This window comes from Rosa chinensis, chromosome 7, assembly GCF_002994745.2.
Source record: "Rosa chinensis cultivar Old Blush chromosome 7, RchiOBHm-V2, whole genome shotgun sequence".
NCBI lineage: Eukaryota > Viridiplantae > Streptophyta > Magnoliopsida > Rosales > Rosaceae > Rosa > Rosa chinensis.
Window position 1 is genome coordinate 12,469,270 of NC_037094.1, and position 141,999 is coordinate 12,611,268.

At 38.2% G+C, this 141,999-nt stretch overlaps 11 protein-coding genes, 3 long non-coding RNA genes and 1 pseudogene across 23 annotated transcripts; 4 read left to right on the forward strand and 11 right to left on the reverse strand.

The window, feature by feature from the left end:
* The first annotated feature begins 273 nt into the window (after positions 1-273).
* On the forward strand, positions 274-4,502 carry LOC121050387 (calcineurin B-like protein 1). Of its 2 annotated transcripts, XR_005802812.1 has the most exons (6): positions 274-459; positions 1,299-2,777; positions 2,878-2,926; positions 3,426-3,506; positions 3,589-3,694; positions 3,985-4,502. XR_005802812.1 is itself a non-coding variant. In XM_040510108.1 (5 exons), exons 1-4 carry the CDS (start codon positions 2,626-2,628, stop codon positions 3,667-3,669), a joined length of 363 nt encoding a protein of 120 aa, XP_040366042.1. In that variant the 5' UTR covers positions 819-2,625; the 3' UTR covers positions 3,670-3,694; positions 3,985-4,502. The 2 variants fall into 2 exon arrangements, 1 of the variants encoding a protein (XP_040366042.1); XM_040510108.1 differs by lacking the exon at positions 274-459 and having other exon boundaries at positions 819-2,777.
* An 11,096-nt stretch (positions 4,503-15,598) lies between these two features.
* LOC112179037 lies at positions 15,599-20,442 on the reverse strand. Of its 5 annotated transcripts, none has more exons than XM_040510299.1 (14): positions 20,122-20,442; positions 19,720-19,769; positions 19,506-19,604; positions 18,904-18,987; positions 18,574-18,630; positions 18,425-18,487; positions 18,181-18,258; positions 17,482-17,571; positions 17,180-17,236; positions 16,980-17,093; positions 16,732-16,839; positions 16,586-16,651; positions 15,979-16,059; positions 15,599-15,857 (listed from the first exon to the last, which is right to left on the reverse strand). In XM_040510299.1, the coding sequence occupies exons 2-14, from the start codon at positions 19,744-19,746 to the stop codon at positions 15,840-15,842; spliced, it is 942 nt and encodes a 313-aa protein (XP_040366233.1). In that variant the 5' UTR covers positions 19,747-19,769; positions 20,122-20,442; the 3' UTR covers positions 15,599-15,839. The 5 variants fall into 5 exon arrangements, with proteins under 5 accessions (XP_040366233.1, XP_040366235.1, XP_040366232.1 ...); XM_040510301.1 differs by having other exon boundaries at positions 16,762-16,839; positions 19,720-19,774; XM_040510298.1 differs by having other exon boundaries at positions 19,720-19,774.
* A 9,568-nt stretch (positions 20,443-30,010) lies between these two features.
* Positions 30,011-32,382, reverse strand: LOC112180425 (GDSL esterase/lipase At5g08460). Its single transcript, XM_024318976.2, has 5 exons — positions 31,957-32,382; positions 31,555-31,682; positions 31,045-31,284; positions 30,678-30,933; positions 30,011-30,584 (listed from the first exon to the last, which is right to left on the reverse strand). Exons 1-5 carry the CDS (start codon positions 32,309-32,311, stop codon positions 30,355-30,357), a joined length of 1,209 nt encoding a protein of 402 aa, XP_024174744.1. The 5' UTR covers positions 32,312-32,382; the 3' UTR covers positions 30,011-30,354.
* Positions 32,383-36,351: 3,969 nt separating this feature from the next.
* On the forward strand, positions 36,352-39,676 carry LOC112175792 (phosphatidylinositol 4-kinase gamma 2). The gene is made up of 2 exons (XM_024313540.2): positions 36,352-38,441; positions 39,132-39,676. The coding sequence occupies exons 1-2, from the start codon at positions 37,074-37,076 to the stop codon at positions 39,507-39,509; spliced, it is 1,746 nt and encodes a 581-aa protein (XP_024169308.1). The 5' UTR covers positions 36,352-37,073; the 3' UTR covers positions 39,510-39,676.
* Positions 39,677-41,397: 1,721 nt separating this feature from the next.
* On the forward strand, positions 41,398-42,385 carry LOC112179011. Its single transcript, XM_024317307.2, has one exon. The coding sequence runs from the start codon at positions 41,525-41,527 to the stop codon at positions 42,155-42,157; it is 633 nt and encodes a 210-aa protein (XP_024173075.1). The 5' UTR covers positions 41,398-41,524; the 3' UTR covers positions 42,158-42,385.
* A 6,099-nt stretch (positions 42,386-48,484) lies between these two features.
* On the reverse strand, positions 48,485-49,579 carry LOC112177417. The gene has a single exon (XM_024315707.1). The coding sequence runs from the start codon at positions 49,577-49,579 to the stop codon at positions 48,485-48,487; it is 1,095 nt and encodes a 364-aa protein (XP_024171475.1).
* An 8,176-nt stretch (positions 49,580-57,755) lies between these two features.
* LOC112176754 (GDSL esterase/lipase At4g10955) lies at positions 57,756-62,326 on the reverse strand. 2 transcript variants are annotated; one of them, XM_024314811.2, is made up of 4 exons: positions 62,170-62,326; positions 61,979-62,087; positions 59,028-61,122; positions 57,756-58,867 (listed from the first exon to the last, which is right to left on the reverse strand). In XM_024314811.2, the coding sequence occupies exons 1-3, from the start codon at positions 62,237-62,239 to the stop codon at positions 60,120-60,122; spliced, it is 1,182 nt and encodes a 393-aa protein (XP_024170579.1). In that variant the 5' UTR covers positions 62,240-62,326; the 3' UTR covers positions 57,756-58,867; positions 59,028-60,119. The 2 variants fall into 2 exon arrangements, with proteins under 2 accessions (XP_024170579.1, XP_024170580.1); XM_024314812.2 differs by having other exon boundaries at positions 61,979-62,006; positions 62,170-62,303.
* A 260-nt stretch (positions 62,327-62,586) lies between these two features.
* Positions 62,587-65,552, reverse strand: LOC112176755 (GDSL esterase/lipase At4g10955). Of its 3 annotated transcripts, none has more exons than XM_024314813.2 (3): positions 65,333-65,552; positions 64,642-64,757; positions 62,587-63,799 (listed from the first exon to the last, which is right to left on the reverse strand). In XM_024314813.2, exons 2-3 carry the CDS (start codon positions 64,701-64,703, stop codon positions 62,809-62,811), a joined length of 1,053 nt encoding a protein of 350 aa, XP_024170581.1. In that variant the 5' UTR covers positions 64,704-64,757; positions 65,333-65,552; the 3' UTR covers positions 62,587-62,808. The 3 variants fall into 3 exon arrangements, with proteins under 3 accessions (XP_024170581.1, XP_024170582.1, XP_024170583.1); XM_024314814.2 differs by lacking the exon at positions 65,333-65,552 and adding an exon at positions 65,226-65,317; XM_024314815.2 differs by lacking the exon at positions 65,333-65,552 and adding an exon at positions 64,953-65,218.
* A 266-nt stretch (positions 65,553-65,818) lies between these two features.
* Positions 65,819-71,347, reverse strand: LOC112176753 (dynamin-related protein 5A). The gene is made up of 16 exons (XM_024314810.2): positions 71,008-71,347; positions 70,520-70,583; positions 70,228-70,335; positions 69,900-70,001; positions 69,506-69,556; positions 69,215-69,276; positions 68,990-69,080; positions 68,737-68,801; positions 68,083-68,277; positions 67,831-67,950; positions 67,579-67,649; positions 67,229-67,454; positions 67,072-67,122; positions 66,569-66,797; positions 66,296-66,435; positions 65,819-66,215 (listed from the first exon to the last, which is right to left on the reverse strand). Exons 1-16 carry the CDS (start codon positions 71,134-71,136, stop codon positions 66,087-66,089), a joined length of 1,833 nt encoding a protein of 610 aa, XP_024170578.1. The 5' UTR covers positions 71,137-71,347; the 3' UTR covers positions 65,819-66,086.
* A 3,105-nt stretch (positions 71,348-74,452) lies between these two features.
* Positions 74,453-75,678, forward strand: LOC112176757 (probable fructokinase-1). The gene has a single exon (XM_024314816.2). It carries the CDS (start codon positions 74,517-74,519, stop codon positions 75,486-75,488), a length of 972 nt encoding a protein of 323 aa, XP_024170584.1. The 5' UTR covers positions 74,453-74,516; the 3' UTR covers positions 75,489-75,678.
* A 2,709-nt stretch (positions 75,679-78,387) lies between these two features.
* LOC112176758 lies at positions 78,388-79,213 on the reverse strand. The gene is made up of 2 exons (XR_002927083.2): positions 79,093-79,213; positions 78,388-78,888 (listed from the first exon to the last, which is right to left on the reverse strand). It is a non-coding gene; the product is annotated as an uncharacterized LOC112176758 (long non-coding RNA).
* Positions 79,214-100,750: 21,537 nt separating this feature from the next.
* Positions 100,751-103,870, reverse strand: LOC112177418. 2 transcript variants are annotated; one of them, XR_005803306.1, is made up of 7 exons: positions 103,545-103,870; positions 102,767-102,825; positions 102,089-102,222; positions 101,822-101,868; positions 101,593-101,710; positions 101,331-101,470; positions 100,751-101,244 (listed from the first exon to the last, which is right to left on the reverse strand). It is a non-coding gene; the product is annotated as an uncharacterized LOC112177418 (long non-coding RNA). The 2 variants fall into 2 exon arrangements; XR_005803305.1 differs by having other exon boundaries at positions 102,047-102,222; positions 103,545-103,869.
* A 10,569-nt stretch (positions 103,871-114,439) lies between these two features.
* Positions 114,440-115,377, reverse strand: LOC121050541. The gene is made up of 4 exons (XR_005803307.1): positions 115,288-115,377; positions 114,849-114,943; positions 114,596-114,685; positions 114,440-114,509 (listed from the first exon to the last, which is right to left on the reverse strand). It is a non-coding gene; the product is annotated as an uncharacterized LOC121050541 (long non-coding RNA).
* A 2,554-nt stretch (positions 115,378-117,931) lies between these two features.
* On the reverse strand, positions 117,932-124,824 carry LOC112176751 (dynamin-related protein 1A). Its single transcript, XM_024314809.2, has 16 exons — positions 124,570-124,824; positions 124,078-124,141; positions 123,785-123,892; positions 123,457-123,558; positions 121,866-121,916; positions 121,574-121,635; positions 121,349-121,439; positions 121,089-121,153; positions 120,451-120,645; positions 120,199-120,318; positions 119,948-120,018; positions 119,598-119,823; positions 119,441-119,491; positions 118,810-119,176; positions 118,531-118,670; positions 117,932-118,432 (listed from the first exon to the last, which is right to left on the reverse strand). The coding sequence occupies exons 1-16, from the start codon at positions 124,696-124,698 to the stop codon at positions 118,304-118,306; spliced, it is 1,971 nt and encodes a 656-aa protein (XP_024170577.1). The 5' UTR covers positions 124,699-124,824; the 3' UTR covers positions 117,932-118,303.
* A 771-nt stretch (positions 124,825-125,595) lies between these two features.
* On the reverse strand, positions 125,596-126,713 carry LOC112177419 (annotated as a pseudogene).
* Positions 126,714-141,999: the final 15,286 nt, after the last annotated feature.

The window sequence follows — 141,999 nt, forward strand, 5'->3', positions numbered from 1 at the left end:
CAAAAAAAAAAAAATTGCTGCAATTCCAAATCTTCAAAAACTGAAAAAGGTCCAACTACTGATTTTTAAAAGTATGAATAGAATCTTAAAAAAAAAAGAAGGCTTTTATTGATTTTATTGGATGATGGACATTATAGGAAAATTAGAGAGGTGTAGATAATAAATTGATTATTTGTAAAAGTAAGTTAGAAGTCTATTAAGTAGAGAGGTCCAAATGTTAAATTTGAAGGTATGAATAGAAGCTCCCTTATATGAAAGTCTTGCTGCCAAAGACTGAAATATGGTTTTGGAGGGAACTTGAGGCAAGAGCCCTAACTCGCCTCGACCCAGTTGCTACAATGACTGCTCTGATGTAACTGGGCAGAAACAATTTCCTTTTTCTCCGCTGCCTGGAAACAACCCCCCGCCCGGGTCTCTCTTCTCTGTGTATTATCACGAAGAAAACAATTGCCTCCATATGTAAGTATAGCTCAAATATGTCTAATGATTTTCTTAGTTTCTTTATTGATGTCTCCGCTTGATTTGCCTATTAGGTTTGTTGAATTGGCGTTGCATGATTTCTTTCTTGTTTAAGGTTTTCACAGTGGATAGATTGTTGACGAGTTATCAGTTATGCTATTATGAAGAATAGATGATATATATATATATATGTGTGTGTGTGTGTGTGATCCTTTTCCTCCTCCTAGGCTCCTAGTCCTCGGTAACAAAAGATAGGGTGGTTCTGGATGTTTAGGATTGTGGGCTGTGATGTGAGGATGAAGGGAGTATATATTAGGTAGGCTGCTATGGGGGACAGAATTGATGTTTACAATTTTTAATAAGAGTAATCTATTTAGTCATGAAATTCACCTCTCTTTTCCCTTCTTTTTCCTCAATCCTGCACTTGCTAAACATCAACCTCTAATCTGCGAAAAAAATAAGCTCCTTAATCTTTCGCTGTTTGGTCTTTTGTTTAGTTGTGCACAGCTTTCTTAAAGTTTTAGGAAAGCAGATTCTTTCCTTATTGACTAGGGTTTTCAGAGAGGGAGAGGGAGAGGGGGAGAGAGGCCATTGGTTAGCTAGGTTTTCAAAAATTTCTTCTAATCTACCAATTTATTCTACCCACAGTGCTTGTGATTTTGAGAGAGAGTTTCCTGAACCTTGTCGACAAGTTTTGTGTTTGTCTGTGCTGCCTTTTTCTTTATTGATTTAAAGGAATTTCTCAGTAAAATTTAGTTGATTTAACTACCTACATAAGCACATTGATCCTAACGACCTCTTTAAATTACTGATACTCTTCATTATACATTTAATATCAGTTATTTAATTATGTCCACCGAGAGGCGTTATTTTTCGAGCAGTGTGACACAAACTCACCCAAGAGATCCAAGAACAGGACCTGGAGTCAAAATCCCAAGGGGTGCAGACACAAGAATCAGTTTCAGATTCTGCAAGGTATTTGGACGCAGCTGGATTGATGCTCCAGACGCCACGGTTTTTGATGCTCCAAAGTTTGAAGCTAAAAGAGTAATTACAGTTCTTCTTTCTGCTGTCAGAAAATCATCCAAAAGGCGTTATTACACCAAGATCATAGTTGAGAATCTTTCGAGCATTGGTGTCCCATTACATGAGCAGGACACAATTATTGAAAGTGTATTTACTCTTGCTGAAGTGGCTATCCCTGGTATGCCTATTCTTGTACGGGTTGGGGAGGTGACTGTCTGCCTCTTAGACAGTGCAAGTAATCTTGGCATAGGGGATGTGACCTGCCCCTTATGGTGCAATGGACGATATGTTGATGATCGTCAAGGTATGTATCAAAGGCTTGAAATGGAAGCCATGTATTCAGATGTCCCCAAGCTTATTCCTGCAACTGAATCATCCATTGAGGGTTTGGAGAAAGTGAGACTTGATAATTTGGAAGATGCTGTTAGACAGATGCCATGTACTATTTGTATGGAGGGCCTTGATCACTTTGATGCTGCAGAAGAAGGGACTGATCATCAGCATATGATTGCTTGCTTGCCCTGCTCACATACTTATCATGGAGATTGCATTGTCCAGTGGCTCAAGACGAATTATGTGTGTCCCTTATGCCGATCCCCAATTGTGGAAGAGGGTGAGCCATCGAAGGCCCCATTGAGGCTGCATTGGCCTATGCTCATGATGTCTGCGGTTGGTATGCTGACTGCTACGCTCACTCCCAGATTGTTGAACCGGAGCTAAAGATGAAAATATCAGCATCTCGTGTAGATCTTGTGTCATTGACCATGTACTTGGCGGTTTAGTTTCTTCAAAGCATTTGGATTTTCAAGAGTAGATGCAAACAGAGTTAGCTTTTATATATATGTATGCATTGTTGGTATATGTTCTTTTATTACAACTCTCTCTCTATTTTCTAGTACTGTGGATTTGTGGATCAAGTAAAATTGATCTGAATAACGTAGTAGTTTTACTTTGTCAAAAGCATGAGATTACTTACCTTGGCCAATCATAGGGGGATTTCTTCTGTTTGTTAAGTGCTTCAGTTACTACTAACAGTTTCTTTTGCTGCCACGAGGTCCTCTTGTCTTTACTCTTTCCTTTGCACTTGTTGGCTTGGATGTTGGTACTTGGTTTACTACTGAAATTTGCACTTGTACATGTATGATCACACCTCTAGTTTTTTCCAGGAGCTATGTGATGCTTGCAATTGCAGGGCTTTCCCCCTCTATATTGAAGTGTAGTCCTGTGGCTTTGAATTGCAATGAGCGTGGTCTTGGTCTTGCAAACGGAGCTCCAGAACTATATGGAAGCAGGTTAGGTTATAATTTCGGCATTTTAACAAGCAACTTGAATTTATGAAAAAAACATACTATCAAATAAATGAAGTGTACCACCCCTTAATTTGATTTACAGGCTACAAAAAGTTTGTGAAAGCTATGTTGCTCAGCTGCAACTGTGCCAGGTATGACCTAAGAAATCGTTGTACTATGCTTATTCCAGTTACTTATTATATCCAGTAAACGAACTTCCTCTAATATGAATCTTCATGTTATGGATATGGATATCGACTATTTACTATTTGTGAAAGCTTACCCGCAATCTATGATTTAGCTCTCCATCAATTACAATGTTAACCTACATTACAGAACTTTGACAAATTACATGATTGCTTCTTAGCTTCTGAGCAGTTGTTATTATGATGCATTGTTCACAGCTCCAGAGCTCCTTGTGTTTCGTTCCGGCCTTCCAGATTGGTGTCTCTACAAATAGACTTCCAGCCCGATCTGAATGAAAATCTTAATTAGTATTCATACTAACATTATATATGTAAAGAGACATTAAAAAAACCAATTGAATTCCCATATGATCCTAGCCATAACAACTCTTATACTCGATCTTATGCTAACCCGAAACATATATGATTTTTCTGCCTCTTGTTGTCCGTAATATTGCTGTGGCAGGTCAAGGAGATGGTGCTACCCCTTTTGCGTGAATCAGAGCTGGCACTTACCAATGATGTTATTGAATCAATCGTTGACAAGGTTTTGATCATTCGATCTGGTCTTTGTTTTACATTGTATTTTACTCGTTATCCAATCTAATTAGCTTCATGTTTTCATATAGACAATGATGGAGGCAGCTTTAAAAGGAGATGGAAAAATTGATCAAGAAGAGTGGAAGGAATATGTGGCAAAACATCCATAAAGAATATGACTCTTCCATATCTACAGTGAGTCCTAAAAGCCTATTAATCTCACCAGTACCGGTTTCATTTCTCTCTTCTATTCGGCCCTAAGCCAGTTTATATCTAATCCTGTTGAGAGTTACATATGCTGAACATATAGCCATACCTGAAATAAGAGATAATATTTGCTAAAGAGTGTATTAAGTACTGATTAACTAGCTAGTGTCCGAAATTGAACTAATGTAGTCATTTTCGGTTAACTTAATATGCTATTTCGATACTACATTTTCATCAAAGTTTCAGAATCTTAAGTTTGTTAATTTTCTGTTTTCTAGGGACATAACAATAGCATTTCCCAGCTTTGTGCTCAACACCGAAGTTCAAGATTAGATATGGTTGCATGGTAAAGATACCAGAGTACCAGACTGTAGCAAAACCTTTTCTCCGTGGATGTCTCAACACATCTAGTAATGAGGCTCCATGTCCGAGGCAGCAGTACTGGTACCGGTTGATTGAGAGGCATCAGCCACAAATATATATATATGGCAATGGCTCCGGGTGGATCATAATGAATCCTCCATCGGTCTCAGCCTCAGGCACAACATCAACCCACGCCTGAGTACGGTACAAAGAAATTAGACGCATGCACATTTATTAACACGATTTGAAGGAAGAAACAATTGAATCAACTGCATGGATTTGTAACTGAAATTAATAAACTTGTGCTATTCATACTAATTAAGTTAACAGATAGTAGTGCGTAAATTAGATGAGGTTACTTCATCTAAATGAACGGATTTAACAAAAACCTGACAAAGTTAGTACATCTATGAAGTATGAAGTTATCAAGCAAGGGGATACACCAAGTTTTCATACATCTAGTAGTACACATGAAAAGGATCTGATTTTTGAAGAAGAAAAATAAACCAATATGAAAGACATGATTCAGAATTCGAACTGCACGTATATAAGGGTCGTCTTGGGTACCTTGGTGTTCCCTGTTTGCCATACCCTTATTATTATTTTTTTTTATACTTTTAGTAATTAAATTAATATGAGAAGTTTTAAATACACACCCCTAATTACTTAATACACACTCCATACTTAATACACCACCCATTTAATTTCTCATTCTAATATTCTACTAAATACACAACCCAAAGTACCTAAAATATCCTTAATCTCAAAAATCATGAAATATCCTATTATTTGACTATATTAAGACTACTATTTAATATTATTAGTATATTCTAGTATATTGATGTTTTTAAATGACCATATTGATTACTTGTGTTACTTATTCAGAAATCCATAAAGATTTATTATTGCTCCCTTTAAATATATGCATATAAATAGGTTTTATATTATTTGAGTTCTCATCCACCAAACACCATGTTGATCAAGTATAAAATTATGAGTTGAACATTTGACCAAAACCATATCACTAGTTTCTCTCCAATGGTGGAACTACAAAGTTGTCATTAGATGGGCCAAACAAATTAACAATTACAAAGTTTTTTCATCCGAGATGTTTTATATTAGAAAATAAATGGATTAATCGTATCTCTTAGAAAAAAGAAAGAAAATGAAATTAACCAAAAAAGAGAGTAAAACAATCCGTTTTAAAAACATTTAATACCTTTGATTTTGTAATTCTAAATATTATGGCTTCTAACCTCATTTAATTACAATTTATTTAAGAAAATAAATAAATTAGATAGTTTCTAACTTTATTCTTGTACTAAATTAGGAGGCCATGTATAGAAATTTGTTGTGTTTATCTAACTATTTATACATAAATTATTCTATATAAGGAAAATATATTTTTCTTTCTTTCTAATGCATAGATGTCTGTTTTGGTCATTCAACATACCTACAAAATCTAATTTGAAATATAAAATAATAGAGATGTGTATTAAGTGATTAGGGGTGTGTATTTAAAATTTCTCAATTAATATAGTGGAAACCTATTGAACTGGTCAACAGGTTACCTAATTAAATATCGACATATGTCATTTTTAAAAATAAAATTTATCATATTAACAACACACTCTTTCTTGATATGTAACATTGTTAAAAATCATGTAACAAGTATTGTCAAAATAATAAATTACACATAGTTGAACTACAATTACGACTTATGACAACAGTTGTTGTGATTATTGTAATTGAGTGGTCAAAGATGTAAATATCATTTTTGGACAACTTTTATCAAATTTAGAACCTTGATTATCAAGTAGAGAAGCTTCTTACAATACTCAGTACTTGTTACATATCTTTTGGTCTAATTTTAATTTTACCATGTTCACAACATAAATGTTGTCGGAATTGTAAAATGGTTGGTAATCTTGTAAATGGTATAGTTTTTGAAGTAATTACTACAATCAGAACAAAAGTTACCTCTTTTACACCAATAGTTGCAAGTTATGGTAAAATATGTAGTCATTGAGTAATTATTTCATTAATTATAAAAATATAAAGATTTACCACTTTGACAACAAATTTGTTGTTGCACTTGTTAAATTGTCCATAAATTAGTACATTAGTTTAAGTTGAGTAATTACTATAAATAGGACAAAAGTTACCGCTTTTACATCAATTGTTATGATTGTGGTCAAATGTGTAGTCATTGTAGTATTTCATTACTGATAAAAACATAAAGATTTACCACTTTGACAACAAATTTGTTGTCATACTTGTTAAATTGTCTATAAATTAGTACATTAGTTTAGGTGGAGTAATTACTACAAATAGAACAAAAGTTACCGCTTTTACATCAAGTGTTGTCGGTTGTGATAAAATGTGTAGTCATTGTAGTAATAATTTCACTAATGATAAAAACATTCATACATGTTATATTTTATATAATATTTACCACTTTGAGAACTAATGTAACCACTTTGAGGACACATGTGGTAATTAGAAAAAAAAAATCCGCATTAAAGTAAATAAGGTCTTCGTTAGAGAAAAGTAGGTTCTCATTTGAGTAATTAAGTCTTAAAAGTGGTAATTAATTGTAATAGGTTATCATTAGAGTAAAGTAGATTCTCATTTGAGTAAAAGAGACATAAACTAGGTTCTCATTTGACTACATTTAAAACAAATATTATTTATTTTTACACTAATTGTTGTCGTTGTCGTAAAATGCATGTCAAAAGAATTATATTTGGTTAAGGAAACTACTAATGATATAATTAATTGGTAATAAAGATTACTTAACTAATACTAATTTTGCAAACTTAGGTTAGAAGGTTTTTGTTTTTAATAAGGAAAAAACGTAATTTTCAATTGTGTAATTGTCCATTAATAAATAGCATTAATCAAGCATTAATTCACTAATAATAAAATTAGTTAGTAGTTTGTGTTACCAAAAATAATTAGAAAGGCTAAGGGCTAAACAAGTTACCAATTTAACATAGCTATGGTTTCTTTTTACACAAAGTTAATGAATCTCCTGGAGTACCAATTGAGTGCATTGACGAATAGAAATTCAAGATAATTTTCTTTGTGTATGTTGAGATTTATAGTTGCATACTTGCGTAGGCTCGTAAAATTCAAATGAGCATCATTATACTAGTGGATGGTACCCGTATTCCCTTACTTGCTTGACCACTGATTTAGGGTACAAGCATATAGGGTTTATTTGTATGTGCCGTTCTGGCTTTGAGATTAAATGAAATCTCTATTACTCTGTCAAAAAAACAAGTTACCAATTTGTTAAATATTTTGAACCATTGGATATATTACTAATCCAATGGTCCAAAATATTTAACAAAATGCGGGTATGGCAAACACCAAGATACCCAAGAATTCTCTCACATGTATATAGCAAATTAAACAAAGTATATTAGCAAATATATTCAAGATTCACGTCTAGTAATTAATTGTTCAAATAGAATTATCAAGAAGGAAACCTCGAGGTACCTGATAAGAATTCCGTACCTTGTTAACATCCATATCGATCAGAAGAAAGAAAGCTAAGAGTCAAATTGTACATAGTGTTATATTCTTGCTGAATGAAGAATCTAGCAACAAAAAATATAGAAGTCATGGTTAATCAAGGATTCAAGGGATCGCCAGAACAAAAAAGAATGGAGAACGAAACTATATAGATCAAGCAGATCGAATTTATCATACCTCACTAGCCTGTGAACCAAGTCCTTCAAGTTATTAACTGAGCGAATAACAGATACTTCGATCACTTAATAAACAAAACAATTGGATTTTATAAGTTTCTTTCACCTGATGGCTGATCGATCACCTTTACATAATACAATTTGATGAGAAAAAGTTGAAAATGGCATAAAGTTTTCGTTTTCACTCTTGTACACGCAATACAAATGACTGCTAGCTTTGTTGGGTATGCATATGTAGAATATCTCGAACGGTTGGCAGTCTTAAGCATGTGGATTTTATGTAATTATATGTACTAGCGAAGTATGCATGTGGATAAATAAAGGAGGCTGAAATTTGCACACTCAATTTTACATTCTACACATCCTTACCCTTTTTTTTTTTTTAATATTTCTTATCAATTCAAGACATTCCTCTTCCAAAACGACCCCTCTCTCTCTCTCTCTCTCTCTCTCTCTCTCTCTCTCTCTCTCAATCTCTCTCTCTCTCTCTCTCTCTCTCTCTCTCTCTCTCTCTCTCTCTCTCTCTCTCTCAATCTCTCTCTCTCTCTCTCTCTCTCTCTCTCTCTCTCTCTCTCTCTCTCTCTCTCTCTCTCTCTCTCTCTCTCTCTCCATCCACAGAACCCCATTTGTGCAAGAGAAACGCGCAATCTATGGCCCAGATAGTCTCCTCCTCCGCGCTCTCCCACTCGTCCTTCAATCCACTTAAGTACTTACAATCCAACGACACTGCAATAGTCGGCGCCGCCACGGACAAGTCAGAAGCCTGCTGAACCATCCATTTCCCGGTGCTCTTCATCCCCATCTTATCCAACAACTTATCCACCAAAAACCCATCCAAACCGCAATCACAGAGTTCAAAATTGATAAGGGGATTTGCATAATTGCTTCCCGGGGAAACCCGATTTTCCAATCCTCACATGTGGTTTTGAGCACTTGGATTTTGGAGGGGCATGGGGATGCCGAAGAGGAGGCCGGTGGCGAAGTTGTAGAGGGAGGTGAAGATGAGGGAGGTCGAGGTGGGAGACTAAGGTGAGGGCCAAGACGATGGGGATGTAGGTTCCGAGGTCGCCGACTGCGCCGGAGAGTTTGGTGCAGAGGGTCGTCTTGAGGCGGAGGAGAGTGAAGTTTCTTCTATGGTGGAGATATTGCAGCCCAGCGTAAAATTTCTGTTCCAATTGTATTCCAAGTTAAGTCGACCAATACATTGATCACCCATCCACAATGTGCTGACTCCAAGTTTCGCCCAATTTCAACTTTCTGTCAAATACACAGAAAGAGACCAATTGAGTTAAGGTTTCAGCTGAAGGTCGAGAATTGACCCAAAGAAACCATAATAACCACTGTTCGTGGCGGTGAACACGGTGGCCGTACAACCCAAAATACCAAATCTTCAGAAACGTAGAGAACTCATTGAGTAGATGAAGATTCTTACCTTGTTCGCCACCAACGATGACCGGAAAATGCAGAAACGCCGCCAGAATAGTAATCTCAGGAATAACCGACGACACCCAAATCACCAATCCAACAAAACTCAATTAATTCGAAAATCCAACTATAGAGATCGACAAGTAGATCGTGTTTCATACCTCATGCATCACAAAACAATGCCGGAGTCAACGAAAAACCGCTGGAGTTGCAGCGGCTTCTCGCCATCCGTCGTCGAATGGAGGATCCGTGACCAGAAGAACGTCGACGCTGAGGAAACGAACAGAATGGGGTCAGTGCGCCATTGCGTCTTGGCCAGAAGGTGGAGATGGAAATCAGGTTGCTGGCAGCTGATGAGAAGCTGGTAACTCAATTGTAATTATCAATGTTAAACTGGGACTGATCGGCGGTGATGAACTTGGAGACGGCGTCGACGGCGTTGGAGTAATTAGAGGAGGGTTGGAACCTGAGATGGTTGAGGCAGTGAGGGTTGAGTCGAGTGGGCCAGCTGCCTTTGTTGTGGGGGTCTGAGATTGGGGGGGGGGGGGGGGGAGAGAGAGAGTTTCAGTTGTAGGCTGTGGAAGGGAGAGTATAGGGGTGATTTGGTAAAAGCAGCACAAAGGGTGTGTAGAATGTAAAATATGGTGTGCAAATTTCAGCTCCCTAAATATATCATCCTGTTTGTGTGTTTAATTGCCAACGGTTATGGAGCTGTGCATTGTTCAGTCAGGCATATATGCATGAAAAATGCGATGCATCATCATCTCCTTGATATTAATTAATTAAGAATTTGATGTGCTTAATCCAAAATTAATTAAGAACTTGATATGCTAATCCAAAATAAATTTCATCCAACTAAGTTTCATGGGTTTAAGAAGCTGGGTTTTCTGGTTTCTAGGGACATGAACTATATATATAGTATTATTCCCATAGTTCTGAAGTTCAGGAGTAGATACAATCATAAATTTATTCAAGGATAAGGTTTTCTTTTTATTATTATCATTATTTTTATTTTTTATTTTTGGTCTCTGAGATTATTATTATTATTTATTTATTTTTATGAAAATAGGCAACGAGGGGAGAAAGATAATATTGGTTAGTCCCAAGTAGATGTATAAGAATTCAATATCGATCTATAAATTATCATGAACTGTAGAAATGATGTAAGTGATATTTTATACGTACGTACATTGTAATATATATCAATATATGCTATAGATAAGTTAAGGATAAATTTGTTTCGTCATGCATGAGCTAATAGTTTCTAAAAGAGTCAAGTTTGATTTTATCTGATGTATTTTTAGAAGCAAATATTCTCGATAATAGAAGGCATTTAATCCATCTTTTTGCATAATGAATTACAACTACGAATTTGCCATTATTAGCTAGTCGTTTTATTTCACTGAGTACGTAATAATTAGCCTCTCGTATGTATACTCTCATATAATACATCATATAAAAGTCACAGCATCAGCTATAGCTAGTCTAGGCCTTCTGTTTGACATCATACAGGTTGATCATAATGTGATGAACTTAAGACTTTATTAACTTCGATATAAAGCATTAATGAGGCTAATAATTAAGTTCGACAAAATATGATTTTATTTCTTTTGATTATGTTCTTAATTAGATAGAATGTAGCCTGTGTGATGTGAATTGTACTTTGAGAATCTCTTTCGGGATGAAGAAGCACCTCGATGGCTGATTTTCATATTTACATTAAAAAGGTTTATATATTTGAGACTTTGATGATTGAATCGATGAAGTTCGAGATTGCCCCAATAATAATATACACCTTCATTTGTTTGGTTTGTTGTTTTCACTATTCATAATACTCGAATGGTGCTTTTAAAGGATTGTGTTCCATGATAATTAATATTCGATCCTGATCCATAATTGGAGTATATATAGTCCTACTGTGCCCTAATTAATTAAACTACAAACGAGATACGTACTTAAAGTTTCTTGGACTCAGCAGTGTCAGTTGTGGCCTTTGAAGCATTGGGGCCTTCTGGGGCAACGGTTGTCTCCGAGGCAGCACTGGTCTGCGCGGCAGCGATCGATGGGTTGCAAATCAGAGATGGACTCAGATGCATCACTCACAACGAATCCTCCATCGGATTCAACGGCAGTCAGAACTTCAACCCGCACCTAATTAAGTAAATTACACACATATTCGATCTTCACCAGAATCTGAAGAAAGAAACAATTAATAAATCAAGTGGATTTGTAGTGTAAGACAGCAAACTAAACTGCAAATTAAGCTTGTGGATGGGTCAATTACAATGTACGACTGTACGTCTAAACGTAGCAATTAAATTAGGTTGTACTATTTTACTGAATTCAACAAAAACTGTACAAAGTTATTTACATCTGTGAAGTATGAAGTAATCAAGCCTTTGCTTGATTAATTTCAGTACTAGTTTATATTATATTATATATATATATATATATATATATATATATATATATAGTTCACATGCACTCAAGGACGGCAATGGGGCAGGTTGGGGATGTGGATGGGGACGTCAATGCACTCAGGGACTGCGGTCATTCTCCACCCCCATGCCCGCCTCAATCCCTAATAAAAATATATTGGGATTCCCCATCCCCATCCCCACTAAAGACTAAGAGCATTTTTACCAGACTCTCTATTTTTGCTCCTTAGCTATTTGGAGAGCATGTTTACCTTTTATATATTTTAGTTGTTGCACCAGATTCTTAAATGACTCTCCATTATAACTTTTAGCTATCTCGCTCCTAAATATAAATAGCGAGATGAGGCTCTCGATAATTTAAAACATTCATTTTGAGTTATTTTATGTAATATATATATATATATATATATAGACACAGCAAAGATCAGAGGCGGACGTCCGCGAACTTGAAAACTGCGGATCAAACACGTGTCATCCTTTGGTTGGTTGTTGAAATTTCAATGGAGTCAACTTTATTTTCAGAGCTTTTATGTGGGTCCCACCCATATCATCTTCTCTATCTCTCTTCCTCTTTCTCTTCCTCTTGAAGGATCCAGAACTAGTCGAACTCGTGCATGGTGGCCGGTTCAATCCCGGTCTTTTTCTTGAGGCAAAGCGATGAAAAAAGCAAACTCATCTCAAATTTCAGTCCTTCCTACCAGCCATTAAGTTTCCATGGTCGCATCTCACTAATGAAGCTCGACATAGAAGATTTTTTTCTCTTTTTTCTTTTCTTGTAGGTTGGTAGTTTGGTGCTGATCTCCTCTAGACTTCTCTCCTAATCTCTATCTCTCAGATACAGGTCCTCCCTTTTGAGTTTTAATCTTCGATCCCAAAATCAAGGATTTTACTTCTCTATTTTATGGGCATCAGTTCCTCAGTTAAATGACTTTTCTAATTTCTGAGATAAGTTTCTAGGCTCTACTCTATTAATTGAAAATTCATGTTTGCATTTACTTACAAATCTGTTTGGGTTTACTTGATTCAATCAATTAGAAAGCTTTACATCAGTTACTCCCATATTAATAAAAAAACTATTCTATTCTTGTAGATGTTTGATGCTCGCAAGCTATATCATTTGATTAAAGAACAAACATGATTTGGGATGTTTTTGGTGTTCTTTCTTGGGCTATGAGATCCTTGGGTGTTAGGAAGATGATTCAGTAGTACGTGGGACCGCGTGCTAATGAGTTTAGCAACTCAACCAATGAATGACTGACACGTCATTTAATCCGCAGTTTTCAAATTCGCTGACGTTCGTCTCTGATCTTTGCTCTGTTTGTGTATATCTATACTATTATTCAGAGAAGAGGTGTTGTTAGCCAAAACTGATTTTTTTTACCTTTATAGCCCTCAAATATTAAAATATCATGGATTACATTTTAACATCATGGATAAAAATGTAAAAAGCAAAATAAAACAATAAAAAAAAATAAAAAAATAACTATTTCAAACTCTCCACTCTCACAATTATAACTCCCCACTAGGTGTGTGGACATTTTCTAGTATATATATATATATTTAAACTATTTAGTATTCAATTAAAAAAATAATAGAAATTCAAAACTAGCTAAAATAGAAAGCATTGATGCAGACGTATTTCTAAAATGGCTAGTTAAAATGACTTTTTAATTACTTTGGCTAAAATTTGACTCAAAAATAGCTAGTATTGCTAAAGATGCTCTAAACCCGCCCCAAATCCCCAATAAGAATTTAATAAATAAACTATTTTTTTTCTCATATTGCCTTTTTTATAATAAAAAACTACAATAAATAAAATTAACATGATTAAATTCATAAATCATAATTCAGTGATTGCAAAAGTCAAAACACAATTAAAATAAAAGTGTAGCTATTAAAGTAAAGTAGTAAATGCATATAAAAAATAAATTAATATATTTATATATATATATATATATATATTATTGGGCCGGGGTTTGGGAAAGGGGATCACAATACCATCCCCGCCCCATCCCCAATCTTAGATAGCGGGGATTGGGGATCCCCATCCTCATTCCCCATTTGTCCCTGAATTCTCCCTCATTAGGGGAGGGCATCCAATGGAACTCCGCCCGATGGAGATTTTTGGCATCCCTACATGCACTATGGATCTTGATTAGTTATTAAAGAGAGGAAAAAAAAAATACCAAGAATGGAAAGACCTAGCTGATAATCCTGATATGTTCATGTCAAGAGAATTCATTAGATTAACTGTCGGACCTTTTTCTCCGCCCCTTTGGTATTGTAATTCTGAATAAAGAATGACACATTTACTTACTTGGAATGGGAGGGAATGATTACAGGGTAAAAACATTCATGCGTTTACTAACATAAAAATGAATCGGAATGATTCCAGGTAAAAGAATTTCTGCGTTTACTAACACATGAATGAATTGGAATGGGTGTAGGTCTCACCTATCAAGAATCGATTCCTGAATACTCAGAAATTTAATTACGAATGGGGAAGATGGGTTTAGGAATCAATCCTCCGGAATCAATACCGATTCATTTCTTCTCCTATTCCACTTGTTTCCGATTCATGATTATTTTTCATCACAAGTAAGTAAACGTGCCAAAAATAGAATGGAAGGATGGGCATGAAAGCAGATCTTGTGCCATACCGGCCTCTCTTAAAAACTAATCTCACATAAACTCTTATTCAAAACTAAATTGAAGTAGGATAAACGCTCCAATCAATTAATTCAATCAGAATCCTTCAGCTAGAGTAGCTATATATACATGCCTATGAGTATCTAAATAGCCTCCATGCATTAAGGTCAGATTATTAGTGATATATACTCGCTTCAATCTTATTACGATCACGAGTGATGAGTCCTTCCAGCATCCCGGAGGAGAGACATTACTTTAGTTTTAAAACGTCGCAAACAGAAGCAAGAAGACCCCCGAGCACGATAATCCCACCGGAAACGCATCCAATGAAATTAATATTCATGAGGGCAACCGAGATCCATCGTATTGGTGATCCAAGCGACATTACTTATGGTGGACCTGTAATCGTATCTGAAGCAAAACTTAATGTCCGTCGCAACTGGATTGGATACGCTATACATATGCTTAAGGCTCTTTCGGCCATGTTGGTCCCAGAAGATGAGCACCGGGTTCTAATTCAGAGAATGTATAAAGAATGTGTACCCCTGTGGGTGACAAACATCCCTATTACTGTGGTCATAGCCGACGTGACTGTGAGCTTCTCTAGCGACTTTAGGAGTACTACTGCTTTTGCGAGCCTTGATATTGTCTTTGATAGGACAAGGGATTTGAGGGAATTAGAAGAATCCATGGAAAGATATGAGCCCAAGTTTATTCCTGCAACCAAGTCGTCCATTGAGGCTTTGGAGAAGGTCACACTCGATAGTTTGGATGAAGCGGCTGCTAGTTTTACATGTGGTATTTGTCAGGAGGGTCTTGATCAGTTGAAGGCTGTCGAAGAAGAAGAAGATCATGGGGATATTAAGCCAAGGACGACGATTACTCGCTTGCCCTGCTTACATATCTATCATGATACTTGCATTGTCCAGTGGCTGAAGATCAGCCACTTGTGTCCCTTATGCCGACACGCACTGCCAACTGTGGAAGTCGGAGAGCAAAGAAACCCAGCTTAAGGGCGGCTTTAGTATTTACTTTAATCATGAATATCATTATCAATTATTGCAAAAATTTATTCCAAGTTGGTATGTACCTAGACAAGACTCATCTTTACACAGTCAGTTGAGGCTGCTGCAGCCCTTTGTAGCTGTACTACAAATTTTATTTTTGGTTCTTTTAAGGGCTGAGGTTTGTCTAATTGATATGCAATTCACCTATAAATTTTGCATTATAAAGCGGTTGCTGACAACATAATTGTCTCAAGAGTAAAGGGAAGATAACATCAAGCAAATTTAAGACATCTATGTTGCCTTGCAAAACCATCACATACCATATCAAGCAATTTGTCAATGAAGGTCTTTAAAAGCAATCTTTCAATTAGAGTTATGAAGAGTAACAGCTCTAGATATGTGCTGCGGAGTGACAGATGAAGTCAAGCAAAGTATACAGAATTAGGTCCATCATAATGGAACGTCGAATTACAATTGCGTGAGCAAATTCCAGGCGAAGACAATCCTCACAAAATCAGAATTACTTCTGTGAAACTCACTTTGGCGGAATCATCTGCAACCAGAAACCTTACAAAATCAATAGGATATTTAAAAGATAATCTTATTTCAAAAAGCAACAAACATAGTAATTGTATCTGTGGTAACAAGGGAGAAAGTCGGGCATCGTATAGTACCTCAGCAGCATTGTCAATGGCAGCGTCTGGTCCCCCAACAGTCCTAACTTCAACCCCACTAGACTCGTCTTTGTGGTCTTTCTGAATAACCAGTGAAAACCAATAAGATGAACAAAGGAACTAAGGTACACAACTTAATACCTTCCAGATTGTAAACCACATATGAAACATAGAAAATCATCCTGGCTGTCAGATTTATTACCCTTTTAAGCCAAAAAAAAAAAGTACTAGCAAGAAGACAAACAAGTGTAATAAAGGCCAGACAAGGAACTGAAAAATGAGTAGCTATTATGATGGCCCAGGTAGCAACAACTGTCTCACAAAACAAAGTAAAACTAACAAGCCAAAGGTGCAATAACAACAGCATGGTAGCACCAAAATGTCAGGCAGTACCAGCAGTTCAGTTTCTCAAAGATTATAGTGACTAGCTGCCACATGGTTAACTAAAGTACTTACTGTTCTATTAAATAGATGGTTTAATTGTCATCTAACATCAATAACTGGAGAAAACTAAACTCAAGCTAAAAAAAAAAAAATGCATGCCCCAAAAATCTAATGAACTCCATAACTGGGAACAGACATCATTAATCAGGCAAGCATAAAGTACCTCAGCTTCATTGTCAATCACATTAAAAGCCCTTCGTGTGGATTCTTCTTCAGCACTATCAGATTTCTGAAAAGCAGTAAAACCAATATTACATTATGACAAGAACATAAAAGGAGCACAGAACCTCCTAGTCCTACAAACCACACCTCTTTTGAAGGAAACAGGAAATGAAACACCTTTCGGCCATTATACTCAAGGACGACTGGTGTCTGTCCTGTAGCAATCTTCACTCCAGCCACACTGAAATCAGATTTCTGAAAGAAAGAAAGAAAGGAGGAAAAAAAAAACAACAACAACAACATTATTTGACAAATAATGTATGGACTTCACAGTATTGATACTAAGAACTCATTGGGAAAAAAAGTATTGATACTATAAGTTATTTTCACAGTACCTCTGTTAAGGCACATGGAAAATGGTCATGCTTGACAGCATCAAGTCCAACCTCAGAACCAAACTCTTCCAGTGAACTTTTCTTTTGTGAGACTTTATTTCCAGAATCCATCTTCTACAAACCAGTGCAAATCCAATGGTTTAAAGCAAATAAACAGAGTATCAGAAAAACCTAAAGAAATTCGGGAGATGCTGTAATACCTCAAGGAGCGGAAACTCTTGAAAGATCTTAACATCAACTTCACCAGAATCAAAATACTGGAAAAGCAACAAACAAATAATGCATTAATTCAAAATTATCACTCATAACAGGAAACTAGGAACAGAAGATAAAAACCGAAAAACAAAATTCCATTAGATTCCAAAAGTAGGAACAAACAAAAACAGATCCTTTTCTCAGACAATTGTAAAGTACCTCATCACCATTAAATTTCCAGAAGTTCTTAATTATTAAACCAAAAGCCTCTTTTAATTCAGGAAAACAAAAACAGGCAATGTAATACCTTACTGCAGCCTATATAATCATCAATGATGACTACTGGCTTTCCCTCAGACCCAGCCCTTTTTGATTCTGAAAGAGGTAATTCAAAACTCTGAAAAGAAAAAAGAAAAAAGAAAAAAGGTGCACAACTTAATACCTTCCAGAATGCAAACCACATAAGAAACATAGAAAATCATCCAGGCCGTCAGATTTATTATCCTATAAGCAAAAAAAGTACTAGCAAGAAGATGTCTAAGTGTAATAAAGGCGAGAGAAGGAAATGAAAAATGATCAGCTATTATGACTGCCCAGGCACAACAACTGTCTCACAAAACAAAAGTAAAACTAACAAGCCAAAGGTGCAACAACAACAGCATGGTAACATCAAAATGTCACTTTGGCAGTACCAGCAGTTCAGCTTCTCAAAGATTATAGTAACTAGCTGCCACATGGTTAACTAAAGTACTTACTGTTCTATTAAATAAAGGGTTTAATTGTCATCTAACATCAATAACTGGAGAAAACTACACTCAAGCTAAAAAAAGAAAAATGCATCCCCAAAATTCTAATGAACTCCATAATTGTGGATTCTTCATCAGCACTATTAGATTTCTGAAAGCAGTAAAACTGATATTACATTATGACAAGAACATAAAAGGAACAAAGAACCTCTTAGTCCTACAAACCAAGCCTCTTTTGAAGGAAACAGGAAATGAAATACCTTCCAGCCATTATCCTCATTGACGACTGGTGGCTGTCCTGCAGCAATCTTCACTCCAGCCACACTGAAATCAGATTTCTGAAAGAAAGAAAGAAAGAAAAACAACAACAACAACGTTATTTGAAGAATAATGTATGCACTTCACAGTATTGTTACTAAAAAATCATCAGGAAAAAAAGTTATTTTCACAGTACATCTATTGAGGCACATGGAAAATAGTCATGCTTATAGCATCAAGTCCTACCTCAGAATCAAACTCTTCCAGTGAAGTTTTCTTTTGAGGCTCTTTATTTCCGGAATCCATCTTCTACAAACCAGTGCAAATCCAATGGTTTAAAGCAAATAAACAGAGTATCAGAAAAACCTAAAGAAATTCAGGGGATGCTGTAATACCTCAAGGACCGGAAACTCTTGAAAAATCTTAACATCAGCTTTACCAGAATCAAAATACTGGAAAAGCAAAACAAATAATGAATTAAATCAAAATTATCACTCATAACAGGAAACTAAGAATAGAAGATTAAAAAATAATAAAAATAAAAATAAAAAATTCTATTCGCCTCCAAAAGTGGGAACAAACGGAAACAGATCCTTTTCTCAAGCAATCGAAAAGTAACCATCACCATTAAATTTCCAGAAGTTCTTAGGTATTAAACCAACGTTAAAACTCCTAGAAACCAAGCCTCTTTTAATTCAGGAAAAGGAAAACAGGCATTGTAATACCTTAAGGAGATAATCATCAATGATGACTAGTGGCTTTCCTTCAGACCCAACCCTTTTTGATTCTGAAAGAGGTAATTTAAAACTCTGAAAAAAAAAAAAGGTTAATTAAATACAAATTCAGATTATTGATACGATACAATTTCTGAAAGAGGTAATGTCATAACTTGACGGAGCCTATATAATCATTAATGATGACTGGTGGCCTTCCTTCAAACCAAACCCTTTTCATTTTAAAACAAGGAAATCCAATTTCTGAATAGCAACGTACAAAATTCAAAGTAGTGATACTAAATTTGTCTTCACACTACCTCTATGGAGGCAGATGGGAAGTAATCCTGCTAAATAGTATCAAGAAGCCCTTTCTCAGATACTTTAGGTTCCTCTGAAGCCCTTCCATCTGTGGAGGCAGATGGAAAACAATCATGCTTGACACCATCATGAAGTCCTCCCTTAGAATCAAACTCTTCCACTAAAGTTTTCACGGCTTCAGAGTTTTCATTACCAGAATCAATCTTCTAGAACCCAGTATAAACCAATGTCAGAGCTTAGAGCACATTTTGAGTATCACATAAACTGAGGAAATAAAGTAAGTGCTATGATACCTCTGTTGTGGCACGGTCCAACTCATCCTGAGTGAGCTCAACAAAATCATTTATTTCAACTTCATCCTCAGAATCACTCATCTCAGGCCAATTAACCATCTGAGACAATGTCCCAACATTCTCTTCAGGAAGATTCAACAAGAAAAGCATACAGAAAAAATCATTCCTACTCATCAAGATTCTTGAAACCATGTCAAGTATGCAGTAAATGTACCTCATAGTCTTCTTCAAGATCCGCCATCGGAAATCAGAAGCAGCAAATTACTGATCTACAACCACAGAGCAGTAAACCAATTCCTAAAGATTAGAGTCATTCACTTCTCTTTTAGAGTTTCAGTAGCCAAACACGCACCAAAACAGAAAGAAAGATTCAATTGAATGAAAGTAATATCCCTAATTCTGTAAACAAGTGAGAATGTTTACTTTGATCAAGATTGATCTCAGTAACCGCGAACACACCAAAACACAAAGACGACGCAAGAAAGTAACACCGAAACCGTTCATTAATACGGAACGAGAATCACGAACCCTAAGTGCGATTCACACAGAGATCCATCTTACTCCAAACAAAATACGAACCCTAAGTGTTCCTACCATTATCAATTTCAATACGCACCTCAAATTTCTTGGACTCCTGCTTCTCTCGTTCAGCTGCTTCGTCTTCTTGGAGGAAATGAGAAACTTCCAGAAAGGATGAGGAGGAGGGGTTTTATAGGTGAAGAAGAGCGCATCCAATTTGGAGCTGGCGGGAAAATCTGCTGAGTCGAGTTTTGCCATTCTGTTACGAACTAACCAATCGCTCCTCCTACGTGGCACACTGGCTCTCCCTCTCTCTCTCTCTCTCTCTCTCTCTCTCTCTCTCTCTCTTTCTCGGGGCTTGGGGCTTAACGGCCGCTGCTTGCAGTTGTGGGGGTCACGGACGTGAGAGCTGAGAAGTGAGTTTCGTTTAATTAGTAGAGAACTAGAGAGTAGGAGAGTATCTATCACGTTGGATCGTTGGATCGGGTCGGGTCATCCTAATCTCACCCACAAGGACAAAAACGTAATAGGCCCAACCCGTAAAGCCAAGTTTCGGACCACCGCTGAAATGTCCTTTTTTTTTTCTCTCTCTCTCTCCATTTATCCCATTTCTAGAGATTTTTTTCCCACTTACCTCATTAAATTTTTTTAATTCTCTCTTACCCAAAACACTATAAGGAGGTCTTCCCTAATACCCCATATTAAGGTTTTTTTTTTAATACCATTTTACTCTCATCCCTTTGTTACTTAGAGAGAGAGAGAGAAAGAGACCATAGGAGACTTCGCCGGAGCCGGTCGCCGGATTTCGGTCACCAATTCTCCTAATTTTGGCAACCAGTAGCAGGATTCCGGCTAACTTTCTCTGGAGTCCGATCACCGATAGCCTGAATCCGGTCATTGACCGCCTCCCATAGAATGCCCCCAATAGACGTCTGTTGCCCCCTAATAGAGGGGTAATAGAGGTTTATTGCTCTCCAATAGACGTCTACTGCCCCCTAATAGACAACTATTGCCCCCCAATAGAGGACAATAAACCTCTACTGCCCCCCAATAGACATCTATTGTCCCTAATAGAACTTTCGATTGCCAGAATGGGAACTAATCTTCCTAAAATTAGACAAATAAAACTTTGATTAAAGAAAAAAAAAAAAGGAGATTACATCTATCAAAACGTCTATTGCCCTCCAATAAAACTTTTTTTTTCTTTCTGCTGGGCCTTCTGTTTTGCAACATCCATCCAAATTTTGATTAAAAAAAATAATAATAACGAAACAGATCATACCCAAACAGACATTACAATGCAAACTCTGAGCTACCATTGAAAATCCACCCAATGACAACGCCTAACATATTTCAAGATATCAAATTTTAACTCACTCTCCATTTTGGAGAAGGGAGATCAGAAGAGAGATTCAGAGCAGAGTATTGAACAAAACGAGTTGGAAGGTGAGACACCGAGGCTATTTGTACAGTTTGACTTGTGTGCAGAAGAAGTCATCACCGCAACAATCACGACAGGTCGACTGCAAACAGATTCTCAGAGCTGAGCCACGCCACTAGCCCACGGTCGAGCTGGCCGGACATGGAGAGACTGGGCCGAACAAGAACCCTATCTCCTCGCTTCGAAATACCTTGAAATCGGACCCGAATCTCACGAAAGATGACTGTTCTACGGTGGGCTGTAGTGGAATAGAGGCGAAAGAGGCTCTTCCCCAGCGTCGTGATCTCCGGCAGAGACAATGTTTTTCTAGGTGTGGAGAAGGCGGCGGAGGAGTGAGTTCGAAGGCGGCAGGAAGCTGAAGAAGTCACAGTTCCAGACCTTGATCGTCAGAGAGAACGAGATGTCCAGGGTGAGCTTCTCTTAGATGTGGTTGAGTTGGATCCAGCCGGGTAGGAGGGGAAGAGGAAGAACACTGTGGCGGAGCCTGAGAGAGAGAGAGAGACATAGACAGAGAGAGAGATTTGAGAGCAATGAGAGAGAAGAGAGAGATTGATGGCATTGATGTAGTTTTTTGATTAGGCTGAGGTCAAAATTGTTATTTCACTTTAAATTGTGTTAGTGGGAATAAAAATCTGTTGTTGGGTGTCAATTTTGGTGCTCTGGGTCAAGTACCTTTTTTTTTTCTTTACAAAATTAAGAGAAAGTAACGCTCCATGTCACACTTGTTTTCCGAAAACTCTCTTTATCAAAAATCTATGGTCTTATGTTGACATGGCTTATTTAAGCCAGTCAGACGATCACTAGTGCTGGAAAGTCTTATCAATCTGGCAATTAGTAATAGGCCCTACGAGAATACTAACTTGTAAGTCATCGGCTTCACCAAGTGATCATCGCGAGTTATTATTGTGTGATGTAGTCTCGATCAATACATGCCGACACATGCATGTAGTGGAGACAAAATTAGTTTATCTTATAGAGGTTATATAAACTAATTAAATTGTCTCAAACCACGGACACGTGGTAATTTAGCATTACTCAATAATTCTTCAATCATTAGGTCTTAAGTTTGGTTAGTTTCAGCTTCAATCCGTAGATTGATCCTAAAATATCAATTCTATATCTCAAAAGTAATTTCGGTCCAGGTTATCAACAAAGTGTAAGCATTGCAACTTATGGAACTTGTCGACACTTAGAATTTATATGATGTGTAAATGCAATACAAGTAAATGTAGTGTGGCCGGAGTCTAAAATACATATGTATAAGCTTTGAATTAATTTTACAGATAAGCTTATGCACTATTTAAATTCAAATAATATTGCAGTTGATTAGCAGTTGAGGGATTGATAAAGCAGTTGAGAAAAATGACAGTTTCTTTATGGATGGAACTGTCATGTGAAGCTTCTATATTAATGTCAGACTAGTCCCTTCTGAAACACGAGTTTTTCTCAAAATTAGTCCCATTACTAAGAGAATCAGTTTAGTTTTCTCAAAACACATGTTCTTATGTTTAGTTTTCTGCAGAAATCAGTTTCCATTGAGGATGATTAGATCTGCCTCAAAGGGATCCGTTAAGGATTTTCTTCCTCACTTGGATCCATCTCAAGGGGATATTAGCTCTCTAAGATCTGTCTAGAGGAGATTTCACTTCACTTGAATCTTCCTCAAGGAGATTTTTTCCTTACTTGGATTTAACTCAAGGAGATTTCCAAACACTGCTAGAATAGAATTCAGTTTTTGAATGTACATGATTTGATCTAGTATAGGTTCTAAATTATGTGTTTGTGATTGTTTAAGCATACTGTTTCTAACAATTGGTATCAGAGCAGCCATACATAGATCAATTATATGTAGAATGAATTAACTGCATTAAGTTATGAATTCTGGAAATTTTAATTACTTTAATCCGCATCAAGTAATTCATAAAATATTTTACTTGTATATTCTTGATCATAACATACTGATTTAGTAATATACATTAATTTTATGAATTTCATCTGTTCTTATACTTTAGTTCGACAAAATATCCATATGTGGTTCATATGTGCATGACAAAAACTGTCAAATATTTGAAGATCCACATTCAAGTTCATATCAGATTCATATTATAGGCATATGCATATATATTCATTCATCTGTTATTGCGATTATGTGATGATTGGTGTGTGAATATGCTGATATGATAACTGATGTGAAAATAAATGCATCAAGTGCTGCCAAAGTGGCCTAAGAATGTTTTAAATGGAATTATTTACATCATTATGTTAATCTTTAAGAACATATGTGCTGTCAAAGTGGCTTTATGTCAAAAGAGAAAAACGATGTCAATGTTCTATTGCTAAAGTTGCAGGTTTTGAAACTTAAAATTAATTTGCACTGGTTTCCAAAGAAACACAGTTGCAGACATTTGGTTTTGAATCTGATATATATATATTGAGTAAATGAACATTCATATATCAACAGAGATTAGTACACCACAAAGGTTGTCAAAATCTTGAAATTGATAAAGTTTCATATTGTTGCATATATATACAACATTATTTGGGACATACAGTGTATTCTGGTATTGAGTTACACTAGATTAATCTGTTTGATCATTTCACATGCAGCTATGCACTTTCCTATGAGCATCAATCAGATTGAGCTTCTGAATGGCTCAAACTTTAAGAAATGGAAAGGGGACATAGAACTGAATCTGGGGATATTGGATTATGACCATGTGTTGAAAGAAGATCCTCCAGCAGCATTAACTGAAAGTTCTAGCAGAGATGCAAGGGACAAATATGAGAAATTGTATAAGCATAACAAGATGGCATTGATCATGATCAAGAAAAGCATGAGTGAAAATGTGAAGGGCAGTATACCTGATTCAGAATTGGCCAAGGAGTTCTTCAATTCCATTGCAGAAAAGTTTAAAATTTCTGATAAGGCTGAAGTGCAGAATTTGGTGAGGTCTCTTGCAAGGATGAAATACAATGGCAAGACTAGTGTGAGAGAGTACATAATGAGAGGTTCTGATATTGCTGCAAGGCTGAGAACACTGAATATGGCTATATATAGATGGTTCATTCCTGGTGTACATGATTCTGGACTCACTCCCAAATGAATATTCTCAACTCAAGACATTGTACAAGACTCAGAAAGAAAAATGGAGCATCAATGAGTTGATTTCACTGTGTGTGGAAGTTGAAGATGAAATGCAGAAGCAAGAAGGACACGAGGTGGCTGTGAATTTGATGTCCAAAATCAAGTAAAAGAAGAAATTTGGCAACAACAAGAACTTTAAACCTGGAACCGCTGTAAGCACCTCTAAATCCATTGTGAAATCTGATCATGATAAAATGAAAAACAAACCTGCAGGTGGCATTAAGTGTTTCTTTTGCAAGAAACTTGGTCACTTTAAGAAAGATTGTGAAGGTTTCAAAGCTTGGCTGAAAAAGAAAGGTAGTTTTCTTTTAAAATCTGTTTTCAATTTTGAGTCAAATGCTTTTGTAAATGACAACTTTTGGTGGTTTGACACTGGTTCCCCTATTCATATTGTCAATTCATTACAGGGATTGTCAGAGATTTCAATCCCAAGAAAGAATGAGACAAGGGTGTGTACTAGAAGTGGCCAAAGAGTGGTTGTGAAGGCTGTAGGGATTATCAAACTCAAGTTTAGGAATAATTATGTATTAGTATTGAACAATGTGTATTGTATTCCAAGTATTAGTAGGAACTTAATTTCTGGTTCTCAATTTGTAGCAAACAATGGTTTCAGCTTTTCAAGTAATAATAAAGTTATGTATTTCTATTATGGTTCAAATTGTTTTGGAGATGCTGATTTGGTAAATGGTTATTGGTGTGCAAATTGTGAAAATATTGTAGCTGAAACTGATGACAGCAATAAAATTTTTCTTTTAAGCAAATCAGGTTCAAAGAGAAAATTTTGTGATGCATCATCTTTCCTGTGGCATAAAAGATTAGGTCATATCTCAAAACAAAGATTGCAAGAATTTGTGAAACAAGATATTTTACCTGCCTTGGACTTTACAGATTTTGAAACTTGTGTAGATTGCTTGAAAGGCAAGATGACAAATGCTAGGAACACAGGTTCAAAGAGAAGTGAACAAATGCTTGATTTAATTTACACAGATATTTGTGGTCCTTTTCCAGTTAGTACAATCTGTGGGAATTGTTATTTCATCATTTTCATTGATGATTTTTCAAAATTTTGTTACAAGCTTTGGAATTTTTCAAAATCGATAAGGCTGAGGTTGAAAAACAAACTGGAAAATTGATTAAGTGTATCAGATCAGATAGGGGAGGTGAATACTTTGGCAGGTATACAGAACAAGGACAACACAAGGGTCCTTTCGCATTGTACTTGCAAGAATGTAGGATAGTGGCTCAATACACTACTCCTTATAACCCACAGCAGAATGGAGTATCAGAAGGGAGGAATAGAACCTTGATTAGCATGGTGAGAAGCATGATTGTAAGGTCTGCACTGCCAAAATTTCTGTGGGGAGAAGCTTTGAAAACAGCAAATTATATTTGCAATAGAACTCCAAGCAAGGCTGTGCTGAAAACTCCTTTTGAATTATGGTGTGGTTACAAGCCTAGTTTAAACCATTTCCATGTGTGGGGCTGTAATGCAGAAGTAAGAGTGCATAATGTGGCAGATGGCAAACTTGATTCTCAATCAGTAAGTGGTTATTTTATTGGCTACTGTGAAAAATCAAAAGGTTTCAAATTCTATTGTCCAAACAGAAGCACAAGGATTATGGAGTCGCATAGAGCCACATTCTATGATGAAATGTTTGACAACAATCCAAGAAAAGATGCAGAAAAGGAGATGGTGGCAATGCAAAATAGCAACAAAGCTTTTGAAGAATGGTTTGTGTACCAGGATTGCAATGCCTCATCAATCCTGGACCAGGAATGCAACAACAATTCAGTTTCAGAAAATGAAGTATTTTTGAATCCTGTTCCAGAAAATGAAGAGGATGACATTGCAGCACATCAAGTTGAAAATGAAGTGCAAAATGGTACTGGAAATGATAATGCAGTAGCAGCTGTTCAAAATGGACAAGGTATGAATAATGATGTGCAAGTACAGCAAGTTGATCAACAAGATGAGACAAATGCAGCACCAAATGTAGAAGTGTCTCAACCTGTAGGCTTGAGAAAATCTACAAGAACCAGAAAATGTGCCATATCAGATGATTACAAGTTGTACCTGACTATTGAAGAATCTAATCTAGGAGGTGAAGATGATCCCATATCAGTTGCAGAAGCTATGCAATCTGTAAATAGTGCAAAATTGAGGTTAGCAATGGAGGATGAGCTTCATAGCATGGCACAAAATGGTGTGTGGACTTTAGTTGATAAACCATGCAATGCTAAGCCTATAGGATGTAAATGGGTGTTTAAGACCAAAAAGGATGCAGATGGCAAAGTAGAAAGGTATAAGGCCAGGTTAGTGGCTAAGGGCTATAATCAAAAGGAAGGAATTGATTATAATGAGACTTTCTCTCCAGTCTCAACTAAAGATGCATTCAGAGTTGTCATGGCCCTAGTAGCACATTTTGACCTTGAGTTGCACCAAATGGATGTCAATACTGCATTTTTGAATGGAGATTTGCATGAGGAAATTTATATGTTGCAGCCAGAGGGTTTTACAGAAGATGAAAGCAAGGTTTGCAAGCTCAAGAAGTCAATATATGGTCTTAAGCAAGCTTCCAGGCAATGGTACCTCAAGTTTGATAAGGTAATCACTCAATTTGGTTTTTTGGAAAATAAATTAGATGAGTGTATTTATCTTAAGACCACTGGGAGTAATTTTATTTTGCTCATTTTGTATGTTGATGACATTTTACTTGCAAGCAGTAATATTTGTTTGTTGAAAGAAACAAAGGCTTTTCTATTAAGTCAGTTTGACATGAAGAACATGGGGGAGGCACATTATGTGCTAGGCATAGAGATAACCAGAAACGAAAAGCAATATGCTTTGGGTTTATCTCAGAAAAATTATGTGGACAAGATATTGCAGAGATTTGGCATGCAGGGTTGTAAGTCAGGTGATGCACCAATATATAAGTGAGATAGGCTGCACAAGGGTCAGTGTCCTAAGAATGTGTTGGAAGCAAAAATCATGAAAAATGTGCCTTATGCAAGATTGGTGGGGAGCTTGATGTATGCTCAAATATGTACAAGGCCTGATATATCATTTGCAGTCAATATGCTTTCAAGGTTTCAATCAAATGCAGGCCATGAACATTGGATAGCAAGAAAGAAGGTATTGAGGTACCTGAAAAAGACTAAGGATCACATGTTGGTTTACAGAAAAATTGATGAGCAATAACTTGAGGTGGAGGCCTACACAGATGCATCCTACAAATCAGACATGGATGACTTGAAATCAACATCTGGATACATATTTGTTCTAGCAGGTGGAGCCATTTCATGGAAAACTGCAAAGCAGACCTTGACAGCAACATCAACTTTTCAAGCTGAATATATTGCCATTTATGAAGCAACATGACATGCATTATGGTTGAGAAATTTTATTTCTCATTTGAAGCTAATAAGCTCTATAGAAAGGCCTATGGTGATTTACTGTGATAATGCATCAGCAGTGTTCTTTTCAAAGAACAACAAGAGGTCTTCAAGTTCAAGGAACATTGATGTCAAGTACTTTGCAGTGAGAGAAAGTGTTAGGGATAAAGAGATCGAGGTTGTAAAGATTGGAACTAAAGATCAGTTAGCAGATCCATTGACAAAAGCTTTACCAGTAGCTGATTTTGTCAAGCATGCTGCACATATGGGAATTAAAGACATCATCTAGAGTTGAATTACATGTCAGAATCATCACCAGTTAGTATGTACTATGGCTTTATTATTGTTTAATTGTGATATGATCGATAATGTGCAATTATATTATTAAGTTTTATCCTATTAAGCATCTGCTAAAATCAAGAAGTACATGTACATATTGCAATTCATATGATGGCAATACATATATGCAGATTGTGGTAAAAGTTTCAGAATGAGATATAATTTGCTTTGTTTCTATTAATTTAGAAATTTTGGTAGGACTTCAAGTATACTTGTGATTAAATGCATTTATAGCACAAGTATGCTAGTACTGATGCGAATAAAATTCATGTGATTATAGTCTGTTACAAGGTGATTTTGGAATACTGGTGTCTATCCTCATTCACCATAATGTTCTTAGGTTCCTTGAAGCAGGCATATAATTGACAGGATTATTAATCAATTGGATTTGAATGACTTCAGTAGATTTTAGACTCACAGTGCACATTCCAGTAGGTCATTCTCATATATTTGTGTTGTAATATATCTATTCAAGTAGTGTCAAGTTCAGTGGGAGATTGTAAGCATTGCAACTTATGGAACTTGTCAACACTTAGAATTTATATGATGTGTAAATGCAATACAAGTAAATGTAGTGTGGCCGGAGTCTAAAATACATATGTATAAGCTTTGAATTAATTTTACAGATAAGCTTATGCACTATTTAAATTCAAATAATATTGCAGTTGATTAGCAGTTGAGGGATTGATAAAGCAGTTGAGAAAAATGACAGTTTCTTTATGGATGGAATTGTCATGTGAAGCTTCTATATTAATGTCAGACTAGTCCCTTCTGAAACACGAGTTTTTCTCAAAATTAGTCCCATTACTAAGAGAATATCAAGGTGGATTCAGGAGAAGGCTGTCATGGACAATGCAAGTGCATCGAGTAAGTTTTCTGGGTTCATGTTCTTATGTTTAGTTTTCTGCAGAAATCAGTTTCCATTGAGGAGGATTAGATCTGCCTCAAAGGGATCCGTTAAGGATTTTATTCCTCACTTGGATCCATCTCAAGGGATATTAGCTCTCTAAGATCTGTCTAGAGGAGATTTCACTTCACTTGAATCTTCCTCAAGGAGATTTTTTCCTTACTTGGATTTAACTCAAGGAGATTTCCAAACACTGCTAGAATAGAATTCAGTTTTTGAATGTACATGATTTGATCTAGTATAGGTTCTAAATTATGTGTTTGTGATTGTTTAAGCATACTGTTTCTAACACAAAGTACAGATTGATTCAAACCATAGTTTTTTTTTTTTTTTCCGAGCAAAGTTTAGCACATTCGATTGAACAGTACCTAAACACAATACTTCAAACAATAACTATAGCATTCCCATAGTTATGAAGTTAAGGACTGTAAATAATCACAATGACACAATCTTATTCAAAGACAAAGGGTCAGTCCCAGTAGATGTATAAGAATTAAATATCTGTAAACAGAAGGTATAGACATGGTGGAACTGACGTCTTTTATACATTATAAGATACTACCGCTAAATAAAATAATAAAATTAAATAAATAAGTAAAACCACATTTTCCTGGAGATGTAGGACACTAGTAGTTTCTGGAAATGTCACACTTGATTCTATCTCATAATTTTTTTGAAGCATTGTTGATAATCCATATTTTGCATAATTTATTAAAATTATGAACAGCTAGTAGATGAGTAATCACACATAACAAATCGTACGAAAATCAGAGTCAACATTATTTGACAACAAAGCCAGAGTGATGCTGTCTGGGCCTGTTTGACATCCACCATGGTATGATGGTAAAAACCTCTGTACAATTTCTAATCCGCTATTTCATTACCATGCAGTAATCTAAATACAACCGTCAAAAATTTGGTACTGTCATTTGTGTTCCGAAATGTAGCATAACTAGTAATGATTCCGAGCAGGTGCCGTGCATTAGTTTTGTCAGTAGTTTGTGTAACAAGTATCAAAGATTTTTCAGGACAAACTTTACACTTCTCCATTGGAGCCTTGGTGCCTGGACAGTATGGTGATTGTTCCAGCTTCTCCTTCCAATCTTTAGTATGTATTGGCTACCACATCCTCCAAGTTCATTGGATAGCACATTTTCGTGTGCAGGCCATTCCAGACATTATCAGCCAGAATGGCATTAACTGCATCAGTTGGATGGAATTGGTCCCACCAGATATGGTCAGATGCATTACTGCAAGCCATGTCTGGTGATAAGCACATGAGAAAACCCTTGTAGTCGCCTAATCCGCAGCAAGCATCGGTGGTGACTTTGAAACCTGAACAAAGAAGAGCATATTCACAGCATTACTATGTGGATACCACAAACAGATTGGTAAATCGGAGAGGAACTAGTTTAGAAAACCTCTCACCGTAACGTTCAGAGTTCTTTAACATATCCATGGATCCTTGGAACACATCACAGAAGATGATATGGGAATACGGAAGCGCTTCACTTAGCTCTTCAATCATATACCTCATGATAAAGTTGAACTCCAATACCATGTTGTTTATCTCCTCAACACATTGTCCATCCTTCACTTTGTACTCACATAAGTAGTGAGGAGCACAACCTATAGGTGGCAGACCCATCACAACCACCTTCCTGACATTAATTCTATACAAGTTCTGTGTGAAGCAGAAAACGAAAAGTAATCAAGATCTCTAAGCAATCAGTTAGACTTCAAAATGGGAAACTATTAGAAACCATCATCATCATAGATTAGGAAATCACCTCACCTTGATTTCCTGCGTCACTGTGGATGCTAGAAATCGATTGAAACTCCAGGGCAAATAGAGATTTTGCACGTTCGACTCATTACGCAAGTAGTAATGTATGTAGTCATTGATTCCGATTGAAATGTAGAGCACAGAATTCGAGATGAGATTAATCGCAGCTTGCTGCCCCATACTCAACACAAACTGCTCGTAAGTATCTGTAAACTGCTGAATTTGCTGAGACAAGGAAACATGTTGACCCTGAAAGAAAAAGTACTCAGCTATTAAGCTCTAGATTCGAAGAGCAATGAAAGGGCATGGATTCTACTTAAAGCTCCTTCAGATTTCTAAAACCATGAACTCCATTCTACATTGAATTACAGGGATCTTAAGGCTGTTGCTACATTACCGAGTTAAAAAAAAAATAGTTGCTGTTGCTACAATTAACTATTTTCACTAGCATAACAAATACAAGTCTCCATAGCTTTCTGGTTCACCATTAACAATCGAAAAGAGAAAGATTAAGCATACCAATTCTGACCCACTGGTGAATATAATTCCAGCAGCAGCAGAAGCAAAGTTCAATCCATGAAGCATATCTTCCACTCTTCCAGTCTGCCCAAGAAAACTGGGTACAAAAGGAAGCCCAAGCCGCAGTGCTGATCCAAAATTCCACAAAGAAATTAGAAAAAACCTCATGAGCTAAAACCCATTTTCATCAAACTCAGATTATCAAAAACTTTCTAGCAAGAAAACGGATTCAAAATCATTATAATCCTTCAAGAAACTGACATACTATTATGCACAGAATCTGTTCGACGGAAGTCCTTGAATCCAGATTCTGGGCATTTGGGGTTTCAAGAACCCAGATGACAAAAAGACCATAGATTTGATTCTAATCAAGAAAAGGGTATTCTAAAGAAGCGAAATTACCAATATAATCGACTGGGATTCTGCCATTGCAGAACCGCCCAGTGGGCTCGTGCGTGTCGAAATCGCGGCCGTAGGGGAGGCGGTCGGCGCGTGCGAAAGTCCCGAGGAAATTGTTGGTGCCGGAGTCGACGGAGGAGTCGCCGATGACGAAGAGGGCAGGGACGAGAGGAGTCTTGGGTGGGATTGAGGCCGGTGGTGGGGTTGGGGAGATTGAAGGAGGAGAAGAAGAGGCTGGAGAGATGGGGGAGGCGGCATCGATGGGTTCTTGAGAGTGCGGCGGAGCAATGGTTGGTTGTGAAAGGGCGGTGGTGGTGAGAATGCAGAGAAAAGAGAGAAGAAGATTGATCGTCGCCATGGGTTCACTGTTTTTGGACAGAGGAGGAAGAGGGAGGGTTTTGGCGGGTAAAAAAATGGTTTTGTAGTTGCTTTTGCAACCTTGGGTTTAAGACTTATGGTGGACCTTTCTATTGTGGTATTGGTAGTTTAGTACTGTCCTCTCATACATTGGGCCTAAAGAGTAAGGAGCCCAATACCCGAAATTTGGGCTTGATCGATAGAGCCCGACCCAAATCTCATTAGGCGAAGACGTAGTTGTCGGGTATGATCCATCCCTCTTTCGGATCAATGATCAAAATGTAGGTATTCCCATGCAACCTAGGAAATAACTAATAGGGGAGTCATTTGGGCACAATGTCGTGAGGCTTCGTCGGGGTAGAGATTAGATCCCCAAGATCACTATTGTCGAACATGGCATGAGTTCAGCTGACAATATGAATACGAAAATCCCTTCTTCGCAAGCACAAGTAAGAGATTCATGTATATTTATTAATATAGATATTTCAAACAAACATTTAGGCGTCAGATATTCTCCATTTATCATTGCTCGATCACAATTTAGTTAAGTTGACATTATGGTAAACAGACAATTATTCCTTCCAAACTAACATAACTAAAGCAAGTAGAAATCATGTAGAAATTTTGTGTGACATTTCTTGAGTTCTTGTGAGACCTCAAAGTACTACAATTGTTATGTTTTTTATTCATTTTGCCCCATATGAATATGTACTATGTAGTGAGTTGAAAACTTGAAATAGAGTTCTCCTTTTAAACTCCAAGTAAAAGTGTGATCATGTGACAAGTCACGTGACTATATATGTGGGCCGTTTGGGCCAGCCTAAATGCCTAAAAGATATAAAGGAAGACAGTGCCCAATTTCCCACCAAAGGGACACAAGTGTCCAACTGCTCGCCGACCATAACGGTGTTTTGCACAAATGGCCGCTTTAGTCTTTAGGAGGAGCGTCGGTACTTGATTAATAAATATCATTATTCAACGGTCACCTACTGAGAAAGTCGGTGATTCTCTACTGTACATTATTCAGGCTTTTGTTCTCACTTATGCGTAGGACTATCATGTGGCTCATGCCAATCCTCCATAATGCTCCCCATGAGGCATGAGCTTTATATCCTCTCTTCTGACAAGTGATTTTCGTCAAATCTAGGATAGGATATTCATTCAAATTACAAAATTCCTCGTTTTGTTTGATCGCATCGACAAAGTGTGTTTAATTCCGTACATGATCTAAACACTATGACATTTTATATCCTAAAACGTGTATATTATATTAATCAAATGTGTAGAATTTATGAGATCGTTTCTAAAAAAACAAAGTCATCAATATTAATTTTCAATATGATTCATGTAGATTTTTATTCAACAAGTGTGAGTTTAACAACTAATGTGAAGGTAGCAGCTACAATTATTTCTTGTGTAGCTTTTGAGCTTTATTGGCTTTTGAGCTTGCTTCCCGTATCAAATTATACATGCACCAGAGTTTAGGTATGAAATGTAAGGTCTTCTGGCACATGGAGAGCCATAATAATGCTGTGGAAATAATTAAGACTCAAATGCATTATCGTCCTTGCTACCACTTAATTAATTTTATGATGTACACCTTTAATAATTAATTTTCCCTTTTCTGCATCCATTTTCAAACTTGTACTTCACTCTTAAGTGATTAAATAGATGTCGACTGCGCTAAAGATAATATCGGTATTAAATAACTTATATTTGATATATCTAAGTTCTTGATTATATAGGGCTCGTTTGTTTCTCGGATTTGAGGACTTGGGAAAAGAAAGTTATTCATTTCCTTTGTTTGATAACCACAAAGTCCAGAAATGTTTTTCTGATATAAGGGAAAGTTGGAGGTAAACTCATTCCATCCAAACTTTATGGGATTGAGTTTCCCGTCTCATTTCCCAACCTTAATTGCAATAATTTTGGACAATAATACCGTAGCATTAATTGCTTGAGTACCCTTAGTAGTGTTGAAAATTCATTCCAGGTTGTTTTTATTTTAAAATAGAAGGGTATTATTGAAACATTGATATATTTTTACTTTTCTTTCCTGCACCAACCAAACATCGAAAGGGAAATCAAATGATCTTTCTTGGATGTTTTCCCTACTTTACCAAACACAGGAAAGAAAATCTTACTGCAATTTTAGTTTCCCTTCCCCACGGGAAAGACAAGGGAATCGATTTCCCTTCCGTAAACCAAACGAGACCTAAGTTCTTCAATTAAAAAATTCTTAATCATATAAAGTGATTTACACTCACTAAAGCATATCTCTTCATAATTACTTATCTTAAAGCCAGTACAATACAACTTTAGAAGTTGGAGCTAGCTCATGTTCAGTGCACTTTACCGATTCTTTTGAGGAAACCATATCTTTAGTCTTTACAAGTACAGAGTAGATGAAACTGATAAACAAAGCGTATGCCGACATTACTACTCAGATCTCCATATTATGACTCATAATCACTCTTCTAAACCTGTGTTAAGTATGCGACAAAATAAAACACTAAAGATACGAGTACTCGATGAAACCGAAAACAATGCCGAGCCACTTTTGCAGATATGTAATATGGATTCGAGACCCTTTTCGAGTGCAACGGCAATGAACTAGGGGAATTTAGGTAGGAAAGGGGTATGAACCTTAATCCCCATGTGCCTTGCCACTTTAATTAATGTTATTAAATCTTAATATGTGTATTAAACTAGTTAAGTGTAACCTTAACTATCTAGTGGAATCTAGTGGTTAGAGACAAATTGGGTTTACGTTATATTATGCCTTTTGTTAATTCTCCAGCTTTATCCATAGTGATGACAAGTACACGTGTGAGACAGAGTGCACATGTAGAGCAATTATTCTTGATAATTCAAATTGTTAGATTAGGACAAGTGAATGTGACTATATAAGTGATTTGGGTACTTGTTTATTGGGAAGTTGTTCTACATTTCAGTGTAATTTGGAAGCATTTAACGTTAACATGATTAGTCCTAATCCCGTTTGACTAGATATTTATCACAATTCCTTTAAAGAAATGAAGAAAACTTGAAGCATTATCTTGAAAAAAGTATTCAATGCACCAACGTGCACTTGCACAAATATAAATGGATGATTGGATAATATTATGTACATTTTTTTGTTATTAAAAATAAAAGATTGTGTATAAATATCAACGACTGAGATTTGCTGAATCTACCGGTTCACTTGTACTGGCGGTGTGTAGAAATTTTTTTCATTATGTTGATGTGTAACTATATGAAACTAACAATAGATATTTGTTGAAAATGTTTATGATATCACTCTTATAAATAACCAAAAATAAATATTCAAATTCATGTACCAAGACAGTTACGAATTAATCTTTGTCGTATTTAGAAATTCTACTTGGTACATGATTGATTTGTCTTCTTCTCGAGACTTGAGAGACTGAAATTATTGTAAGAATGCAAATAACATTTTATCAATTATCCATGTGAGGTTAAAATATCATGTAAACTTTGCATTAAGTTTTACACATTTGTCTACAAGACTCAAATTTCGAATAAATAAATTTGTATGATATTAGAATTTTTCAACAATGAACTCAAATGGTCCAAGTGCTACATCAGTGTGTATATCAAGTTTCAAATCATGAGTTTTAGACACAAATTCTAGAGATTTTCTTACTTCATAAAAATTCAAAATAAACACTAAATTTATACGAGAAATAACTGATATTCGAAATGTATAATTCTTCTATCGGAAGTTAAGCTTACGTGTTAATCACATTAACTATTTTAGATGAGTCAACAAGATCTAACCTACATTTTAGGACAATGAGGTAATGCATGAGTACTAAAATGGATAAGGATTCTATCTCCCTTCAAAATTTACCAATTGCTAGGCGGTTTTTTTTTTTTTTTTTTAGGTATACCTAAATATACTGATCTCCTTCTTCAGAGACGGCCGTTAGAGAACCAGTTCCACGTCGTCGTTTTAGAGTTTTAAAAAACAATAACACTTTCTCTCCTCCCCATATTATAGTCGTTCGGGTCAAAGCACTCTATAAAGCCAACGGCTATTATTCCGGTCTCTCACTCTTTTCAATTTATCGGAGCAGAAAAACTCGGGGGAGAAGATCGCGGAGCTCATGAACACCGATCACAGTCTTCATTCTCGGACAATGTGGCAAAAACTCGGCTAATTTCCTCGGCAGATAATCGCCACCCCCGCAAGTCTTGCAATTTAAGCTCTCACCCTTTGCCCATTTCTCTTGATTCTTTCCCTTAGGTAAGAATCCACTCTCTCCTCAAAATACAATTCTCTGCCCCAATTCTTTCTGAGAGTTTAGCACTTTTACACACTGTGTTCTTCTAAATCTTCAAGACCCACAACAATGCTCTTTCCCCAGAGGATGTGAATTGCAAATATCGAAACTGGGGTACGTGGGAAAAAAAAATTAATAATAATAATAGTTGAAGATTTCTTTTGGGTTGCTAATTTTCTTCTCTGTTTTTTAATTACTTTTCACGTCTGGGTGTGAAAGGGTTGTTCTTAAATCCCGGGAGGGGTTTCATTTCTTTTCTGGGGATTTTCGATTTTTTCCCTTTTCGTGTACAGAAGTTGTTTTTTTTTTTTTTGGTTTTTGATTGATTACTTGGTTTTAGTTTCTGGGTCTTTGAATGAAATGTGATTGAAAGGCCTTGATTGAGTTAGAGGCCTTTTGTTTCATTTCAAAATCTAGGCATCAAGAGACTGAGGTTTTAGGCGGGGGAGGTGTAAAATGTCTGTTGCTGATATTGCTTTGAGTCCGATTCGCAAAGAGTCGGTGCGTTCTGCCGGGTTTTGTGCTAGCCAGGTGGGGCATTGCTCCAGCGAATCGATTATACTATATCTCAGGGTCGCCGGCTCTGTGATCCCCATGCGTGTCTTAGAGTCCGACTCCATAGCTTCGGTGAAGCTGAGGATCCAAACATGCAAAGGGTTTGTGGTGAAGAAGCAGAAGCTTGTGTTTGGAGGCAGGGAATTGGCCCGGAACGATACTCTCATTAAGGACTACGGCATTACTGGTGAGAATGTTTTGCATTTGGTGCTGAGACTTTCCGATCTTCTGCACATAACTGTTAGGACTATTTGCGGCAAAGAGTTTGAATTCCGTGTTGATAGACACCGAAATGTCGGGTATATTAAGCAGCGGATCGTCAAGAAGGGGAAAGGTTATGATGATCCTGAGGAACAGGAGCTCTTCTGCAACGGCGAAAGGCTCGATGACCAGAGGCTCATTGATGATATTAGCAAGAGCAATGATGATGTCATTCACTTGGTGGTTCAGAAGTCTGCAAAGGTCAGAGCTAAGCATTTCGCGAAAGATTTGGAGCTCTCGGTGGTGGCAATTGTCTCGAATGAAAGAGGATTTAACGGAGAAGATGACAATCGAAGCAATGGGAATCACGCCATTGCATGGGATTCACCCGGTAGACTTCCAGATTTCTTGTTGGAACCAATCATTGTCAATCCCAAGATTGAATTGCCGTCTTATGTGTGGGATATGATCAACTCTACGTACGATGGTATGGTGAAGGGCAGTCAGCCCATAAGGTCCTCTGAGGGGACAGGAGGGACTTACTTCATGCAAGATTCTTCTCAGGAGATCATTTCGGTTTTCAAGCCTATCGATGAGGAGCCTAATGCAGTCAACAATCCCCACGGCTTACCTGTATCGCCAGATGGGGAAGGGTTGAAAAGAGGAACGAGGGTAGGAGAAGGAGCCATCAGGGAAGTAGCTGCATTCTTGTTAGATCATCCCAGAAGCGGGCCTCGCACATTATCTGGCGAGACTATGGGCTTTGCTGGGGTGCCACCTACAATGTTAGTTAGGTGCTTGCACAAGGGATTTAATCATCCCCATGGATTTGATAGCTTATCTAAACATGTTAAGATTGGATCATTGCAAATGTTCATGAAGAATGATGGAAGTTGCGAGGACATGGGTCCTGGTCGTTTTCCCATGGAGGAGGTGCACAAGATTAGTGTTTTCGATATCAGAATGGCTAATGCAGATAGGCATGCTGGCAACATTTTGTTTGGAAAAGGTGAAGATGGTCAGACTGTGCTCATTCCAATCGATCATGGATACTGCCTGCCTGAGAATGTAAGCACCTCTTTTCCTTATTTCTTTCATTCTTTTCTTAGTAGTGCTTCAGTTGTTTGTAACTACATACCACTGTCCCTGCCGTAGCCTGTAGTCCTTTACATAATGTTATATGTGAATGGTGAAGCTTTTACATTAGATTTTAATATCCAGGCACTAAAGTTCACTCAATCTCCATGTACATCTAGATTAGGGCTCGTCTCGTTTCTAGAGTGGGTTTTTACTGAACAATAGCTACTGTTTTGATTGGAAAAGATTGTTCATGGTATATGAGCTCTTTCAATGAAGCTTAATTAACATAGATTAATGAACCTCTTTACTTAAGTCTAAAGGATATATGGTTTCTGTTGTTTCTCAACAACACAAAACTGCTAAAAGGATGGCTCATATTTAATTTAACAAGGAAATTATATTTGCACTTCAACATAAGCTTCTGACATTCATCCTTGTACACAAAAGGATAGCAAATAATAGCTTCTATTCAGTGTCCAAATCGCAACTTCTGGTCAACATCCTGTACATCTGTTCTAGGATGGATGGTTAATCGGACATTAATAATATTTTCAAGACACCCTTTTGGAACTTTGATTTTACTGGATATGTTCTTAACCATTAGATGGCTGTAGCATGTGTTTGGTCTTTGTATTTGTTCTTCTTCCTTATAAGCTTATTTGTTTACTCTACCTGCAGTTTGAAGATTGCACCTTCGATTGGCTTTATTGGCCACAAGCTCACCAGCCTTATTCAGCTGATATCATTGAGTACATAAAATCTTTGGATGCTGAGCAAGATATTGCTCTTCTCAAGTTTTATGGGTGGGATATTCCTATTAAGTGTGCCCGGACTCTTCGTATCTCAACCATGCTTTTGAAGAAAGGGGTGGAGAGAGGTCTCACGCCCTTTGTCATTGGTAGCCTCATGTGTAGGGAGAATATTAACAAGAAATCAGTGATCGAGGACATTGTGAGTGAAGCTCAGGATTCTTTGCTTCCCGGCATGAGTGAAGCCGCATTTCTCAAAGCTATTTCTGAGATCATGGATTCCCGGCTTGACAAGCTTGCAAAGTAATTTTCCTCTATTTTATAGGTATATATTTGTACGTATGGATCAAAATTACTAGTCCATTTTCAGATGGACTGAAGATTGTATGAAATGTGGAGGGCTTATGCCTCAAGTTTCCCTTTCATTTCTGTCAACTGACAGGATATTGATATATACCGTGACTTCTGTCTACTGTTATTATTTAAAGTGATCATGAATAATATGGATTCCAATATATATGAATTGCAGGACTGTATTAGAATCATAATCCATATAGCTACTCGTAAGGATTGTAGAATGTGGAGTGTACAAACATGTTTGATGCTTTGCATTATCATATTTAGTGATCTAAGTTTTAAAGGTTGGGCATCATTATCCATACTGGTGTTCAAATACTGTAATTTTGTGTTCTGGTTTAGTTAGTAGCACTTTGTGAATTCTGTCCTTGTTCCTCTTAAGAAGTGAAATCAGGAGCGATTGGCTTCACTTAGCAGCAGAACCACTAGCTTGTTGTAGCAGCCTTGTTGGCTATGAATGATTACATCTCAACTCAGAACAGTGTTGCTGGTTTTGAAACCCTTCTGCCCCCAATGATTTAGCTGAAGAGTGATGGGTACTGGTTCCCTGCAAGGCCATGTGAGTTTTCTTCAATTTGAAAATTGAATTCTGCTTTGTTGGGCCTATATGCACAAAAAGGAGGAAACTATTTTAACTCGGAGAGTCTTTAATACACGGCGGTGTATGTACACGGCCCATGTGCAGCAAAGTTGATTGGATGGTCCATATATTCATAGCCGAGCCCACATATTGTACGGCTGAAACAGAATGTGCATTTCCATCATACAACTCAGATTGTTGTGCATTTCCACCCGCCGTGCACTGAAGAATTTTCGATTTTAACTGAAATGATTTTTATGCTCTATTTTATTACAGCCACATTCTTCATCAGAATTCAAGGACATGTGCCAATGAGAATTGGTTCAGTTGGTAAGGGCGGACTTGAGATGTAAACCCACACAAGTTCGATCCTCACTACTAACAATCTCTCATTTGGTGGGCTATCTAGAAAATGTCCTGCATAATTCAATACCAATGGGCTGGACTGGAACACTGGCCAGTTTCGTAAGTTCTATTGGGTTGAGGTTATAGGTTTACCCTGACTTTGGTAATGTAGGGAAGCCTCCCGCTTACTTATAACTTTTGTTAACCAAAAAATAAATAAATTCATGGACATGTAATTAATTGCTACTACAAAAATAGCTCACAAACTGATATCACCAATTCCATTGTTGCTACTAGCTGCGGGATCAACAAAAAAGTAAGCTTCATAAGAAACATGTTACTCCTTTAAAAAAAAAAAAAACTTGTTACTAATCATCCAAACATCCAAACGACAATCACAAATTCCACCGTTGTTATGGAATCAACAAAATTAACTTCACAAGAAACATGTTTAACTTCTACTTAATTCGTTAGACAAAAGGCATAAAATATCTTGAAGTAGCATGTTAATGACAATAGCCACAAACCAAAATAGAAAGATAAAAACTATGACTTGATTCTTACTTCCAAGAAATAATTTCTCATATTCAGAGTGGTTGAATTAACAATTTTCTACTACACCGAAACACGGTAGAATTTGCACCGTTTTAACTTTCATAATTTAAGCCTAATCTACAATTCTACATGCAGTAAAAACTGACTATTGTCCAAATTTGTCACTAGTCAAAGATTCACTGTCCTAATTTCCTTCCTTCTAGGCCCCATTATCAACCCTTTAATCCTTGAAACGTTCCACCTTGTCCTTGAATTGAAAATTTGCCCCACCCCATCACACTCCCAAATAAAAAAAGAAAAAAAATTAACAATTTAATTAAAAAAACACAAAAACGAACATTTCACTCTCACAGTTTGACACTTTTTGTCTCAATTCCCTCGAAAACCCTCTCCATTTTTCACACACTGTATAAAAATCCCGAACCCCAGATCCACTCCACTTCTTCTTCTTCTTCTTCTTCTGTTCCAATTTGAGGTGGGTAGCGATGAGCAAGCCGCAGACACAGAGACCGAAACCGCCACCGTCGGGGCGGACCAACCTTGCGTCGTGCATAGTGGCCACCATCTTCCTAATCTTCGTGGTCATCGTCTCCCTCATCGTCTACTTCACCGTCTTCAAACCCAAAGACCCCAAAATCTCCGTCAGCTCCGTCCAGCTCCCCTCCTTCTCCATCCTCAACTCCACCGTCAACTTCACCTTCTCCCAATACGTCGCCGTCCGCAACCCCAACCGCGCCGCCTTCCGCCACTACGACAGCACCCTCCAGCTCCTCTACTCCGGCAACCAAGTCGGCTTCATGTTCATCCCCGCCGGCGAAATCGAGCCCGGTCAGACCCAGTACATGGCCGCCACTTTCGCCGTCAATTCCTTCCCCGTTTCGGATCCCAATCTCTCCGGGGCGGTCCAGGGCCCGATGGGCTCCCCCCAGTTCGGCGACGGGCTCAGCGGGTTTCGCGGCGGAGGAGGCGGAGGGCCCACGATGGAGATAGAGTCGAGGCTGCAGATGGCGGGTCGGGTTCGGGTCATGCACTTTTTCACCCACCACGCGGAGGCGAATTCCGGGTGTAGAGTCGCCATTGCTGTGAGTGATGGATCTGTGCTGGGTTTTCATTGTTGATTTCATTTTTGTGATCCATGAGTGAAAATATTGTAGCTCTTGTAGTAATTTTTTTTTTTTTTGTCCAAATTGGTTTAACTTGGGTGTTCTTCAATTTGCTAAACCACCCATGCATGAACAACAATGGAAATGTAAAAATGAAGTAATTCTTGACTGTTAATTTCTCTGCAATTTTCATTGTGCATTCTAAAAGCAATTCTCATAAAGCTGATGAGGATTTTGGGGTTTCTTTTTTGCTTTCTACTTTTGTTGGGTTTGATGAATACATATATGCTGGGAGATTAATTAGGCTGGAAGTAAAGTTGTGATCCTACATTCTTCTCTAGCCAGCCCTACATTTCACATTTGGATTAATAAAGAATTGGAAGAGCCAATGATTTGGGGGATTTGAGACTGAGAATTGGGTTTTGGGTCCCCAGTCATCAAGTAAAGGATCTCACGCAACTGTGCTCAATACTATGTTTTTGTCTGTACAGTCTAGTCTTGTGTAAAAATAAGATTACGGTGGCAGTAAATTTCTGTTTACAGTGTGGTCAGAGTAAAACTTAAAAGGATGTGATTGATTGATGATAAATTACGTGGGGTAACTGGTAAATGTTGGGGACAAGGCACAAGAGTGTTGAATTGAGTGGAGACTGGGGACAAGTGCAGACACGGCTTTGGGATTCGAGTCGGCCTTTTTGACTCTTTGTGTGTTTTATTCACACGTTGCTTACGGGCCTCACGGTTAATTTTGTCAAGGTAGCACTGTAATTCTTTTTCTTAATACTAATTATCCTTTTCTTTTCTTTTTTAAATGATTAGGTCATGTAATAGAAAATTATAGATGCCAATGGATGGATAATTTTTAAAGTGACCAGTGAATCTAACGGCTACAAATAAATACTAAGTTTTAAGTTGTTATTTTGCCCACTTACACAATTTGAGCCTAAAAATTGTCCACTTACTCTAGTATGAAGTTTTTAATCCCATTTATCCAATTTAAGCGTCAATGACAGTTTTGACTTCATTTTAATTAACAAACTACACTCCTCTCATACTCTCTCTCTCTCTCGACTCCTCTCGGATCTTGAATTTTGGATCGGAAATTTCCGATCATCAGTTCTCTGCTTGGCGTCTCTCTCTCTCTCTCTCTCTCTCTCTCTCTCTCTCTCTCCATGTCTACGGATCTGGAATTCTGGATCGGAAATTTCCGGTCATCAGTTCTTTGCTTGAAGTCACGTCCCTAACTCAGTTCAGCGACTCGGCCAAGTCCAAGTCGGACTGGATTTTGTTCGCTAGGAAGTCACCACTTTTTGTGACAAGGAATTGGAGACGTAGTGATATGGGAAATCGGCCCTGGAATAATATGATAAATATGGTGAGGACTTCCTAGTTTGATTCTCAAACAATCGGAGAAGAAAGAAAAGCCCACTTTTTTTATTTTGCAAACCGCAACACTCGCACGTGGTACATCTCTCTCTCTCTCTCTAATATAGGGGTGTTGTTGCTGTTAGGCTATTCTTTCAAGTATCAGCTTAGCATTTTTCATTGTGGGTTAAGGTGGGAGGTGGTGACATGAAGTTTAATGGTCAGAGACATGTTTTTGGGGAATTGGATTTTTGCTGGAAATGTTTTTTTGGAATTGGTCCACATATATATATGAGGATAATATTTCGTGTATTACAATCGAAGACTTGTGTGGTGATTTCTCCTCTCTCCCCTTTGTTGAATAGACTTTATTTTATTTTATATTTTATTTTTATCTTTTTCTTCTAATTGTACATATTTGTTTTTTGGATCAACTATGTTAGTTTTGCTGTACAACTATGAGTAATAAAGTTTTGTAATAATATGATTATTGGGGGGCAATAATATGTTTATTGGTGGGCAATAATATGATTATTGAGAGTCAATAATATGATTATTAGAGGGCAATAATATGTTTATTGGTAGGCAATAATATGATTATTGGGGGACAATAAAATGTTTATTGGGGGACAATAAAATGTTTATTGGGGGGTAATACTATGATTATTGGGTATTATTAAGGGGGTAATAAAATCGGATGTCGGAATCCAGTCACCAGTCACCGGATTCCAGTCACCGGAGTTTGCGGCCGGCCACCGGCCACAGGAGTTTGGGGAGGTCTCTGATTAGTTCTCTCTCGAAGTGACAAAGAAGGAGAGGGCAAAATTATCATAAAAATAAATAAAAAGCAATAAAAAAAAATTTAATTGAGTATTAGGGCAAAACATATATAAACTATTGGGTAAGTGGGCAATCTCATAAGATGTTTGGGTAAATGGGGTTAGTGTAGCTCAAAATTGGGTAAATGGACATTTTCCATTTATAATTTCAGCATTTAAATTTAATACATGTAGTTGGAATGTATTTGTTTGTCACAATTTCTTAAAACTGTCTCTTAACTAAGTAAGATTGGAAAAACATAAGCCAAAATTTTGACATATACTTTGTTAATTTGGAAAAATTTGTTAATTTGTAAAATTAACAATGAGCTCCTCGATTTGAGCATGCTTAATTGCTTATATAGCAAATAATTAGCTTTAGATGGATAATTCGCTCAGTTTAAAAGTGAAAGCATGTTTTGGTCTAACTAGCTAGGGTTACATGTATGAGACAAACTTTCTGAAAGTCAATTACATGAAGTTGCTTCCTCAGTAACATTTCTTTTGTATAACTAGGCTGAAAGCCAAAGTGGTGGACACTTAATATGAGGGAAAAATTTTCTATGCACAGACGGTGCAAGTGAACTAACAGATGTATTTGATATTATCCAGTCGACAATTCTTGTTGTGCAAGTGTGCGTCAGTGCACTGAATACTTTCTCTTCTCTTAATATGAGTAATGTTTTATTCAGTCTGATGAGTGATGTTAATAAAGAGTTAAAAGACTATCCAAACTGGTTCATAAACAAATTCTCTACTGGACTGCACTATGCAACGAAGGTTCAACAGTGGTTGCTAAAAAGCCCAAAGTTGATGTTATAAGCAGCTATGATTGACCCGACCCATATGCAATTAGCTCTTTTTAGGGTTTGAACATGTATATAATGTAGCTCTTTGGTGTTGTGTCTCTCCCAAATCACTTGCGGCTCTCGGCCGCTCTGAGAGAGTTGTGTTTCACCAAGATTAGAGTTGGTTTGTGACACAAATGGAAGTAAGTGCATCCAGATACGGAATGAAAAGAAATCATGCCCGACCTGGACTCAAACTCTAATCATTACCAGGCTGTTACAACAGAGATACATTACCCATGTTTGGAAATTAATGGAGGGTTGAGAGCATGGTGAGGTTGAGGTACTGCTTCATTTCAATGAGGTGATCCTTCTTTATTTCCTCCTCCCTTCTCATGGTACTTTCTACTCGTCAGAAATAAGTGCCTGCCTTCTCAGGTGTGCCTGGGTTCTGAAGAGGAGGGAGCTGAGTCTTTCTCAAGAATCTTCTCAGGATTCTAAAGATTTTGATATTGAGAAGAATATTGTATTACTCGAATGATTACAGAATAGGGTTACAAGCTTTTATACAAGGGGTATACGTCTCTTACTCCACAATTGTAGGACTAATTATGGTAGTACAAATCTGCTAATTAACTTGTGTGATACAGAAGATCATGACAACGCAGATTCCAACTCACGGAAGATTTCTTTCCTCAATACTCCCTCTCAAGTTGGAGTGTATGTTAATTTCACCCAACTTGTTCAAAAGTGCTGAAAAGTGCTTTGAACCCAATGGCTTAGTGAACAAATCAGCTGGCTGCTCTTGTGTTCGAACGTGCATGGTTTTACAAGTCCTCTCTGTACTTTTTCTCATACGACATGGCAATCAATCTCAATATGTTTTGTACGCTCATGAAAGACGGGATTTGATGCGATATGGATTTCCGCTTGATTATCACAAAAAAGCTTGACTGCATGCGCATGTTTGACATTCAAATCCCTTAACAAATTTTGAATCCATGTAATCTCACAAAATGTTGTTGCCATGGACCTATACTCCGCTTCTACACTGGAGCGTGATACAGTTCCTTGCTTCTTGGTTTTCCACGAAATGGGTGCATTACCTAAGAAAATGCAATAGCCCGTAGTCGATCTTCTTGTGTCTTTGCAACGTGCCCAGTCTGCATCACAATACGCTTTGACCTCCAACTGAGCAGTAGAAGGCAAGAGGATTCCTTGTCCTGGAGTTTGCTTGACATACCTTAACACCTCGTAAGCACCCTCTAGGTGAGGTTGTTGTGGTCTATCCATAAACTGACTTAGAATATGCACTGCATACACAAGGTCGGGTCTCGTGATTGTTAAATATATGAGTCTCCCAACTAATCGACGATATTGAGCTGCATCCTTCAATTCCACTCCTTCACCTTGCGTTAACACCAAGTTTTGATCAACAGGAAATTTGGACGGTTTGGCACCTAGAAAGCCTGCATCCTCAAGGACTTCTAGTGCATACTTCTGTTGGCACAAGGCAATGCCTTGTTTTGATCTCGCCACCTCTGTACCAAGAAAGTACCTCAATTGACCCATGTCCTTGAGCTTAAACCGACTTGCATGAAACTGCTTTGTCGCTATGATATCTTGCAGATTATTTCTTGCCACTATAACATCATCAACATATACAAGCAAGGTTGTGAATCTACCTTCAATATTTCGGACAAAGAGTGAATAATCGGACCAAGACTGACTGAATCCTCCAGCTTTGAGTGCGGCAGAAAGCTTCAAAAACCACTGTCTTGATGCTTTCTTGAGGCCATACAAGGATTTGTGTAATTTGCATACCCTATTCTCCCCCTTTCGTCCGAAACCAGGAGGCAACATGTAGACGTCTTCATATAAGTCGCCATTAAGGAAGGCGTTATTGACATCGAGTTGATGGAGGTACCAACCTTGTAAAGCCGCAAGGCTAAGCAATACTCGAACGGTGGTGAGTTTGGCAACAGGAGCGAAAGTTTCACGGTAATCAATCCATGTAACCTGGCTATAACCCTTGGCCACCAAACGGGCTTTGTAGCGTTCGACTATGCTGTCGGGATTGTGTTTAATCTTGTACACCCACTTGCATCCGATGGGTTTCTTGTCAGGAGGTAAAGGAACAAGGCTCCATGTTTTGTTCTCTTGAAGTGCCTGAATTTCTTTGTTCATAGCCTCTCTCCAGCGTGGTTCAAGGATAGCCTGAGAAAAAGATGTGGGTTCCTTCTCGAGGGTAATGTTAACAGTGAAGGCTCTATGGTGAGGAGAGAGTCTATCATAATAGAGAACATGAGCAAGAGAGTGAGGAGTACCTGAAGGGTGAGCCGAATTGACCTCGCTCGAGGATGATGATGAGGTGGTGCGTGAAGGAAGGGCTGTCTCAATATGAAAACCTTGCAATGCGGTCGGAGTTCGAGTTGGCCGTGTTGATCTCCGTGGTTGGGGCTGTGACATGTTTGGCGGAAGTGTGGAGGTAAGAGATGAGTCTGATGGTTGAGTGTTGGACGAAGAAGGTGACGAAGGTGTAGGAGATGAGTCCGTGTCACTTGTGGAATTAGGAGGAATGTTAGTAGCGGAAGTTATGGGATGAGAATTAAGAGGTGATTCCGAGAGATTTGAGGAGAGTTGCGTGTCATTGGAGGAAGGTGAGTTGGATAAGGAAGGAAAGATGGTGTCGTCATTTATGGAGAATGAGTCGGATGAGGAAGGAAAGATGGTGTCGTCAAAGGAAGATGTCTTCTAGTTTGTTTAGCTAAAGGGCAAATGGAACAATGACTTGCATCGCAAGATTTATTCTGTAAAAAGGGAAACAACGAAGATACTTTACTGCATGGGTGTCCGAGTCTTTGATGGCATACGTCAGGTGTGTTGGTCTCCACCATATTGCACGTTCCTTTCCTTGGCATGTTGAGGCAGTATAGTCCCTCACTTTCAGCTCCCATCCCAATCATCCTCCCCGATCGAAGGTCCTGTATAAAACAAACTTGTTTAATGAATATGGTGATGTAAAAGGAGTTAAAAGCAAGTTTGCTAATAGATATGAGATTCATATGGAATAATGGGACACAAAGTACATTGTGAAGGACAAAATGAGGAGAAAATAGGACGGTCCTTATGTGAGAAACCAACAATGTGGTACCATTAGGCAACCTTACTGTTCGATTGGAGACGGATTGGAATGATGTAAGGAATGTGAGGCTACAAACTATGTGATCACTAGCCCTACTAACTAGTATCCATGTCTCAGAGTTATTATCTTGAGAGAGGGCAAAAGCTTTACCTAACAAGTTCTCATAGTTAGGGACGTTACCAACGAAATTGGCAGAAGGCTGCTTTGAATTCAACATATCTAATAACTATTGCCCATCATTGGTCTTAGTAGCTGCTATTTTGAGTTTGCTTAAGAGCCCCATGACTTGTTGGCATTCACTTTGTGACAATGGAAAGGTCGGCACATCCTCTTTGCTCTCATTCAGCAACCCTACATGATTGGCTCTGGAACTACTTTGGCCTTCTACCATGATCTTCTTTCGCCTACGACAATACTCAAGAGTGTGACCCTTACCATTACAATAGGTACACTTGAGATGTGATCTACAGTTCTTGGTATTGTGGTTAGTCATGTTGCACTTTTCGCAAAACTTGGCTTCTCCTTCTTTCGGTTGGAAATCACGTGCATGCCTCTTAACAGAGAACGCCGAGGCTTCAGATGATGCTGTCGGCTTCACTTGGGACACTACTATCTGTTTTTCATGCCGTAACACTGCTGCATAGGCCTTGTTCAAAGAAGGAAGGGGATCCATGCCAATAATATTGCTCCGTGTCTGCGCATAGCTCTCGTTAAGTCCCATAAAAAACTTCATGGTTTTCTGAGTTTCGATGTAGGCCTTAACTTCAGAGGCAGCCTCACAATTGCGAGTAAAACCACACAATGCATTCTTTTCATCCCATAAGGCCTTGAGCTTTGTGGAAAATGACATGACAGAAGTGGTACCCTGCTCACACTCATGGAAGGCATTTTCTATTTGGAACAAGGAGACGGTGTTCCTGTGAGAAAAGCATTCCTTCAGTTCTAACCACATACCTCTTGCATCTCTGCAGTGAATGACACTGCTTGAAATCTCCTTTGACATCGTACCAAGCAGCCAGGTTTTAACAAGAGTATTGTAGCGTTCCCACTGCCTTTGTTCATCAAGATTGTGTGTTGGTTTTGTGAGCGTTCCATCTATGAAACCCTTCTGGTTCTTGATTGTGAGTTCCATAGTCATTGATTGCACCCAATTGATGTAATTGTCTTCCATCAGTGGCTGTGAGACAAGAACAGCTCCCAGTTGATCCGAGTGATGGAGGAAAAGAGGGTGGTTTGTCTTCTCCCATGATGCTGAGTTTTTGGAAGTCTCCGAGCCCTTGCTTGTTGAATCAAGGGACTTCTCTTCTTTGTCACATGCCATAGGGTATTTTGTGTTATAGGTTTCTAGGTTCTCAAGAGCGATTGCTCTGATACCATAAAGATTTTGATATTGAGAAGAATATTGTATTACTAGAATGATTACAGAATAGGGTTACAAGCTTTTATACAAGGGGTATACGTCTCCTACTCCACAATTGTAGGACTAATTATGGTAGTACAAATCTGCTAATTAACTTGTGTGATACAGAAAATCATGACAACGCAGATTCCAACTCACGGAGGATTTCTTTCCTCAATAGATTCATCCATGGATCCCCACGAAGACATAACCGGCTCTCCCCACAACACAATGCTCCGCTCATTCAATGAGGTGGTGCTTCCTTATTTCCTCCTTATTTCTTATAGTTCTATCTCGCAGAAATAAGTGTCTGGGTTCTGAGAAGGCATTGCCTGGGTTCTGTGGCTGAGGGAGAGGATTAGGCCAAGGCTGAGTCTTTCTCAAGAGTCTTGTCAGGATTCATCCGTGGATCCCCACAGAGACATAACCGGATCTCTCCGCCATATGCTGCTCTGCTCTTCATTTTTCCTATTTCCCTTCCTTCTTCTTTCTGTTGTTCTGATTCCGAGCTGGTGGGTCCTGGGCTAAGTGGGTGTGAGTGCTGTCCTACTAGATGCGCTACATCTATAATGGGGGTTGGGTTTCTTCTGAATTGGATCAATTGACAAGTCATTAGGCTCAGTTAGCATAAACCAAGCTTGTAATGGAGACAATTAGTTCAAATAGAAAAGTTTGTAATGGATAATCTTCATTGGAAAATATGATATGGAAATTGCTTCATATATCTTTGTTCATATTGTTTTATTGTTTGCATTGTTACTAGTTTGGGTTTAAGTCCGAGTCATGTAACAGCTACCGGAAGTTTGGGTTTTTGATGGCTGCATAGATAAATGTGAATTATCAGCTTAATATTGTCACCCAGATTGTACTAAACAACTTATGATCCCTATTAGTTCGGAGAATGAATAATATAGTATACACGATGCATATAATACTCCATTGTTTCAACTGCTCTCTAACTTTAACCCCCGGTCTATTGCAATGGAGCCTTTGAAATCATTAGTTTGGAAAATGAATTATTTTTATGATACATGGATTTGCTATGCTCGCTTCGGTCTGGAAACAACAACCTGATAGTTTTACTACATTTCTATGGTTGATCATGAGGGTTTCGAGTTGGAGCACCTGCTCTGGACTTTTTGATGGCTACCAGTTTGTTATCCTGTAAAGGATTTTAGTATTGTTTGCAAGCAGATCATCCTTTGTTGCATCAGCTCCTTCACCAAGAATTTCATCTGCAGTAGAAATTCTTTGTGTTATGTTGTATCCACCGGCCCTCCTCCATGACTACTAAGTTATTTTTGTAATCTTAAGCCAACATGTTCTTTAAGATCGATGAGCCATATTTTGTTCATTCTCCAATATATGAAACTACAACCACTAAAACCAACAAGCCTATAACCGCACCAGCACATTATATAGTTGATTCACAAGTAAATCTGGTAAACAATAATATTTTAAATCTGGTACTGGTAGAGATGATCGTGAGTTAAACAATCTCAAAATGATGCTACCTACCAAAACATGAAATATGCACACTATAATGCTATATATGGCATAACTGTGCATCCTGAAGTCTGTAAATACAGTTAGGTCAAAGTGGTAATGTGTGATCCAGATGACCAGATGTTAGTAAAGACTGTAAATCTCCTTTTATCTTCTTCAACTTTCTAGGCCATGGTGTCAGGTAAGTCTCTCTGCAAGAGTACTAGGATAATTAGTCTTTAGGCTGCAACATTCTCACTAGTCATTATTGTTGAACTAATTTAAACTTTGCCTAACCATATCCGCGTCATTTTAACGTAGAATTATAGAGTTACAGTTCTATGTTCTCTTATAATTGGGCAAATGATAGAACTGTTCAAGATGCTCTTCACGTTCGGGAGCCAAGTTAATCAGTAGATTCTGAATTAGCAGTTATGTCAAGTTCACATCACTTTAACCTTGATGATTAATCTTTATTCCCTAAAATGGCAATCAGGGAAGCTTTAAGGATCGGGAGAAATGCAATAATAGCTTGTCAGCTTCATATACATCTGATGTTTCCTTTAGTTCGGTTTATCCTCAGAACCTCATAAAAAAAGGCTATAGAGTTCTGATGTATAATACATCTTTTCTATCATTATATCCACTTACGGTGCGTTTGGATGAGAAAATTATAAAATCCGTTTTACAGTTATGCCTTATTGACACAGGAGTGTATGAAACTTTTACTTTGGCTGCACTACCAAAGGAGTTCCAAGTACTCACATTAATCACTCAAGTTGAAGGCCCTAAACCATAGTCTTCTAGTCCGTTTAAGCTGGAATTGGATAGTGGAGAATTGATTAGCTTGTCTTCTGTTGTTGGTTTCTTTTGCTTGCTTCTAGGAGTCTTTTAGTTTTCCATCTAGTGTTTACCAGTTCTCCTTAATTAATAGTCTTGAGAAGAGTAACCTATGCTTGGAAGGTTGTTCCAAGAGTCCATTTATACTTAGGAGTCCTGTGTACTGGAGAAGTCAGTTTTTGGAAGAATAAATCAGTAAAAGAGTTTCCTAGATAAGCTTTTCTCCTACTCTGTATCTTTTTGGATAAGTCCATCGAGTGGTGAGTTTGTTACTATAACCCTTTGGCAAACACTATAGGTGGTGAGTTCTCTGTATCCTAGGGTGTTGGCTTGGAAAGGGGTTTCAGTTTTATTTCACTCTACTGATCTGGTATCAAATTGGTATAAGAGCTTGGAAGATCAAAGCTCAAAATTGATCTGATGGCTGGGCGTCGTGGTGGACGTGGTGGTGGTGGTCGTGGTGGTCACCGATCACAAGTTGAAGTAGAGCCTCTTGATCGTGACCTTGAGACAGAAGAGTTAAAGAGACAAGTGTAAGAGCTTCAGGATAGTTTGGATCGACGTAATGTTCATGATACTGAAGATGAAGTTTCCAGCAAAGATGGTGACGATGAAAATCCTTTCTTCTGAACTTCGAGTCGAGATTCCAGTGAAGAGGATTCTCCTCCTACTCGTCCTAGAAGAAATCGCAGTCACCACGAGATTTTGATATCCGGTTTGACATTCCGGAGTTTGAGGGTCGTTCACAACCCGATGAGTTCATTGATTGGCTTCATACGGTGGAGCGAATATTTGATTTGAAGGAAGTTGCATATCATCGAAAGGTGAAGATTACTACTGTGAAATTGAGGAAACGTGCCTCCTTTTGGTGGGAAAAACTTAAGAGTCAGAGAACTAGAGAAGGAAGAGGCAAGATAGTGACTTGGGAGAAGATGAAAAGGGAACTTAAGAGAAAGGATTTGCCAGAAGACTATCGGCAAGATAACTTTCTTAGGTTGCACAATTTTAAACAAAAGGAGATGTCTGTAGAAGATTTTACTGGAGAATATGAGGATCTCATGGTTAAATGTGATCTAGTGGAGCCGGAAGAATAAACTATAGCTCAGTATCTTGCGGGTTTGAGACCTGAAATTGGTAACGTGGTTCAGTTACAGTAGTATTGGACCTTCAATGATGTCTGCAAGTTGGCCCTTAAGGTTGAAAAACAGCATAAACAAGCTCGTGGAAGTAGCTTTCGGTACTCAATCCGTGATGCTCTAGCTAGTAAAGGAAACGATTCTCATTCCAAGGTTTCACAAGCTGTCAAACCTTTGCCTAAGTCCTCATCTAAGGGTGAAAATGGGTCTGGACATAAGCAACAGCCCGGTTCTTCAAGTGCTAGCTCACGTTGATGCTTCAAGTGCCAAGGATATGGACATATAGCTTCTGAATATCCAAATCGCAAGATTATTACTGTAATTGAAGAAGAGATTGATGGGGAGGATGAAGGGGACTCTCTACCCAGTGTTGGAGATGAAGATTGTGAGGTCACTTATGCTGATAAGGGAGAATCACTTCTTGTTCAAAGAAGCTTGAGTGTGGTTCGTGGAGAAGAAGATGATTGGCTCCGAAAGAATATCTTTCACACCAAATGCAGTTCCCATGGCAAAATTTGTGACGTGATTATTGATGGTGGCAGTTTTAAGAATGTTGTCTCTACTCAAATGGTGGAAAAGCTAAACCTCAAAATCGAGAAGCATCCACACCCTTATAAACTATCTTGGCTGCAGAAAGATAATGAGACAGAGGTAAGCCAACGATGCCTCATTTCTTTTTCCATTGGAAATAATTATAGGGATGACATCTGGTGTGACGTAGCTCCTATGGATGCTTGTCACTTGCTTCTTGGTCGTCCTTGGCAACATGTTAGGAGGACTATTCATGGTGGATACAAAAATACATATGCTTTTGTCAAAGATGGATTCAAGATCATTTTGAGGCCTTCTAAGTTCAAACCTGGAGAAAAGGTGTCTAAGGTGGAGAAGAGCACTTTTTTGACTCAATCTGAGTATAGAAAAGAGTTGGGAGCAGGTGGCCAATGCTTTGTTCTTGTAGTTATAGAGGAGAATGAAGGCAGGCACGAGCAGCCTCTTATAATGAAGCATCTTCTTAAAGAGTTTCATGATGTGATTCCTGAAGAAATTCCACATGGTCTCCCACCTATGAGAGATATCCAACATTGCATTGACCTTGTGCCTGGAGCTATTCTGCCAAACAAAGCAGCTTATAGAATGAGCCCCAAGGAGTATGAAGAGTAGCAATGACAAGTAGATGATTTACTGACTAAAGGTCTTATTCGAGAGAGTATGAGTCCATTAGCAGTACCCGCCCTCTTAATGCCTAAAAAGGATGGGTCTTGGCGAATGTGTGTTGACAGTAGAGCGGTAAACAAGATCACTATTGATTATCGCTTTCCAATTCCTCGGCTTGATGACCTTCTTGACCAACTTCATGGAGCCACTATTTTCTCAAAAATTGATCTACGCAGTGGCTATCATCAAATAAGAATGAGACCGGGAGATGAATGAAAAACAGCCTTCAAGACAAGGGACGGTCTCTACGAATGGATGGTTATGCCTTTTGGTCTCCCTAATGCTCCTAGCACTTTCATGCGCCTTATGAATCATATTTTTAAACCCTTCATTGGGAGATTTGTTGTTGTCTATTTTGATGATATTCTTGTGTACAGCAAGAGTAAAGAACAACACATGGAGCATCTTCATCAAATTTTCAGTACCTTGAGAGAACAAAAGCTCTATGCAAACTTGAAGAAGTGTATGTTTTTCACAGATAGTCTTGTCTTTTTGGGGTATGTAGTCTCTAAGGAAGGAATCAAGATGGATCCAAGTAAAGTAGAAGCAATCCTAGACTGGCCGATACCTAAATAATTGCATGAGATACGGAGTTTCCTTGGTCTTGCATCTTTTTATCGCAGATTTTTCAGAGGGTTTAGCACTATTGCTTCTCCTATCACAGAATGCTTGAAGGGTGACTCTTTCCGGTGGACCAATGAAGCTCAAAAGAGCTTTGAACTCATTAAACAGAAGGTAACTGAAGCTCCTATTCTTTCACTTCCAGATTTTGATAAAGTTTTTGAAGTTGAATGTGATGCTTCCAACACGGGCATTAGAGCTGTGCTTTCCCAAGGAGGAAAACCAATTGCCTTCTTTAGTGAAAAGTTGAATGACTCTCGCAAGAAATACTCCACATATGACAAGGAGTTCTTTGCCATTTATCGAGCCTTGAATCATTGGAGTCAATATCTCTTGTCCAAACCATTTGTTCTCTACTCAGATCACCAAGCTTTGAAGTTCATCAATAGCCAAAATAAACTGAGTAGTTGACATGCCTCTTGAGTTGAGTTTCTTCAAGCTTATAATTTTACAATCAAGCATAAGTCGGGTAGTCAAAATGTGGTTGCAGATGCCTTAAGCCGTAAACAATGCTTGCTGAGTGCTATGCAAGTAAAGGTTGTAGGCTTTGAGGTCTTGCAGGAGCTTTATAAGGATGATGCTTATTTTGGGAAGATTTGGACTGAATGTGTGAAAGGTTCTTATCACCCTTTTCAGCTTCAAGATGGTTATCTCTTCAAAGGTAACCGTTTGTGTATTCCTGATTGTTCCTTGAAAGAATCTATTGTCTTAGAAGCTCATGCGGGTGGGCTTGGTGGCCACTTTGGGAGAGATAAAACTCTTGCTGCTGTTCGTGAGCATTACTATTGGCCAAAGATGGAACGAGATATACTAAGGCATGTGCAGAGGTGTAAGATATGTCATGTTGCAAAGAGTCATGGCCAAAATATAGGTTTGTACACTCCATTACCAGTAGGTACTACCCCATGGGAAGATGTTAGTTTAGATTTTGTTGTTGGCCTACCAAGAACTCAGAGAAACAAGGATTCTATCATGGTTGTTGTTGATCGATTTTCGAAGATGGCGCACTTTGTTCCATGTAACAAGTCCTTAGATGCTTCTCATATGGCTAACTTGTATTTTAAAGAGATTGTGAAGCTCCATGGCATTCCCAAGTCCATTGTCTCTGATCGAGACTCTAAGTTTCTTAGTCATTTTTGGCGCACTCTTTGGAGGAAGATTGGAACTAATCTTAAGTTTAGCTCTTCTTATCACCCACAAACAGATGGTCAGACTTAAGTTACCAACCGTAGCCTGGGGAATCTTTTGAGGAGTTATGTGGGTAAGAATATTCGGCAATGGGATCTTATTTTGGCTCAAGTTGAATTTGCTTACAACCGGTCTGTTAGCCAAACTACTAGTCATAGCCCATTTGAAGTTGTTTATGGCCAAATCAGTCCTCTAGACTTAACTCCACTTCCAGTCAGCCAACATTTTAGTGGAGATGCTGAAGAACGAGTAAGAGGCATCAAAAGGCTACATGAGCAAGTTCAGAGTAAAATTATACAGCAAAATGAAAAGTACAAGAAGAGTGCCAACAAGCATCGCAGACATGTTGAATTCAAGGAAGGAGATTTAGTATGGGTCCATCTTCGGAAGGAACGTTTCCGTCCTGGGAAGTTTGGAAAGCTTAAGCCTGGAGCAGATGGTCCATTTAAGGTGCTGCAACGCATTGGTGAAAATGCCTACAAGATTGAATTGCCAAGTCACTACAATGTTTCAACTACCTTCAATGTGGCAGACCTCTCTCCCTATTATGAACAAGACAATCATGGAGACTCGAGGACGAGTCTTTTTCAACCCTGGGAGATTGACACAGGAGTGTATGAAACTTTTACTTTGGCTGCACTACCAAAGGAGTTCCAACTACTCATATTAATCACTCAAGTTGAAGGCCCTAAACCATAGTCTTCTAGTCCGTTTGAGCTGGAATTGGATAGTGGAGAATTGATTAGCTTGTCTTCTGTTGTTGGTTTCTTTTGCTTGCTTCTAGGAGTCTTTTAGTTTTCCATCTAGTGTTTACCAGTTCTCCTTAATTAATAGTCTTGAGAAGAGTAACCTATGCTTGGAAGGTTGTTCCAAGAGTCCATTTATATTTAGGAGTCCTGTGTACTGGAGAAGTCAGTTTTTGGAAGAATAAATCAGTAAAAGAGTTTCCTAGAGAAGCTTTTCTCCTACTCTGTATCTCTTTAATTGGATAAGTCCATCGAGTGGTGAGTTTGTTACTATAACCCTTTGGTAAACACTATAGGTGGTGAGTTCTCTGTATCCTAGGGTGTTGGCTTGGAAAGGGGTTTCAGTTTTATTTCACTCTGCTGATCTGGTATCACTTATATTATTCAGATACAAAGTGCAGCAATGTAGTATGCAAAATTCTACTCTGTAGTCTGTAATTGTGATTCCCAATCTCTTGATAGTTTTTAAATTCTTTTTGGAGTGATCTCTTACCCTTAGCAATACTTATGACATGTCTATTGGTGTATCCCTGTATATACTAATGTTCATCCTAAAGTTAAATAAACCTATGGTAATCCTTCCCTATCTGTTTGTCTAACGGTCTGTGTGCTTGTGCTGTTGCATTTAGCTTAAAGGTGACCATTCTTCACATAAGAAAAATACAAACTCAACATCTAGAGCAAGCTTGTCTGATTGGACTGATTACATTATTACTCGACACGAATCCATGCTAAACCACTAGGACAACCTGCTAACATGAGTAGTATGCATATATGTCGATTTGTGTTAAAAACAAGTGGCGATTTAGACAACAAGGTAAGTGTGTTTTAACTTCATATAAATCTAAACCGGGGCACGTAAAGTTATGCATGAACCATCAATGAATAAAGTGAGAAATTCAATCTGATTTCAAACAGGGGATAACTAATGTGAATGTCTAGCGAAGCAGGACAGACTTCTCAATAAGTATCAGTTCTTTAGCCACATCAATCATATCTGGCCTTGCTTCACTTTCATCTTGGGTACATGACAATGCCAGTGCTAGGAATAAATGCAACTGCTCTTGAGCTTGCTTATCTTCCCCCATCTGTCCAAGGATTTTAGGATCTACTACCGTCTGAATCTGACCATCACTAGCATGACGTTTCACATATGAAATAATCGACTCAAATTCTTCTTGATATTGAAGCACAACTTTTTGGCCTGTCAACAATATAAGTAAAAGCACACCGAAGCTATAAATATCAGTCTTTTCTGAAATGTAACCAGACCTCATGTAGGCAGGGTCAAGGTACCCATATGTCCCTTTTGGCTCATCTACAACATGCGATTGCATAGGAGGAATGGTTATGGAAAGTGAGAAGTTGCAAAGCTTCGGAATATAATCATTGCCCAAGAAAACACAGGAGGCTCGTATATCTCTATGAATAATTGGCCGGGAGAAGGCAGTATGCAGATATGTAATTGCATTTGCAAGTTGCTTTGCAATGCGCAGCCTAATATTCCATGGTAGGGATTGATTTGCTCCCGCTTCACTAGTTAGAATTCCTTCACTTGCACATTAAGCACTAGAGCCGGTATAGGGAGCTCTAAGCAGCAGCCCAACAGCTTTAAGACATTGTTATGACTGCTCATCTGCATTGTTATTATAATGTCACGAATGGCCAGAGACCTAGCTTCATACCCAACTTGGGCAGTACTCATAAACTTCTTAATGGTAATTGATCGGTCATCTAGAAAACCATTAAACATTTGGTAACGAAATTCCGCCGAAAAGTCTTGTATAATGCAAGAAGGATCAAAGTTGTTGGTTGCCCTTGTGAGTTCATCAAGAGAATAACAACGAATTGGATTAGACTTTCCATCACATGAAGCAATGAGATCTTCTAATAATTTGCTTCCATTCTCCAAGAACATTGATGATGATACAATACCAGTATCTCTCTCCTTTGTCCTTAAACATGGAAGCAGTGAAAACCTGATACACATATTAGAGAACGAATTAATGTAAAATGATGATGGATATATCATCAACAATTCAACACCAATAACCAAAAATACGAAGAGGAACAAGACTATATATCTTAAATTAATCAGGTCTAAAATTAAGAAAGCTAATAGTTCAAGTTATAACGTACAAGCTTTTGGATGACATTCTTTCCGATCACTTTGTTCTTCTACGTATCACTTGACCAATCCGCCTTACCAAGTTGGATTCAGGCTGCTCCGGCCACCAGTTAGAGACTAAATTATTGATTTCTTCCACCGAATACACTGCAGATTTATTTTGAAAGTGTAGCAATGGTTATACTTGGTTAGATTCAATTTCTCCAAGTATATATATACATATATATATATATATATACATATATATATATATATATTTTCAGGGATTCATAACATCATTTTCTATGGAATGAGTACTTTTCTGAATCTGTGAGGTTTGCAACGTCAATGGTCAAAAGAATAACATGGCGCAGAAATGGTCAAATGGTCATAGTATTTGTCCAAGTTGCCTTTGTTGATAATAAAACACAATTCTGCTACCAATACACTATCTGAATTTAAAAATTGATTTATTAATAAATTTACGAAATAATTCGTGTATTTGTAGAATTTTTTATAGTTGGTGTGGGAAGTGAAACAGAGTAGTGTATTTATAGAATTTTGCAAAAGAAATTTGGGATTTTCTTTTTGTTGAATTTCATATTTACTTTGCTGTAATTTCACTAGGCAATGGGTTGTTAAGTAATTACCATAGAATAGGTTTGGAGTTTTTCTTACAATGACACAGCATTGGTCAATTAGATATTGTGAAACTTTTATTGAGTTCAAACTTCAAAGATCTGATCCAGTCACTTCTCTTCTCAAGAAAGGTCTTTTTCAAAGTATATTCTATCATGTTTTGGAAAATTTGCTTAGCAGGTTATGGGTTTGGCCGTTTGGGTCTGGCTCCATCATATGAAATATGCTCAACTGATCTCTAACACTAACCCCTGCTTGCTCTCAACAGCAAGCGTATTGCAAATTAGCAATGCGAGTAAAATCACTAAAGTTCTTATCAAATTTGCGTTCACTGCTTACTAGGGGTCAAGTACATCGGAGCTTGTGTATCAATGTATGTTCATTAATGACTAGCATTTGGTCTGGTGTACTTTTCTAATGGATATGCTTGAGGCTGAAGTTTCACTACTCAAAAATATATAATCAACAGAACACACCCAGAAGTCTTATCTGTATCTGTAAGTCTCAGACTGCAAGTGCTGATTCTCTAGCCACCATTGTCGAATTCCATGGGCTTCTTTGAAATTCCTTGAAGGGGTTAAATTGACTGAGAGGTTTGCACAAGGAATGAGGTGCATTGGTGGCTCTGTCTCCTTTCCTATTGCATACCTCAATAAACTCCCAATTGAATTCTGGGTTGCTAACCTCTCAATGCCTCCTGCTCCAATCTCTACCATCTTCTTTCTATGTTCGAAATAACCAATATATCCAGAGCAGAAGTCGTCACCTTGATTCACAAATACACTAGGAACCCATTCATAAAGACCGAAGAATGGATCTTCGTGTTCTGACCAGGTGGGATTTACAGCTTTAGCCAGTCCCGCAGTGAACACACTCCGGGCAAAGCGAATACCAAGCTTGATATTCTCGTGTTTGATCCTCTCCATCGGGGCAACGAAAACAAATGGTTGATTGAAGAGAAAAGATTTGAGTAAGATTCCGTCCTTGGCCATTGTTTTTCCAGCAAGCATTGCCAATACTGAACCCATGGAATGGCCAGCTAGCCAAACGCTTGATGAATCACCTGCTTCCCCAACCGTAGCTTGGATTGCTTGCATAGCAGTCTTAAAGCGAGATGTCTTGTGAAGTCCATTTTTGATTAACTTGAGGGACAAGTTAAGATCTCGCGAGACCAGGTCATACGCGGTTAAGGTGCCACGGAAGGCAATAACATAATGAGGGCTGTTTTCATCTTCCAATAGTGAATGTTCTGTACCAAGAGAAGAGAAAGGAGGAGCATGAGGAGGTTTAAACTCATAAATGGCACCGAAAATGGAACCACAACTGGCATCATCCACCAGTGGACGAAGCAACTTGAAATGGAAGAACTCCCACCAAGGAGGAGCCAAGGCCTCGGGTCCTTCACGCTTCTCTTGGCGGTCCAGCTCAAGAACTTTGACACCCTTAACCAAACTGGCAGCAACAGACCTCTGATGATCACTGTTCTTCCTGCATTTTATGTATGGCACACATTTCATTCCCATATCAATTTGCAAATATAAAGAATAACACATTCAATTAAGTTTGATGCAGCAAGTATGTACTATTGTACAATTAGAGAATTATTCTGCAAGATAGCGCAACTTTCCGATATTAAACACCAGAATAGAAAGATCTGCATACTATGATGGTAGCTATGACATAATTGTGCATCCTATTGTCTGCACCACTGCATATACTTCGATACCCTAAACCCAACATGCCTAATGCACCAAGAAGATCTAGGATACTTGAGCAAGAAATGGGATTCCATAAGTCAATCTCATCTAGCACTTTGGATGAGGTATTGGGTCGCTATAGATGTACCATAGATAGAGTTATAGAAGTCATTTGTTTACAAGTCTTGTAAGAGGGGTGAGCAACAAGGGTTTAGGCTGACTCGTATGCTATGCATCGATTGTTGCCGGAAAAAGAATATTCAGACAGCAGATACCATAGGGTTATAGGCTTGGTCAAACTGAAAGGCACTAGCACCATGTTAATTCTGATAATTGCAATAGTGAGAGTATGATTGATGACTGCATAAATAGTTCTAAGCTCTACCCAACATCAGAATTACTGGTTTTATTAAGATACAAATCCATCCCTTTAGTATTAGTTGATTAATTTATCGTTGGCTCAATTATTCTGTGCTTCTAACAAAAGGGTGCTTAACAGAAGTCGAAAACAGTAAACCAAGGAGAAGTGCTTCACAGAGAAGCAATAAGCACTGATCACAGATATCAAATCACAAGCACTTTCTCCATAGAGTTTAAACTTTAAGGATTGCAGCCTTGGAATTTAAAGAGGAGTAGTAAGGTCTAACCAGTCAATAGAAGTCAGATGTGTTGGTCCTGAAACATAAAAGAGATGCTTATCAGAAACCATTTGACACCAACGTTGCTCTCTAAGCTTGCTCTTGATATACCCTTTCTCTGCGTAAATCAAACAGTAAGAAGAGAGAGTACGCAAGTTGTGGAGAAAGAAGCTAAACGAATCACTGGTATTCAAACACACCTTTTCCAGAACTATCAAATACTCCGTGATAATAACCCACACAAATATTGCTCATCATCATCATCATCATCTTACTGTCTCTTATATACGATAAAACTTCTGACTTTTCTTTTCTTTTCTTTTTTCCCCGCAAATCACTGAACCAGGATTCTGAAATTGCGATAAAAAAAACGCGTTTTATTTGACTAAAACTTTGTGGGACAGGCTTTATGCACCAAAAGAAGCAACACGCCCTATCAAAGAGTGGTCTTTGCCCTCCTCAAGAAAAAAAAAGAGTGGCCTTGATCATCAACAAAAATTACCATAATTTCCTGGGTGTTTTTTTTTCTCTCATCTTTTCTTAATCACATCATCCCAATCTATTCTTGGTGGTCAGGAAAATAACACAACACTATTATTAATGATGGCCCTCTAGTCTAAGAAACAAACCGGTAGATAAATTTATAAGAAATTCCTTGGTGCTGCAACTCAGAAAGATAGTTTACAACTCCTACCATTCACAATCTGGGTTTTGATGTTCTTCATGAATGAGCCTGAATACTGATTCACTGATCGAAGCTACTAAAGAGAATAAAACAGAAGGAAACAGCCTTACACAAGTACATGACACACTAATAATCCAAGAAAATACACTAGGGACTATTTGTATCTGTGGACCTCAGACTTCAACTGCATACTGTCTGCCCACCATTGGTGAATTCCATGAGCTTCTTTGAGATCCCGCGGAGGGGTTAAATTAACGGTCAGGTTGGCAGAAGGGATGAGGTGCAATGCTGGCTCAGAATCTGAGGCTTTTCCCATTGCATGCATTAGTAGACCTCCAAGCGAATTCTGGGTAGCTAACCTCTCAATGGCCCCAGCTCCAATCTGCACCATCCTCTTCCTATGCTCAAAATAACCAATATATTCCGAGCAGATGTCATCGCCTGGATTGACAAACAGATTAGGGAACCATGAGGACAGAGTAGTGAATGGGTCTTCAACAGACCGATTTCCCTGATGTTGTTTTTGTTTAGCCTTCATGGCGAAAGAGAGTCCTGCAGTAATTACGCTGCCTGCAAATCGAATCCCATGCTTCACATTCTTATCCTTAATCCTCTCAATCGGGGCAGAAACAAATGGTGGATTAAAGAGAAAAGACTTGAGAAAAACGCCATTCTTGGCCATAGTTTTCCCAGCAAGCATTGCCATGGATGACCCTAAGGAATGGCCAGCTAACCAAACATTTGAATCCCCTACAGCAGCAACCATATTTCTGACAGCTTGTATAGCAATCTCAAAACGAGACGTTCGGTGAAGTCCATTGCGGATGACCTCAACATCCAACTCAAGATCTCGTGAGACGGAGTCAGACTTGGTCAAGGTGCCTCGGAAGGCAATTACAAAACAAGGTCTTCCCTCCAGTGAGTGGTGACGAATGGACGGAGGAGGCTTGAATTCATAAACGGCACCAAAGATGGAAAAACCAACATCATCCACTAGTTTACGGAGCAACTTAAAATGAAAGAACTCCCACCAAGGAGGAGCAAGGGCCTCAGAACCTTCCCGCTTCTCTTGGCGGTCGCGCTCAACTATGTAGACACCCTGAACCAAACTAGCAGCAACAGACCTTTGATGATGAGTGTTTTCCCTGCATAGGATGACACAAATTTTCAATTTCCATATCCAGAAAAGGGACAATGTTCCATCCTTAAGAACACGATTGAAAATGATTGAAAAGAAAACGATTGAATGAGATTTAAGCAACAAGTTTTTAATGCTTTCTATTAATTAGAATCTTTCTTGTACAAATTTTAATGGTCAAAGTGAATGATCCAATAAAAGTGGACAGGAAGTCCACAGCAGAGAGAAGCAAACAGTGTAAAACCAGAAAACTACACTCGATGCAAATAGATAGCTGCAGAAAAAGCACCCTAATGGCCAAAAAACTTGGAATAAAGCTGCCTTCCAGTGAAGCAAAATATTAGAAAGACTATAGTCTCTGAAATCTAATGAAACAGAAGCCCGTATATGAACTACTTCTTCAATGATAATTCACATGTTCATCTATTATTTTTTTCTAGTTTGATAAATTGGAATAAGCAGCGAGTTCAGATTGGCTTATATAAGTAGGCATTTGGGGGATGCCAACACTCTTTTACCACAAAAGTTTAATCGTTTGGGCACAAATTCCATAAGATATTAAACAGCAACTTCCACCGTAGTGATGATGAAATTGTGAGACTATGTTTGATGACTAACATATAATTCCAGTTCCACCAAACAAGCAAATAGTTCTATAAGCAAATAGAACCCATCTTCATAAGGCTTTTTTTATTAGATTAAGATACATATTCAGTGGTGTAGCATTAGTTCATTGATTAGAAAATGTTGGTCACAACTTACAAGCCCTTCACAAACTTAAGACTCCAACCTAAAAGAATTTATAAAGAACCAAAAAAGAGTTGTAGAATATAGAGTTAAATGTCTCACCAGTCCACGGAAGTTAGGTGTAATGGTCCTGAAAGTTCAAAACATTCCCTCTCGGAAGCCATTTACACCCAATGCTACTCTCTCTCTGTCTCCTCTTAAAATCCTCGAAAGCTGATCTGCATTCCACAAGTCCAGTAAAGTGTTCAGCACACATTAAAATATATCACTAAACAAAAATAATAATTGAAAAACAGACTCCTGAGAAGTACAGAAAAGGCCCAAGGTGAACCCAATACAAATACAATTTGTTTTTGGGTTACAATTTCCCAAAAGCAAAGACCTTGCTTGACCAAAAGAATCAAAGCAAAGACCTTGAAGAGTTGCTTGACTAAGCCACCTTAATCCTATGTATTATGAATCAATGGCATAAGAAACAGTTTCAAGGGCTATGCTTTTCCCTAAATTCATTCAGATCTGATCACAAGCCATTTTGGGTGCCACAAAAACCCAGACAGATCCCATGAGACCTTCAAACTAGGAAATTAAAACCTATCAACCTTCTCAGAAACAGAGAGATACAGAACAATGTTAAACCAAAGACAGAGAAGAAAAGCAGCAGCAATCAAATGTTTTAACGAACCCACCATTTCCAAATTAGTGAAAAGGGGAAGGAAAGGAAAGCCAGAAAAACAACTAAAAACCAAAATGCGAAACCAGTATGCAGATGAAATCATTAAGATTGAGAATGTACCTTGCACAAGTAAAAGGTGGGGAGCCCGAGCGGTTGGTTGGTAGTTGGTGACCCGTGAGCGTTAAAATGTCTACGTCGTCGAAAGTGACTAGTTTTTCCGACGTTTACTTCTCGGAATGTCTGGGGTTTAAGCAAATCAGCCACCCATCGACCTCTTCTGTCTGTCTCCAACACAAAACGCCCTCTTTCTCTTTTTCTTCCACCAAAACACGAAACCACGAATTTTTTAGCAGAAAAATATATCTTATTAGCTCATTTTATATTGGCTTGCCTGTCTAGGCAAACGTGAACTGTTAATACCTAATGTATTTTCCTAACTGACCACAACAGAACATATGGCCAAGGGTAAAAAACCATTTAGCATTTTTTGTCCCAAGTTACTCCGAAGTAAGCATTTTCAAATCACCAGAGAAAGCTCTGTTCGTCCAATTTAGAAATTCATATTCGAAAACCAAGATATTTACAATGGAAAAATAGGCAAAAACATTGTTGAAAATATGGCACATCCATCCAGCAAATCATATATACTATATAATTGTAGCTGTTACAAAAGTAAAAATGTGAAAATGTTTCAACGACATGAAGCCAAGTGAAAAATGACATCAGCTCTCGGGAATTTGTTGGTACATAAAATACAAAAAGATGCCTCCAACCCCTCTTTTCCCATTAGAACTAAATCTTTAAATGAATGAATCATGTGGCCGTCTAGACAAAATCCACATCGAAAAGAAATAATGCATCCCCTGCTGCACATCTACTTAGACCAAGCAACTGTATCCATCTCTGCCTGAGCACTCCTGTATAACTCCAGCCTTTTTGCAAGGGCAGTACGCCTCTCCATAACTGCCGGATCCTCATTCAGCAAAGATGACAACTGCTTCGTCTGCCCAAATAAATTTCGAGTCAATCCAAAGTCAACAATCAATTTCCATCACAAGCACACATGTAAAGACCTGTACTCACCTCCAGTTTACCCAAATCGGTGAAGAAACGGTCCAGTAAGCTTCGTTTTGCCTCTCTGACTTGGCAATAAACAACAGACTTGGGAATAGAGTTGCGTAAACTTGCACAAACCATATTGACATAGGCCAGAACGTTTGACCCTGTTTTTTTAAGCAAAAACGTGAAGTGAATGAATAAGTATTTTCATGATCAAATGAATCCTTTTACCAATTACAAAAGACAAACACCACAATCGCCTTTAAGGAAGGCTAACTTTTAGTTTAGGAGTCTCACCAATTCGCCTGAGATAAGAGTCATTGTATCTATCAAACAGTGAATGTGATGGGTTGCCACCCTTGTCAACATCTTGAGGAAGTTTACGAAAGAAATCAACTGTCAGGTAACTACACTCCATATCAACTAACTGTAGTGTTGCTTTCTTGCTTTCTGCTCTCATTCTCTCAAGTGACTCGCAAGCTGCATTTGTTACCTCTGCTCTAAGACCAGGATACTGCCTTAGCTCCTGTAAGTCAACCAGCGCAACATTATTCAACTAGTTGAAAAGTAAGAACCTAAGCAATCTTCGGCTTTGCCTCTTTGGGCCAAAAAGAAAATAGAAAAAAAAAAGCAACATTTATCCAAGAGCTTGAGAAATAATGAACTCAAGATTATAAGAACTGAAAACAACAAAAATGAAGAAGAAGCAAATAAGATGGATATTGGCAGAGTATTACTACAACTCCCGAACTAATACAAATGGAACTAAAAGAAAAGATTAAACTTGAAAGTGAACTTACCGGAGTCTCACTTACAGCCTTGTGAACAAGATCCTTCAGAAGGCCATGAACCTTGAATCCAGAGAATTTGAAAATAAACCATCTTAGCACAAGGCTACAAGCAGTGTAAATAAGTAAATACTTGCAATTTTCACAGAAGGAAAAGCTACTTTCTTACCGCATCGACTGCAGCCTCAGCAGGACCTCTTATACTAATTACTGAGGATTCTATGAGACGACGGTATCCTTGTTCGGGAGCTATTAGATGAGGTTGATACCCATCAGCTTCGGTAATGAGCTTTCTTATATTTTCCATTGAAAGTTGCTTATCAAATTGCAATCTTTTCAGAGCAGCAGGAAGTTGGTTATCAAAGACATTGTAAATCTTATCACCTCCAGGACGCCTGTAGACAACAAAGAACATGTTAAATAAGATTAGTTTAGCAATGGATTACCAGAGGCAACTAACGCCAAGCTGCACAAAGGCACTGCCTATAATTAGGAAAAAGACTAATGATTGATACATACACGCCATCAAGATGTTCTTTATATGTTCCATCAAATAGACGACAAATCTCCATGATTGCATACAGTTTCCCCTGCAATTTGAAAGCAAGTGAATCTTGTAAATATTAAAAATTCAATCTAAATGTGAAGATTCCCCTCCATACGAGGTGAGAGAATAACCAATTATTAATCAATAACATCATAACTGATGACTTTGACTTTTAAGAGTAAAATATATGTTCACATGGTAATACAAAAACAGGACAAACTTACTCCAGCGTCAGTAGCAATGGGCTTTCCAAGACGACTCAGTTCAGTTTCAAGTTCAACAATGGTCTTGTTAATAAGGGACTGGATGCCTGGGATTTTTGTCTTAATTACAGTTTCCAAATGCTGAGACATCAACCATTACAATGATTAGTGAAAGTGACTGATAACCCCAAAGGTTAAAGTAAAATGATCTACTATCATGGCTTCCTGCTAAAGCAATTAAATCAATAGAACAGAGAATTCGTAGTTGTCTACCTTAGAAAGCATTTTCGCTAGATGCTCAGAACCCATTCTGTGAGCAAGGTGCTTGTATTCGGGGGTACCTGAAAAATATTCACGTTCTCTACGCCGAGCAGCAATCATGTCAACATTCTTGTTAATATCTTGTTGAGAGCGATTCACGACCCCAACCCAAGGAAATTTTAGGCGATAAGACTTTCCTTCCAATATCTACCCAAAAAGAAATAGAAACTCAGAATGTATAGTGCAAAATTTATGAGCATCTTCAATCTGGATTCCTTAGCAACCCACGCAAGTTTTTAGACAGCAAGTATAACTGCAGAAGTCTAATATACTCGATGCACAGAAATGGCTTTTAAAACATTCTTCCACCACTTTTTAACAATATTAAGGTCAAAGAAAGTTTTCACGTAAACAATAAGATTTATTCCTTAAAACCCACGCAAGTTTTTAGACATGCAAGTATAACTGCAGAAGTCTAATATACACAATGCACTGAAATGGCTTTTAAAACCTTCTTCCACCACTTTTTAACAATATTAAGGTCAAAGACAGTTTTCATGTAAACAATAAGCTTTATTTCTTAACAGTTAAAACTGTATAGCTTAATGGAGGATTACCAAACCATCTAGTGTTAAACAACAAAACCAAAATAATAGGCCAACTTACTTCAACTGCATCAGTACCCTTGTCCATAAGATCAATTTTTGTCAAGACTCCGAGTGTCCTTTCCCCTGTGAAAGAATAACATTAGTGAAAATCTAGAACTATGTTCTCAACATATGGGTGACAGGTTTTTAACAGCTACATGATTCACAATTCAGTAGATTGACTTGATAATGCTTTGACTTTGGAAGTACCAGATGAATCTTTTTTGGAAAGCAACAGATAAGAAAATTGGATGTGAATTTTTTAGACTCACCTGTTGGATCCACTTCACGAGAGATTTTAATTGCATCAGATGTAGCAAGATCTTGATTAGCAGGTGAAATTGCTAAAATTATACTGTTGGGCTGAATAAAATGTTGAACAGATAGGATGATTAAACATAGTAACAACTTCAGGGGAAAAGAGAGAATTATAAAAATAAAAATAAAAATAAATAAAAAAGAAGAAGAAAGCAGATCAAAATTTCAATGGACTATACCTTCTCAATATAGGAGCGAACCATATTTTCAATGTCCTGCACAATACTATCTGGCTGACCCTCTACATTTACCCAGGCAGATTGTTAACAGTCATATTACATATACAATTAATAGAATTCAGTAGAAATTAATATGTACAAGGATCCCTAGGAATGTGTTAATACTAGATATGCATTTATGTTCTGTCATTCCTTTTTCCATCCATAGCCCCTTGGGCTTCTTTACACTTTTCCACAGGCAGATACAACAGAAAGAAATACAACTAAAAAAATGAGAGCCTTCATACTTACCGACAGCAACTTTTGTAAGCCCAGGAAGATCAACAAGTGTCAAGTTGACAACTGCCAGGAATCAAACATAAATTTTTTATGTCAGTAGAAGAGAAGAGGAAAATGTGGTAATCACAATATGCTACTATCGCAAAAATGTGGCACACTTTAGTTCTAGTATACTAGTTTTGGAAATCCTGAAACAGCCTTCCATCTTATTTATCATTTAGCAAAATGTGATAATAAGCAAAACTTGAGTGAATTGTAAATGACATTTGAAATAAGATTGTCAAATCCAAGTCAAATTACCGTGTTAACAGTATGAATACCTCCACACATTCTATCTCATTCCCATTCCAAAAGTGCAGAATGCAAAATAAATACAAGCAAACAAATCAAATACCCATTATCTTACCATTAGGAGAATATATGCTAAGATGAATTGGAACGCTAGAGATCATTTTGCTGCGACCAGTTTCACGATCTGTCTCATCTGCAATTTCCTTTCTTACAGCAGCTGTACATACGACAATACTCGCATGTTAGTCGTGTGAAGAAAATAAACAAGTAAACAGAAAAGATAAATCAAGCTACTGATTTTCATTTTATTATTCCTCGAGACACACTCTGAAAGTGTAATATGGAAACCTTACTGATATGGATACCAATAAAATTTAAATAGCATTGAAACATAGCGGATTAAATCCAGACGAGCCAAAATCAGAAAAAGATTAAGAAATTACCAAAATCTGTGAACCTTTTCCTCGGAAGGTGGAGAAACTCCGCATATTCTCTGCTGCCTTCGTCAATCTTATGAAGCTGCAACACAAGAGGACGACGAGTAACAATTCCTGCAATCATTTTCCCACGTGTCATTTCCCAAACATCGAAGAAGAAACATCACCATAAATAAAAACATCCACAAGAATGAGTGGCAAGAATAGCCAAAGACTAGCATTTGATATCTAAATGACTAAACAAATACAACCACCCTATCTACCAAACCAAACCCTCACAAATAACCAAGAATCTCACCAGAACCACGGGGCAAGAAGTCCTTCCCCACGATGCTCTCCAAGACAGAAGACTTCCCTGAACTCTGCACCACAAAACCATAACATAAGAAAACAATATCCATTAATATCACAATAAATTCATTCCTCACGAATTTTCTTCTCAAATTCATCATACTCCTTTTAAATTAACAAACATGCTTCAGCTAGCACGAGCAAAATTCCACTTCCACCACAAAAAAGGCAATTTGCTTCCGCTACACAGCACAATAACTGGAACTAGTCTTAGCGTCTAAAAACCGGTCCAGAATATAACGGAATCCGTGATTAAGCACAATAATTATACTCTATCTTCGTCGTTAAGCAAATTGTGCACCAGAGTTCAATCAAGCAAATCATTCACACAGCATCTACTAGGAATTAGGTTACACAGCTGAGCAAAGCAGAGTTCGTATAGCTAGATCAATCAGAGAGAGACAGAGAAGGTGGAGGACTGAATCGGGAGCTGACCTGGCCACCGACGACGGCAATGGAGGGGAGCGCGTCCCAGAGAGTCGGTAATGCGCTGGCTTCGCCGTGGTCACCGAGAGCCGTGCAGGCTCTTTGGATTTTGTTGACTAGCGAGATCAGATTCTCCATGTCGGAGACCCAGAGGTGGCGGGGGGAGCTACGGCGGCGGCGGGAGTCAGATCGCGTGGATCTGACGGGAGCTGAGGAGACGTTGAAGGTAGATCTGCGATGGGGATTGTGATGGTGAGGAGCCGGCCAGAGAGAAAAAGAGACGAAGGAGACGAGAAGTTTGAGAGTATTTGAAAAACTTGGAGAAAGGTAAATATTGGGTTTTGGGAGTTGTAAAAGCAACGACTAGCGTCAGACGACTCGCTAGATCTACGTTGCCGTGTCCACTTCCAGTATTTGAGGGCGTTTCGTTTCGTTGCCTGCTCATTTAACTTTTTACTGCACGGGAAGTCAAAAACGTGTTTTTGTTTATTTTTATTTAAATTAAAAATAAAACATTGCAACAATGGACTTCGGCTTGGTAAGAAACTGTAAGCTCTAAAGCTTTGTTATAAAAAAAAGTACTTTAGATCATATTGATAGAAGTTAGTTAGTGTATGACAGTTCTTCAATAAGCTAAAAGTCTATTTGAACACCTTTTTTGTGAATCTGATTTTCAAAATTTTAATATCTGATCGAGTTACTATAAATGAAATTGCAAAGAATAATATGAAGTAAATGTATAATTGTTGAACGCTTTTTTATTAGAATTAATTAGCTAAAAAATTCAAATCCCGTGACATGAAGCGTGATAATTAAAAATGTTGTATTTGTCTCCTTTTGGAAGAACTGTTGTCATTTTACACTAATAAATGGATAATTTAATTATTAGAGATACTAAATGTTGTACGAAATTGATGGCTCATCGTGAGAACCAATTAGTTACCAAGATTGTTCCTTTTTTTATACAATTGAGTGATTAAACGGTCTATCAAATTATAAAGAGATGATATCTAGCTAAATGAGAAGATTTCGTTTAAAACGTCACAATGTAAAACAAGAAAACTAACAAAGAAGAAGAATGTTAAATAGAAAATTTTTAGCTTTTTTTTTTTTTTATGGATAGAACTATCTCGTGGCCAGAAATTGATTTCAACACCAACCGCTAAACCATTGAGGGCACCAAATGGAGTTTGAATCATAGCTTTGGCCCATTTAGACACCATGGTTTTCTCTACAAAGTCATTTGCTCTCTCTTTTCCTGTTGTTTTCTACCGGCGGGAGTTCTCTTCTTTCTTTCTTTTGTTTTTTTTTTTTGTTTTTTTTTTTCTGATAAGAACTTTCTTTGTTTCTTTTCTCCCTTATTATAATGTAAATTCTGAGCCCCATATCTCCAACGGTCCAACCGATGCATTTGCTTTTGGATTTATTGCACAACAGCTACCTCTGTTTCAATTTGAATTCAAAATTGATTAAGAAAAGCTCTCCATCTTTCCAAGTTTGAAGTGCTACTCCAACAACCCAACGGTCCAACCCAACGGCACAAATTATATCCACATGTAATATACTTTACCATATGACAAGAATAAACTGAATGAATGAAGCTAAAATGGACTTTTAAGTAGAACAACAAAAACTTAGCTCCCAAAGCTGGAGATGCTTTTAGCTTTGGTTTCTAATATAATATGGATTTTGCGCGTGCCTAGTTCGATTTTGGTCACAACCGCCACTAAACGTACTCTTCATTGGAACTGTTCTGTTAAATGGCACATCCAGTTTTGTTTTTCTGCAGATTATTGGTTTACTGCTCAGTGCTCACCTTAGACTATGAGTTTTATTGTGCATTCTTGGGAACAAGCTGATAGTTGCTTCGGAGCTTAGTCGCGGTATCCTTGTTTCTTCTTTCGGACACTTTCATGTTGTCGAAGTGATGAATCAAGTCGAATACATGATGAAAATTAAATAGAGAAGCTGTCAAGCTACTATACACAATTTTCTGTTTGAAAGCTTTTGGGTAGCTAGGCCGCCTAGGCGTGTAGCTAACTAAGTTGCCTATTTGTATATATGTTCATTCCTCCGGACTCGATCAGGGTCTGTGTAGTCAATGTTCAAATACCCTATGGACTCATTTTATCAATATTGCTAGCCTGTCTTTGTAAATGGGAGATCAGGGAGGGAGGAGAGACAAGGAGAGGTGGTTAGGGGGTTGATTTTGAGCTCAAGTTGACTAATTCGGAAGGACACGTTTGCTTAGAATATGAAAGATTGAAAGCCTCTCCACGGGTTTAGAGTTGTGACTGTTAAACAGCGACAAGCGTGGCCTGTGGCCCACCATTGTACCGATACTGTCCCAACTTAACCACCCATTAGGTGTTGGGTTTTAATCACAAAAGGCCTCGATACAATTGGGTGAGATCCACCCACTTATAAGTTATATTTTATTTGTCACTTTTCCAATGTGGGATCTTTCCTCTCCAACACGCCCCCTCACGTGCAACCTAGCTCTAGGTCTGCACGTGAAAGTCATTCATCCAATTCCCATATTGGAAATTGGGACACAAGCCTCATATCAGAGACTTGGTCAATACAATCCAAGGCCCACATTCATTGGACAGCGACAAGCGTGGCCTGTGGCCCACTATTGTACCGATACTGTCCCAACTTAACCGCCCATTAGGTGTTGGGTTTTAATCACAAAAGGCCTCGGTACAATTGGGTGAGATCCACCCATTTATAAGTTATATTTTATTTGTCACTTTTCCAATGTGGGATCTTTCCTCTCCAACAGTGACTTTGCTTTGAAATTTACATAGTTTCAGGGAATGAAATCATAAAAAGTGAAAAAAGACATGCTAATATAGTTCGGGTCTTCGGGAGTTCAAACATATTCTGATTCTACGTGAAGATGACAGCTTGAAATGGGTAGCAAGCTATTCCAACAAAACCATTTTTGAACAAATCCGTTCTTGAATATAAACTTCTCCCCATGCAAATTCCAAAACCCTCGGAATCATCCGACGGACTGTTGACGGTGATCGGTTCAGCAGCTTGGTGTAGTTCACGGCGTGAAAGTTCTTGGGGTGGAGAATCGAGGCGCCGGTCTCAAAGATCTCGCCGGAGACGTTGACCGGCGCCGACGATGCAGAATTTGTCATGAGCTTGGGAGAGTGTGTAGAGGAGCAAGAGAGAGATTAGGCTGAGGGCGGGAAATCAGGACGACATGTCGTTGACATTGGAGAGGATGAAGACTGAATAGAGTGATATTTTAACCAAATTACGGATAACTAAAAATTAAATGAATTAGTTTACGATGAGGAGTAAGATTGACATTAGTAATTTGATTAGAAAAATGAATCAGTTTTCAATGAGGAGTAGGATTGACTCTCTTTCTAGTCTATAAATACCTCATGCCTTCAATCCAATCCTGTATATCTTACAACTATCATTATTTCTTTCTCCTCCTATACCCACCAAACAACCTCCTCCTCTGTTTACTCTCTTTGTCTCTTGAGTGATTGATCATGGCTAATGAGAAGGGTCTGATCGTGAGTTTCGGGGAGATGCTGATCGACTTCGTCCCCACCGTTTCGGGCGTTTCACTGGCCGAAGCCCCAGCTTTCTTGAAGGCCCCCGGTGGCGCCCCCGCCAACGTGGCGATCGCTGTGGCTCGGCTCGGTGGCAACTCCTCCTTCGTCGGGAAGCTCGGCGACGACGAGTTCGGGCACATGCTCGCCGGAATCTTGAAAGAGAACTGTGTCTCCGGGCAGGGCATCCTGTTCGACCAAAATGCACGCACCGCTCTGGCATTCGTGACCCTACGCGCCGACGGAGAGCGCGAGTTCATGTTCTACCGAAACCCTAGCGCCGATATGCTGCTCAAGCCCGAAGAGCTCGATTTAGAGCTGATCAGATCCGCTAAAGTGTTCCATTATGGATCAATAAGCTTGATTGTTGAACCATGCAGGTCGGCACATCTGAAGGCAATGGAGGTCGCAAAAGATGCCGGTGCCTTACTTTCCTACGACCCGAACCTCCGACTACCATTGTGGCCTTCACCTGAGGAGGCACGCGAACAAATAATGAGTATATGGGAAAAGGCAGAAGTGATCAAGGTCAGTGATGTAGAGCTTGAGTTTCTCACAGGAAATCCCAACATTGACGATGAATCCGCGATGACTCTGTGGCATCCTAACTTGAAGCTCCTTCTTGTCACTCTTGGTGAAAAGGGTTGCAGATACTACACTAAGAATTTCCGTGGATGTGTGGAAGCTTTTCATGTAACTGCGGTAGATACTACTGGTGCTGGTGATTCATTTGTGGGTGCTCTGCTCGCAAAGATTGTTGATGACCAATCTGTTCTTGATGATGAGCAAAGGTTGAGGGAAGTACTCAAATTCGCAAATGCATGTGGAGCAATAACAACTACTAAGAAGGGAGCAATTCCTGCACTCCCCACAGAGTTCGAAGTCCTCGCCCTAATCAAAGAGGCATAGATTGATTTTTGTTTTAGTTTTTGTTTTTTGTAATAGCATAGATTCTTTTTGTAGTTCATCCATCTTTCTAGGACTTCTGTGTTTTTAAACTTCATTGCTTTTGATTTGAGATAGTTTTCCAACCTCAGTAATTCTTCTCTTCTTGCGTGTATCAACATTAAAACAAGCATAATCGGATAAAATGTTAACTTTTGGCTGTCATTTTTATTTAATTATTCTTTCGGTTTTTTTTTTGTTCATAACTTTATTTTGTATAAAATTTAAGATAAATGATTTTGAATTTTTAACACATATAACTGTGTTGTACGATAGAAGTGAAGTTAAGCAGGATAGATTATGTGGTGAACAAAGTGGTCGATGAATCTTTGAATCAGGACGGCGCTCACATTCAAAATCCCTATGAAATCAACAAGTGTTTATATGCATTTTATCAAGAAAATTCGGTCATGATCACAAGGTAATCTATCTTTTTCAGATCTATTGATTTTGTAATGAATGGTGCCTCTCTTCTCTACATAGACCATGGTTCATAGTGCAACTAGATTTGTTCATAAATCCAGTTTGCCAATGTGAATCATCCCAAAAAGCGTTGTTCTACCAAGATCCTGGCTTGTGTGCGCTTTCCTCAAATTCTATGCTAAGTTGCTAACACTTTAGGTATGCTCACTTGAGATTCATAACTATCCAAGCGGCCGCCGAAGACTAACAAACTTGGGTTAATGGGTGACAGATATCCAAGTAGAAAGCAGAGCTTATGTGGATCTATGGACTTGAAGGAAACTCAAACTTACAAGAGCTAGAAAATGGTTTATTGAACAAACGGATGTTCAAAGCTAGGCGGGGACATAGTAGAACAGCTTCTCCCGCTGCCCCCAAACTCTCTGCAGTTTTGAGAGTCGGCCAACAGCTTCTCCACCCTAGGTGGTGTGTCTCCACCCTCTGTGGTGTGTTTTCCCTGAGTTTTGTCTCAGATCTGAGACTTTATGTCTCAGTTTCATTATAGTTTTCTTTGTTCCAGCCCAATTCTTCTTCAATTACCCAGATTTAGTTCCACCTCTCTCACCCTCTTACAGATCCACCTCTCATGTTCTATCCCATCTTTTTCTCTTTTTTTCCACAATCCCCTCACACTCGGTCTCGACCTGGGTATCTACACCTAACTCTACACCTACGAATAGCTGCCGAACCGGTACTCCACCGATGTTTGTGGACGACACCGGACCAGTGGCGTTGTGTTGCTCGGTGGTCTCCACCACCACGACTGCCGTTCTCATGTCCGTTGGTACCTCTTTCCTTCTTTTGCAGACTATTCAGGTATGGAGAATGATGGTGGACAAACCTCTGGCCTCTGAAAGTGAAGCTTTGGTCGATGCCTCTCTCTTTGCAGCTCGGTGGTCAGCAGCCATGGCGGCTGGTTTCTCTGCAGCAGCTCTAAGTGGTTTTAGATCTAGGGTTGGTTTTGGTTGTTGTTGGGCTTTTGGGCTTCAGTTTGTTTTTCTTTTTTGTCTGATGTAAGTTAATCAAGCTTTTGTCTTTTGGGCCTCTAAGCTTAGGACTTTTGCTTCCTTACGCACATCAACATTTGTAATTTGCTTCTTTTTTAATGGAGAAGTTTTAAATACACACCCCTAATTACTTAATACACACTCTATACTTAATACACCACCCATTTAATTTCTCATTCTAATATTCTACTAAATACACAACCCAAAGTACCTAAAATATCCTTAATCTCAAAAATCATGAAATATCCTATTATTTGACTATATTAAGGCTACTATTTAATATGATTAGTATATTCTAGTATATTGATGTTTTTAAATGACCATATTGATTACTTGTGTTACTTATTCAGAAATCCATAAAGATTTATTATTGTTCCCTTTAAATAGATGCATATAAATAGGTTTTATATTATTTGAGTTCTCATCCACCAAACATCATGTTGATCAAGTATAAAATTATGAGTTGAACATTTAACCAAAACCATATCACTAGTTTCTCTCCAATGGTGGAACTACAAAGTTGTCATTAGAGAGGCCAAACAAATTAACAATTACAAATTTTTTTCACCCGTGATGTTTTATATTAGAAAATAAATGGATTAATCGTATCTCTTTGAAAAAAGAAAGAAAATGAAATTAACCAAAAAAGGGAGTAAAACGATCCATTTTAAAAACATTTAATGCCTTTGATTTTGTAATTCTAAATATTATGTTTTCTAACCTCATTTAATTACAATTTATTTAAGAAAAAAATAAATTAGATAGTTTCTAACTTTATTCTTGTACTAAATTAGGAGGCCATGTATAGAAATTTGTTATGTTTATCTAACTATTTATACATAAATTATTCTATATAAGGACAATATGACTATTTTTTTTTCTTTCTAATGCATAGATGTCTGTTTTGGTCATTCAACCTACCTAAAAAATCTAATTTGAAATATAAAATAATAGGAATGTGTATTAAGTGATTAGGGATGTGTATTTAAAATTTCTTCTCTTTTTAATGAATGAACTATTTGACAAAAAAAAAAAGAACAAACGGATGTTCAGATATTTCACCATATGAACTGAAACAATTTCTCAATATTAAGGGGTTCAATTCACGAAAAGAGCATCGGAGAGCTTGACAATAAGCCTTTTGCAAGTGCAATCGTTTTTCATTCTCTCTTCTCCGAAACTTTTATGAAGAAAATGAATATTTCTGAACGGCGAATTGAAATGGGACGATGAACTGCACCAGGCTGACAGAATAACATGGCAAGAGGAAGTATCAATGTACTGAATCAAATCAGTTGTCTCTCTGATTGTAAGTTATGAGCCGTTTTCTCTTAACTCAGATGTATAGAGCAGTAAGCAAACCATAAATCACAAATAAAACTGTTGTACACAAGTTTCTCGAGAACAAGTCAAATTTTTGTATAGCAAATATATTAGAAGGCAGCAATCTGATCTCATGATCTAATCCAAAGGTTACAATTTTGATACTAAAGCTGTGATCAAATTAAAGGACGATAAAAACATAACATTAATTGGCCAAGTAATCCAGAACGTAACACCATAATGACTATCGCTTATAAGTACCGTCAACAAACAAAAACCTAATATCTGGAAGGCCACAAAAGATTTACATAGAGGTGAGAGATGACGCTAAGCTAAGATATAGAGTACATAAAACTATCAGCTTTTAGTTGTAGCTAGAGTCTGGAGATCCATAAATATGGATTTGCCTAGCCCAGTTCCACTGATGGTAACCCCTAAACTAAATTTGTAAAGCATATGAACTATTAGGTTTCGGCTTTCAGCTGCTATTGTCTTGAGGTCCCTAGCCATATGGGTTCTTGCTAGCCCAATTCCACTGATCCCGGCACATGTCATCAATGTTATATTTCGCCCTGCACGAAGATTTAGCGAGTAAGATATAAAATCACAATTCATATTACCATTTCATTACATCAGGTAGAAGGGTGGGTTGAGCAGCAACAAGATTGGTGCACAAAATTTTAATGCATACAACTCTAGGTCATACATTAAGACATTTCAGTTATCGATAATTTCGTTGATGAATAGAATGCATAAAAGTTTGCAAATCAACTTACTTCCAGTTCAGTTCCCTCTCTGCCTTATCTGTTGATGCATAGACAACTTCAGCATCACCAGGTCGCCGGCCAGCAATAACAAGAGGAATTTTCTGAAACAATATAAGGAAACATAAGCTTAACAAGATAGAGACAAGGTTAAACAGAAACTGAGCGTTATGGAGCAGGACTGGTCGTGGAACAAGGGCGCAGAATGTAAGGAAAAATTCTAGACCTTTAGAAAAGTCATTTTTAGTATACCATCTAGAATTTGAGAAGAGAGGGTCTCAAAAAGCACACTTTCAGTTTTCAATTAAGATATGGGACTACGCAGATAAGACATCCTAGAAAATAAGAGTTTGCAATCCACAAGAAAGGTGGAAGGGCACATTGGCTCGGAAAATAAACCCCTTAGTAATACTTTTTGGAGTGATCTCTTATCCTTAGTAATACTTATGACATGTCTATCGGTGTATCCCTGTATGTACTAATGTTCATCCTAAAGTTAATAAACCTATGGTAATCCTTCCCTATCTGTTTGTCTAATGGTCTGTGTGCTTGTGCTGATGCGTTTAGCTTAAAGGTGACCATTCTTCACATAAGAAAAATACAAACTCAACAATTCAGGCCCGGCCTTGCCCAACCTTGGCAACAGCCCAGGGCCCAAGGGAAGGTGGGGCACCAATTATATATATAATTACAATAATATGTTGCGGAATGTAAAAAAAAAAATCGTTTATTTTTGAATTCTAGACCTAGGGCTGGGCACGGGCCGGGTTCAACTAAAACTTTGCTGGGCCCGGAACCGGCCCGTTTTTTACGGTTCGGGCCCAAAACCCGCTTTGCAACGATCAGGGACCGACCCGGGACCGGCCCGTTCCATTTCGGGCCGGGCTTCCGGGTTTTCGGGCCCAAATGCATCTATATATTTTCAGATTTCAACATATTCCAAGTTCAAATACAAATTCCTTTTTATTTCCGTTTTATTTCCTTTTTCTGGGCTTTAAGCCTTTAATGCCTCCATAAACAGAAAAAAGAGAGGAAAAAAAAAAGAAGATCAGTAACTTGCTAATTCTCAAATAACTTAACAACGTAACAAATTAAAACAAGAACACCATGTTCATCTAGTAATCAACCAACAACATAACTAATCAAATCTGATCTTTACAACAAAAAAGAAAAATCAAATCAATTTATATTAATTGATCCAAGCAAAGGACCAGAAATCAGCCGAGTCATGGAGATCAAATTACGCAAATTGACGAATCCATCACTGACATCCTTCAACCCGACTTTTCCACGGAGGTAGAGCGGAGTAGCGGACTGCGCTTCCACGGCGGGCAGGAGAGGAAGAGCGGATCGTGGGATCCATGGAAGGGGATGATCTAGTTGGAGAGAGAAAGAGGTTCTGAAAATCTGAGCGGGCCAAAGCGAAAGGTAGGGGACGAGTGAAGACGGGGCGATGAGATCGGTGAGATGGTGGCCTTGAGGAAGGTTCTGGATTTCAAAGATGAGAAGTTTCAAGAAGACAAAGAAATGGAGTTCTGGTAACCAAAAGGAAGAAGAAGAGAGAAATTGAGTTATGCGGCTGACAGAAAACAGAAGAGAGGAGAGAGAGAGAGTAGGGTTAGGAATTAATATTAGAGAGAATGATTTGGTGTGGGGAGGTCTACAATATAAAAGTATGAGCCCTATTTTATAGCCAATAATATAGAGACACATGTCTCTTTTTATGTAAAACGGGCCTGACGGGCTTTTTAATTTCTGAAAGTGCAGGCCCGGGCCGGAACCGTATTTTGAAAGTTAAGGCCCGGCCCGAACCGTTTTGATAATAAAAAAAAATGGGCCCGGACCGTACGGGTCGGGCCTTGACAGGCCGGTCCGGGTTTACGGATTTTCGGGCTTAAATGCCCAGCCCTATCTAGACCCACTAACTGCGTGTTTTTTTTCTTTCTTTTTCTTCTTTTTCGACTCTTCAAGTCATCAAGAATTGCATTTTTGCAAGTATCATTATAGCAGAGTCTCTCACTCTTTCCAAAACGTTGAAATCAAACAAATTTCTTTTTAAAGGTAGGGTTTCAATGGTTATTCAATCCCTCAATTCATTTTCATAATTGGTCCCTCCAATCTTTCTCCCAATCTAGCTCTAGGCACCAAAAAAAAGTTTTCGCCCTGAGCATCAAGAACCTCAAGACCGGCCTACTCAACATCTAGAGCAAGCTTGTCTGATTGGACTGATATTACATTATTACTCGACACGAATCCATGCTAGACCACTAGTACAACCTGCTAACATGAGCAGTATGCATATATGTCGATTTGTAAACAAGTGGCGATTTAGACAACAAGGTGAGGGTGTTTTAACTTCTTATAAATCTAAACAGGGGCAGGTAAAGTTGCATGTGCATGAACCATCAATGAATAAAGTGAGAAATTCAATCTGATTTCAAATAGGGGATAACAAATGTGGATGTCTAGCGAAGCAGGACAGACTTCTCAATAAGTATAAGTTCTTTAGCCACATCAATCATATCTGGCCTTACTTCACTTTCATCTTGGGTGCATGACAATGCCAGTGCTAGGAATAAATGCAAGTGCTCTTGAGCTTGCTTATATTCCCCCATCTCTCCAAGGATTTTAGGATCTACTACCGTCTGAATCTGACCATCACTAGCTTGACGTTTCACATATGAAATAATCGACTCAAATTCTCCTTGATATTGAAGCACAACTTTTTGGCCTGTCAACAATATAAGTAAAAGCACACCAAAGCTATAAACATTAGTCTTTTCTGAAATGTAACCAGAACTCATGTAGGCAGGGTCAAGGTACCCATATGTCCCTTTTGGCTCATCTACAACATGGGATTGCATAGGAGGAATGGTTATGGAAAGTGAGAAGTTGCAAAGCTTCAGAATATAATCATTGCCCAAGAAAACACATGAGGCTCGTATATCTCTACGAATGATTAGCCTGGAGAAGGCAGTATGTAGATATGTAATTGCATTTGCAAGTTGCTTTGCAATGCGCAGCCTAATATTCCATAGTAGGGATTGATTTGCTCCATAACCCGCTTCACTAGTTAGAACAGTCAAAATATGTGTTAACGTTAGAGATTGAGCGGTCTCTAGTTAGCTTTAGAGAGAGAGAGTGACACAAGCGAAGTATAGTGGTTCACCTCCCGCCTTAGCGGGAGACTACGTCCACTTGAAAGCTTATACTAGTGTGTCGAGCCTTGCGGCCTAACAAGATTACAAGAGATGTAATGGGATTGGATGTAATGGAATGAATGGTGTTTAAGTGGGAGGAGAGTTCCTTTTATAGGTGAAGGAAGCCATCTCCTTTACATGGTTTTCAATGTGGGACAAGCAACCACTACTTCTAGTCTAGAAAGCCTATTTGTGAGGGCATGTTGGCAAGGCCGGAAAGGTGGCTTCCCGGCGACGGATTTGCGACTTCCGGATACCGTAGCGTAGCTTAAACATAGGGCTACAAGATGCAAGTAGCGGTTGGATCCCATGAGGGTGTTGTTTATGCTTGGTGAGGTAGCAAACTAGCCTTGCTAGTAGAGGTATCTACAAGTCCCCGAAGTCCCCGAGTAAGAGGAGCTTCTTGGTTGGGGAGTTATAATCATGGAGTCATCAAGCATAAACAATGTTCGAGAGGCGCCTAGCCCCTACAAGTCCCCGAGCTCCGTAAGCAAGAAGGGACTCTTTTAACCTACTGTACATACCTCCAATAATATGGAGTATTTACTACATCACCAAGCATAAGTAACACCTACTTTGGGACATCCACAAGACATGGCAAGGCCCAACCGAGACATGCATCGTGTAGCCCTATGTTCAAGCTACGCCACGGTATCCGGAAGTCGCAAATCCGACGTCGGGAAGCCACCTTTCCGCCCTTGCCAAGATGCCACTACAACATGGCTTTCTACATGTTAAATAGACTAGAATAGTAACTTTGCTTGTCCCACATCGAAGAACAAGTAAATGAGAAGCATTCCTTCATCTATAAAAGGAATGCCTCCTCCCACAACTCAACAGATTCATTACATCTCTTGTAATCTTGTTAGGCCGCAAGGCTCGACACACTAGTATAGCTTTCAAGTGGACGTAGTCTCCCGCTCATGCGGAGGCGAACCACTATACATCTCGTGTCAACTCTTTCTCTCTCTCTATCTCTCTCTCTAAAGCTAACTAGAGTCCGCCCGGATTCTAACGTTAACAATTGGCGCCGTCTGTGGGAAGCCGACACACAAAGGCTTCGTCACCTACCACGAACTTTGACCCGAAAATGTCGAGTCGACTCTCATTCAACATCAAAACATGGTCGGTCAACTCCCGGCGGGGTCGGTCAACTCCCGGCGGGGTCGGTCAACGCCCGGCGGGGTCGGTCAACGCCCAGCATGGCTGGTCAACGCCCGGCGGAGTCAGTCAACGCCCTACTCAAAAAGTCAAAGCTAGCTCAATTGGTCTCCGCTGAACACAAAAAAAAAAAAAAAAAAAAAAAAAAAAAATTTCTGGGCGGCAAATCTTCTCTGGACACCCAGAGATCTTCTCTGGACACCCATTCTCTTCAAGGCCTCGTCTTCCTCTTTGCATCGCTCAGCGGCATGACCAGGCCAACTCGGCCGAGCACCACGTTCCGCTCCGCCGGACAACCCCTACGGCACTTGCTCGCATAGCTCTCAGCAGCAACCCACCACATATCAGCCGGCACCGCCAGCATCAGCGGCGGCCACTGCTTTCTTTTTTTTCTTTGATCGATCGCAGCAAAACACCGCCTGCATACCACTGAGCAAAAACCAACGCCGCCGCTAGGCCTGTCCTCCAGCGTTCCCGCTACTGCAAACTGCTGAGTTCCAAGTACCGCCGAACTCGGGACCTCCGCCGAGCACCTAATCCTCCGCTCCGCTAGCCATAGATCCTCCGCCCGGTGCTCCACCGCTTCGCCCAGCGAACTGCAGCAACTCCTCTTCACGCTTTACAAGGCTTCGTTACGGCTACGCCGGGGAAGCACCGCTGCACTGCTGCGCGCCAATCTCTGCACGCACCACTGGGCACCGCCGGCGTCTCACTCCCTTGACAGCGATCACCGCTGGGCGTCATCCTCTGCTAGGCCTGCCATCCATGTCTCCGCTGCAAGCTGCTCCGCTGCACACTCGCTGCACTGTTCCGCTGCAGCTCCCTCCACCAGCGGCCAAGCTCCGCCCAACTTCGGAGCTCCGCCCAACTTCAAAGTTCCTGCACCTCCACCGCCACAATTCTTCAGCGGCAAAAACTCCGCCAGGAACCGCCAAAACTTCACTGGCACCGCCAGATAGCTTCTCCCCCGCTGAGTTCCGGGACCGCCGCTAGCCACCTCCGCTGCGCTCCTCCTCCAACTGTAGCTCCGAGTTCCGCCGGACTTTTTTCCTCCGCTGGACTGTTCATCGGCTGAGCTCTAGGGCTCCGCCGAACTCAAACTATCCGCTGAACGAGAGCTCCACTCCGCTCCGCTGGCCAAGCACCGCCAATCTCCTCCGACGGCCACAACTTCCTCCGTTGGCCACCTCCGATAGCAAAAACCACACTCTGCCGGCACTCCTCCGCTGACCAAGAGCACCACTGACGGCCCCATGCTTTCGATTTCTTGATGCATCTCCTCACCCAGGCGTCGATCGGAGATGGAGCTCAGCACTTTCTTTCTGAAAAGCTGGAAAACAGATAAGTTGTTCTTTCGGTGCTGCAAAGCTAAATTGCGAAGGCATGTATATGTCTATTATAATCATCCAAGGCATATATGGTATAATATATTCTCATCACTTTGCTACACGTCCATGACCAAGCATATATATATTATATTCTCATTGCTGCAAAAGCATACACATGCCATGCATTTAAAAGTCGGCAGCTCATGATGGCATACATATGTCCACAACTCTACATATTATAAGCACATGCCATCTGTTAAGCATGCTAGTGCCCTGATAAGTCCATGAGACCATGACAAATGCATATCCAATTGCATTCACATTATGTAGCTATGGGTATATGCCTACATGCTTGTAATAATCAAAGCCTGCAAGATCACATGCTACGCCCAACTTTCTTGTCTCAATTATGCTTCTGTCATCCATTAATATATACTAGGCATTAGCACACTTTTTGACCAATACTTGGTCATGCGGCAGTATCGTTTCAATTCTAGCATTCTAGAGATATGGCATTAGCTCACGGCACATGTCCATGTACTAAATGCCATGCATATATGTGAAACAATAATATCACTGTGATCGCCACCATGACATTCTCAAATATATGTACGCTAATTCTGCGTTGCACATATTCAATCACATATGATCGGTTCATCATATGGACAAAAGTGCTAATCATTTACCTTATCTTAATGTTGACGAGGCACAAGCACCGTTTCAATCAACGAGATCATTAGCCTTCTACTAAGGAACTTCACCGGAGCAACGGAGCGTCATGCTTGGACAACTCCAACATGATTTGTGTACTTAGATCATTTCCAACTCCAACTCGCTTCAAATCGGCATAAGATAAGTGCCTTCCTCTTATCTTTACGCTCTTACAATTTGAGCTACCGCCGATGCCATGACTATACATGTCTCTATAACCCTTAAGCATGCCTACAACATGTTATTAGCAACTTTCCTACAAGTACATGCTACACACATACATGCTTAAAATCACTTTCATGTGACATTCATCTAGAACCTTGTGACACTTATCGCTCAATTAAACATGCTCGGATAAATGCTTGCGAAACGGTTATGACTCGCTTGGGTATCAAAGCATGGCCGCGACTCGCTTGGGCTACGCCCCGCTCGCTCATATAGCGCCTACACCCAACTTGCTCGAACACCTAACTCGCTCCACTTATCCAACATGCTTTAGTTACGCTCTCGGTTCACAATGCTTCATACATATGGTCTAGCCTCCGGGCACCACATTTTTTCACGTTTTCTTACGTATGGTCTAGCCTCCGGGCTCCACGAATCTATGGTCTACGACCTACCGCCATGCGGCAGGGCGACGCCCCATTCTCTCATGCACTTACGAATTTTTGTCTTTTGTGATATAGGATAGCGAGTCCCTTCTTGCTTGCGGAGCTCGGGGACTTGTAGGGGCCGTGCGCCTCTCGGATATTACTTATGCTTGATGACTTCATGATTTGAACTCCCCAACCAAGAAGCTACTCTTACTCGGGGACTTCGGGGACTTGTACATACCTCCAATAATATGGAGTATTTACTACATCACCAAGCATAAGTAACACCTACTTTGGGACATCCACAAGACATGGCAAGGCCCAACCGAGCATGCATCGTGTAGCCCTATGTTCAAGCTACGCCACGGTATCCGGAAGTCGCAAATCCGACGTCGGGAAGCCACCTTTCCGCCCTTGCCAAGATGCCACTACAACATGGCTTTCTACATGTTAAATAGACTAGAATAGTAACTTTGCTTGTCCCACATCGAAGAACAAGTAAATGAGAAGCATTCCTTCATCTATAAAAGGAATGCCTCCTCCCACAACTCAACAGATTCATTACATCTCTTGTAATCTTGTTAGGCCGCAAGGCTCGACACACTAGTATAGCTTTCAAGTGGACGTAGTCTCCCGCTCATGCGGAGGCGAACCACTATACATCTCGTGTCAACTCTTTCTCTCTCTCTATCTCTCTCTCTAAAGCTAACTAGAGTCCGCCCGGATTCTAACGTTAACACCTACACAATGAAAAAATGCGCATATGTAGAATGCTTGTTGTATTGGTTACCGTTCGTATTAATGGAATGCGAAAAGAATTCGATTTGTAGCGAATAACAAATGGTAGAAGAATTCAATATTCCATTAATGTGTATGAACATGTAAAATATTGGTAGTTGTGTATGTGGATCGTGGCCATATAACACGCACAATAGATAGTGGCAAGTGTAATGGGTGTCCAAAGTAATTTTGTGGGAGTAGTCCCGGTGGCATAGAATGAAGTGTTTGTGAACTTGGGGCTTAAGTAAAACATGTTGGACATGATCGAGCAAGTAGATTTGTTCGAGCAAGTTGGGTGTAGTTGAGTGTGTAAGCGCTGTGCGAGCATGCGAGGCGTGGCCCAAGCGCAAGTCGTGGCCATACTCGATACCCAAGCGAGTCATAACCCGAGCAAGTCGTTTATCGGAGCATGTTTTAGTAAGTCGTAAGTGTCACAAGCTTCTAGATGAGTGTCACATATTTATTTAATTGAGTTGCAATTAAGTAGTAGCATGGCATATGTGTATAGCATATACTTGTAGTAAAGTTGCTAATAACGTTTTGTAGGCATGCTTAAGTGTCATGGAGACATGTATAGTCATGGCAAAAGCTCTAATTGCAAGAGCGTAAGAGATAAGACAGTGACTTATCTTATGCCAAGTTGGAGGCTAGCTGAGTTGGCCGAGCATGACGGTCCATTGCCTTGGTGGATAAAGTGCTCCGATAATGTATGTCAACTCGTAGTTGAGGTTGAATGCTCGAGAGAAATAATTGAATTTCCTTGAAACAAAATATATGATTAATATGTGGATTTGTAAAATCAACATCAACAATTTGCCTAGGTACTTTGACAAAGTTTTAAATAAAGTGTATAGGTTGACATGAGATATTGAACTTAGGTAGGCATAAATGTCATTTATACACGAAGTACAATGTGTCAAAGTATGAATGAGTATTTGTTGCTAGATTGCTATCCCATAAATATAATCATATTGTCACAAGGTAATGAAGCCATGCAAAATGCATTTTCAGATTGTGAGCTACTGAGCTAGTCTGTGGCATTTCCCACTTAGAGCATGCATATAATCATCTCAACTATATATAATTATATGTGTATGTGTCGAGAGTGAACTACCATCGATATCAATGGACATGCTACTAAACAAATGTTGTTTGGGTATAATATGGCATTGCTAACATATTTATATTAATATATGGACGGTGATGAGTTTGAATTGGTGATAAGCATCAGACACATGTAAGTTAAACTAGCATAGTAATTGAAGCGTTGACTATGTCAATGCCGCCGGAGCAAGCACCACGTGGTGATAGACATTCTATTGCAAATTTGTGTATGGCACATGCGAGCTACTGAGCTAGTGTTTGGTGTGAACTACTGAGCTACCGAACTATATATAATTATATATATTATATGTGCTGTAAGTGTATGATGCTATTGAGCAGATCATGGTTATGTTCACAAGGAAGCACGTGGTGTGCATCTGTGTATATCAGTAAAGAGAGGATAAAGATAGAGTGACGGAAGACTTAGCTGTTTGCCTATTCCGACCATCCCAGCTGCTCGAAGCGTAAAGCCATGATGGAAGGGAGTTGCACAGAAGAGCGCCTAGCGGGAAAGCCTCAGGAGCTGGAGGTTGTTGTTCCGCTGATGCTAGCGGTGGAAAGTAGCTGGCTGAAATCTTGCCAGAGCTAGGCTGGTGGAGATTGGTCTTTTAGCGGAAGTGGAAGTGCCGCGGTCGCCGAAGAATGGCCGGTGAGTGGGGTGAGAACTCCGGGCAGCGGAGTTTGTCTTTGGCTGTGGCTAGCGGTGCCACGAACTCACTGTTGGGTGATGACAACGACGCTGTGGTAGCGGGGGAAGCTTGGCGAGCGGAAGTGTGACTCAGCGGAGGAATTTTGGCTAGCGGAGCGGAGGCCGGTTAGCAGAGATGGCCAGTGGTGAAGTTCGGCGGTGACCAGTCCAGCGGAAGCGAAGATTGGGCGGCGAAGTTTGAGTAGCTGATCCCTGGCCAGCAGAGTCTTGGCCGGCGGTAGCGGAGGCTTGCCAAGGAAGGTGCCCAGCGGTGAAGCCCAGTGCTGAAGTCCGGCGGAGAAGCTCGTTGGGGATGTTCAGCGGAGATGGTTAGCGGGTTTTCCGGCATAACCGAGCTTTGCTAGAGGTGATGGTTGGCGGAGCCTGATCATCAGCGGTCTGTTCGTGGCTAGCGTTGTTGATTGATCGAAAGAGAAACCAGTGGCCGACAGAGATTAGCGGAAGAAGTGCCGCTGATGGTTCTCTGGCGGAGCAGTTGAGGTTAGCGGTGGTGTCCGACAGAGGATGACTCGGCGGAGGAGCTTGGTCGGAGGTCTTGGTGGGAGGAGGTTTTGCCGCTGGTGCTCAAGAGTCCGGCGGAGACCGAAGAGTCCGGCGGTGGTTGAAGAGTTCGGTGGATGCTCAAAGTGTGGCGGAGATGGAAAACCTGGAGCTCGGCGAAGACTCGCCTGGCGGAGGCCTGCCGGCGGAGGTGAAGCTCAGCGGTGAACAGTCCAGCGGAGGATGCTGGCGGGGGTCCCCTGGAGGACGACTCTCCTGCGGAGGGTCTGGAGCTGCAACCTGGAGGATGATCGTAGCCGGCGGTGGTGCCAAGCGGACAAAGCTTTGGTGTTGGTGCTGATGATCGATCGAGAGAAGAAGCCTGGGTGCCCAGAGAAGTTTTCTGGGTGTCCAGAGAAGATTTGCCGCCAAGGTTTTTTTTTTTTTTTGCTAGCGTTGACTAACATTGGTCAGCGTTGACCAAAAGTTGACCAAGCCCTGTTCGGCGTTGACCTTTGTGAGTTAGGCGTTGACCGACCCCGCCGGGAGTTGACCAAGCCCTAATTTGATGTTTACCGAAGTTCATGGTACGTGACGAAGCCATTGTGTTGGCTTCCCACAGACGGCGCCAATGTTAACGTTAGAGATTGAGCGGTCTCTAGTTAGCTTTAGAGAGAGAGAGAGAGTGACACAAGCGAAGTATAGTGGTTCACCTCCAGCCTTAGCGGGAGACTACGTCAACTTGAAAGCTTATACTAGTGTGTCGAGCCTTGCGGCCTAACAAGATTACAAGAGATGTAATAGGATTGGATGTAATGGAATGAATGGTGTTTAAGTGGGAGGAGAGTTCCTTTTATAGGTGAAGGAAGCCATCTCCTTTACATGGTTTTCGATGTGGGACAAGCAACCACTACTTCTAGTCTAGAAAGCCTATTTGTGAGGGCATGTTGGCAAGGCCGGAAAGGTGGCTTCCCGGCGACGGATTTGCAACTTCCGGATACCGTAGCGTAGCTTAACCATAGGGCTACAAGATGCAAGTAGCGGTTGGATCCCATGAGGTTGTTGTTTATGCTTGGTGAGGTAGCAAACTAGCCTTGCTAGTAGAGGTATCTACAATATGAAACGGAAAGGAAGAAATATTTGTGAGTGATGAATTTTCTGATGTTGATTCAATGGTGTAAATGGGGGTATATATACAAAGCCCTACACTGCTACATTACACATCTTGATCTCCAAGTGTACTGGTACTCCAAATTCCCTTCTTCTACAAGATCCTTCTCCTACAAGTTTTTACTTTTTATGCAAGCAAACTTGTTCTACACAATATGACTCACAAATCAACACTCCCCCTCAAGTTGGGGCATAAACGTCACAAAGACCCAACTTGCCTAGTGAGTCATGGAACAACTTGCTAGATACAGCTTTGGTAAGTATATCCGCTAATTGCTCCTTGGTTGGAACAAAAGGAAAGGAGATTAACTTTGCATCCATCTTTTTCTTAATGAAATGTCGATCAACTTCCACATGTTTTGTTCGGTCATGCTGTACAGGATTCTGTGATATATGTCAATAGCTGCTTTGTTATCACAGTACAATTGCATTGCTGACTTAGGCTTAAAACCCAAATCTCGAAGTAAATTTCGTAGCCACAGAAGTTCACACACTCCATGTGTCATACCTCTATATTCAGCTTCAGCACTTGACCTTGCAACAACCTTTTGCTTCTTACTTCTCCAAGCAACAAGGTTTCCTCCCACAAAGGTGAAGTACCCAGATGTAGATTTCTTGTCTGTGATAGAACCAGCCCAATCTGCATCTGTATATCCACTAACATTATGGTGCTAATATTTAGAAAACATTAAACCTTTTCCTGGTGCTGACTTTAAGTACCTCAAGATTCTTTCCACTGCCTCCATATGCCGTTCACTTGCATTATGCATAAACTGACTCACAACACTAACTGCATAAGCAACATCAGGTCTAGTGTGTGACAAATATATCAGGTGTCCCACTAACCTCTGGTATCTTGATTTGTCAGTTGGAACCTGATCTAGATATTCTGCTAGTTTGTGATTTTGCTTAATTGGAATGTCAATTGGAGAACAATCCAATATGCCTGTCTCTGCCAAGAGATCCAACACATACTTTCGCTAACATAAGAAGATGCCATTTCTCCCCCTGGCTACCTCAATCCCCAAGAAGTACTTTAAATCTCCCAAATTCTTCATCTCAAACTCAAAAGCCAACTTCTTCTAAAGACTTCCAATTTCTACCAAGTCATCCCCTGTTATTATCATATCATCCACATATATAATAAGCACAGTTACCTTCCCCTTTTGGTTCTTTAAGAATAAAGTGTGGTCTGAATAGCTTTGCTTGTATCCAAAACGTCTCATGGACTGAGTGAATCTACCAAACCATGCCCGAGGTGACTGTTTAAGTCCATAAAGGGATTTGTTCAATCTGCAAACAACATTACCATGTGTATCTGAGGCATACCCAGGAGCAAGACCCATGTATACTTCTTCAGTTAACTCCCCATGAAGGAAAGCATTTTTTACATCAAATTGATGAAGTGGCCAATTCATATTAGCTGCAAGTGACAACAACACCTGAACAATATTCATCTTGGCTACTGGAGCAAAAGTCTCATAATAGTCAATCTCATATGTCTGAGTGAACCCCTTAGCCACCAACCTCGCCTTATACCTACTTACTGTGCCATCTGCATTATGTTTGACAGTAAAATCCATCTACACCCAACAATTTTTTTACCACGAGGAAGTGGTACAAGTTCCCAGGTGTGATTCTTTTCTAATGCCTCCATTTCTTCCTCCATTGCCTTGGCCCACTTTGGGTCTCCCAAAGCCTCCTACACTTTGTTAGGAACAGATGCAGAGGATATTTGATTCACAAATGATGAATAAGGTTTAGATAACCTATGATGTGACACAAAGTTAGCTACTGGATATTTGGCTTTAGCAGTTATGGAAGGTTCATACTTTTTTGCTGGTTGACCACTGGTAGTCCTACTAGGTAACACATATGTAGAAGATACAGACTCCATAGAGTTACTAGGTGAATATACTGGACATACCTGAGATGGAGCTTCTTGACCAGAAAGTTCGGTATCAAGGGGAAAAGTATCAGATGAGGGGGAAGCTGGAATAGAGTCTTCTTTAGAAATCGACTAGTCTAGTACACTTCTGCCCATTTCACCGGTTTCCTCATTTGACTGGTTGATTTGGGAAATTTGACTATTTGATTTCGGGATGTCAGTACTCTCTTCTTCCGCGTCTTTATTCATCTTCAACTTTCCACCAACAAACTTCTCTTCAAAAAACTCATTCTCCCCCTGAAGAGTGGTGTTGTTGGGGGAGAAATAACACATATCTTCATAAAATGACACGTCCATGGTGACATAGAACTTTCGTATAGGTAGGTGATAGCACTTATAACCTTTCTGATGAGAACCATAACCTACAAAGACGCATTTGAGAGCTCGGACATCCAACTTTGACCTCTGATTTTTGGGTATAGGGACAAAGGCAACACAACCAAAGACACGAGCTGGAAGATTAAGGAAGGAAGGAATAGAGACATGGGTTGATAGGACTTCAAAGGGAATGCGCCCCTGAAGAACACTGGAAGGAAGACAATTAATAAGATGTGAGGCAGTCTAAACCGCCTCACCCCAAAGATATTTGGGCATATGAGCACCAAATAGCAATGCTTGTGCTATGTCTAGGAGATGACGATTTTTACACTCAAACACACCATTTTGTTCAGGTGTTTGAGGACAAGTGGTTTGATGGATTATACCTTTTTCTTGGAAATATTCCTGAAAATCAGGATTAACAAACTCCCCCCCCCCAAATTATCATAATGAAAAACTTCGATATGACCATTGAACTATGTTTGAATCAATTTTTGAAAGGCTTGAAAAGCAGAAAACACAGCATCCTTAGACTTAAGCAATGCTACCCATGATAATCGAGTGCAATCATCAATAAACAAGACAAAATAACGCATTCCAGAAATAGTGGGTTCTCTGGAAGGTCCCCACACAGTAGAGTGAATAATCTCAAAAGACATAGAACTTTTATTAGAAAGACTCAATGGATAGTTGACTCTATGGCTTTTCGCCAAAACACAAGTTTCACAATGTAAGGATGACTCATCAATGCCAACAAATAAAGAGGGAATAACTTTACACATTACACTGAATGAAGGATGCCCTAAACATCTATGCCATAACCAGACTTCATTAAGCTCTTTAGAAGTCAAAGTCAAAGCCAAAGCAACTGGGACATTATTCCTTGGTCTCTCCCCGGCATAAGCTTGATCCAGATGAAACAGTCTCCCCCTCATATACCCCTTGCCAATGACTTCCCTGGTTAGAAGATCCTGGAACACTACATACATGGGAAAAAATGTCACATAGAACAAGGGTTGAGTATTCAATTGGGGAACTGAGATTAAGTGGTGAGACAAGTCTGGCACATACAATACATCATGCAATACTAAGGTAGGTGTGACTCTTATAGACCCAATACCTAAGACAGGAAAGGATTCACCATTGGCATTTCTAACATATGACACATTAGGAGTGGATAAGGTAATGAAAAACTTCCTATCATAGGTCATATGATATAAAGCACCAGAATCAATAATCTAAGTATCTGAACCGACAAAGTTAGAAATTTTTAAAACCATACCAATCTTACCAGCTGTACCTTTTGCAACCATTGAGACTGAGGGAGGGCCATCACTGCCTGTGGTATGATCCTGCCCAGCGACTCCAAAGTACTCTGAACTCTGAACAAGATGAACAGCTGCCTTTCCTCTACCTCGAGGTTCAGTTGCTGAAGTATCCAGCAAGGTAGCCAACCAACTTATAACAAGTCTCCTTGGTGTGTCCAGTCAGTTTGCAATGTTGACATACAAACCTACATGGAGAAGAACCCTGAGTCATGGGATGTAATCCTGATTGTGGTGTACTAAAGCCAGGAGGTGGACCTTGAGCCTGAAGGGGCTTAGCTTAGATTGTTAGGCTGGAGATTTCAGAATGAACTGCCTTTGTGCTACCTTGCTGAGACTCATCCTTGCGGATGTAGGTAAAAGCCTCAGTGAGGGAAGGAGGCTCTTGCCTACGCAACAACTCTCCCTTGGCACTATCATGTCTAGCATCTAATCTACCCAGAAACTGGTGCACATGCTCCCATTCCTTTTCCTTCTTGTACCAAGTAAATCCTTAGCATTCTTCAATTTGTTTGGTCGTCGTTTATCAATCTCGGCCCACATGTTTTTCAGCTGGGTGTTGCCTTGCACAACAACTCATAGATCTTGGAAAAATCATATTCATTCAGATAGAGATCATTGAGCGTCTTCCAAACTTCTGCAGCAGTATCACACCCAATGATCAATTGGATCACCTCATCAGTCATGGCCTTGTACAGAATTGATAGTACAAGTCCATCAACATCTTCCCACCTGACATATTCTTCACTTTCCTCATTCGCCGGTGCCTTAATGGTACCGGTGACATGACCCATCTTATGTATTCCACAAAGGTGAGCGGAAATCGTCTTCTTCCATGTCCTGTAATTCCTAGGTCCATTCAGTTTTGCTCCTCCGAATGAACCTGATGAAGAATCTAGGTTTTGAACGGAGACTTCAACTTTTTGAATACGGGAATTGTTGGTATTCCCTCCTTCTAAAAGTGGAGCATCATGGCTAGACATTGGAATACCGACGAAAAGACAATATGCAGCGGAATTGAGACAGAATGTAAGTTTGACAAGTCGAGATGGATTAATCGACTAGTCAAGAAGCAGCAGTACTTCCTAAGTAAAGAGAAATGAAATCTAATCCTTGGGTGTTGCCTATCGTGCAACCTTTCGGTAACTCCTTTTAATGCGACCAGATAAGGAGGGTTAAGATTTTGGTGGAGCAATGCTCACTTTTTAACCTTTCGGTTACCTTTCTCTTATTCGATCATTGGCCTAGACATCGCATTAATTGGATGGACCTAGTGGTGTTGGGCAAGTAAGCTCGACGTTACAAGGATAAAATTCACCTTCTAAAAGATAGAAAACAATCCTAACCTTCGAATTAGAGGAAGGAACAATCTTACCCCAGAGTGTGAGGAAAGAAGAATGAAGGAAAGAGACAAAGTCCTTTCGGATTTTTGCTCTGATACCAAGTCAAAATATGAAATGGAAAGGAAGGAAATATTTGTGAGTGATAATTTTCTGATGTTGATTCAATGGTGTAAATGGGGGTATATATACAAAGCCCTACACTACTACATTACACATCTTGATCTCCAAGTAAACTTGTTCTCCAAGTGTACTTGTACTCCAAGTTCCCTTCTTCTACAAGATCCTTCTCCTACAAGTTTATTTTACATGTAAGCAAACTTGTTCTACTCAACATGACTCACAAATCAACAAGAACTCCTTCACTTGCACATTCAAGCACTAGAGCCGGTATAGGGAGCTCTAAGCAGCAGCCCAACAGCTTTAAGACATCGTTATGGCTGCTCATCTGCATTGTTATTATAATGTCACGAATGGCCAGAGACCTAGCTTCATACCCAACTTGGGCAGTACTCATAAACTTCTTAATGGTAATTGATCGGTCATCTACAAAACCATTAAACATTTGGTAACGAAATTCCTCCGAAAAGTTTTGTATAATGCAAGAAGGATCAAAGTTGTTGGTTGCCGGCCCTTGTGAGTTCATCAAGAGAATAACAACGAATTGGATTAGACTTTCCATCACATGAAGCAATGAGATCTTCTAATAATTTGCTTCCATTCTCCAAGAATATTGATGATGATACAATACCAGTATCTCTCTCCTCTGTCCTTAAACATGGAAGCAGTGAAAACCTGATACACATATTAGAAAACGAATGTAAAATAATGATGGATATATCATCAACAATTCAACACCAATAACCAAAAATACGAAGAGGAACAAGACGTACTATATATCTTAAATTAATCAGGCTAGGTCTAAAATTAAGAAAGCTATTGTTCAAGTCATAACGTACAAGCTTTTGGATGACATTATTCTTTCCGATCACTTTGTTCTTCTACGTATCACTCGACCAATCCGCCTTACCAAGTTTGATTCAGGCTGCTCCGACCGCCAGTTAGAGACTAACTTGTTGATTTCTTCCACCGAATACACTGCAGATTTATTTTGAAAGTGTAGCAATAGTTAAACTTGGTTAGATTCAATTTCTCCAAGTATATATACATACATATATATATATATATATATTCAGGGATTCATGACATCATTTTCTATGGAATGAGTTCTTTTCTGAATCTGTGAGGTTTGCAGCGTCAATGGTTGGTAAAGAATAACATAGCGCAGAAATAATGATCAAATGGTCATAGTGTTTGTCCAAGTTGCCTCCATTGATAATAAAACACAATTCTACTACCAATACGCTATCTGAATTTAAAATTTGATTTATTAATAAATTTACGAAATAATTCGTGTATTTGTAGAATTTTTTATAGTTGGTGTGGGAAGTAAACAGAGTGAGTGTATTTATAGAACTTTTCAAAAGAAATTTGGGATTTTCTTTTTGTTGAATTTCATATTTACTTTGGTGTAATTGACTAGGCAATGGATTGTTAAGTAACTAGAAAATCCTTCCCACGCGATGCTGCGGGGGTTTGGTTTTTCTAAACTGAATTAAAGTGTATCTTTGCAATTCCTAACTTCAGTGGTCTTTTCCACCATGATTGTAATCTCAGATATCTTCAAGGCAACATTGGCCAAGTTTCAGTGGAGTATGATAGATGAAACAATATAATTAGCCAGAAAGTCTCTTCTTGAAATTCTTTTGTTTGTGAATTCCCTCAACTTCTTTCAAAAATAACTTCATTCCCTGAATCATGAGCTAATATTTATATAAGAATCCAAAAAAGATACAATGTCCATTGGAATTGCCCAAAGATTTTATTTTCATTACCAAAATCCAATAAGCTATAGTAACAGAAAATTCATGTCTGCAAAAAACTCAAGAAAAAGTCCATTTCTAATTGGGAATCAAATAGAAAAGTCCAGAGTCTAATCAATTTTGTCAACCATGTGAAAGAGAAACAGAGGATATTTTTAGGTCATTCTATATGTAGTATTAGCATTTCATATTCCATCTTGCAACGAAAAATCAAGTAAGGGACCAAGTCCATCAGCTGAAACTATATACTTAATCTCAGAAACAACCAAGCAGACCTAACAAATAATTAATCAAATAATGAACTAACTATTTTAAAGGTCATCCATATATAAGCATTAAACAACTGAAAGGAGCTTTATCAAGAGCCAAATGAAGCAACCCTAAGAAATCATACTTTCAATCAAGCAATACTAAAAGAATAGTAGACATATAAGCATTAAATCCCTTCATTGAGCTCCTATTAAAACAAAACCAAGTAAGCCCTTAAATTGAGAATAGTAACAAAACAGTTCAGTATTTGTGAAAAATTGGGAATTGGAGGATGAGTGTATTAATTCATTCTATATTTTTCTTCTACTTTCTTCAATACTTAAAAAAAAAGATTAGCATGCTAGCAATTTCCATCCAGAAAATAAGCAAGTGAAATAGAGGCAATGACATGTCATTCACATCCATTACCTGTAGTGTTTGGCATAAGTTTACTATAGTAAAATGCAACACCTCGATCTCTAGCAGAATTTATTAAATTTTTTTACCTAGATATCTATAGATGATTCTTGAAAAATAAGTTGAAAAAATCTAAACAATGTGTTTTCAAAGGTCATGTCAAATATCCATTAACAGTTACGTATATATATGGACACCAAATTACTAAATGAAGAAGTAGCTTCATTTCCTGATTAACTATATTGAAAGATAAGCCAAATCAATTTAGATAATGTGTTTTCAAACTATGGTCGTATTGAAACTCCTATGGATTTAATGTTATACAAACCTGAAGCTTGTTCTGATTTCTAACAACCAACAAATTCAGCCATCAGACCTTGCAAAAATGTTCCAACTCTCAGCATACAGATGCATTTGACGTCAAGTTAGAGAACCTTTATTATGTTAATAAAATTACAGTGTTCAGTGATCATATCTATGTACTGCAAAACTAATTTGATATGAGAACTGTACATAAGAATTTCCATGATCAACTTGTAACTATAAAAGATTAATAAGCAATCTAGGGTATATATAGACAGGCATCATACACCATATCTACCCTTACATTAAAACTTGAATCTGATTAGGCACAATGTTCACTTCATCTTGATGAAAAACTTGATGATTCTTGCCGATTCTTGAATGTACCGGTATAGCTGCATATAGAAATCTGACTTTATAAACACTATCATACGTTGAAAAATTTGCAAAATAAAAGTAATTTCAAAATTTTCACTTTATCGACCAATTACACATAAAATCTTAAGCTTTGAACTAATTGTTGGACCATGGTTAAGATGCATTGTATATGTAATCTTTGTTCAAAGCCGACAGAAGTTCGGGTTACAAATTGGAAATGTAGCAACGAACAAACATATAAGCCAATGAATAAAACAAACATTGTCAAGAGAACGATAAACCAAACCAAGTCCAAAGTCAAATGATCGAGAAGTAAAGGAATATGTAGCAACCATGAACCATCACAGCCCCATAAATAGAAAAATGAACTGTTGAAAAATTTTACCTACAGTGAACAGTGAATTTGATTCAATATATGCAGAATCCGCAATCTTCACCTCAGTCTTCCTAATACCACCACAATATACTTCAGGCTACAAAAACAATTTTTCTTGACAATTTGATTTTCTACAGCAGACCTGCATACAAATAAGAGCAGTATCAAGACCATAAGGAGATGTTATAACAATTATCATTTGTACATTAGTACATTTATTTCAAATTTATAGAATCTGTAACAGTTTCTAATATTATATCCATTATCTTCAATCTTTTTGTGTAGTCAGTATGGGAGATGAAATATATGAAAAATGGCAACTCATCAGTCATGTGAAAGCTTTGATCTTTTTTCTTTTCTTTTCTCTGATATCAAAATGTTTTCAAATTGAATTGCAAGTACAAAAATCTCATAACACAAATAGCCTTCTTTCAATCCTTTTGGGCGTCCAATATCATACACTTCAATATAAAAATGCTCTATCTAGCTTTTAACAAAATTTGAACCTACAGCACATTGACTGGTGGAACGCTATTTCTCAGTATCTTTAACTTATGGGTGACCATTGCTTGCTTTATGTGCATGTTAATAAAGGGGGTATTATTCTACCATTGAGCTTGAGCACACCCACTCGCAATATGAAGGATTATCAAATGGATCAAAATGTTGATCCACCACCCTTTGTCTTCCTAAGCATCACATCTCTAGCCTCAATGGTTCTAATAACACAGAATAATTAAGCTACAGAAAACAATTAAGCTCTCACTGGTTCTAATAACACAGAAAGAGAGAGTCACAAATTTCTCAAGCTCACACCAAATAACATTGTTCACGCGCTTGACCAACCACCATGCTCAAAAATAAAAAACAGTTTCCCAGCAAAATGGGAGGAACAAATGATTCATGATTAACTTTTATGGAATAGATGATTCGCGCTCTGATGCTCAAGATTGAATAGAATCCAACCATCTCACCAGAAAATAGAGGAGATAATGAGCAGAAAGAAAGAAAGAAAGCAAATCCAAATTCACAGATCAAAAGCAACGAACTGAACTCTGTCAATATCGCTTACACGGCTGTAGACGACGCCGAAGAATTGGTAGTGTCACGATTGGGAGCAATGATCTGAGTATTTGGGTGTAACAGTGGAGGTCGGTGTAAACAAATGCTTCCCGAAGAACACGGCTGTAGAAAAACAGAAGAAATACACAAAATTCAACTACAAAAAACTGACTTAAGACCACAATTCTGGACAACTGAAAAAGAACCCAAATCAAACACATACCTATTGAAAACTTCCTCCCAAACTCGATCAAAATTCTAGCAGCAACCTTTTCCGAAACAACAGCTCCCCGTTCACCAATACCGTACCAAGCTATTTTCGCCGTTGATCTCGGTGGCTCAGTTCATAATCTGGGAGTAGATAGAAGCTTCGAGACCTGACCGTGACGCTTATGCTGATATATACACAAATGGCAGCCTGAGATTGTAGGTCAAAAGCAAGGGCAAAAACGTCCTTTCCACACCCAATGAACATGTGTGAATAGTAAACCAAACTTTCGTATATTAAGTAATTACCATAGAATAGGTTTGGAGTTTTCCTTACAGTGACACAGCATAAAACAAGCATTGCTCAATTAGATAATGTGAAACAATTAGTGAGTTCAAACTTCAAAGATCTGAATCATCTTATCCAGTCACTTCTCTTCTCAAGAAAGGTCTTTTCTTTTCCAAAGTATATACCAGAAGCCTTTATCAACATCAGTCTCTCTCCTTCGCCGACATCAACAGCACCCATCAACATCCCCATCACTCATAACTTGGTAAGACTAGCAAGATTGCCCGCGCGTTGCTGCGGGGATCTACGAATGAAATGAAAAAAAAAAAAAAGTGTTGATTGAGGTGAAGAAGATGTTTGTATATTGTCAATATGATTTAGGTAAGAAATATTGCATTTACAATTATTAGATACATTACATGTCTACAAAAGCAGGGTCCAAAAGCAAAGTAGGAGAAAGATGCTTCAAAAAGGGAATCCTTCTAGCTAGATTGATCAACACAATTCCGGGGTGCTGTATACAACCATGTATATGACCTCTTAGAGTCATGTTCACTTGCTACAACAATCTGTTATGTTGTCAAGCTCTCATCACCAAATTGTAAGCATTAGTGTGCTTTATGTTTAAGAGACTGTGCTCAGAGAATTAACTAACCACATAAGCTGGCTTTACTTGAAAAAGCTAAATTCTAAAACCAGCATAAAGGAGTTGAGCCACGTTATACACAAATCAAAGGGTTATCTCCTCCCTGTAATAGGGTTACTTCTTCAAAGCCCCAAAATATTGTTCCTGCCGATTGTTCCTTAACTATGCATTTTGACATATCTAATGGCTGCTCAGGGAAATAAAAAATACAAACTTAAAATTTTGTAACCAATAAGAATTATAATAAAGTAACAACAAAAGATTTGAACTTACATTCAAAGGATACAGGTGGACATCAATTAGTAGGCCAATTTGATGGGGGTATGGAACAATTGAGAATAGCCAATGTTGCTCATACTACCATTCTCCAAGTCAAACAGATGACAGTGATGACTTCTGGATCTCATTCCAAACTGTAAAGTTGAATACACGATGAGAAAGAAAATAAGGCTTTGACTCATCCATCCAAGCATCAGTCATAATAGAAATTGACTATTTCCATGTTGAGTAAAAGAAATGGAAAAATTCCACACACCTGTGGTAGCAGGTGTCAAGGCCAAGCCAGATTTCATCAGATACAATGACTTGACAAAGAAATACAGTTATCTTGGACATTTTCGATAAAAGAGGTGACAGTCTCCCAGACGATAAACCTGCAGCAAAAGATATATCCTCACGAATAGAGTCCAATATAGTAGTCACTATAATCAACCAACAAACAAATTGAAAACATAATACTTAAAATTTCCCTTGAAATCACAAACCTCTCCACAAACTGATTCAAAAAAGAACTTAATATAGCTTGAGAAACCTGCACAAACCAAGTCAAAAGACAAAAAAAAAATTGTTACAAGGAAAATGAAAGGAAAAAAGAATCAAACAAACAAAATTGTACCCCTTTTCTTTAGACAAACCAACAACCAACCAATAAAAACAAATAACCAACCAACGAAGATAGAGTAGTAGACAACTGGAACAGAGGGTGTTACCTTCCCTTGACATTAAACTTTGAGTCAAGGAGAAGAAATCACCAGATGCAAGGCAGTGAGATGTGTGTGGGTATGCCAATCCAATCTTCTGTACGATGTCTTCAGGGTCAACAACTTTATGCAGAGAGGGAGCTTCTGGATCTGTTTTTGTGTCAATCACATATATGCGACCTGATCTGAAAGATAAGAATGCTTAATAAGATATATATCATATAGTAGAATCCTTCTATTGAATGATCAGTAATTTTTCCTAAACCAATGCATAGACTCATGATTGAAAAAAAAATATTGTTGACTTCACTTGGCATAACTTCTTTCCAGTAGGCTTCATAATGCTTAATTTATAATTTAAAACCATGCAGCTAGCATACATATGGGATCAATATGAATGTAAGCTCAACGACTTAACATTTTGGGCTTCACCTAATCAATCATGTTTTAATTCAAGTCAACTAAGATTCTAGCTTTTCTGTTTTTTTTTTTCATCTTTCTAATTTTTAATCATAATATCTTGCATCAGAAAAACCTACATCTAAAGCGAGCTTCTCCAACTCCTCCCCTGTATTCACATAAATTTCTTAATTTAAGTACCTTTTATCTACTCAACTACTGATTAAACCAAGCCTAAATGCCTCGAAAAAAAAGAGCTTCAACTAACAGCAACAATTTCAAAATTTCTGGTAAAAGCATGCTGCTAAAAGTAAACCAAGGAAAACACACCTGTCAAAAATTCCCTGATTGATCTCGTCCAGTATTTATAATCCTCTTCAAGGCCAAAACTGGAAGCCGCAGGGACAACAACATAGTCAATCATCATTTCCTAGTGCTAGGAGAAACATTCAGCACGTCCAAAATTGTCAATACAATATAGATGATAAAACTTTTCATAAGTATTAAAAGTATTCAAGTGTTCTATCAGGATAGGTGAATGCATTGGGAAAAGTATTCAAGCTCCCTTTCAACAATTCCACAAACGGTTCTTTCAACGGGTATTTCCTAGAATCACATAACACTGTGTTCCTAGTATTAAAAAAAAAAAAATCGATCATTCTTCCAAAGAAGCTACTCAGGAAATCCTGCTGTGAAATCAGTGTTGTATTATAAAATATCAGACTGAACAGATAATTCAAACCACTTTCAGAGCAAATCTTTTATACATTGTTCTATCCTAAATTAACAAATAATGAAAGTACTATACAATTGCAAAGTCCTAATTTACACATTATTCAATTGGAATCAATATCTCGCATTCAAAAGTGCCAACTGCAGGATGAATAAAACATGCTATATACTGATTTAGATATTCTATTGCTAACACAGAGAATTCTATTTCAAATCCAATCCTTGACCAATCAATTATACAACCTAGAAGAAATTTCAAATCAAATTCTCAAAAAGCCACAAATCCGGAGAAAAAAAAAAAAACAAAAACAGTTTTTATCGAAAGCTAAAACCGATCATCTCGAAGAGTCAATACCCTGAAAATTCAATTGCTAACCTTGGTTCTGAGCTTGGATCTGCAGCAAAGATGGTGGCTTTGTGCTCGTATGAGAAAACTAACTTCTGGGTCGGCTCTGTTTTGGAAGTTATGGTCGTCAACACAGTTCTTTGTGAGGTGGATTTTGACTCTCCACTATGTTCTGCGACTCTTTGAGTAGCTCTTTTTGTACTGATTTTAGGGCATTGAGGTGGATTTTGACTCGCGTGTGAGAGATTAGAGTAGACGGCTCTAGAAGAGAGCGGAACATCAGATCGATACACCGCGGAACAAAAAACATCTCCATGGAGGGCAGAACCGTCCTTTCCTGCCCCACGAACTGTTCCTTACTATTGCCTTAGGAACAGTGGCACAGTGGAACTCATCTTTAGTATATAGTAAATTTTATACTGATATAATAGAATTAGCCCAATATAGTAAGCACTGATATTTTGATCAAACAATTACGATCATTTGTTTTACCAGATTGTTCATCTATACCCAAAATGATTGTTTCTGCTACTTTTGATACACTCTGGTTTCTGATTCGTCTTTTTTTTTTTTTTTTTTTTTGTGCTTTTGGTTCATCTGTAAGATAATGATATAGCTTATGTATATAGAACTAGACATTGCACAAAGTTTTACTGATATGCAGATATATACATGTGTGTATCTAGACTATTATTAAGAGAAGAGGCTTTGTTAGCCAAAATCTAAAATTTTAACAGAATTGACCCTAGAATATTAATAAACTTTGAGAATTAATTAAATCACATGGATAATTAAGACATTTACAAAATATATTTTTATTTAAAAAATTTGAAAAAAAAATCCACAGCCCACTTTTTTCTCTCTCACTTTCTTTTCTCTGCAATAACCAACTTTTTTATTTTCTGAAGAAAAAAAAATTAATAACTTGCACATGCAGAGCATGTGGAGAAAAATGCTAGTATATAATTATGAAAATTGATCAGAGTTTAAAATTACATGTGTACAAGCTATTATTCAATTCTGTTTATGGATAAGTTTGTATTTAAATTCAAAATCTGTGCAGTTGATGAGCAGTTGATGGTTTGATAAAACAGTTAAGCAAATGACAGTTTCTTTATGGATGAAACTGTCATGCAAAGCCTCTATATGAATGTCAGACTTATCCCTTCTCAAACACGAGTTCTTTCTCAAAAATTAGTCCCATTACTAAAAGAAAATCAAGGTGGATTCAGGAGAAGACTGTTATGGACAATGCAAGTGCATCAAGTAAGTTTCTGCATCGATGTTCTTATGTTCCTGTTTTCTGCAGATACAGGATTGGTAGGATATTTTCAATCCCGAGTTCAATTACACATTCTGGTAATCTGCAGTAGTTTATATACATGTTTTGATCTAGTATAGGTTCATATCATCTCTATTTTGACTCGATATGTATTTTGGTTCTAACATCATCGTCAATTGATATAAATCTTTACAGTTTAGAAATTTGGTTTGTCTTCCACTTCCAAATCTGGTTGATTAATTGAAAACACTTGAAGCTATTCGATTAATTGTATGTTGGTTTTACTGTTTATATATATTTTTTGATCCGTCTGTTTCAATTTGCTAAGAAAAAGAATGTCTACCAATATTAACCATAGCATTTATTCATATGAATATCAAACTATAACCAAATGAGTTAATATACTTCATATCAAGATTTGCAAAAAGCATATACAGTTTACTACTTCATATCCTTTTGGTAATTAACCAATGCTAACAATTGTATTTATCCATATTCTGTAATAGATGAACCTCATTCTGAAAACTATTTTGTGCGCTTCAGTTCTATCTCAAAAACCGAAATCAGTCGGTAACAATAGAGAAGTGAACAATAATTTGGTCTTCTGTGTGTGAAAGGTGAGTGAAGTTTTAAGTAAAAAATTTTATTTGTGCATTAACATCGATACTCTTCTAAAATTTATTATGTATTTTGACTTTTCTCTCTTTAATAGATTTTTCAACAATCTTGATATCACTAACTTTTGTTATTTTACACACACTATTGTAGCCAAGTATCACTGCACCAAAAAAAAAAAAAACTGCAATGCGTTATTTTTAGCTTTGATTTGTTTATTTTGTTTAACTTTTCACCACTCAATTTAAGTCTCATTGAGAAATTTGAAGCAGGTTAGAGGAATTCACTCGAGGTGATTTGTATTTCCTGTCACCAATGATTTTCCTTTTCGTGGTTTATACATGGATATCTATGAATGTTTTTAAGTACGATGTGAGGATCATAAGTTCATAACATATGGGACTGTTTAGACAATAACATTTATCTTAATATAGTTCTCAGTATGGAAGACTTTTTGCTGCTCCTGTAGGTTATGTGAAATTTGGACATAATAGAGAAGACAATGGAGTAGTGCATCATGAATGGGCCTCCGTGGCTCAGTGAGTTCATTAGCTTTTGAACAACCATTCGATTAGCTTTGAAACTGTTGAAGAAGGGAGAGGACCTTGGTAAGTGTTAGTTTCTCAATTTTGAATTAGGTCCTATCAAACACTAATTGTGAATACAAGATGAATATGAATTTGCTTTCATTTACATTCATGAACTTCTATATGTACCCTTTGATCATCTGCAATAGGTGGTAGTGATCTCCCTGTATTTAGTTACATGAAGTTATGGTAGCGATTTCTTTGCTGATTTTTGTGGCACGTATGATGACTTTCAATGGAAACTGATTTTTTTTTTTCATGTTTATCTGATTGTAAAGATGATGGCCTGAAACAGAATCGATTTTCATTTTCAGTGTTGGCATATTTATTCGTCAATTCCTTTCAAATCTGTTTTTGGAACAAAGTCTTTACCTTTATGCTTTATGTTGTAAAACAGCAAAATTTCTGAGAGAGAAAGAGAGAGTTTGGACACAGAGAATCAGATTGTGTGTCTTATTCATCTCACCATGAGGAGCCTTATATAGGACTACAGGGTGTGCACAAAAGGGTAATGCTTAATTACAATCCAATCATTCCTACAATTACAACCTATCAATCACCAATCTATAGGGATAGGCACCTATTACTCATCATCTATTTACATGATTATCCACTAATATTTACAACACTCCCCCTTGGATATTCCATGTCAATAGTGTTGCATAGGCTGAGCGCTTCTAAGTTGCCTCGTCAAAAACCTTGCCAAGTAATAAAAGTCCTGTGGGAAAAAAACAATCTTGGTCGAAGGAGAAAAAGAGCACAACGCACTTGAGTGTGGAGTGGCAGTATCATAGCTTTAGAGATAGGTGAAGTCTTCTTATCAGCACTATAAGTAGGTAGTATGTCTACGAGAGGGATGCATTAGAGTCGCTACACCAAAACCTTGCCCGGTAAACCCAGTGGGAGAAACCCGTGGTCGAAGGGAAAAGATGAGCAAATGCATATATGTCAAATCAAAGCATCTTCAGGATGTACTATAATTGGGGTGACCATGCTAAAGATGTGCCTCGTTAAAACCTTGCCAGGTAACAAAACCCAGTGGGACAAAATAACCCGGACAAAAAGAGTACACGATGGTCAAGTGGGTATGCTTCAGGATACTCCCCCTAATTTCGACTCCCCCTGAAAATTACATGTTAGGTAATTCAGATAGTTTACGTAGACCAATACCTTGAACATGCTTCTAGAATGTAGACTTTGGTAGTGACTTGGTAAAGAGGTCTGCATGACTGTCTTCAGATCAAATCTGCTTAACTTCAATCTTCTGATGCTCTTGTTGTTGCTGATTGAAGGAGAACTTCGGTACAATATGTTTGGTGTTGTCTCCTTTGATGAAACTCATCTTTATCTGCTCTATGTAAGCAGCATTATCCTCGTAGATAATGGTTGGTTCATCAGTGGTGGAATGCAGTCCACATGTGCTTCGAACATGCTTTGTAACGGCTTTCAGCCATGTACATTCACATACTGCTTCGTGAAGAGCTAGTATCTCAGCATGATTCGAAGAGGTAGCAACAAGTGTCTATTTCGTAGACCTCCAAGAAATTGCAGTATTCCCAATGGTAAAGACATAACCAATCTGGGGACATGCCTTGTGCGGGTCTGATAGATAGTCTATATCAGCATATCCAACAAGGCGAGCATCATTCTGAGGAACAAGGGGGTTTGATCCATTCCTTGATGCATAGGGATAGAATAAGCCCATATCCGCCGTACCTCTAAGGTAGCGAAAAATGTCTTTTATGTCATTCCAGTGGCAGCGTGTTGGCGCAGAGCTATATCTAGCTAACAAGTTCACATCAAATGAGATGTCCTGTCCAGGGCATTAAGCCAAGTACAATAATGCGCCTATTGCACTTATATATGGGACTTCTGGCACCAATATCTCTTCGTTATCATCTGCAGGACGATACGGTTCTCTCTAGACTTTAGACGACCATGGGTGTGCTTGCTTTTATCCTCATTAAAGCATCTTAACATCTTCTGGATGTAATTTGGTTGATGGACCAAAATTTCATCTGCACTGTGCTCGGGCTCCAGGTCGAGACAATAATTTGTTCTCCTAAGGCCTTTCATCTCAAATTCCAACTTCAGGTGCTTTGCGGTTTCCTTGATCTCTTTAGGAGTATCGATCAAATTCATGTCATTGACATAGACCGCCACAATTCCAAACTAGGAACTTGTTTCCTTAATAAACACGCATGGGCATAGTTTATTATTCACATATCCCATCCCGATTAAATATTCACTTAGACGGTTATACCACCTCCGTCTAGATTGTTTCAATCCATAAAGTGAACGCCTCAAAACTAATGGAGAGCGTGTTCCGTGGTCTAGAACTATTTGCATCGGGTATCATAAGTCTTTCAGGAACTTTCATGTATATCTCTGTATCGTGATCCCCATAGAGATAAGTTACGACCACATTCATAAGCTGCATATTCAGTTTTTCGGAAACTACCAAACTGAAAAGGTAGTGGAACGTTATGACGTCCATTATGGGAGAATACGTCTCCTCGTAATCAACCACAGGGCGTTGAGAAAATTATTGCACCACTAGACGAGTCTTGTGTATCACAATCTCGTTTTTCTCATTACGCTTCCTTACAAATACCCATTTAAATTCTACGGGTTTAACATGGGGAGGTGTAGGAACAACAGGTCCAAACACCTTTCTCTTTATCAAGGAATCTATTTTGACCTGGATTGCTTATTTCCTTTTTGGCCAGTCTTCTCTTCGTTAATATTTATCAACAAAGCAGGGTTCGAGGTCATCGCTTATTATATTTTCGGTGGCCACCGCAAATACTAATATATCATCGATGATGATCTCATTCCAATTCCAAATCTCACTAAATTTACAGAGATTTCTCTATTCTCGAGAGTGGGTTCAAATGTTGGAGCGTCCCCCAACATCGTCTCTTCTAGGACAGACCCATAATCCGGATTTATCTCATGAGATGAATTGGTTTGAGATTGCGATGTCTAGTGGATTCGTTGGTGCCAGTTTTACCCTCTTCTGGGGATAAAAATCCTTCGAACCTAATGGTCTACCTGGCTTCTGGGCAGGGACATGTGACTGGTTAGCCGCCATGGTCGTACCTCGTCCATCTGGGACGACACATCCTACAGGGACGTCTATCCTTGCAGGCACATTTGCAGCAGGTATATATGATCTCGTCACTTTAGCTAGATCAGAGAAAACGTCTGGCATATTTTGGGCTACACTCTGTAGATCTAGAATTCTCCGCACTTCATTATCACATTGTGCGGTTCGGGGATCAAGATGAGACATAGTGGGGACATTCCACGTCAATTCACGTCGTTCATCAGGAACGGTAACGTTCTTATCTCCCCTTAACGGCTGGAAGACTGTCTCATCAAAGTGACAATCCCCAAATCTAGTGGTAAAGAGATCGCCTGTTAAGGGCTCGAAAGAGCACATAATGGATGGGATTCATAATCGACATGTATGCCCATCCTTTGTTGAGGACCCAATTTTGTACGTTGTGACGGCACAATTGGCACGAGGACTGTATACCAAAATGCGCGTAAGTGCGAAACATCAGGTTCGTACCCAGTCACCAATTGTAACGCGGAGTAAGGTTGGGTAGCAATGGGCCTCAACGGGACCAACATAGCTGCATGCAAGATTGCATAGCCCCACAAAAAAACTAGGAGCTTGGTGCGCATTACCAAGATTCTATTTGCGAGACCATCTTGGGTGTGAACATAGGGAACTATATGTTCAGTATCAATCCCAAGGGATATGTAATAATCATCGAAAGACTTCGATGTAAACTCTCCGGTATTATCAAATCTTATAGACTTTATGGGATAATCCGAGTGGTGAACCATCAATTTCATGATCTGGGTGAGAGTTTAGCAAAAGCAGCGTTTTCTTGTGGACAATAGTGTAACATGTGATCACTTTGTCGATACATCAACCAAAACCATTAATATTTAACTGGTCCACATGGTGGTTGGATATGTCCACAAATTTCCCTTGCATTCTGTGCAGAAAAATGGTGGTGTATGTACTAGTCTTTGCATATGATGGTCTAGTATGGCATAACGTGTCATTATATACAAGACCCTTATTCAGAAGGGGATGCACCTATGATGAGTTGAGGATACGGTGCATCATACTGTGACCTGGGTGTCCCAAACGGTCATGCCATAGCAAGTAGTTGCTTGAATTAGTTAGCTTCTAGCTAACAGATTTCAATTTCTCCAATGTACGCTTCTGGCCGCACACTCGGAGGTTATGTAAAGATATTCCAGGCATTTTTCTTAGTGGTTTCAACGTGGTAACTGTTGGTTCGAATATCCTTAATACTCAATAACGTTCTTCTGGAACGTGGAGATTATAAGGCCTCATTAATGGTAAGTTCAGTACCATTGGACAACATATAGTGGGTTTTGCCATAACCCTCTATCAGGTTGGATTGGCATGATACGGTTGTCACAGATGTATGAATAGACAATAAGTTTGAAAAATATCTCCGATCTGGGAGTATGGTGTGCGTAATAGCACTTTCAACCAGACAACAAACTTCCCCACAGAATATGCCTATTCATTTATTTAATTCAATGGATCACATGTATGAATAAGTTTATTGAATTAAATATATTCGAACATAACCACATTTCTATAATCCAAAATAATTGAAAACATAAATCACCAAAATCTGAAGATGTTTCATTCATTAAGATGAAATAGATATGGCACAAGGGGCCAATTATACCCATGTCTTCGAGTTCTAATCCTCGGTATGTTTAGTAACTGCCTGAAAATCCGTGATCTCTAGTGTGGAATCAATAGAAAATGACCCTTTAATAAAGTTGGTATTTCGAGTTCCGCGACCGGCGTAATACTCATCTACTGCTTCGGCTATCGCACAACAGGTGCGGGACCAACAGTCTATTCCTCCACATCGATAACAAAGATCATGCTGATTCTGGTGGCGACGGGCTGGACCAGTGTTCCTTTCAACTCAGGCTTGTTGAGTTAGGGCATCACGGTTCCTACAACGTTGGCCTTGGCCACGTGGATGGTGGTCATATGGGTTTTTTTGTTTGTTTTGCCAATCATGTCTTGCTTCAAGCAAGAAAATGGTCATCTGATGGTGAAAGTGCTCTTCCAGAGCAACCCAAAGAGTCTGTGTATCCTCTTAATTGGATACTCAACTTGGAGTGCTTTCTTCATATGTTTCTTTATGAACATGATGACACTCGCCTTAAAAGCCTTAATGACGACATTGTCATGAGTATCGATTGTTGATCTCATCTTCTTTGTAGTCAGATGAATTTTCACATCTTGAGTCCACTTTAGATAGTTTCTTCTGGAGACCTCCAAAGCAATAAAGTCAAACATGTTGAGATTTGACATTTCTTACAGGAAAGGAACAAATAATATTAGTGCTTTGGGTAATATCATCCATAAGCAAGTAATGAGAACTTCAGGTTCTATAACATGGTATGAAAAATCGGATTAGACATGTAAAAGCTACTAGTTTTATCATGTGTGGTGAATTTATGAAGGAAACTTCAAGTTTCTTAAATGGCATTATCGAAACTACGAATTCGATTTATATACGAACTACTGGTTCATTTGAAACTTCTAGTTCATTAGGTACCTGCATTTTCTACACATATATTCTAGTGCGAAAATTTAGACAAGTAACACAATAATATTGATCGAATTGAGCAAATTGAAATAATCTCACAAATTTGGATAAATAAAAATCACAAATCAATTGAGATATTAATTGCATGCTAGTAATATAACAGATTAATTATCACACAATTATGTGAATAAATGCTTCTGGCAATTAATTACACATATTAGATATGGTGAATTTATTTACAATATGATTTACAATATGAAATCATTTTTATTTTGATTCTGCTGGACCAAAGAAGGAGTGGGCTTGATAGTGAAGCCTATCGGGCTTAGTCTGCGGGCTCGTGACCTAGGCTTTCATGCGCTAGTCAAAGAGTATGTGAGGCCTGCTGGGCTGCTAGGTCCTGCAGAGGGAGAGTGGGCCTGCTGGGCTCAGCACTACACCAATTTTGTTACCAGACAACGGCAGAAAACCGTTGTGTGATTTGAAGACCCACCGTTGTAGAGTGGGTGGAACACAGTTGTGTGATAAACACACAGACAACAGGTATGTGTTATAACCGTTGTGTGATAGCTCGGCAGATGGCTCGGTAGATGCCCAGCGCAGCTGCGCAGCAGTTGAGGGGCGTCTTCAGACAACAGTGCCAGTTTGCAACCGTTGTATGTTAAGCATATCAGACAACATTTTTTTATTTTGTCTGTTGTCTGATTGCTCTTCTAACTTCAGTTCTTAGACTATATCTGTTGTGTGATTAACTTTAGGACAACAGGGTTCAATTGCTTCTGTTGTGTGATTAACTTGTAGGACAACAGAGTTCAATTAATTCTGTTGTCTGAGTGTAAATCAGAAGACATTGATTCATTAAAAATCGATGTGTGATATGATTGATTACAATGTATTTTTGTCCCATTTTTGTTACCTGATCATTGTGTGATCAGAATTAGGCAAAATTGATGCTCCATTATTACGTAAATAATGGTACGTCTAGATCGTTGATCAATTGGAAAGAAAACACATTGCAAATGCTCAAATGAGTAATCAAACCTATTCCATATATCTCTTAATGTTAAAAGCATTTCCCAAAAGCTGATATAACTACGTAAAACATGCCACATATAGAGTTTGTGTAGGAACTTGGTTTCAATAGCCAACATATTGATACAAACTCTTGTCTTCCCACTATTCTAGGAACTTAATCTGTGCAGCCATGGTGTCAAACCTTTAAAGTTGAAGCGAGTGGTTTGCAATTTCTGTCCAAATGTCCAACCAAAGACACCTCAGCCAAAAAAGCCAGTCCAGAACCTATATACAAACAAATAAGCTTCAGAAAGTTGAAATTACTCTCTATCCATCTGAACACAACCTTCTGCATGCCATCCAAAAGTGCATATATCCAATTGTTATGATTATGATTTAAATATTGAAAGTTTCAATTCAAGTTGTCCAAATAGAAGTCATATACATCTCTGAGCTGTATATTAGTCATTTGCTACACTCTTAATATGATTTGATTGATACATGCTAATATATACCAACCAATGTTACTTACAAACTTCGAATCGATATAGTGATCATTTATGTATGAAACAAAAGTGAAATGCATGAGTATATCGATGAGATTCGATATGATTCGTAAAGCTGATAACTAATTGATATATACTACCACCAGAAATTCTCCAAATCAGATAAAGCTGATAACTAATCTCTACATCAGTAATCCATAGGTAATACCTGCATCTCTCTTCTCCTCTATTCATCTATAATCTTAGTCCGGTGAAACAGATATTGTTTAGTATTATAGTCAGCATTAGGTTTAGTAAGTCAAGCTGGTCAAGTAGGGAGAGCAAAAAAAAAAAAATCGAAGCAAGATAACTACATAAAGGGCCTTAGTAATTTCCTGAACAAAATAAGAAAGAAAGCTAAATGGCCAAAAACAATACTCTAAAGAATGAAACTTATACAATGACATTATTGCATATTTTCTGTCCATCTGCACATTCAGTTGCTTCTTTAATCAAAATGGTATTCTGTAGTCTAATTAATCTTGCCTCATTCTAGCAACAAAAATTAAACTCATACATCTGTCGGCCTCATTCACCACTTTATACAATTTGGTGAATGTAACCAAAGGTGAGGGACAACATAGTATTGATGGAGGTCTTCCAAACCAAATGAAGGATAAGAAATAACATGAATTATAGCTTGACAATGCCATCCTCAAATCTCAGTTTTGATAGTGCTATATTTGTTCTTTTTGTCTCATCTTATTTTCAATGGTACAGTTTGGAAGGACTCTATGAATCCTTAGGGATCTAGCTCATTACTACTCCTCTACTTTATGTTCATTATGATACCTACCATTACTAGTTTACTACTGTCCTGTAACTCCAAGTCAAGGGCTTGTGGGACATGCCATGGTTGAAGGGAATTAGGAAAAGCTTGAATATATGAACTTGACCCTCAACTGAATGCAAAATGTTAATTTTGATCTTTTGTATTACATCTAATGAAAAAGCTTAGAAAATAGCCTGCAAAAGGAAAAGGGGAAAGCATGGTACCTGAATAGAATCTGAAGGTTCCAAACTCGATCAAGCAAATTTTTTAACAGCAGCGAGACTTTCAACTTCATCTGCATATCATCATACATTTATAGTCAAGCCAGATGAAAAAACAAAATCACAGTAACAGTATCACCAATCAAAACAACTATCAGATCACTATCAGATTGGTTTACAAAGAGCACATGGTCCAAATCCAACTTTAGTTTACAAAGAGCAGTCATATTCAGTGATAGTGTCGACTACATACCAGCTTGCCATTTTCAGAGTATCATTTGTTGAATAGAGAGTGTGCATTAATTTGAAGCAATTGGGACTGTAGGTATCTGTAAATCATAAAACCATGAGTCGGGCATTCTACAAATATACAAACACATGACTTAATGGAGAGAAAAGTGATACATCCACGAACCTGGAGTTAAATCAGATGGATAGTTTTTGAGCTAATGCTTTACATAAAGCGGTTTTTCTAGTCCCTGGAGTTCCATGTAAAAGAACAATGCTGCAAAGTCATAAAACAAATCACATAGGTAATTAGAATTTCTTAGCAAAAAAAGATGAGAAATGAAAAACATTATGAACATAATACAAAATGACAGCATCAGGAAGCAAAAGAAATTCCAATATTGTTTTTTCCAGTAACTCATTTATAGACATCTAGCTACCTTTAGACCAAGAAATATATAGCTTTTCAATGACTTTGCTATGAATGATTCAACCATTCTGCAATTTCAAATAGACATTCTGCAGTTTGAGATTTCTGCACCATATGCATCAACTGACTAATTTATTCTCAGCTCAAATATACACCATATGCATATAACACAAACTCCTTATGCAAATAAGCAAACTCAAAAGGATTCAAACCAAAAATATGAAGACCAAGAAAAAAAAAACAGACAACATAAAAAGCAACTCACATAAATAGGCAAGGAAGAGCCAATTTATGCATGCAGGGGGAACAACAAATCGGATAGCAGCAGAAAGAGAATGAATAGCAAAACCAGAAACAAAATATAAAAAATAATTGATTAGACCTGAATTTAGCATAATCAAAACAAAAAAATACCATTCTCAATAAAAAATAAAACACAAACAACTCACCGAGATCAGCAAATAAGAAGGCCCCAGAAGCAAGAAAGAAGAGATTCTAGACAAAACACAAATCAAAGTGATTATTATGAAACATTCTAAAACAGAAGTAGATATAATTTTAATTGAGCTTCTGACTCAGCCTCTATTAATATTCACAATTATAACAAAACCAAATTCAATATACGTTATTAAATCGTAACATAAATAAATTAATGCAGCGATTATATACCTAAGGAAATGGGTTCAAATCCCATTAATGCTTCTGGCATTATGTACAGGTAATAAATTTGGCAAATGCTTCTGGCACAATATTTATGTAATAATCGCGTAATAATTTAGCCCATAATGCTTCTAGCATAAAGAATTATAATGGCAGATTCAAATTTGTGTAACAAAAAATTAAGCCCATAATTCTTCTATCATAATTCAGGCAATAATTCAGAATTGTCTCAATGTGATAATGAAGTGATTGTGGTAATGAGCATAAATTACAATGGTAATTGCTTTGGATAAAATCAATCAAAATCAAATCACGGGTTGATCAATTGATCAATCACCAATTATATGGAGTTGAATATGCTTATGGCAGTATTAATATTAAATGGTGTTGATAAATTCCAGCTAGCCATAGTGGCATAGTGGACAATGTGCTAGGCTAATGCATGATGTGGCTGGGTTCGAATCCCAGGAGCAGCAGAATCCCTTTTCTTTTTGCTTGTTTTTTAATTGGTATGCACTATATGGTACTACTGGACCAAATGCTTCAAATCCAAGAATCCTAACCCTTTTTTTTCTTTTCCAACCAAACAATCCAAAGCCAAATAAACCAAGACACATAAACGAATATATATAAATATGTATATACCAAATATTAGGGTTCATGCATCATGGTGATTGTTCATATTCAATCATTAGGCTCAATAAGCAAGAAGCATGAATATAAAATTAGTTTTGGAAAACATTACTTGATGAAGGATGGATAAATCTTCAGTTTATGTGTGCAGAACTGAGAATGTTGTCTTCTCAGCCAATCCAAGAGCTATTCGCCTCTTCTGGACAGCTCCCACTTCGAATGGTGTACAGGTCTCAAAACGACTCCAATAGGGCTGAAATTTGGAGGGCAAATAGAAGAGGCAGAGACGAACAACTTTGATGAAGGAAATTTTTTGATCTGAGGTCCCAATCAAGAGGTTTCGGGTCGTGCAAACAGGCTGCAGCAGGGGGGGTTTTTTTTTTCTTGGCTAGAGCTTTGGTTAGAGCTTCGTGCTGATAACGTGTTGTAAAACAGAAAAATTTCTGAGAGAGAGAGAGAGAGTTTGGACACAGAGAATCAGATTGTGTGTCTTATTCATCTCACCATGATGAGCCTTATATAGGACTACAGGGTGTGCACAAAAGGGTAATGCTTAATTACAATCCAATCACTCCTACAATTACAACCTATCAATCACCAATCTATAGGGATAGACACCTATTACTCATCATCTATTTACATGATTATCCACAAATATTTACAACACTTTACATTATATTATACATGCTCATCTCATTTACATTGGTTTTGCTGTATGATGCGTACTTGATTAGCTCTACCTTTTAGTTGATGCTCTCTATCAAATTGCTATTCACTCCCATTTATTGTCAATCTCAATTTTCACTTTGTTGCCTATTGCTTCTGCTGAACTGAATTACAAGGGGCAAGGATTTGGATAGTTTATTCTTTTTTTACTGTTATTATATGTAAAGTGCTGAGTATGCAGCTTATCTGCATTGAATTTTATATGCTCGATTCATATATGGTTGCTTAGAAATTGAAAGAATGCCGCTGCATTAGTTTGGTTCCAATAAGGAAGATGCTAACCGTGTTCCTTTTTAGGTTTACAGTTAAACAGAGCCATAGACCTCAGTGAGAATAACAGTCATATACCATAGGATGAGAAAGGAAGATTTACAAGCAGCAGTAGATGGAAGGTCAGAAAAATTGAAGAAGATCTGTTAGTGGTAGTAGCAAAGATCATATTGTCAGTATTGGCGGGTGGGTTTCTGCTGGTGTCCTCACATCTCTATGAGCAACTGATATTGAGGCCAAAAGGGCTAAGATCAAAGCTCCTAAAGCAAGAAATTAGAGGGCGTCCTCCTTCATTCCTCTTGGGGAATATCCTTGCATAACGCCTTCAAAGCAAGGTCCACTCAACAGCAACAAAGACTACAGATCCTTAAAAGCCTCAGCATGATGATCGTCATGTACCTTGTATTTGTCACCAATGATCTTAAAAAATCTTCCCCCACAGAGGAATGAAGAAGTGAATATGGTACGTTTGTATACTATTATGCATTAGTTCATACATTATGCCAAAGACGATTATTTCAACATGAAAAGATGATTTATTAATTGTCGGGTGATTATTCTAGATTATTTGTTACGTTGTATTGTTTTAGTTTCTCTAAAGTTTCTAATCATATACTTGGATTTTGCAATTGTGCGTAGAAATGCATATGAGTTCAGAAAAGTATTTCAGTACTGAAGTAGATGTTGAGACCTTTCAGCTCTTGCTCAAGCATGAAAAACTTTCGTGCATCAGCCCAGGTGAACTAATAAAATTACATTCAACTCATACATCATATAACCTTCATATTTCTTTGGTTTGTTTCTTTTCAAAATTTAAATGCTCTAGGTCCTGTTTTTATTGGCCTTTTCCACAAAAAAGGGGAATCCTTTGTTACAATGGAAGGGTCGTTATATGCAATTTATTGTTTTTTGGGTTTGATTCGATGGCTCTCTGTCTTTGCTTTGTTTCACATGTCAGTATGTTACACAGTTTCCACTTCTCTCAGGGCGGTGGAGGCTTTACATTTTCTTTTTTCGAAGGAGCTTTACTTTGAATATGCAACAACTTTCCGTTTTCATTTAATCACATCTTAGTTATCTTTGCGAATCAAACACTTAAAAATTAAACATATGAAATTTAGCGAACATAACGCAGAAATGCTTCCCCACGGCATCGCCCGGGTTGTCATTCCTAGTCTACTCAGACCAAGCAACTGTATCCATCTCTGCCTGAGCACTCCTGTATAACTCCAGCCTTTTCGCAAGGGCAGTACGCCTCTCCACAACTGCCGGATCCTCATCCAGCAAAGATGACAACTGCTTCGTCTGCCCAAAGAAATTCCGAGTCAGTCCATGCCACAGTCAACAATCAATTTCCATCATAAGCACACTTGTAAAGACGGGTAAAGGATATCTGTACTCACCTGCATTTTACCCAAGTCGGTGAAGAAACGGACCAGTAAGCTTCGTTTTGCCTCTCTGACTTGGCAATAAACAACAGATTTGGGAATAGAGTTGCGTAAACTTGCACGAACCATATTGACATAGCCGAGAACATTTGACCCTGTTTTTTTTAAGCAAAAACGTGAAGTGAGTAAGTATTTTCATGATCGAATGAATCCTTTTACCAATTAAAAAAGATAAACCAAAGTTGAACCACAATCGCCTTTAAGGAAGGCTAACTTTTAGTTTAGGAGTCTCACCAATTCGCTTGAGATAAGATTCATTATATCTATCAGACAGTGGATGTGATGGGTTGCCACCCTTGTCAACATCTTGAAGAAGTTGACGAAAAACAGCTGGAGGAAGTTGACGCAAGAAATCAACTGGGTTGCCACCCTTCCCAACATCTTGAAGAAGTTGACGAAAAACATCTTGAGGAAGTTGATGAAAGAAATCAACTAGGTTGCCACCCTTGTCAAGTTGACGGAAGAAATCAACTGTCGGGTAATAACTCTCCATATCAACTAACTGTAGTGTTGCTTTCTTGCTTTCTGCTCTCATTCTCTCAAGTGACGCGCAAGCTGCATTTTTTACCTCTGCTTCAAGACCAGGATACAGCCTTAGCTCCTGTAAGTCAACCAGCGCAACATTTATTCAACTACTTGAAAAGTAAGAACCTAAGCAATCTTCGGCTTTGCCTCTTTGGGCCAAAAAGAAAATAGAAAAAAAAAAGCAACATTTATCCAAGAGCTTGAGAAATAATGAACTCAAGATTATAAGAACGGAAAACAACGAAAAAGAAGAAGAAGCAAATAAGACAGATACTACTACAACTACCGAACTAATAAAAATGGAACTAAAAGAAAAGATTAAACTTGAAAGTGAACTTACCGGAGTCTCACTTACAGCCTTGTAAACAAGATCCTTCAGAAGGACATGAACCTGGAATCCAGAGAATTTAAAAATAAACCATCTTAGCACAAGGCTACAAGCAGTGTAAATAAGTAAACACTTGCAATTTTCACTGAAGGAAAAGCTACTTTCTTACAGCATTGACTGCAGCCTCAGCAGGACCTCTTATACTAATTACCGAGGATTCTATGAGACGACGGTATCCTTGTTCGGGAGCTATTAGATGAGGTAGATACCCATCAGCTTCGGTAATGACCTTTCTTATATTTTCCACTGAAAGTTGCTTATCAAATTGCAATTTTTTCAGATCATCAGGAAGTTGTTTATCAAAAACATAGCAAATCTTTTCACCTCCAGGACGGCTGTAGACAACAAAGAACATATTAAATAAGATTAGTTTAGCAATGGATTACCAGAGGCAACTAACGCCAAGCTGCACAAAGGCACTGCCTATAATTAGGAAAATGACTAATGTTTGATACATACACGCCATCAAGATGTTCTTTATATACTTCATCAAATAGACGACAAATATCCATGATTGCATACAGTTTCCCCTGCAATTTGAAAGCAAGTGAATCTTGTAAATATTAAAAATTCAATCTAAATGCGAAGATTCCCCTCCATACGAGGTGAGAGAATAACTAATTATTAATCAATAACATCATAACTGATGACTTTGACTTTAAGAGTAAAATATATGTTCACATGGTAATACAAAAACAGGACAAACTTACTACATCATCAGTCGCAGTGGGCTTTCCAAGATGACTCAGTTCAGTTTCAAGTTCAATAATGGTCTCGTTAATAAGGGACCAGATGCCTGGGATTTTTGTCTTAATTACAGTTTCCAAATGCTGAGACATCAACCATTACAATGATTAGTGAAAGTGACTGATAACCCCAAAGGTTAAAGTAAAATGATCTACTATCATGGCTTCCTGCAAAAGCAATTAAATCAATAGAACAGAGAATTCGTAGTTGTCTACCTGAGAAAGCATTTTCGCTAGATACTCAGAACCCATTCTGTGAGCAAGGTGCTTGTATTCGGGGGTACCTGAAAAATATTCACGTTCTCTACGCCGAGCAGCAATCATGTCAACATTCTTGTTAATATCTGCCTGAGAGCGATTCACGACCCCAACCCAAGGAAATTTTAGGCGATAAGACTTTCCTTCCAATATCTACCCAAAAAGGAAAAGAAACTCAGAATGTATAGTGCAAGATTTATGAGCATCTTCAATCTGGATTCCTTAACAACCCACGAAAGTTTTTAGACATGCGAGTATAACTGCAGAAGTCTAATATACTCAATGTACAGAAATGGCTTTTAAAACATTCTTCCACCACTTTTTAACAATATTAAGGTCAAAGAAAGTTTTCACGTAAACAATAAGAATATTTATTCCTTAACAACCCACACTAGTTTTTAGACATGATACACAATGCACTGAAATGGCTTTTAAAACCTTCTTCCACCACTTTGTAACAATATTAATAAGGTCAAAGACTGTTTTCATGTAAACAATAAGCTTTATTTCTTAACAGTTAAAACTGTATAGCTAAATGGAGGATTACCAAACCATCTAGTGTTAAACAACAAAACCAAAATAATAGGCCAACTTACTTCAACTGCATCAGTACCCTTGTCCATAAGATCAATTTTTGTCAAGACTCCGATTGTCCTCTCCCCTGTGAAACAATAACATTAATTAGTGGAAATCTAGAACTATGTTCTCATGCAACATATGGGTGACAGGTTTATATCAGCTACAAGATTCACATTTCAGTAGATTGACTTGATAATGCTTTGACTTTGGAAGTACCAGATGAATCTTTTTTGGAAAGCAATAGATAAGAAAATTGGATGTGAATTTTTAGACTCACCTGTTGGATCCACTTCACGAGAGATTTTAATTGCATCAGATGTAGCAAGATCTTGATTAGCAGGTGAAATTGCTAATATTATACAGTTGGGCTGCATAAAATGTTGAACAGATAGGATGATTAAACATAGTAATAACTTCAGGGGAAAAGAGAGAATTATAAAAATAAAAATAAAAATAAATAAAAAAGAAGAAGAAAGCAGATCAAAATTTCAATGGACTTTACCTTCTCAATATAGGAGCGAACCATATTTTCAATGTCCTGCACAATACTATCTGGCTGACCCTCTACATTTACCCAGGCAGATTGTTAACAGTCATATTACATATACCATTAATAGAATTCAATAGAAATTAATATGTACAAGGATCCCTAGGAATGTGTTAATACTAGATATGTATTTATGTTATGTCATTCCTTTTTCCATCCATAGCCCCTTGGGCTTCTTTACACTTTTCCACAGGCAGATACAACGACAAAGAAATACAATTAAAAAAATGAGAGCTGAAATACCTACCAACAGCAACTTTTGTAAGCCCAGGAAGATCAACAAGTGTCAAGTTGGCAACTGCCAGGAATCAAACATAAATTTGTTATGTCAGTAGAATAGAAGAGGAAAATGTGGTAATCACAATATGCTACTATCGCAATCCCTGACTAGGTCACTCATTAAAAAATGTGGCACACTTTAGTTCTAGTATACTAATTTTGGAAATCCTGAAACAACCTTCCATCTTGTTTATCATTTAACAAAGGGAGCTTCTATTCATATCTCCAAAATTGGTATTTAGACCTCACCACTTAATAAACCTCAAACTTATTTTTACAAAATATCAATATGCTATCTACACCTTCCTAATTTTCCCAAAATGCCCATCGTCCAATAAAATCAATAAAAATCTTTTTTTTTTTTTTTCTTTTCTAGATTCTATTCATACCTCCAAAATCGGTAATGGACCTCCCTCAAATTTTGAACAATTCACAATCCTGTTTTACCTTTGAAAAAAAAAAAATCTCCAGGTGGTAGTCTCTTTCTTTCACATAATTTTGTCTCTTCTATTTTGTTTCTTTCATCCATACATATTTTTAAGTCTTTCTTCCAAAATTCTAACTATCATAGTTTGACTTTTGTTTCAGTTTGGTTTATGTTACTGTTATGCTTTCTTGCTTTGTTTTTCTCTTTCTGACCTTCTGGCCTCTGAGTACTGCTATTGTATTACAACAACAACAACAAAAAAAGTCTACCATGCTATCAAGTCTATGAAACTATAGTACAACAGAATTGAAGTGGAAACAAAGAAATCCAACAATCAGATAGTTAGATAGCATAATAGCACCAACCTTTTAGGCCATACCAAGTTAATTGAAAAGCCTACAATTATAGAAGAGTAATTAAATAAAAGGCCATTCAAAGTAAGATCAAACACAATGAGGTCCTAGACTCTCTAAGGACAAATACTAATCATTCTTCCCAATGGCCTGCACAAAAAAACATGGTGCCAAATCAAACCGTTTAATCAAACCAAGAACCAAAATTCCAAGTTTATGAAGTGGATGCTTCTAGTTTTGAGTACAGTAGTACTAATCGAGAATATCATACCATGTAATCAAGATGCAGAACCAAAATTTCAATTTTCTCAAGTGGATGCTTCTAGGTTTTAGTAGTACTAATCGAGAAACCAGAGTTAGACATTGATGCAATACAATGGTCAGTGATTTTAGAGTTTATGTTGGAGGAGAAGGTTTTCTCCAAGTTGAAAACTACTAGAGATAAGAATAGGCTTTTTTTTTTTCCTTCTTCTCCCTCCCCTCTTTTATGTCCTTATTGGTAATGTGACATGAGTTGACAAACTCAACTATTACTTGGAAAAAGAGAGAGGTCCAAATACTAATTTTGGAGGTATGAATAGAATCTCCCTACAAAATGTGATAATAAGCAAAACTTGAGTTAAATTGTAAATGAAATTTGAAATAAAATTGTCAAATCCAAGTCAAATTACTCTATTAACAGTCTATGAATACCTCCACACATTCTTTCTCATTCCCATTCCAAAAGTGCAGAATGGAAAATAAATACAAGCAAACAAATCAAATACCTATTATCTTACCATTAGGAGAATATATACTAAGATGAATTGGAATGCTGGAGATCATTTTGGTGCGACCAGTTTCACGATCTGTCTCATCTGCAATTTCCTTTCTTACAAGAGCTGTACATACGATAATACTCGCATGTTAGTAGTGTGAATAAAATAAACAAGTAAATAGAAAAGATAAATCAAGCTACTGATTTTCATTTTATTATTCCTCGACACACACTCTGAAAGTGTAATATGGAAACCTTACTGATATGGATACCAATAAAATTTAAATAGCATTGAAACATAGCGGATTAAATCCAGACGAGCCAAAATCAGAAAAAGATTAAGAAATTACCAAAATATATGAACCTTTTCCTCGGAAGGTGGAGAAACTCCGCATATTCACTGCTACCTCTGTCAATCTTATGAAGCTGCAACACAAGAGGACGGCGAGTAACAATTCCTGCAATCATTTTCCGATTGTGTCATTTCCCAAACATCGAAGAAGAAACATCACCATAAATAAAAACATCCACAAGAATGAGTGGCAAGAATTGCCAAAGACTAGCATTTGATATCTAAATGACTAAACAAATACAACCACCCTCTCTACCAAACCAAGCCGTCACAAATAACCACGAATCTTACCAGAACCACGGGGTAAGAAGTCCTTCCCCACAATGCTCTCCAAGACAGAAGACTTCCCTGAACTCTGCACCACAAAACCAAAACATAGGGAAACAATATCCATTAATATCAAAATAAATTCATTCCTCATGAATTTTCTTCTCAAATTCATCATTCTCCTTTCAAATTAACACACATGCTTCAGCTAGCATGAGCAAAATTCCACTTCCACCACATAAAAGGCAATTTGCTTTCGCTACACAGCACAATAACTGGAACTAGTCTTAGCGTCTAAGAACTGGTCCAGAATATAACGGAATCAGTGATTAAGCACAATAATTATACTCTATCTTCGTCGTTAAGCAAATTGTGCAACATAGTTCAATCAAGCAAAACATTCACACAGCATCTACTAAGAATTAGGTTATACAGCTGAGCAAAGCAGAGTTCGTATAGCTAGATCAATCAGAGAGCTAGAGATAGAAAAGGTGGAGGAATGAATCGGGAGCTGACCTGGCCACCGACGACGGCGATGGAGGGGAGCGCATCCCAGAGAGACGATAATGCGCTGGCTTCGCCTTGGTCACCGAGAGCCGTGCAAGCTCTTTGGATTTTGTTGACTAGCGAGATTAGATTCTCCATGTCGGAGACTCAGCGGCGGCGGAAGGACGAAGGAGAGAGATGTTTGAGAGTATTTGAAAAAAATAGAGAAAGGTAAATATTGGGTTTTGGTCTTTTGGAATTTGGAGTTCTAAAATCAATGACTAGCGTCAGACGACTGGCTAGATCTACGTTGCCGAGTCCATTTCTAGTATTTGAGGGCGGGAAAGGAATCAATCATAATTGATGGCAATAAGCAAGGAATATATATATCGTGTATGTATAATTTCTCATGCATGGTGAGACAATTAAGGAAGGAATAGCATGGTGGGCCAATGGTGAGACAATTAATTAAGGAAGGAATCACTACAAGAAAAATGGCTTTTTGCAATGAATTTTTTCCTTGTAAAAAACTGGAAATTCCTTATATTAACCCAAATGCAAGGAATATTCCTTGCATTTGGGTCCTTGCAAAGAGACCCTTGCAAAAGAGCAAATACAACGACTTGAAAATTCCTTGCATTTGAGTTCACAAATGCAAGGAATTGTTCATCTCAAATGCAAGGAATTAAACACCTGGGGTTAACTATTGCATTTGGGTCCTTGCAAAGAGGCCCTTGCAAAAGAGCAAATACAACGACTTGAAAATTCCTTGCATTTGAGTTCACAAATGCAAGGAATTGTTCAGCTCAAATGCAAGGAATTAAACACCTGGGGTTAACTATGGTTAACTGATATACAAGGAGAATTCCTTGCATTTATTTAAAAAAAATAATTAAAAAAAAAACAAAACTGAATAAAATAAAATACCCCAATTTCATTCCAAGCTTTTCCTTTATTGCTTGAATTAAAAACAATTAACGTACATCAAAAATTGCGATTTAGCAGTCTTTCACTTAACCACAGAACACTTTACTTTCAGATGCAGACAAACAACACTTAGAGGCGTTTGAAACAGAAACTTGAGACAAGTCCATCACCTTCTAGCATTCTGACCACGTACTTTAGACATTTTGGGCCTATGACCAGGAAGGTATTGAGTACACGAGTGCAACTTGAATCATTTCTTCAAGCTCAATGCGATCACAATTAGTATTAATATCCTTGTCCACTAGCATTTCAAGCTTCTTTTCCTGATCCAGCTTTTTAACCTGTGAGCAAATAAATCTCCAATGTAAATCATATAAAATTGGACTAATCAGTTATTATTTAGTACTATTTTCGTAATAAATATACATGATTTGTGTTGTTTGCTCACCCAATCAAGTATGGCTACTTTTTGGTTAGTTGACTAGGCAAATTCTAGAGCTGCCTGGCCTGTGATTAGTTCAAGGAGAAGAATACCGAATCCAAAGACATCTTATCAGAGGACTGGAGCTATGTGCCCTATGGTACCCCTCACTGCAGTGGTGACATGTGAATCTTGGTGATCCAAAAGCTTTGCCAAATCAAAATCTCTGACTACGGCTTCACAGTAGTCATCAAGTACATTTGATGCCTTCACATCCCTGTGGATAACTTTGACATGTCACACTGCTCATGAAGATATAACAGTCCTCTTGCAGCTCCAAAAGGCAATCCGTTTCCCTAGTTCCCCAATCCAACAATGGTTTCCCTGTTAAAAGCATTGATAAGATTTGAATTTAGCCAAACATAACAAACATTCTAAATGATTAATTGAGTTGGTTCTCTCCTTTGATTTAGTACCACTGAGATGAGAAGCCACTGGACATGTATGGGTATTCTAGAAGTCTTTCCGTTGGAGTGATGCAAAACCCATAATATGTCACTCACAGTAAAGAAATCACAACCCAGCAAAAAAAGAAACAAATATACTTTTGAGATCCAAAACCAAATGGAAAAACAGGAAAACCTGCAAAGCGAAAATCACATACCAGTCAATCAAATGTACTAATTAGATTCCATCTCCTCTGCCTCAACTTCCTAGTAACTGTCCTGCAGCAGGTATTTGTTCAAGAATTTAAGTAGAATATACAGAAAGGCTTCTTGACAATGGCAACTTTGTTCTTCACGAAATATGACATTTTGCAGACCATTTGTAGCTATTACTCTTCTAATGTACTATGCATTATAGAAGTAAAAGTAGGAAAATTTTAAGAAACTAAACTAATCTTGCTCAATCAACTCAAATGAAAATTTTTTGAGCCTAACATTCTTATAAAAAAATGTGCAGATGCCTATTTTATGTGAGCCTAACTTTTGTTTCATGCTATCAATTTGACATATCTAAACTATAAAATGAAAATGGTATAAACAAAAACCAAAGGAGGAATCCAATGCATGCCAATTCTACAAGTCTATTTCAGAAAAAAAAAATAAAGGTAAAAAAAATAAAGACCATGTAATCTGAAAACAGAAACTTGACTATTGTAGCAGCAATTATTCCACAGTCCACTATGTAAAGTCGTATTAAGTTCATATTTTGCAAGACACCGGTCTAGGAGTTTGTCTTTCCAAGCTATATTTACTCCACAACTGGGTTAATAATAGTAATGAAGTTGTGTTCTGTGGCAACAGAACCAAGACATACAATAAGCCAAAACAGATAAGCACAAAATCGATAAAAGCAACCACAACAATTTGATAGGCTCTTAGCAATTTAGTCACCTAAACCATAATTCGAGCAACCAAATAACAACAAATGTACTTGAATGTAATATTCTACTCTAAGTCACTAGTACAAAATCGAAAATAGATAACGGTTCCGCACTGTTGTCTGAAAAAATATATTTTCGTTGTCTAGATGAGTGTTGTCTTTTTATGCTTCACTTCACAACGGTACTTCACCGATGTTGAACATAATAAATTACAACGGCTTTTAGTCAGAAATCGTTGTAGATATACTCAGCACATACCATTAGCACTAAATACACCGTTGTGTATGTAATTATTCAATAACGGTTTTCGCTTCGATACCGATGTGGTAATATAATTTACACATCACTTTTGGCCTTCAACAACTTTCATACACAACGGTTGTTACCAAAAAAATATTGGTTTCGAGGATTGTATACATCGGTTTTTAGTTGAAAAATATTTTCCAACTTCATTACACAACAGTTTCTCGTCAAAAACGTTGGCGTTGAGAAATTGTTACATCGGTTGCTAAATCGATAACGTTGTCGGTGATGATGAAGATAGTAAACTACAACGATTCCTAGAATATTTATAGATCGATAACGGTTTTAATTGTACCGTTGTATAAGTTAAATCTACAAAATTCTAATCAACGGACCAACACTTTGTTAGTATTTATAGATAACGGTTTCGACCACATCATTGTGCAAGTTAAATGAGAAAACTTCTAACCAAGTGACCAACACTCTGTTAGTATCTATAGATAACGGTTTCGACCACACAGTTGTACAATTTAAATGAGAAAACTGCTAACCAAGGGCCCAACACTTTTTAAATATCTATAGATAACGGTTTCAACTATACCGTTGTAAAAAACAAAACCACAACGTTTTTTATTAAACCGTTATCTAGGTAACGTTGTCTATTTCCGATTTTGTACTAGTGAGTGCAATGGCCATCTTACCAGTTCTCTGTGTAAGAAACAACAAGGGTCTTATCTAGAAAGCAATACTGATATCCATATGGTAGGTTGGCAGCAATGAATGGCTGAAGGCTAATCTGAGGTGATCTAAAGACCAAACTGATCAGATGAGTTTTCCCTTATGTTGGAAAATTAACTTAGAAGAATAGTAATTATAGTTTGACATGTACTGGTGATGTCCAAGTGCCCCAACAGTGACAAAATAAGCTAGAGAAACTAGTAGCAGTGAAATAAAATCTTAATAGTTGAAAACAAGATTGGCATTCAGACAGGAACAGAAATAACCTGTTCATTAATGATAACAATGTTTCATCATCAGAGGGATTCGCATTGTTTGTGTTGGAATCATTTAGGTCATGATCCCTCATCAGCATGTTAGCTCCAGACCTCTTCTTCCGAGGAATATATAACCTAAGCTGCTTAAGTTTAGAGAAACTTGAGGAGCTGTCAATGTATCATCCCCATCCATTGCAGTGGCAATCATGTGGTTGCAACTTTTATGGTCTTTAAACCTGGGTAGATCAAAGAACAATTCTTTTCTTTAGAACTAAAAACTAGTATATAACAGACTACAACATTGGTTTTTTTTTTTAAAACACCTGTCAAGTGAATGGGGATGAAGTTAAAAAATGTCAAGAAAGCAACCAATTAACACTCACCATAAAGAGATCTAATTTGAGCTTCCTGTTCTTCGCTTAAGCCACAGACTCTTTTTCTTGTGTGCCTATGAAAATATGAAGTTAAAATTAACCAACAGCAAGCATGAAGCCTTGTTCCCAAATGAAAGAGTAAATGAATAACAAAATTTACACTAAAAGATGGCATCAGTGAGTTCACTACTGCATCTAAAACTTTAGAGTAAAAAGTAATCAAACTGTAATACTCAGAATTTAAAATGTACTTACTAAGGGTGAGATTTTGATTCATGATGAGTAATAACCATTTCCTGTACTTCTCCATCTCCATCAGTTTGACTAGACTCAGCAGAAACAGCTTCCTGTGCATGGCGCAATCCTTTCCTTCGCGCAACTTTGAGTCCAAGCTGTTTAAGCTTGTTGGAAATTTGAGTTGATCAAATTTTCCTATCAGGATCAAGAGCTTCAGCAATAAGGTGACTACAATTGACAGGTTGTCCTTGAATTTAAATTGGCCATATTTTTAAGGAAATTCAGTAAGGTGGATGATAAATTAAGTAGGCCTACACTATTAAACTGTATAAACACAACTCAAAATTCTGGTAAAACAAAGCAATCTCAAAATGGGGATATCAGTATTGCTTTCTACATATGAATAAACAAATCAATACTGATATCCACAAAGTCACAAACCCCAAGCTTTTTAAATTGTCTGCTCACTAGGTTAACTCAAAGAAGAGAGATCTGCACATTTTTTCATAATGTTGTTTTTATCTCTACAATTGAACTTTCATGATCAGCTGAAGGAACAATGAAATGCACAAAAATATAAGCAATAAAAATAGGGTGGCAGACACAAAATGAGCATACTTGCTGGAGTTACTTGTCTGTCTTTTGAATGGCAAATGGCTATTGCTCTGCTCAGTCCAGATCAAAACTATATAATCTGACCTCAACTGCACTTCAAACCCAACTAAGAGACTGATAACTATTAACATTCTAAACATACGAAAGAATTCAAAATGCAACAAATTAAATGGGGGAATCTAAAAATGTTACAATTCCTCAAATACATATTCACCGGTACTTTCAATCGGCATCACCGGAACAATTCAACCTACAACCAAGCAAAAACGAGAAGAAAAACAATCCAAAACATATATCAGAGCAGTGAAACATACAACCCAAAAAAATTGAAGCTTTAACAAGCTTGAGAGGTCGACAGAGAGGGCAATGCCTAGATAAAAAGCCTAGTCTTGAAACCCATATGGAATCATATAAATCCAAAGAAAACTAAATTGAAAACAAACCAAATTATGTCCATAAATCAAGGTAAAACAACCAGATCTTTTAACAAACCAGAATATGAGGCAGAGATGGAGAACCTTGCGAGCAAGAAAGCATAACCAAACTAAATAAGTGCGTGCGAGTGAGAAAGCAGAGATGGGTGGCGATGACGATAGGAGAGATGGAGAACCTTGCGTTGCTGACTTTTGGGGTTGGGTTTGAGTACGAATGTTCATGAGTTGCAGATTCGCCAGTCACAATTGGATTAGGGGTTTTTGGTATTCTGGGTGTGTTCTTCATCTAGGTGCCCAAACCAGAGAGAATTGTTTCTTCGTTTTCTAACTAGAGTCAGTGGAATGATAAAGGCTCCCAGTGGAGTCCACGAATAAAAACAAGGAATCGAGTCAGATCCTTGCTCTTGTAATTTTGCAGAGCGCTAAAAAATCCCACCCAACAATAATTGCAAGGACTCTAAATCTATATACAAGGAATTTATCATTTTTTAGATTTTGGAAGACCAAGTACAAGGACATGTTGCATTCCTTGCAAACACAAAGAGCCAAATGCAAGGATTCACAGAATTCTTTGCATAATTCAACCAATTGCAAGGAATATATCAATCTTTGCATTTGATTCGTTGCTTAAGCCCAAATTTGTTGTAGTGAATAGCATGGCGAGCCATTAGCTATTTGTTAGGTCCATAATTACTTAGTAATTATTCCCCTAATTTTACACTTTTGCTTAAACTTTGTATTTATTTATATATATTTATTATGTTTTCCTTATCATGCTAGGAAATAATGGAAAAGCTTGGAAATGTCCTAAAAACTCAACTTTAGCACATTTTCCTACTCCGGCTAGGAGAAACCGAGCTAGGCAAGGAAGGAGGGGTGGAAACCTGACCAAATGAACTCCAAATGAGCTGAAAATTTCCATATTCATTCTAGACATCCTAAGGATCATTTATTATGAAGAGTGTAATAGCTAGTTCAGAGTGGAAGGCCTTCAAAAGATTGGCCCAAGTTTCTGACTAAAAGACAAAAACTGCAAAACCTGACCTATCGGATTCCGGCAGCAGTTTCGGCCAAATCACGTTGAACTAAGCTCTGAAATTTTACCACTATGATCTAAACTCATGGAGGAACATTTGGTATGAAGAAGTCAAAGGCCAATTCAGAACTCTCGATGGAGATTTAATTGAAAGGAAGAAAGGAGAAGAAAGTGCGCAAACGGACAAAAAATGGGTCAACGGTGGTCAATGCCGGATTCCGGACGTTTCCAGCCAAGTGCATGTGTGGAGAACAAGGAAGAGCTGACTAGGGTTAGAGACTTTAGGTGGGAAGACTTTAGGTCTAGGTTATTTTGAATTTCAAAATTTGAAAGAGGACAAGTGGTCTCATTCTTACACCTTACACCTTTGTCTCCCATTTAGTACCTTGTTCCCCTACACAATGATCCTTGTACCCTTATTTTTTTCTCCTCCACCAAAATATCTATGGGCTTTCTAGGCATTTCTATGTGGAGTCAAAAACAAGATCCACATTTTGTGCTTACACATTTGTCAATCACATCTAGCCCTTCATTCCTTTTGATCTCCACCCTTGATTTGAATTGCCTTGGCCTTTAAATAGCCCATTCTCTCTATCCAAAATCGTGCATTCCCTTGGCTTCCTCATTTTGGAGCATCAAAATCTCTCTTTTCTCTAGTTTTAGGTTAGTTTTTCATACCTTGTATATAGTTCTTTGAGTTTTTGTGAGAAATAGGTGTGTAGGCACTTGGGTTTCACCAAAACTGAGTTTCTACACACTCTAAATCAATCACAACATTTGCTTTCACACATCCAAGCCTTTTGTTCTTCTTTGTTTTTGAGTTTTGTGGATGTGTGGTGTTTTGGGTTGTAAAACCGAAAATCTCATACCTTGAAGCAATTCTCTCATCATTTGACATCTTTGAGAGCTAGGTGGAAGGTTCGGTAGTTCTTCTCTTTTTCTCTCATTCTCTCTTTAATTTGATGTTCATGGCTTGTATTTGTAATAACATGTGTTGCAAGTAGTTGGATTTGAGGCTAGGGCAAACTCATTTGCAAATAATGTAAATTTCCATGTGGTTTGATGCTTATGCATATTTTGAATCTTTAGGCTACTATACTTTCATGTCTTCTAAGTGTGTTTATAGATTTATCACCTAGAAGCATGCTTTAGGAAATTAATGAATCAGAAACATGAACTTGATAAACTCTTGATTCTATTAGCATGTGTAGCTAAATAGGTGGTGGCTTAGCTATTCCTATGGGAAGAACTAAGTTGCTTGAATTTCTTACTTGAAAATAAAGCATGATGATGTGAGTTTAGGTTCCGGAAGAATTTAGGCTCATGGCACCAGAGGCCATTTAGGATCTGGAAGATTTGAATGGTATAAAGGTCGTGTAATTTAGCTTCGCTTCAAAAGAGATTGTTAAATTGCATGATTAGTTGGTTTCTTGGTAGACCAAAGCACTAAGGGGAAGCTTGTCAAATCATGTTATTACAACAAATATGGGTTACATTTTGTGCATGAGTAAAGTCAGGTGTGATGCCTAAGTCTCTATTTTTCTCATTGATATAGTCTCTACATTTTCTTTTTGTTTATTTTACGTATTTAATTTTCTTTATCCAAATTAATATCAGCTAAGCCGCTCACTACCACAATTGTTAATACCATCCTCATGATTTTTAGCTTCCAAAGGGCTAAGGTAGTGAATTTGTAAAAAGGTAGACTTTGCGTGTGTTTTCTAGTTTTATTTTTGCGGTGATCTAGCTAGAGTAGAGTTACTCTATCCCTTGGGTACGATACTCTTACTTTTTCCTTTACTAAAACTTGACTTCCTAATCTTGGGAGTAGGGCACAACATACACAAATTTGCACATATTTTCATACTCGTGATGCACCCAACACTATTCGCTACCAATAAAGATGCAAGGAATCATGGTTGCCCATGCAATTTGGTCTTGCTCGCGACCATTAATAGAAGAGGGCTATTTTATATATGCATGCATGCAATTAAGGATAGCTATGAGATTATTATGCTTGGTGAAGATATATATGAATATAAGATACGTGCATATATATCCTACCGTTCGCATCCAAGAAGATTACGTCCAGGACTCCAAGAGGCAATTAACCTTGCCTATATTCTAGCTATGTTACAGAGGCAATCTCTTATTGCCTACGATAGCTATCAGGACTATTAAGTGTTTTGATTTGATTCAAGGCCAATAACTGTGGCCTAAAATATAGTATTTCATTCCTATTAGGAAGGAGAATCTGCAGCGAGTAGCCTATATATAGAGGCTAAAGACGATATATAAAAGCAACAACTCTTCAATCAACTAATCGCACAAATTATCAAAGCCTCCCCCGAGCAACCTTCAACCTAGTTGAAAACCAACGAAGCAAAGGTAACGCCCGAGCAACCCAGCAAAGCTAAAGTCACGCTTTAGCAAACCCGTGCTTTCTCCTACTTCCCGGTGATTGGTCTGCTTAGTCTACAACATTAAGTATCGACTCAGTGACGCAAGAGATCACACTACAAGTCCTTATCCGTAAGGCAAGAAGTCCTTTTCCGAAAGGCAGAGAAAAGAACCTGGTGATGAGGTTGGTGCTCTCCTTGTCCACAGCGTTTGATTCAAAAGTCAGGTCAATGGACGCCTCGACAATTACACCGAAAAGTGCTGGCACGTTCGTGCATTCAAAAGAGACTGTTTGCTAGTCAGACTAATTTTGGAGCCAAACAAGCATTTCCAAAAATTCCCAACTACTATACGTGGCAAAGCTCACTTTTCCCTAATAATAAAGTACACTTCTGAAATACAAGTTAGCTCTCGTCCTGAATCAAGCTAGGTCTTTGCTATCTTGTCTTGAATTGCATCTGTCTTAAAAATGTGATTCATTTATAAGTTTTTCCAGGATAAAGTCCACCTCCCCTTATCTACTACTTTTCTTTTGGGAGGCGAAAGGCGAGCTATCCCGTGGCCAGAAACTGAAAACAACACCAACCACTAAACCATTGAGGGCACCAAATGGAGTTTAAATCATAGCTTTGGCCCATTTAGACACCACGATTTTCTCTACAAAATCATTTCCTCTCTCTTTTCCTTTTGTTTTCGACCGGCGGGAGTTCTCTTCTTTTCTTTGTTGTTTTTTTTTTTTTTTGATAAGAACTTTCTTTGTTTCTTCTCCCTTATCATTTCGGGGCCCCATATCTCCAACGGTCCAAACCTATGCATTTGCTTTTGGATTTATTGCACAACAGCTACCTCTATTTCAGTTTGAATTCAAACTTAGTTAAGAAAAAAGCTCTCCATCTTTCCAAGTTTGAAGTGCTAATCCAACAACCCAATGGTCCAACCCAACAGCAAAAATTATGTCTACATGTAATATACTTTACCATATGACAAAATAAAGTGAGTGAATGAAGCTAAAATGGACTTTCAAGTAGAACAACAAAAACTTAGCTCCTAAAGCTGGAGATGCTTTTAGCTTTGGTTTCTAAAATAATATGGATTTTGCGCGTGGCATAGTTCGATTTTGGTCACAACAGCCACTAAACATACTCTTCATTGGAATAGTACGTTCCGTCAAATGGAACATCCAATTTTTTTCTTCTGCATATTATTGGTTTACTGCTCATTGCTGATCACCTTAGACTATGAGTTTTATTGTGCATTCCATTGGGAACCAGCTGATAGTTGCTTCGGAGCTTACTCGCAGTATCCTTGTTTCTTCTTTCTGACACTTTCATGTTATCGAAGTGATGAATCAAGTCGAATACATGATGAAAATTAAATAGAGAAGCTGTCAAGCTATTATACACATTTTTCTGTTTGAAAACTTTTGGGTAGCTAGGCCACCTAGGCGTGTAGCTAACTAAGTTGCCTATTTGTATGTTTAATCCTCTGGACTCAATCAGGGTCTATGCAGTCAATAATGTTCAAATACCCTCTGGACCCATTTTATTAATATTGCTTGCTTGTGTTTGTAAATAGGAGATCACTGTAGGTATAATTCTTGTACATATCGTATTGGCATTCCCATACGAAGCAATGACAAAGTCTCTTTACTGATCTTGGAGAATCAAAGGTAAAAGCATCTGCCTATGCATGGGAGTCAGTTTCATGTGGAGTCTAATTTTGGAAAGTAGGTTTTGGGTAATATGGAATTATGTGTCTAAAAGATTTCTCTGATTGTTAAAATCGTGGTTTTTAAGTCCTAGACATTTTAGGATGTGTAGGTTTTCTAATTGGTTATCTTTAGGATTTGGTGGATATCTTGTATTAAAAGTTCTTTCCTAATGAGAGTCTAATTAGGGTAGAATCTCGGGTGATTGAGTTTTTGCTGTTTGTCCATCATATATATTGAGAAATATACACGGTCGGAATTGGGAACCTAGGGGACGCAAGAATAATGGTAGAGTCTTGCATGTTTGCTTGAGATTGAGTCTTCACAAAGAGTCAAAACACTTGGTCCATGTATAAGTGTTATTGATCATGTTTTCATATGCATAAACATTCTCTCACAACTACACAAAAGGATTCACACGACGGTTTAAAACTCTGGTCTCATGTTTTGCATTTCCGTGGTCTATCGAGGCGTCGTCTGATGAAACGCTGTCAGACGACGGTTTTCAATCGTCCTATACCGATCATTGGGTCGACAGTTTGCAACTGTCTCAGTCGTCTGATGGACCGGCAAATCTGCCGACATGCTGTCGACATAAATATGCCGTGGTGTGACTTCTACTCATACCACGGTTTTAAGGATTCCAGCGTGGTGTGACTTCTACTCATACCACGATTTTTAGGATTCCAGCGTGGTGTGACTTCTACTCATACCACGGTTTTTAGGATTCCAACATAGTCTCTTTGTTGTTCCGAAGTCAGTTTTTATTTTTAAGACGTTGTGTAAATTGTATACACACGACAGTTCTTCCAGCATAAAATGTGGTGTGATGACCTAAAAGTTCAGTGTATGTGTGCCTTCACACGACAGATATAACTCGAACCGTTGTATTGTGACATTTGAGACAATGGTTTTTGCTAATACTTGTTGTCTTTGTGTGCATCCAACAATGATATCGGTAAGAACCGTTGTGTGAATTGTTGAAAATTTGTTTGATTCAGCCCTATAATCCTCATCAGACAACGTATTTTCCCCTCTTCCTACTGTTGTTTGATTTGGTAATGGTAAAATTCAAATTAAGCGGTAATCAAAAATTAACCAAATGAACAATAATTCTGTCATAATAAATAGCTATTATAATCCCACAAATGGATCCGATAATGGTAATTTTATCCACAAAACAGAAGGGATCACGTACGTCTACGGATCTCTAATAGCAAAATACATCCACAAATGTGGCTAAAATAGTCTCGTCCTACATAATCTCATCTATAGAAGACACGCAATTCAGGCCAACCCAAAAAAGACCAACATCTAGCCTAATGCACTTGAGACCTTGCATTACTATACCCAAAAAAGACCAACACGTACTTCATAGCTTCAGTAGGTTCTTCATCACATAATTTGCAATCTCATTACGCACTTCATCAAGTTCCACTTGACCATAAGTATGGTTGGCTCTCCTACCCCACTATTGACAGTTTCAAATCGAAATTTTAAACTCATACACATTCAACAGTAACAAGTTAGAAACCAACAACAACCATAAAACTTTTATGTGCAAACAGCTTTGTCACTGTCCTCAGACTTTAATATATGGAAGAATGCTTTTGAAAATGAAAATTTATGGTTACCTTATCTGCAAATGACAAAGTTGTATCATGGATGATATCCCTCATGTATCTCATTACAAAATAGCCTCACTCTTTGTCGTTTGGTTGTGGTGGAATACCCTAAAAAAGTCAACAGCGTGTCATCAAACAACAACATACATATAACTACTAATTATATATCAAGTAAATCATCCTATAAAAATCAAATATAAATATATATCATATGTATCACATACTGCCATGTTCTTCCATTCAACAGAACCTCGTCCTTTCTTGATGCGGTCCGCCTTAAACAATCTGATGCCCCTATATATAAGCAAACCGACAACATTAGACTTTCATAAGAATATATGTGATGACATTGCAAACTTCCATTGAAACGGTCAGTTTTGAGCAACTTACGTGTTTACAACATCTCTCCATTCTCCAGTGATTAGGCGTCTTTTCAATGGATCCATGAAATAGACGGTCCCGGTGATTGATCACAGTCAACATCCAATGAGAACTAATATTCAATATACAGATTTTAGTGCAATATCGATATGAATGAAAAGTCAAGTTTAAGCAAAAATAATTGACTAACTTACGATGCATTGTAAGGCAATAAGAAAATTTGATTTGGAGAAGCAGTTATCAACCGAGCTTTTATATTTCGGGACCTCTGCGATGGACTCCCACACCCTATCTCACCGGTCAAGGTTGGATCAATAAAAGCAACCATGTCTTCCATTTTGAATTGTTTTAATACATCATGCAAGTACCTAAAGCATAGAGATAATTCACATACATAATTAAGTCACCTAATAATTAATTCACCAAAGTCACATAATTAAGCAACCAAGTGTAGCATTTACCTCAAATACACCACTATGTAGCTTGATGTTATTTCTGCCATGTGTGCAAGCCTCATAACATTTACGTCAAGTAGAAAGCTCTTAGCATGATAACCAAATACAGGCTCTTCTTTATAGAAGCAAATGGCTTTCCTATCTTTGAACCCTTCTTTTCCCCACTCACATAACTTTTTCAATGAGGCTAGCAAGCTAGATGGGAGTGACTGCAAGTCAAACTCAACATCTGAATATGGGCTAAACTGATTCCTTTTTTGCTTCCTACTTGCTTTACCACTCTAATTTTTCTAGATCAAGCAAACAATTTAGTTAACCTTATAATCACTGCCATATATAGGTAAAAATATAATCATCGTATACATCTATACCTTTTCATCATAAATGATCAAGTTTTTTGGCCACATGACCCAGCTCCCCCATAGCTTGCTTCACTGTCATGATCTCATCCTTTATTGGAAATGGAATCATAGCCTGCTCCTCAATAGCAGCATAAACAGAAACACGCAAATTTTCATCTCCCAATGGAGTACCATGACACGTTGCGGATGGATCATCGCCTGTCATCACCGTTGCAATAGCGACAATATGGCCAATATCACCCAATGCCAACTTGCATTTCTTCTCGGTATGAGTTACCTAATTAAGCTAACAACATATAATCAATAAGTTATAATTCATCATCACATACGTGCAACTAGAACAATATATGGTGATCATTCATAAAAACAAATGTACCTTCCTTCGTTTCTCTATGCTGGTCATATCTACAGCCTCTATTTCCTCAATATCATTGTTCACTGCAGCAACCCTTTCCTCATTTTCCTTGGCTCTATCTTCAACTTCTTCAGTTGGTGCTTGAGCAATCTTGGGCTTTGAAACCTTTGTGCTTTTTTTCTTATGTTTTTGCACCATATTTCTCTCCATCATATCCAAGCATTTTGTGACTGCTCCTTCCGTAGTGTTGTTGAGTTTGGTAGCAGACTTAGGGCTGGTCTTAGAACAACTTGCTTGGCCGGATATGTACTCATTTGCTCCAGCTTTGCCTTCTCCAACATGAGGAACTCCCACCTCAGGCACGGTTCCATTAATTTTTGCTTCCAATTGTTCAATCCTAGAACACCAAAATGCCCTTTCAGCTGTCACTATCTTTTCCCTCTCTTCAGCCAATATCTTCTCCTTTAATTCTTCCTCCAACTTCTGTTTCTCTTCTTCAAATATCCTCATCACGCTTAGTCTCACCGACTCTTGGACGCTCTCTTTTTTGCGTTTTGGAAGTTGGAAGTAATCAGTTGGATTTACATAACACCCCCCCCCCCCCCCCACACACACACACACACACACCTCAAACTCTTCCAGGGTGCTCTGGAGTCCCCAAAGCTAATGTTAGGACATCGTCACTTCCAGAAATCTCAAGTTCTCCACTACGTTCCTTTTGCTTCAGTGTTTCCTGCCATATACAACGTAAAGGAATTAAAATATAAATCTCACCATTCATAAACATGTATAGATCCAACTATAGTTACCCCTTTATAAACTATAGTTATCTATATATACATGTCTTAATATAAAAGCATTTTGAAAGTCAGTGGCCCAAATCCACCCCATTCTATATGATTAGCAGCTCATATATATAGATAATACTCATCATAAATCATAAAACAAGTTCTCCAATGAACTTAGGAATGAATTAATTATCCAACATTTGTTTTCAACTAGTGGAGACACGAACATGCAACTCATATGCAATAATAAGTTCAAAATCAGTGTTTGAGTATAGGTTAGCAAACTAGCTTCAATCTTTTCCGCATGAAAATTAGTTATAAACTAATTCCAATAATATACTTCCCCTTTCAAGAACTGAAAAATAGAAGATAAATTATCTTATTCATGCATATTAGCAACTTAAAACTCATAAGCTAGAGACAAATGGCACATAAGTATAAGATACATACGATTTTATCAGCTGTGTCCTTGATCGTATCAACTTTAAATGTCCCCTGTTTCGTTTGGCGTCCTTTGATCCAAAGCATTGCTCTGTCAATCTCCTCCTCCGGCATGGTTTGAGACTGTACCAGAAAAACTCTCAGTTTTACATTATTAGGCAGTGGTGAATGCTTACAAATAAAAAAAAACTTGGACACTCATACTAACCAACTCTTCTCTCAGTCCTGCGTATCCCTTACGAGACATATGGTGATCATACTGATTCTTGAGAAGCCTTGCCTTTTGAGCCTCATGCAATTCCTGCATTTCATTAAGTTGATTAGCACTGATCGATATAAATGACAAAAGTTGATAATAATGTAATTACACTCAGTTTAAATTAATCACTTTGAGGAGATTCTGATTTGCTAAAGTTTAGATGTTCCTGACATTTTTATGGCTGCAAGATCTACCCTTCTATCATGGTTCTTAAGCATCTAGTTGTTTGGCTAGTTCATAGTATTACAACTAGGTTCAAACATAATGTATCAAGTTCCAGACTTGTCCCATTTTCACACAGCAGTATACATGTTTAAGAAACAACAAAAACAAAATCAATTCCTACATTTCATTTAGTTGATTAGCACTCCTGTATACAATGCCGTTGACAAATGTAGGTATAATGTCAAACATGCAACTTACCAAAAATGCAGGCTTTGTTCTTTCTGTTACAAAAGCAGTCCACTCATCAACAGTAATAAACCTATAGTCATCTGGTGGAAATTGTAACATCTCCGGATCATCCACATATGGCAATACATAGGTGGTGGTGAGTCTGCTCTTAAATTCCCTCCATTTGGCTCCAGCAGATTGTAACACCATTTTCCTGTGTTCAGGTCCTAATATGAATGCCGTCTACAAACATATAGATAAAAAAAAAAAAATCCATCAGTGAGAATCAATAATATTAATAAACACATGTAACATGAAAAACTCAATACATAGCTTCATTGAACTCACTAATAATCACTCAACACTTACCAAAACAGTCTCCCAAAGTGCGTTTTCTTTTTCTTGTCAACACCAGGCCAAGATGCAATTGAAATTGGGATTTTTGTTCTTGCCAAAATACCAATTTAGGATTGCATCTTTTCTTCATTTTCCCACCGGAGAGCCATTCCTATCAAACTAGACTCTAAGCCTCTTCTTTAGAACCCTACCCTTAGTCATCTTTGACATTGTAACAGGGTGACGCTTGAGTAGCTTCAGTCCTCCAGTGCTTCCTTCATCCTCCTTTATTTTCTTTCCGCGATTCTTTCCTTTACTCACGCTTGCAGTAGGTGTACATACCTTCTTGGACTTTGACGACTTGGACTTCCTTACTTTGAGTGACTTTGAAGTATTCTTAGTTGGGGTTGAGACAGCCTTTGAATGTGCCATTACCTGCACATACAGATAAGTCAATACTTCGTAAACATCAAGCTAAAATACAATACAAGTCAATGCATTAAGAATAATTTATTTCTAGTACATTCATTGTAACACAATACACACAAAGTAACTACAACACTAAGAATGAGTATTTTACTTTCAAGAACATCAATATGAATTACATTAAACACCAAAAACCAACAGTTCATTAAGAGTATCATTACAACAACACTTTCTCATCAAACACAGCAGTTTTGCTATTCATTAACCAAAATCCCCTCGTTGGCTACTCTTATGTAACCTATTTCTCCCTCCCCGCTCTCAACACATGGCATTCTATCAGTAATGGGCTGCTGATCAATTTTGTCAAACTGAATTCCGTCAATTTTGTAACTGCTGAACTTTGCTACTTCATGGCTTGGTCCATCTGCAATCCATCGCACGATTTCAGATATGTTGTTTTCAGGTTCACTAAGTTGTTGCTCCACCTGCACAGATCAACCATACTAGTGTCAAGTCTTCGAACCAAGCATCAGTTAGCTAAATCAAGCATTTTACAAAACCATGACTTACCCGTATCTTCAACCAATATGCAAACGATTTGTTTATCCTTAAGCCACTTCTTATTCTTTTTGAACTTAGGAAAAACTTTCTTCAAATATTCCATATGCTCCTTATCATCAGAAACAAACCAACAAAACAGTTAGCTAAGTCATTGTAAAGAGATGAATAATACATATATAGAAGAGAAAATAGCTAAATTAAAACTCTTGACTTACAAAAAGTAGGCTCTAAACTCTTCCATGTTTTGTAGAACATAAAGATATGCTTGATTGAACTCACTGTCGTAGATAGAGGAGACTTT

What these genes read in the sequence shown, in the direction of transcription:
- LOC112179037 (XM_040510299.1), bottom strand. Translation starts at nt 19,746, where the DNA reads ATGGCGGATCTTGAAGAAGACTATGAG. An exon ending in TTCCATGTGCCTTAACAGAG is followed by an intron (nt 16,840 to 16,979) that starts GTACTGTGAAAA and finishes TCTTTCTTTCAG; the next exon opens with AAATCTGATTTCAGTGTGGC. An exon ending in TGATTGACAATGAAGCTGAG is followed by an intron (nt 16,060 to 16,585) that starts GTACTTTATGCT and finishes CTGGTTATTCAG; the next exon opens with AAAGACCACAAAGACGAGTC.
- LOC112179011 (XM_024317307.2), top strand. Translation starts at nt 41,525, where the DNA reads ATGAGCAAGCCGCAGACACAGAGACCGAAACCGCCACCGTCGGGGCGG.
- LOC112176757 (XM_024314816.2), top strand. Translation starts at nt 74,517, where the DNA reads ATGGCTAATGAGAAGGGTCTGATCGTGAGTTTCGGGGAGATGCTGATC.
- LOC112176753 (XM_024314810.2), bottom strand. Translation starts at nt 71,136, where the DNA reads ATGGAGAATCTGATCTCGCTAGTCAACAAAATCCAAAGAGCCTGCACG. An exon ending in GAAAAGGTTCACAGATTTTG is followed by an intron (nt 70,002 to 70,227) that starts GTAATTTCTTAA and finishes TCGTATGTACAG; the next exon opens with CTGCTGTAAGAAAGGAAATT. An exon ending in AGGCTGTAAGTGAGACTCCG is followed by an intron (nt 66,798 to 67,071) that starts GTAAGTTCACTT and finishes GTTGACTTACAG; the next exon opens with GAGCTAAGGCAGTATCCTGG.
- LOC112175792 (XM_024313540.2), top strand. Translation starts at nt 37,074, where the DNA reads ATGTCTGTTGCTGATATTGCTTTGAGTCCGATTCGCAAAGAGTCGGTG. An exon ending in GATACTGCCTGCCTGAGAAT is followed by an intron (nt 38,442 to 39,131) that starts GTAAGCACCTCT and finishes CTCTACCTGCAG; the next exon opens with TTTGAAGATTGCACCTTCGA.
- LOC112176755 (XM_024314813.2), bottom strand. Translation starts at nt 64,703, where the DNA reads ATGGCTTCCGAGAGGGAATGTTTTGAACTTTCAGGACCATTACACCTA. An exon ending in CACCTAACTTCCGTGGACTG is followed by an intron (nt 63,800 to 64,641) that starts GTGAGACATTTA and finishes CATCCTATGCAG; the next exon opens with GGAAAACACTCATCATCAAA.
- LOC112180425 (XM_024318976.2), bottom strand. Translation starts at nt 32,311, where the DNA reads ATGGCGACGATCAATCTTCTTCTCTCTTTTCTCTGCATTCTCACCACC. An exon ending in AATCCCAGTCGATTATATTG is followed by an intron (nt 31,683 to 31,956) that starts GTAATTTCGCTT and finishes ATTTTGGATCAG; the next exon opens with CACTGCGGCTTGGGCTTCCT. An exon ending in AAAGAACTCTGAACGTTACG is followed by an intron (nt 30,585 to 30,677) that starts GTGAGAGGTTTT and finishes TTCTTTGTTCAG; the next exon opens with GTTTCAAAGTCACCACCGAT.
- LOC112177417 (XM_024315707.1), bottom strand. Translation starts at nt 49,579, where the DNA reads ATGGCATGTGACAAAGAAGAGAAGTCCCTTGATTCAACAAGCAAGGGC.
- LOC112176754 (XM_024314811.2), bottom strand. Translation starts at nt 62,239, where the DNA reads ATGATGATGATGATGATGAGCAATATTTGTGTGGGTTATTATCACGGA. An exon ending in ATTTGATAGTTCTGGAAAAG is followed by an intron (nt 62,088 to 62,169) that starts GTGTGTTTGAAT and finishes TGATTTACGCAG; the next exon opens with AGAAAGGGTATATCAAGAGC. An exon ending in CATCTGACTTCTATTGACTG is followed by an intron (nt 61,123 to 61,978) that starts GTTAGACCTTAC and finishes CATAAAATGCAG; the next exon opens with GAAGAACAGTGATCATCAGA.
- LOC112176751 (XM_024314809.2), bottom strand. Translation starts at nt 124,698, where the DNA reads ATGGAGAATCTAATCTCGCTAGTCAACAAAATCCAAAGAGCTTGCACG. An exon ending in CTTCTTACCCCGTGGTTCTG is followed by an intron (nt 123,893 to 124,077) that starts GTAAGATTCGTG and finishes AAATGATTGCAG; the next exon opens with GAATTGTTACTCGCCGTCCT. An exon ending in CTGAGGCTGCAGTCAATGCT is followed by an intron (nt 119,492 to 119,597) that starts GTAAGAAAGTAG and finishes TCTGGATTCCAG; the next exon opens with GTTCATGTCCTTCTGAAGGA.
- LOC121050387 (XM_040510108.1), top strand. Translation starts at nt 2,626, where the DNA reads ATGATCACACCTCTAGTTTTTTCCAGGAGCTATGTGATGCTTGCAATT. An exon ending in CTCAGCTGCAACTGTGCCAG is followed by an intron (nt 2,927 to 3,425) that starts GTATGACCTAAG and finishes TTGCTGTGGCAG; the next exon opens with GTCAAGGAGATGGTGCTACC. An exon ending in TTGAATCAATCGTTGACAAG is followed by an intron (nt 3,507 to 3,588) that starts GTTTTGATCATT and finishes GTTTTCATATAG; the next exon opens with ACAATGATGGAGGCAGCTTT.